This window comes from Ostrinia nubilalis, chromosome 14 (genome assembly GCF_963855985.1).
Source record: "Ostrinia nubilalis chromosome 14, ilOstNubi1.1, whole genome shotgun sequence".
Lineage (NCBI taxonomy): Eukaryota > Metazoa > Arthropoda > Insecta > Lepidoptera > Crambidae > Ostrinia > Ostrinia nubilalis.
In genome coordinates, this window is record NC_087101.1 from 9334951 (window position 1) to 9451734 (window position 116784).

The following is a 116784-nucleotide window of genomic DNA, read 5'->3' on the forward strand; positions in this document are numbered from 1 at the left end:
CAGTAACATTAAATAGTAATACCATTAATTCACATTTTAAATATTAATCTCGTGTTATGTACTTATGTGCATTTAACTTTGATGAAATTATTAAGTTAAACACTTTCATACTATAAGTTACTATGTAAAGTACGGCCAACTCATCATCATCATCATCATCATATCAGCCATAGGACGTCCACTGCTGAACATAGGCCTCCCCCAATGCTTTCCATGTTGATCGATTGGTAGCGGCCTGCGTCCAACTAGCAGCGATATAAAAGGTCGATTCGACTGTCGAACTGACAATCTATTCTGTCTCTTCCCATCTTGTGTATTTTTCGTAATGTCTCGTTCTCCCGCCAAAATATGTCAAAGTCAAACCCTTACTATTCCAAATGACCATGACATTGGGTTTGTTTACATTTGGTATCGCTTCTCGTTGGCCGTACTTTAGTCGCTATTTTTCTTTTCAATATCGGTGATATAGTATGATGCCAATACACCTGTGAGATATCGATATCGTGCCACCCGACCTATGGTATCGATAAGGTATCCATATCGATTACTTACGATATTTAGCTATCCAAAGGATCATTACTTGGCGGTTTGATAAATTGCCTTCGGAGCTCAAATTCGCGACCTGTTTTATTTTCATGAATATTCATGACACCAACTTTATCCCTTTCAATTTACGTTTATACTTCTGGATGAATCGACATCGAAACGCATGAAACATTTCAATATTTCAGCAGGACAGTGCATGAAAATATGTAGATTACTTCATTCATTATGCAGTTACCAGCATTTAAATAATTTATTGCAACATGCTTACAGACCTATAATAAATAAAACAATTAGGCTAGGTTGCACCATCTTACTTTAACTTTGACAAGTATCAAAAATCTGTCAAACTCCATACAAAAAACACCGGTTATCGTTAAAGTTATGGTTAAAATTTGGTGGTGCAACTCAGCCTTATTATACGTAAAGCTATGTAAATAAAACAGAGATCAGTTTAGGTTTTAAGTTACCTTATTTACCGTACTACCTACCCCTGACTCTATTGGATTTGAATCAGACATACCAATTTTTATCCATCTGGAAAAACTTCTTCCTCCATTTTTCTGTTCTTCAGCTGTTCTTTTTAAACTATTCATTTAAATAAATCATAATGTTTAATGACTGAAACACTGGTGGTGCAGGCCAACCACTACGTTAACTAACAATCGGGTAAAATTGCTCATAAGATTGGCCCCCTTAATTGATATTTATTGTCCGTGGTGCATAATCTTTTCTTAGAGGTTGTCCCCGGGACAAACTTGACCTTCATTGGTTGGGTTTTTATGGCGGTCAAGCAAGTCTTGTGTAGCCAGGATCTACTGGCTACACAAGAGTTGCAGTGGTGGGAACGAGAGGGGAATAGTCCCGTAACAATCTGGTGAAGATCGCTGGAATTAACGCGGCTTGTGCAGGTCATTATGGAAATCCTAGGGGATGCCTTTGTCCAGCACTGGATATCATTTGGCTGAAACGAACGGACGAACAAAACACTGCTAAACAATTTTTTCTTGACTGTATCCACAGAAATAACGAGCCCAGGCCCTTGTAATCTACCGTTTCTCATTTAGGCCCCAATAGGTAATATGTCTCCTAACTTTCTTCTTTTGTTTCGTAAATAGGTACGGTACAGCACATCAACATACAATAAATTGGCTAATTCTGCAATGTAATTCGGACGTTGTGTCTTTTGTGAAAGGTGCACAATCAACTGAAGGATTTTATGGAAGGTAAATAGGTTTCATTGTGCTGGATAATATACCTAGTTCTTTTACGTTACGTTAAATGAATGAACATATTTTGGTAAATATCTTCCAGCAAAACTTTCTAAATTCTATTTCAAATTCAACTTTTACTTTATTTTAATAACTTTTGATGCTACCATTATTATTTTTTCCTGTAATAATTTACGATCTTTTCTTTTGATATGCGTTCATAAAATTCACAAAAATTGACTTAGTTTTCTCCGCTTCAAAAACAGGGGTGCGAAACCCTCGGCCGTACAAATATATGATGGCATAAAACTTTCATAGTAACACAGATCAAAACAGAACATTAGTTCGAAGTTCGGAAAACAACAAAAAATTGCTTACTTTCGCGATAAGGCAGTGGGAATAAAGAATTCGATGGGATCTGTATAAAAAGTTGAAAAAACTTTTGAAGATACACTTCGTGTAGGTATGCGATCTAACTGGGTTTTAATATTATAAGCTTCGATATTACTTTTTGTTTGTTTTAAAAGCTGAGATTACAATAACACGTACCTAATTATAAAACAATACATGATCTTATAAAACTGCTTCATTGCTTGATTCAGGCACGCTCTTCTTAAATCTTTTCCGAAAACGCCACAGAGCGCTCACAGTTAAAATGTTCACAAAATTCATTAATTCTCAGTAGTTGGCTTTAAAAAGCTCTTCTACATGTCCTCACTAAACTTTTAAAACTTTAACCCTACCACTGCTTCGCTACAACAAAGTTGTCTAGTGCTAAAAAGCTGCCAGTTGTGAGAGTTTCATTTTTGCGTTAACATATTTTTGTCTATTAAATATTTATCTTTATAATACACAAATGGAGGAGGTCTTTGTCCAGCAGTGGACGTCATTCGGTTGAAACGAACGAACGAACACAAATTTTACCTAACTGCATGACTCAAAGTTAATGTTTTTATTCATTAAATCTATACTTCTATACTAATATTATAAATGCGAAAGTAACTATCTGTCTGTCTGTCTTGCTTTCACGCCTAAACCACTGAACCGTTTGAGTCCCAGAAAAGGACATAGGATAGTTTTTATCCCGGTTTTTGAACAGAGACGCGTGCGATAAAGTTTTTCTGTGACAGACAAAATTACACGCGGGCGAAGCCGCGGGCGGAAAGTTAGTCATTTTTATAGAGAAATAACTAGATAAATGTGCACCTTCTTCAGAATAAATGGTTGTTTAGTCTCATAAAGTAAAACCAAACCTACGCGTGACTGGAAAAATCCCTTCCATTTTCCGGACCATTTACGGCAAGTAGCCTCAGGTATCCCAGAATAAGAATCCCTAACACACAGTGCAATCAGAACCAAATCACGAGAATAAATTCGCATACTAGAGCAACCTACAACGCAAAGAACCTCAGTAATGTACTCAATTTATTACCTTCGCTTACCTTTTTTTGGAGTTCCGTATAAGTTTCGAAAAACAGAATAGTTTCAGTTAAAAGGTAAACATTAATATCATATTCTATTTTCTTTTTCGTCATGTGGTCGACGTATCGAAAGAAAAGCCTATTAAATGGAGATTCTGTTAAGTCTTTCTTTCTATTAGATTAAATTATGTACCTACAAGAAAAATTACATTATTTCGAAAACCATCTCATAAATTAAAATTCTCATCAGCTGAAGGACTATTTCCTAAAGCTAATGTAACAATATTAAAATATTTTTATGCTGTATTATGTAATTGTATGTGAAATTGTGAATGTACCCACTGCAAACTCGTTAGCTTTACATCAAACCCTAGTGGTTTTTAAAGCTATCTAAATGTAATTGTCTCAATGTAACTGTCTTTAAGTTGTTAAATAAATTAAAAAAAAAAAAAATAAGGAGCTATCTCTGTTGCTAAAAAATGGTTTCTGAAATTGTGCTAACTTTGTGTTTAATAACCAGGAGCTTATCCAAAAGGCTAGTATTAGAATCACGCTGACACACACTGACCATCGGCGCTGACAGCCTTAATGTATGTCTCGTGATAAATATGTATGATTGTAATTAAAGGAAACATTTGTGAGACAAATGATCTGTTAGCGCCGACGATCAGCGAGCAGTCAGCGCGATTATAAAACCCGCCTAAAACTTACAATGAAAATGTACGGGTCCTTCGTCTCTGTGAGGCTTGCACTTAACCGTGTTTTCTTTACCCACTATTCTCTGAATTGTATGATTCCGTTATTGCTTTTTGCAACCGCTATCCTTCCCGGTTGTTTTGTTTTCTTTGACAATACCAATCAGTTGGACCAATAAAAAAATCATCTTTCATTTTATCGCGTTTATGTCAAGATGTTTATCCTACTCGCTAAAAAATTAATAATGTTGAAAAATAATACTGCAAAATAACTGTCTTCTATGACTTCAATATCTAAATCTTCTGTGTCTTTCTGTCGTGTGAGTTAATTAACGCCCGTATTCACGATGCTTGCTTAAGTAAAGCAGCAAATCGAATGTACAGCGTTGAATAGAGCTCTGTGATTGGTTTGTGTGTCACCCTGTGCGTCCACGCGCACTGTGAAACCTCACAGTAATGTTTGTGAATACGGGCGTAGACAACCCGCAGACTTTTTGTCGGCCGATAGTTTGATCGGCTTCCAATTTGTATGAAGAATCGGCCGATACCAAATTGCCGATGCACACTACCATGCATGTTCAAGTTCATACCTACCTTAAATTTTTATCTTTTTTTACTAAGTCGATCATCGGCTGCTCAAATAATTTCTAAGCTTCCTGAAAGTCACACAAACATGATTCTAAGAATACATCTACAATTAGCACTGATAAGCATTTTTGTTACAAAATTTTACTGACTAAAATTACATATACCGTCCCCGGTCGTAAGAATCGGAACAAGGATAATGTTATTGTTATTAAACCATGCCTGATCGGGTTCGTCGCCCTGAATAAATCACAGAACAATAACATTCTTGAGCACTAATCCCAATTGCCGGGGAGAGCCAATAACAAAACGGAAACTCCAGGACATGTGCCAAAAAACCCTCCGCGGAACGCTCAGCAAAAACAAACCATTGGAAAATTTACTTTTTCCTTTGAAAGATAAGACAGATTTTCGAGAGCCAGGAAAACATAAGCAATATTCTGCCCGCTGCTGTATAATCTCGACCAACAATTCCCAAACTTTGCAAGAACTTTCGAGTTGACGTAAACGTTTTCAGGTAAATTATCATTTTCTTTACACCGGCTTTACTCTCTTGGTGAATAAGCATTATTTTTATTTTTGAGATTGTTCACACAAAATTAGACTTGCAATGAGTTTTAGTCTGTAAAACTGCTGTGGCTAGCAGTCCTGTAATGCATTAAAATTTAATATTCAGATTTGGGCGGTTTGTATTTTGTATTTTATCAGAGTCAATGAACCAACTAGGTCGACTTCATTCAAATTTCATTTCATATAATCTGGGGGCACGGCAGTGCCCCCGCCAAGTCGAGCGCGAAGCAAACACTGCCGTACCTACCATCCTTTACTGGAACCATTTCGCCGCATTTTCAGGTCCCTATTTGAGAACCTCTGCATAAGACCAGAACGCTGAAATTTTCGTCATCTAGTAAGCTATAATCACATACTTAAAATCCAAAATTTCAAGTCTGTAGGTCATTTAGTTCCGAAGTTAAGCGAAAGCAAAGTTTCGCATTTACGACACTCACTCACTCACTCACTCACTGATGATCATCAAAATAGAACTAGTACTTCCCATAAACTCAGAGAGCTGAAATTTGGTACAGAGTTAGGGTTTAATGGCCACATAAAGGGAAAACTATAAAAACTAGGAAAATCGAAGATCTGGAGTAACACCACATTCATAAATCAATACTACTCCAGCACCGTGGTGTTCGTTTGTATTGCTCACCGCTAGATGGCGCTAGCACTAACAAGCGGTGTCCAGATTTTTTTCCTTTTTAAATTAAGTTGAATGTTGTGTAATTTGCAGTTCGTTGATTTCGTTTATTATATTGTAAGGTTCGCTAAGGTTATGTTATTAAAATAATTCTGATTCGTTGTCCATTTTAAAGGTCGTTGAGTTTATTTGTGTTTAATTTCGTAAAAAAATGTCGATAAAACGACGACGTTAAATAATTTTGCCACTTTCTACAAAAAGAAGTGAAATCCTACCAAAAACATTCTGTAAAAAACTAGCCAAGTCTCGATGGAGCTGCTTGTTTATCTCTAAAAAGTAATGAAATCTAGACAAAGTCGTGCCAAGTCTATGGTTCCTTACTGCGATTTCTTTATTATTATAGTTAATGTTGTGTGACTTGGCCGTTGAAGGGTGATAAAACCAGGTGCTCCATGACACCATTGCACCAATCTGTCGCCAGAACCGCTACCCATTGACGATGGAAAATTGCCACTTGGAAAACGTTGATAACAACCAGTCAATTGTAGGTTTAATAAAGCTGCGTATTTCAATAATACTTATGTATGATTATCTTAATAAAGATTGTTCAACGGCAAAGTCACACGACATTAACTATAATAATAAAGAAATCGCAGTAAGGAACCATAGACTTGGCACGACTTTGTCTAGATTTCATTACTTTTTAGAGATAAACAAGCAGCTCCATCGAGACTTGGCTAGTTTTTTACAGAATGTTTTTGGTGGGATACGAATTTCAAATTCATAAAGCTTTTATTAATGTAGTTCTTGCAACTCACGAAGGCGAGTGAGCTTTACTTGTGTGTCTGTGTACGTGTACATGCACATAAAGATAGTGTAATGTTTATCAAAACTTTTGAAAAACTAACAGTAGCGAGCCACCACACATGTACCTAAAGCTCATTCGCCTTCCTGAATTGCAACAACCTATACTACGTTTGTAGATTGCTTAATAAACACCTTGTTCCAAAATAGACTCGATAGCAGCTACTCATATAACAATACTTTGATGCGAGTCACATCCAACTTACGAAACAGGGGATACAAGTATATTAATATTCATTAGTAATCCCAAGATGAGAATCTCGAAGTCCATCTATAAGTAAGGAAGCTGTATAAAGTTTAGCAGGTCACGCGACAGAAGGTTACGGCGAAGTTTTGATGAGTTGTCAACTAATACATTGAAAAATTATAGTCAGTTTGTCTAGCTAAGACTACAGACAATCTAGCGATAATCACATTTTGTTGCTCACAAATCAACATCTAGCTTAATTATAGTGAAATATTTTCCTTATCTTTTAAAATTAAAAGTATATCAATCACAAATGATATCTAATAGCATATAGGTACTTAATACCTACTATGAAGTTTCCCATTACCAGTTTTGTGTAGGGTTTCCAATGGCGAGTACAAACTAAGGGTTTGTGCAAAAATAATTCGATAAAACCGCATTAATATGAACGTGCCGTAAGTTTGCGCTACTAAGAAACGAATACACACGAACGTGCGAGCTCGCATTTGCAGTTGTATTTTGTTTCTAAAACATTTGACAACCGTTTTCTCAGTTCGAATTGGAAACTGCTAACGCTTCTTGAATATTTTAAAAGGGTCTCAAATAAACGTAAACAATCGTCGAACAGCCACACCCGAAGCACGGTCCATCTGTTTGTGGATTACGTGATCGGAAATCGGGAAGAGATCTAAACCAGTATTGTGCCAATTATGTTATTGAGACTCAAAAGATACAAAACAAATCCTTTTTTATCGAGGGGAAAAATATTTTTTCAAACACGAAAATATTAATAAAATGGCTGTGTTTTAAGGCAGCCTAATCAATCTATCTTGAATCTTTATAAAAACAGCCAGAAGAAAAAAAAATAATAAAAAAAATTGTGTAGTGACAAACCACGATCGAGAAATGGTAAAAAAAATCAAAATACTTTCATGTAACTCAAAATGTATTGCTTAACAGAAGCGGTAACACGAATAGGTACAAATCGGATGTGCTCACTGGATGTGAAATTGAGGACAAAATGAAAGGATAACATACAAATGGGAGTCGCAAAACCCGCCCCGAAAATTTGTTTGAACATGGATCTCTGAAAATGAAAACGTTCATACAGTACCTAAAACAAGTACCGTATTTTTTTTACATTTAGTCATAAAAACGTATGATCCTATAAACTAAAAAAAAGTTTTGTTGACAATGAAAATAGGCGTTACATTTTACCGACACACAAAGGAAAAATATACTCTCTGAATTTGGACAAAAAACTGTTGAAATTTTAAATAATATCCTTTTCGTGCTAGGTGTCATTTATTATTTAGTATGATGGATTCACTAAAATAATGGAGCCCTACACAGTCTCAGGAAGATCATAAATAAAACTCTATTTTTCTCAAAGCAACTCCATCTAACCTTGTTTTCGCGTAAGTGTTGCTATAAAATATCCTACATATAAAAGTGGCCCTGTCATGCTGTCGTAAACAAACTATAAACACTGTAAAATGGCTTGAAGATACTGGAATTCATTTCCATAGAACATTTTACGAATAATGTGATAGGTATATTTGCTATCAAAATACGATTTTCGTTAGCTTTTGCGTGCACACGTTCTTATTATCGTTGTCAAATGCTGGTGCTGATTAGTAAAAGTCAAACACCAAGGATGTAACAATGCTTAAGCATGGGGCTCTACTTTCTTTCCACAACTATCCGTAAAGAGAATAAGCTTGTTTTTGATCACGATTAATATTTTCAAGCCACTGAAATGTAGACACGATTTGGAAATCCATCCTTTTACTAAAATTACTAAGCTACCATTTATCAAAATCAATGTATAATACAATAGCTAGTTAATTAAAGTGTTCATTAACTAAAGATGCGCCAATTCTAATTACTTTATGATTTAGTAATGTGCCAGCTGCCAACAAATGAAAAGCGTGTTTGCCACGAGTAATTCTGTTCACGGGGCATTTGACACGCACGCGTGGCAGAACTGGCAGAACTAGATAGCGTACATTATACCGTAACGGATTACAAAGCATTATGCCAAAACACAGCCTGTTATTAGAAGGTTATTAGCGCAATTTCCAATAAACCACAGCTCGGTGGATGTAAGGCGAGCTGCACACGTGCGCAGTGAATGGTAATTTAATCCGCCACAACGTTGATTTATTATCTTGCGCTTTATTAAATCAATTTTGCCACAATGTGTTATATTTTCTGCAATAGATTGAGAATTTAATGCTCAAGGGGTAAAAGGTTTAAGATAAAATAAAATATTTAACAAAGTTAGACATTATTACGATTTCTCAAGTTAGTAAATTAAATGTACTAAATGTATGTTATCAAGCTAATTTCGCAAACTGTTATCTGCATTTGCTTATAAGAAAGAAAGATTGGGCATTGGAGAAAATTAGCTAGTTATTGGCACGAAAATAAACCATGAAAGACGAGACTTTATATGGAAAATCCATAAATTTTCAGAATATGTAGTGAGACCAATACTTTCCTAATAAATAATGTGCTTTGAATCAGGACTTCGGTATCAGAAATTAACAAGACAAGCCCCAGGCATAAGTCGTACGACATAAAATCAGAATTCAAACGATTTATTTGGTATTCCTGACCACAAAAGCCTAGGAAAAGTTATTCTAAGTCTGTGTCCTGATTTGAAAGTCATATCAAATTAAATGATACCGCAAAGTATTACCAAATGACAAAGGCTCTACTACTTTCGGACTAGGTTAAAAATGATTGTTGTGAACTAGTGCTAGGTAATTAAACTAGTTTTAGTGATTAATAGTCGAGTAACGTCGATAATGGTTAGCCTAATAGCCTTAGTGCATAAATAGTTGGAGCAAAGCCAACCCTCGCAAAAAGGTTCGCCAATCAACAACCAATCCCGTTAGTAAGAAGTAATTAAGTAGTTAGAAAAATAGATAAAGTTTCAGTTTCTTCATTAGGTATTTTTAAGCAAAATAATATCTGTAATTAGTCGTGTATAGGGTTGAATCCCATCTGAGCCTCACACAAATAAACTAGACTTACTCGTATAGTACGCAGAACTGACGGCCGATGGGACATCAAGGTTCTGGAGTGGAGGCTAGTAGGTACCGGAAAGTGCAGCGTAGGACATCCACCCACAAGGTGGACCGACGACATCACAAAGGTAGCAGGTAGGCGCTGGACGCAGGCCGCTACCAACCGGTCATTACAGAAATCATTGAGGGAGGTTTTCATTTTTCAGCAGTGGACGACGTCCTTTGGCTGAAATGATGATGATGATTATGATGACTCCTATACAACTATTAAATCATTTGCCATAGAAGTCTAAAAACGATAATTGCGATTTATGGATAAACTAGCTATTAGTACCTACCTATAGTCCGATTTTTAATTCGACGGAATTCTGACAGCTGTCATTTTTTGACAATTCAGATGTAATAAGCCTTTTTTGCTTTGAATTATTAATAAATAATATGAAATGAAATTTCATCAACTACAACTTACAAGAATGAACTATTGTTTGTTTCGTGAATTCAATGTACACTAATTATTATGTACATTTTAGAGATTAAATAGAAAAAAACGTGTTTTTAACACAGTAAAACAACATATTAACATAAACGAAAATATGTATTGATCATCAATCATCATTATCGTCATCATAATCAACTTGGATTATAAAATTGGCATCTTGTTAAATTGATTATTTTATGAAGCTAAGATTTTATTAACAAAAGGATTTTCATAAAAAAGGTTTGTAACCCATGGATTATTGGCCAGGGAGTCCAGTAATAGAAAAATAATTTCCCAATTTTTTTTGTAACTTCTAAAATATGATAATAAAAATTCAAATAACCATTTTGAAATGATCAGTACATTTTTAAGCCTTAGTTTTTTAAGTGAAACCTTAAATTCAAGAAAGGATTATTTTTTAATTTGTGAAAATGCTCTCCATCCTTAGTGGGAATGTTTCAATGTTGGAAACACTTCTGAAATGTCAAAATTCCGTCGAATTAAAAATCAGAGTTTAGGATTGAAGAATACGGAACCCTAAAAACGATTACTACGATTCTCGTCAATCGCACGTATAAGCCGGGCCTTACTCTGGCCACATGTTATCTCACTGATTGATGAACGAGTGTTTTGTTCAGAGACAAAGATAAACAAGGGATAGGAGTCCCGACTGACCATAATTTTCTCCTGAACTGCTCCAATGTAACAGGATAATGGGGGTAATTCTGTGGAACCATTCACTAAACTAAATACACTGGAATAAGTAAGCCCTCTTTTATTCTTCATGGAACTTGTTATGCGATTGGATTAGACGTGTTAGTAATTATTAGCCAAACTGAAAATTCACCCACACCAACGCGTGCAGATCGCCACCGCCAGCGCGACCTGTCATTGGCCTATGATCGCGCCGTGATCGCGCCAGCGATGGCGATCTGCACGCATTGGTGTGGTTGAAGCTTTAGATACCATAAAAAAGCTGGGGGTTTTGGTTCCATTACAATGTATAATTAGGGTTCTAAATATGTGTAATGAATCATTACTAATGATACTATAGAAAAAAAACTTTGAAAAAAAAAATTTTGTTGCACTAAGTTGCTAGCATAGATATGGCCGATACCGCCATTTGTGGATAAACTGTCCATTGTTATGGCATCATCACAAAGGCAGACACTACTTGAATAATACTATTTACTTATACATACAGGATGTTTTTATCAATCTGGGGATAACTAAATAATTCCGCTGGTTCTACAAAACAGAGTAACAATTTTGTCGTATTACTGGTATTACTAAGCTTTAACCCAGTGCAATCGCTCCGCGCATATTCTCTGTCGTTCATTATTGTCTATTGTTCGTAAACATAGTAAACATCACGTGATATTATGACGTTAAATAGTCCCAATTTATTGACGACACGTAGGTAATCGCCTTGTAGAATCGAATTGAAATTTCGCCGAATCTATACTAATCTATATTATATAAAGCTCGTTACTAATATTATAAAGCTGAAGAGTTTGTTTGTTTGTTTACTTGAACGCGCTAATCTCCGGAACTACTGGTCCGATTTGAAAAATTCTTTCAGTGTTAGATAGCCCATTCATCGAGGAAGGCTATAGGCTCTACAACATCAGGCTACGATCAATAGAAACAGAGCAACAATGAAAAATGTTGCGAAAACGGGTTTTGACGCGTACGAAGTCGCGGGCACAGCTAGTTACTTAGATACGGACTCGTCACTAACGGAAATAATATATCTCTACTCTGCATGAACCAAGGTTGACTGACAGATAATACCTAAGCTTTAAGAACACCTTTTGTACTGACGACAGCCCATCAAGTATATCACTCTAGTAACATTTTACTTGAATTAAATAATACCTACACGAAAATGATAGTGAAAATTCCACTTAACATATTATGAGTAAAAATAATAACGAACCATCAAAAACAGTTTTTAAACTAAAATAGAAAAAAACATTGATTAAAGCCACAAAAACCTATACGTACTCCAACGTGTAAAAACGAACTGCATAAATTACGCTATCAATATCTGGACTAATAAAATTACGAAACGTGAACCCGTATGTTACACAACATACCATCAACACTGATTTACAGTCAAACCAGTACAGGAACCTATTTATTCGTAGATACGGTTCAAAGTACCTACTACAATTGTAAGTACAGTCATCGACTAAAGTGCCGAGACTAAAAAGTAAATGTCACGTGACCTTTCAACGAAAGGTATAATCAAGCCCGGAATATTTCTAATAAAATCTCGACAATGAAAGGGACAAAATATTCAATTAATAACTTTGTTGATTAGCATTTTTGCCTTCTATTTGAATATTTTTATTTAATTCAGACGCTTTTACTGAACTCAATTGACGCTTAATGGTTGGGATTGAAAGAGCAAAAGTATTTGAAATGAAATAGGATCCAATATTGCTTTTAAGAAGAAACTCTTAGATCTATCTAGTCAATTCTGTGACAAGATTCTTATTTAAATCGTTTTTCGAATCTATCAAGTGTTCAAGTTAAGTTTTAATATTTAAAAAATACCTTAGAAAGTGTCTAGGTAGGTATTAAGAGTTATCATTTACGTGGATCTGGTACATTAACATTAGGTACCTATCGACCTTAACAACTGTCTCGTATCTGATGTAAAATACTCTCGTATCTAATGAAAAAAAAAATGTATGAACATACTTAATGTTTTAGGTAAATAGCAGCGCAAGACCGATTGTTGTTAAATCAATGATCCATTATGATTGTCCAGCAGTGGACGTCTTGTTGAGAATGAAAATAAGAAGTTAGACAAATATTAGTTTTATTTGCAACCTCATTTCTAATAGATATTAGAAAAAAATAATCTTATTTAGATTTATTTAAAGAACTGGAACGTTATTTAAAGGACTAACCTTTACCACATGTACGAGCTAAAATTGACTATGTACTAAACACATAGAATGTCATATTGGATCTGACTTTTTCGCGCCAACATTTTACGCACCGCTTTTTACAGCGTCTATACCAATTCCTTCTTATTCATTCTGTCCATTAGGACCGTCTCCTATGCGACTTAATTCAATTCTCCAAGACACTAGCCTCCTGTCCAGTTCTATTGTTACTCGACTCTATTTATATAAGTCGCTTCTAGCACCACTTAGCCTCGCTAAACTAGTTTGTGTACTGTACAGTGATTACATGGAAGATTTTCCGGGCAAATATTTCCTATGTTGGTTTAGGCATCTTTAATACTTTGGGAAAAGACGGTCATTTTCGGTGATTTTGTGTCGTGTTTATTTTTTTTTGAGAATGTGAGCCGCCTTTGTTGTAAAGTGACAATGCGTATCCTAAAATAACGTTTTAGATCGAAATCTGTGTTAAGATACTGTTTACAACGATGTCTTTGCCGATTGTTGACAGACATTATCAACTGCTATTTTGTGTATGTGTTTATTGTTTCTTTATGGCTGGTTTTCACCATCTTTCTTTAACTATAGCAAATGTCAAAAGTCTGGCAAACTCTATACAAAAACACTGATGGTTATAGCTGTGGTTAAAATAAGGTGATGCAAATTTGCACAAATTCTATGATAATAAGGATATTAAAGGTTAGGGAAGGAAACATTGTTTTAATTTAAGGTACATTAATTTGGCTCTGATCTGTGCCTAGTATTTGTTGCTGACTTTGCAGTTTATGGTCATTAGTTTTAATTTCGTATTCAGACGGGTTTCACTGTACTGATGAGACAGCACGCAAAGCTAAACCTTGTGACTCTTATGTAGTTGTGTTAAGCTCTGTTTTAACACAACAATTTTCAGTCGTTGTTGACAGTAAATTAATTTGAAAACTCATACTTCGTTCGTGGGTGTAATTTGTTAATGCGAATTAATGCGTGGGGTATGATTAGATCCCACATTTAATTACTTATATTAGTAACATTACTAACTTTGTTCTTAAAATGGATTAGCATTTACGTCACTATATCAACTCAGCTCTATTTTTGTCGTAAACTACTAGGTTTACGTACAATCCACTACACTTCAGAATCCTTAAACTAACGCCTGTATTCACAAACATTTCTATGAGCTTTCACAGTGCGCGTGGACGCAAAGGGTGACAAACGGACCAATCACAGAGCTCTATCCAACGCTGTGCGTTCAATTTGCTGCTTCATTAAGCAAGCATCGTTTGTGAATATGGGCGTTAGTGTTAACAAAATAGCAACTATAACAACTGCTTAAGACCCCAGTGTTTAGCTTAATGTGCCTTCATCCACACATTACACGAACACACAACATCGTATCTGAAAGGGCTTCGCGTTAGATTTTTACCCCAATGAAATCGTAGTTGCTATATTTTTTTGCTTACCCAGTTTTTGTGCTCCCATTTTCAGGAATAAGTGCGTAAAGAAAGGGAAAATGGAGGCGTGTTTTTGCGGTGCAATGTGTTTTGGTGAGGCTCTGCTGAATGTGCGAATATTGCCAGGTCATGTTTTCCACATTTCAGGGCAGAATACACAGGTGGAAAAATACGACGCATTTTCATTTTTTCACAAACACTCGAATGTTTATAAGCCTGTGCCAAAAAATGATAATGCAGTTTTCTACTAAGCCCTTCACAGACACGTGTCAAGTTTACACACGAGTATGTAAAAACATTTTCCGAAATTTCACACTTTGCAGTTTCACAAAATGTATTTTTATTTATTTATTTATTCACAATAACATTTATGTTTGAAAAGAAGCGAATAACACTTATTTTGATGTATTTGACGTTAGATTCCAAAATACGACGTTCCATTCGTGGCAAATACGGAACATTTAATAAAAATATTTCGACAATAAGTATTTGCAATCGAAATTAATTTTGTTCATCTTTGACAAACATCATAACACGTGGCTGAGTCGAAATCACCAAAATAATAGTCATTTGGAAAATACGAATATGAAAATCGATTCTGAATCGAAAGGGACAGAAAATGACTCGAATAAGAAAGCAAAGGACGCAGTTCTAATGACCATACGTCCTTTAGGTGGCACAGACAATGAGACCCATTTCGGTTAAAATTCCAATTCGATTCGACGTAATTGCAGAAAGGCAATTAGGGAAGTCGTATGCTTTTTATCAGAAGGAAATTATACCAAACGCTAACGTTGAATATAAAAGAAACGAACCAAAACGCTAGAACTTTAATATAAATTTTAACTGTAAGAATAACAATAACCATGTTTATTTTCATTTACTTCGAAGAACGGAAATTGAGAATTCTTTTACTGAGAAAATTCTTAGACTCAGTTAAGTATCTATATAGAAACGAAAATAACAATAAGCCGGTATTTTAGAACACTAGAATCAATACTCGATTCTGACTTAGGTAAACCTAAATTCAAGCCCGTGCTTGGATAAATCTCAATATTTGAATAAATCACAGGCGTAACTAATTTTCTTTCGATTCGATTCGACTATTCAAAAAGCATTGCTTCATTCATACAATGGAACATTTCGTGCTAAGTTTTCATATCAAGTTCTTGTAGGAAATGAACACCCTCAAGCTAAAAATCTCAATTCAACTAGGCATAAACCCGTATTCACAAACATTACTATGAGGTCTCACAGTGCGCGTGGACGCACAGGGTCACACACGAAACAATCACAGAGTTCGATTTGCTGCTTCACTTAAGCAAGCATCGTTTGTGAATACGGGCGGCAGTGTATTTCTGTATTATTGCATTATTTACACGCATCATGAGAATAGAAAATGCAATAGACATTAATGTCGCATGCATTTTCTTGCCACGTGTGTGCTATACGGCCAATAAGGTAAGAGGGATGACAGCATCGAATAGGGAGGGATAGAACTATGAGAACTATCGATATTTTTAAAGGGAAGGTGAAGTGCCAATCAACACTTGACAGTTATCAAATAAGATAAGCCACATCTTCTTATTAGGTACACATGTTATTTATTTTTGCAATAATCACTTAAGTCCCTACTCAATTATTATTATTAAAACTACAACAAAATTAGACATGTTTTCTTATTCTATTTCTTTTATGTTGAGTACCTATCATACATTAATTTATTTCTTTTAGATGGACGGACTCCTTTCTTGCAGGATCTGTTTTTCGTTCTGTTTGTCTTTTATAATTCGTATCATTTTGAATAATCGACAGTTGTTAAAGATAAATGGGGCTTCATTTACATTTTATAATTGAATAGTTTGTTGACTTCTACTTTATCGATGCCAGATTTATTGAAAGCGCTTCACTAATATCTACTTAAGTACAGTCGGAGAAGCAATCAATTAGCAAAGTGTTAACGCTCGATTAAAACTATCTCTAGAATCTGTTTTGAAGCGAAGTGAAGGAATTAAAACCAAATTCATAGAATTAATTGAAGGACAGCTTAAAAACTAATTAAGATGTCTCGAGTGAAAGTCTCTATTTGTTACATTTTCCAAAAAACAAAATTAACTCCAATAAATTGTATCCACTGAGTTAAACGCAGATTTATTTGATGTTAAATATTGATTTGAATAAACGGAAGTAAGTGAACGAATGAACGAACGAAAACATCAATCAGTTGAATGGTCAATCAATCAAATTGGCACAGAAAGATGAGCGTACAGATAGCATCTGGTGATTCTATCGGAAAGCACGACTGAAAATACAGGGTGTTTAGCAGGCTGGTAAACATTTTAGCCATGATTTCAGGCCTCGCTCAGAGCTGAAAACTAGTGGTTTGTAAGGTTTTGTTTGTTATGACAGAGTCTTCAAGATACACAAAACCAATGCGTGAGATGAAAAGAATGTTTTACCTCCTCGATTCTGAAAAATAAAAATATTGCTAGTTATTCACGAATAAATATTTCGAAAATTATTCTTCTTGTTTTTGAAGAGATTTCAAGATTCCGCCAACCCTTCCCTTACACCCTGTATTCAAACGTTAAATTTTTCTGATCGGTTGCACTTGCTCTTACCGGTCGACGCGGGCTGAATTCGAAATTGGAACCAGATAGGTGTCCGTTAGCATTTTTTCCATCGCAAGTGCGTTTTATTTCCCCGGTTAGATGCGATTTAGATTGCATTCTGTTTACCTCTGGGAATGTGAGAATTTTCAGGGCTTTGGCACACTGATATTATTTGAGGTGGAACGTGAGCACAGTGTGACGTCACATTGTGACTGTTGTGTGACATTCCTATTTGAATTATTAACTGTAAGCGTGTATGCGAGTGTTAAAGTGTATAAGAAGGGTGATATAGTGATTAACAAAGTATTAAATTTTAGACCACGCTCACGTCACATTTTAGTTATGCGAGAAACTGATAAAATTATTAAGGAATGCAAATGAAACCCTAAAAAGTAACAATTAAGCCATACAGGAAGTTACCTTGGTGGAGAAAAAGTAGAGAAAATAATAAAGGGCGACTGCGATAAAATTTAGTTTTAGATGCGACTATTAAAGCTAGAAAGTTTAAGTTTAAGTTAGAAAGTTATTTGAATATAAACTAAGTATTTTTGATTAATGAAAACCATGAATACATTCTCATCTCTCAAATCACACAAGCAAAAAGGTAAAATAAAGCAAGATCTTTAGCTAAAACGGTATACAACGCCAGATAGGCTAAAGCCACGGCCATTGAGCATTTGCATAATGGTCGCCAATTGAGAATGTTACTAGGTATGCAAAATCACTTGAAACCTATGTTACAGTTAAGCTTTTACATTTACAAATACATTAGTTTTTATTTCATTCAAAAATACCCAGTAGTTATGATTTTATAGGCATTCAAAGTTCGCTTAAATATTGAGTCCCGCCGACGGTCACGTGACCCCGTGTGACGTACATTCACAGCGTCCGCTCACTAGAAAACGGATATAAACATACTTAAATATTTTTTTTTTGTAAATACAAACTTATTATACATATTAACACTCAGACCCATCACAGAAATTAAAATTGAACCAAATCCAAACTTGATGCGATTGTGTCGTTTTATTGCGAATTACCTTCCAGCTCCATCATTAGACCCCGATTACTATATAGAATTAAAATACTCATCAATACAAAACGAACGAGCCCAAACTCGATGCATTTAAGTCGTTTTATTATAGAGTTCCTATGGCCACCTTCCAGCTCCATCATCAGATCAGCTCCATGTCATCATAATATTGCATGGTCATCCAAATCACATGTGTTTGCGAAATTTCAGCTTAATCGGTTGCCTGGAAGTGGGTCTTAATTCAGTTTGCAAGATTCCACCCATACAAATATGAGCCAGTCGTTGTAATATGACGTCACGCGCATAAAATGGCGGGCCGGCCGCCGCCCGCACTTTTAAAATTCAATATCTTGGAAACTAATTGACGTATCGAAATAATTCTTTCACGTGTATTTTTCATTTTTAACAGAGAATACAGAAAGCTAAAAAACAAAATTAGTGAACATTCTTCATTGCGCTCGCGACAGACGTCATCCCATCCGACGGTTGTCATCTGACTCAACGTGTGTAATAAGGAACGCGCTGGGATCTGGGAATAGATGGATGTATAGGGATTATATGCCTTGCAGGGTATTCTAATTACATTTGTTAATAACGAGGATTGATTTACAGAAATAGAACAATATTTAAAAAGTGAAGTTGATCTCGCCATTCTCGCCATAAATCTTAGTCTTCAATCATCGAATACTAACTTTCACCTGAAAAATAAAATTTGCCTATAATGACAGTTTCCGTATGGGAAAATTGTCAAATTGACAAGTTTATGCTTAAGATAAATTAATATCCAACAGTCAGCCCTAAAATAAATCTCAAACTAGTGTTAGTAAGTAATAAGTAGAGTTTACATTAATTGTTTATTTTTAAACCTAGATTAGTAATGAAGTTCCATTAAAAACGTGAAGATCGATTTCGTTTGAGCCCGCAATTCGAAATTGGAACCATAAACAACTGCGAATCGGAATTGGCAAAATGTCATTTCGAGCAATCAGGGTTCGAATGATAGTTCCGTTCCAAATCCGAATTTAAAAATCGAGGCAAAGGACGGGTTAGCGTTTTAATAAAGCAGGTGGACTTTTGGCGGGAAACTGAAACGTCATGTCTGTGGTCATGTTTAGCAGTTTTGTTTTACCTATTTTCTAAAGTGTTTAGCCATGTTTAGCCGACTGTCAATTTGTAATAATGGTGGATTACTAACAATTAAGTGTTCGTAGACGTGCATAAGCGTAGACTAATGAAAAAAGACAGTGCAACATAAGCTTTACAATTTTCTCAAGAAGTCCGCGTCATTTTTCAGTGATTTAATTAAGTTTAGGGTCACTTTAACTAAGAAAATAAAACTGAAGACCAGGCTTCATGGCAAAGGCATTACCTTTTCCTGAAAAGCAAAGAATCAAACTCGTTCTAAGCAGGTTTAGGTCTGGCGCTCATTCAGGAGTCAATGCCTGAGGTATGGGAGCGCCACTGGAGGGTGATTTTGTGACGTCAAACGTCAGTGAGACTTCAGATGTGCTTCAGATTAGTATGCACTGTCACGTCATATGTCAGTTACCTCTCCCGTGCTCAAACTCAGGCACTGGCTGAGTTATACGCTAGTAGACCTATAGGTAACCTGTCAGTGCTAATGCAACTTTGACGGCAGATGCGGACGATGTTTAATCGCAATTTTTCATGGCTCGCGAATGAAAGGACATATCAGATTGATGGCCCGTCGCGGGCACAACGCGCCATTATGGGCCACTGTAATTGAATCTGGGTCGTTATGGGCACGAAATTAAAGGGTTTATTATTTGTAATATTTGAGAATTTTTAGTTTAAGATTTTTTCCAAGAGAGCTTGATAAAACTTACGATACTTAAATCTCTTCCTCTTCTTATATACCTAGATGATAGGATAATAATATGAACTAATTAATTAAATCTTCATGTTAAATTAATGTAGATCTATTTTTTAACACTAAACTTTTCTCAGCAGTTAATCCTATAACTACAATTTGAGAATAATATTGATGCTCATTTCATTTTCCAATAAGTATTATGTAATCCTCGTGTGTCGTTAGAGAACAATGTTGTGAAAGGATCTGCTAATCGGGTTACAGATTAAAATTTAGTTAGAATTTTAGACAGATTTGCATATTTAATAACAACCTTGCATCAATTTTATCCTGTGAAAAATAAAATTATGTTAGACTGTAAACATAAATATTAACTTGTTAGGAAAACTGGGATCAGAAACTTACCTTTTCGTACTATGCAATAAGATGAAGAATGAATGTATTCTTTAATCCTACGTCACTAAAAATTGTAAGAATATAGGAAATCGGAAGTAAGATAAAATTAAATTTCCTCCGCCACGACAGCAATCTACCTTCCGAGCGTAATGCGTATGAATAAAACATCTTCCTCAAGGCAAGGATTATAATAAAAATCAATTTTGTTCCAGATCTCCGAGCACAATGATCGACGGGAGCGCGCTGGAAAGCGCATCGACCCGCTGCAACACCTGCCGAAGAATCAAATAAATCACAAACTTAAACCATGAATGGAGAACGAGAGAATCTTCAAGAAATTCAAATGGACCTACCCAAAAGCATATGCTCGAACGGGTGCCAAAACGCGAGCAAACTCACCGCATTCCAACTCAGACCACCTGACCCCAACGACTCCTTCCTCCACCGTTCATTCACGAACGAAAGAACGAACGAGACCGACATAAGAATGGCATTAGACTTAAACGACTCATTCAGTGAACTGTACGGCTTCGACAGAGTCAACGGGACTTTTTTAAATTGCACATTTGGGAATGGAACGTGTGCTAGTGACGTGCAAAGTTATAACTTCTGGGCGTTATCGTTGTTGGTGTTCCCGTTATTAACGTTATTCGGCAACGTGTTAGTTATTATGAGTGTGTCTAGGGAGCGCAGCTTGCAGACTGCGACGAACTATTTCATAGTGAGCCTGGCGGTGGCGGACTTGTTAGTGGCTGTTGTAGTGATGCCTTTTGGAGTTTATTATCTGGTGAGTATTAGTACTTATTTTATTCATAACAAACGGGTTGTTTTCGTAACATTTACAATTAAATTCGGAAACAGATAAAGTAAATAAAGATAAAAGATAAACGCGTTGTTGATATAAAATGTTAATATAACCGAACTGTAAACAAGTTTCTGAAATAATTGAATCTGAAAACATAATTTTATACCTACGTGAAACAACAAAATTCTTGGTAAGTATTCACTCAATCAATGATAGTAAGCTTATATAATCATTAAAAGAGTTTACAATAGTCAATTATTACCTAGCAGAGTCCTCCCTTGCAATTTTATAGTGACTTAATTAAGATCTCATAGTACTTAACTATCGAGGGGTTTTTAGGGTACACAGAAGGGCTATTTATTTACATTAGTATTATAATATCATAGTAAGTCATCATTTGCATTCCCGTTACGTTCATTGTATAATTATTCCGAAGCGTAACCCATCGTCAATAGCGCTCGTTGCACTGCACTGTAGTATCAGCGACGCGCAGAGACCGCGCGTTGCAATGCACTGTATGCTGCGGTATCACTGGGTTTCGCGATAGGCTACGGTATACAACCTACGTGCTACCTACAGACGTTAATAAGAAAATTATTAGAGTCCACTAAAAATTAAAAACAAATTAATCTCTTTTTCTAATTCCATATTTTTCTATTTAGGAACATTGATTTGAGTCGTGGAATAAGACAGTATGTATCCGTTCCTACCTATTAGGTCCCGGACTAGATTCTCAGTAGGGATTTTCTCGATTTTCTGCTCGATTCTGTGTTGAGGCGTTCTATGTATATTCGCCCGGCTAGCTAAGTAATCTCTGTTTACATTCGTTCGTTCGTTTCAGTCGAAATACATCCACTGCTGGACAAAGGCCTCCACCAAGGATTTCCACAAAGACCGGTCCTGCGCCGCTCGCATCCAGGCGCCTCCCGCGACTTTCACCAGATCGTCGGTCCACCTAGTGGGAGGCCTGCTCACGCTACGTCTTCCGGCTCGTGGTCGCCACTTAAGAACTTTCCTGCCCCAGCGGCCGTCAGCTCTACGAGCTATGTGCCCTGCCCACTGCCACTTGATTTTAGCGATTCTGCGGGCTATGTCAGTCACTCTGGTTCTCCTACGGATTTCCTCATTTCTGTTGACATTACACCAATGAAAACAACATTGTTGTTATTCGGCAGTCAGATGTAAGATAGCCAGTTCCTCTGGCCTTCGCTTCCACCTTAGGCCTGATTGTCACTTTTCATCACATGAGCTTCCCGTTGTGTTTAAAAAAAGTTTAATTGTAAAATCAAAGTCATTTTTTTATTTGTATAGATTATTTCAATAATATTTAGTACTTATAAATCGTCAAATATTTTGTTCTTAAGGAGCCTCTACATGTCTTATAGTCTTTTTACCCTACCAGAGCGCTTCGAGACCAACATTTGGCAAGTGCTGAGAAGAAGCGCCGCAACAAACTCAGTCACCACTCTGCTGGTTGATATAAATAAATAGAATGGAATGTAACTTCCATACGACCATAAAATGTGTCTGAAAACAACGGCCTGACTCATTAATACTCATATCAGTTTCATCAGTCATTTATATGATTGCATTATATCCTAAATGTTTAATGGGGACCTTTTCCAATGATTGATGTAAGGTATATTCAGGGTGGAATTTTGTAATGCCACCTGGAGGGAAAGTACTCTTAATACTGTAGATAGAAAAATTTACTGAAAGAAAACATTCCTTTATTTTTTAAAAGAAAGAGAACTGCATTCAGATATTTTCGATTATTTTTTTTTTTTCGAAAATTCGCTACCTTACCATAAAATTTTCTGTACATAATTAAAATAATTTTATATTTCATGGTTTTCCTTTCATTTGATTTATCAAGTTTGCTAGGGAGATTTCATCCTTATACTTAACCCTAACGATCCATGTTATAAAAATACAGGGTGTAATTTTTAACAGATTTTAGTTGGTTCGATTCCCGGGTGTGGCATCAAATTTGAAATCTTTGAATGCAGTTCTATTTCTTTTCAAAAGTAAAGGAATGTTTTCTTCGAGAGAATAATTCTATCTACAATATTTAGAGTACTTTCCCTCCAGGTGGCATTACAAAATTCCACCCTGTATATTGTTAGGGAGGTGTAATTATGTTCAATAATCGTGTATTATCTAGACGTTAAATTGACAGCTATCGTTATTGGTACTAAAGTTATAGGGGTGTAAAGTTATTCAGCCAATTACAATCAACTCTGCTAAGCATTAGTAGTATCTATGTTACAGGAAATGTATGAATTCTAGGAATTGTATACTATTCCTAGGAAATGTATACAATTCCGAAGCTATTTAGGAAATGTATAAAATATTGCTTCAGAGATTTTTTAATACGCACATATCCTAGGACATGTATACTTTTCCTAGGAATTTTACAGAATTCCAATATTGTATTAGGAAATGTATAAAACTAAGCGGCACAAGCGCGGTCTTGTGTACGGGTGCCCCCTCAGATCATAGAAGGGAATAGATGTGAAACGGGAGCGGGGCGCGTGTCTCCGCGATATGCCCAGAAACGAACATCGGCCGCTTAGCTAGGTTAGTCGCGATTCAGTCGTACTAAGGAAATGTTCTCCGAGATATTTTGGATAATGCATCGTTACGTGCAATAAAACAAGTGAAACGAAGAACTACAGGAACAATGGAGTCATTTACTACATGTAAGTATTGCAAATCCATTGGTATTTTGCTTATAAATAAAAAAACTAAACATTTTTACGAACGAATTCAGTGCCGTAACAGTTACTGCGATATCGAAATCAGTGGTGATAAAAATTCTAACACACTTGTACATTGACGATTTAGTTAGCAACCACTTTATGTCATGCTCAACTACTGCGCAATGTATTTAATTTCTTCCGATATCCACTGTCGTGTGAAAATACACAGTACGGCCGCATGTGTCGGTCGTAACATAGTGCCGTGCTCGTGTTCTAATGCGGTTTCCTATTATCGATAAATAGAAATAAATTATAAATTTCTATTTTGTAATTTTAAATAAAAAAATGATGTGTTACTTGCGATTATAAGATTTTACAAAAAAAATAATAACAGTAGAAGTAATTAGTAACTGTCAACTATGTAATTACTATAAGAGCTAGTTGAAAGCCTAATATAGGCATTATTTTTGATAAACATATGCGGCACGCAGATCGCCATAATTAAAAAGTAAATGCGTGATAGTAGTTAATAATAACGTATAATAATAAAAAGGTTTTCATACATAAGCATTTTGTGAAACCAGTTTCGAGCCTTGCCCCTAGCGATTTAAAGTATCGATATGTTGTCGACTCCATTTTATCTTTCTTCTCTCACTAGCGTTTTCAAAGTGTGCGTCACGTCACGCGGCTATTGATTGGCCATAAGGCACGCCTTCTGGCCAATCACAGCACTTTTAAGCCGGTTGCACATGTTGTCGTAGACTCTCAGTCGCTTTGTTTTTACACAGTTGAATGTGTGTGTGGGAGCTGTGGTGGGGGAAATGTGGGGACACTGGTTCTCGTTGTAGTTACGCGCGACTTCATATCTATTCTATTTCTATGATCTGAGGGTGCCCCTCAGTAAGTACGCCTAAAATTTCCATTAGCCAAACCACATTGGCCGATAGGTACTTTTAACTCACAACTATAACAATATTGTTTAGCCTGAAAGTTGTTTTCGCACTATTATACTTTGGCTGAAAAAAATATTTTTCTATTGGCATACTTTCTTTCGGAATCACGCATATTACGCTGAAGTATTGGAAAACCCTAATTTTAACATCTCTTTTATTAAACTATTATTGGCATAAAGGTTTTAGTACTCCTGTAGCTGGATAACAAAGACTCGGTTAGGTTAGGTTAGACTTGCGACCTTACACATACACAGCGGCCGCGGCGTGGTAGCGCCATTTAAGTTTCGGAGAAAAAAAAGAAATCTTAATTACATTTCCGATTGCTGTTTAGGAAATGTGTAAATTTCCTAGGAAATGTGCCTAATATAATTTACATCACACATTTCCGGGTGATTTTAGGACTTATACACAAATCCTAGGAATTGTACACAATGACGGATTTCATACATTTCCTGTAACATCTACACTAATATTATAAAGAGGAAAACTTTGTTTGTTTGTTTGTTTGTTTAGTTGTAATGGATAGGCTCAAAAACTACTGGACCGATTTTAAAATTCTTTCACCATTCGAAAGCTACATAACTCACGAGTAACATAGGCCTAATTTTATTTTGGAAAAAAATAGGGTCCCGTAAAATATTTGGGATTTTCATAAGACGTGGAAAAGCGACATCTATCGTCATTGGTTAAAATCTTCTTGCGCCTGACAAACATTTTTGAGGTACGTAAATATTCATGAAGGAAAAGCTGTCAAACGCCATCTATCGACATCATTAGTAAATTAGTAACTAAATGTTACATGTACTATGAATAGCGCTATTCGTAAATAATTTTGAAAATTTAATAAATAAAGATATTTTATGTTTTTAAACCATTCACTGTATGTACCTATTTGAATCATTCACTGTGTTTAAACGAGCAAATCAAAGTGTTAATTAGTGACTTTTACAAACTTCCTTGCAAATTCTTACTATGTGCCGCCATCTACCGAGATGAATATTAGGGTACGGTTCAGTGGCGGACAAATGGGATGGGCGCGTGGGCGATTGTAGTTAAATAGGATAAGAATTACTTCGTTTTTATTTTCTGTATGTAATTTGTTAATTTTTTGGTAGGGTCTTTATTTTAATTACTTAGGTTGGTAGGTACTTACTTATTTGATTTTAATGATAATTACTATAGGTACGTATAATTTTAGTAGAAAGAAAGGTCATTGAATGACTAAGTGACTCACTCACACATCACGAAGTCTCAAAAACTACAAGTCTCAAAAGAGTTCTCATAGGGGTTAATGGTTTATTCCACTTTGATCACCAAGATGATCAAAGTGGACTCCAGTTAAATTATTTTTTTAGTGTTCTTTGATCACCTATAAATAAATTATACCTCTGAATTGTCACATACATGTCCAATTTGTTTATTGCGGTTTTTAGAAAATATCAAAAATGTTACAAAACAAAATATGTAGTACAACAATTGGACATGTGACTATTCAGAGGAGGTGTGATTTGTTTGTAGATGATCAAAGGACACTAAAATAATAATTTAACTAGAGTCCACTTGGCTCACCTAGGACATCGTATCCGTGGGTGATCAAAGGCACAGAATGAATTGAAAGGACACTAAATTGTCGCTGTAAGTCCACTTTGATCACCTGGCTGATCAAAGCCAGGTGATCAAAGTGGAATACACCTCCTTTTAGAACGTAGGTAGTCACTAAAACGAAATTTTGCAAAATTCAAACCTTATGGGAGTTAAAAAGGGGGTTAGAAGTTTGTATTGCAGTCCTCGGTTTTTAAAGTAAGAGACTTGAAAGTTAAAATGTATGCTCACTATGATCTCTAGATATTGTGGAGGTGTACATATACTGTTCGGTACATCGTGGTACTGTGTACACATCGGTTTGCCGACGATATTGTGGTCATGGCAGAATCGTTGGAAGATCTTCTCACAATGCTCGAAGACCTTAATCGATTTTCCCAACAGGTAGGCCTGAGGATGAACATGGACAAAACGAAGCTTATGTCGAATGTCCATGTTGCGCCTTAACCAGTTTCAGTTGGAAGCTCAATTCTCGAGATTGTCGACAAGTAGGTATGTCTACCTCGGACAAACGATCCAGCTAGGTAGGTCCAATTTCGAGAAGGAGGTCAATCGTCGAATCCAACTCGGCTCGGCAGCGTTCGGGAAACTACGCAACATCTTATCGTCCAAAATACCTCAATGCCTGAAGACTAGAGTGTATAACCAATGTGTGTTACCAGTGATAACTTATGGCTCGGAAACGTGGCCTCTCACTATAGGCCTTATACAGAAGCTCCACAGCGTGCTATGGAGAGGGCTATGCTTGGTGTTTCTTTGCGAGATCGAATCAGAAATGAGGAGATCCGTAAACGAACCAAAGTCGCTGACATAGCGACGGATTAGCAAGCTGAAGTGGCAATGGGCAGGGCACATAGTACGCAGAACTGATGGCCGATGGGGCAGAATGGTTCTGGAATGGAGGCCGCGTACCGGAAAACGTAGCGTGGAACTTCCACCTACAAGGTGGACCGACGACATCGTAAAGGTAGCAGGGAAGCGCTGGACGCAGGCCGCTTCCAATCGATCAACATAGAAAGCATTGGGGGAGGCCTATTTTCAGCAGTGGACGTCCTATGGCTGAAATGGTGGTGGTGGTGGTGGTACATATGTATACTGAAAATGTATCATTAGAAATCAACTACTGGGCCTAAGGAGATAAAAGGAGGGTTGGAAGTTTATATTATGAAAGTCCTATGTGTTTAAAGTAAGAGAGTTGAAATTTAAAATGTATGCGCTATAGGTGCTAAGAGCGGATTTTACGAAACTCCACCCCTAATGGAGTAAAACGAGGTCCACGCGTACGAAGTCGCGGGCGGCCGCTAGTTAGCCTATAAAAGCTTTTAAGTAATTAGATTTAGTGACAAGATCCTTATAATATTGGCTACATTGACATTGTTATCCCAAAAATCATTATTGGCCATCCATATAAGGACTAAAATGATGGAATAAAAATTCAGATCTGAATACTGGAGAGTTACTTTTTTTTCAGTATAGTCATTTACTTAATATCTAGAATGGTAGGAATTCCGAGAGCTAGTTTAAATGCTGAAACGAATCTCAAAACTTCACTCAAGTCTGTATCAAATCTTTATACCAATCGTAGATTTTATCCGTAGAGTAGAGTTTCATATTAAAGTGTTTTCATAATACGAGCTTTCCGGTACTTTCATAAGGAAAACATAAAAGCTTATAATTTGCTCATAAATCACTCACACAGGCTCCTTCCAGCTTCTAAACGAGCTGGCCGCAAATAAACACTTTGCAAACAATCCTTTAATAAGTAGGATTTATACAGAACGATTTCTTTGCTACTCAATTTTTTTATTATTTAACTAACTATGCTAATGACTTCTTGGCGGGAAAGTGAACCGTCATTCAACACTTTTTTTTAAACTAGTGTTTCGCCGACTATTAATGTGTAATAAATAACACAGAATAATAATAAGTACTGTAATAATGCAATGGTGGATTATTAACCATTAAGCATTCGTGAAGGATGAGTGTAGGCGAATGAAACAAAAAAATACAACATTTAATAAATCTTGAATTAAGCTTAGGGTCAATAAAACGAAGCGTTAAAAACTGAAGACTTGGCTGTTTATCATAATGCCTTTGCCTTTTCCCACTAAAAAAATAACAAATCAAAAAAATAAATGAACCTTCGAAAAATGAAGCGAATTTAAAAAATCATTCCTATTTCAAAATGCGAATACGGAGACAACAGAAAATCAAATTGTCTCAGCCACCGGCCTCTTGACGATCACTGAGGCGTTTATAATAGCCGCTGCAACGAATATTTCAATAGCTCAGAACACAAGAGACTCGGAGATTGGAAATAATTACATCAATGAGGGCTATCGTTTTAGCGCTCACCAGTTAGCGCCACTGTAGAGTAAGGTCCTGTCACTTGCTAGTAGCGAAGACAGTGGCACCAACTGGTGAGCGCTAAAGTGGTAGGAGGACTATCGCATTTGCACTCATCAAGATGGCGCCACTGTAGAGTAAGGTCCTGTCAATCGCCAGGGGTGCCAACTGTTAAGTATAAAAACGATAGCCCTCATTCTATAGTCTCACTTCAAACTAAGCAGATTTTGTTACAGATAGGACATAATATACGAGAACATACCTAAATAATTAGAGTGTACCTAGATGAAAGTAAATAAATTATGAATAGGTACCAACCAATAGCTTTTCTACTTATAGGCCCCGGCGATATTCAAAACTTAGCCACAGCTGGCGTAAAAATCACCAAGGCTAATGGCGGTCAGTTTATTAAACTCCCTAATGGCACTGGCAATTCAAGTTCTTTATAAAATCCCATCCATCACCTACGCACAAGACCGATATATCAAAATAGCAAAGCAAAATGCTAAAACGCTAAGTGTAAACCCTATTTAACAAGCACCGCCTCTTTTAACCGAAGATTTATTCGTTTAAAAAGACTTTATTAAGCTCACTGGCAATTTTATGCAAAAAAATCCCTAAATCCATCAGCTACGGGCTAGTTACCGATATCAAAATAAAATGGTAAATCGCTAAGTGTAAACCCCATTTAACAAGCGCCGCCTCTTTTTAACCGAAGATTTATTCGTTTCGGCTTCCTCGAGAACACGGACCGACACTTTCGACGAAAAAGGTCGTAAATCTCCGACGGTAATTTTCCAAACAATTTAAACTTCGACCGTCGCAGTATGTTGTATCTATCTATGTTTGGTTTAACAAGTCGTTAAAGTTGGTGAGAGGGGATTATGCGGGAAAACTATTAGAATGACTTAATGGTGATCAATAAATTAATACTGGTAACATTTTGAAAGCTATAGTTTTCGTTTGCTTGTTTCTTTCAGCGAGAAAGACCTTATAAAGGTCATAAAATATTAAAACCGTTCTAAGGTATACAATTAAATACGTTGTCATTACACTGTACTTTAGGTAATGAATGAGGGGGATTTTTCTGGAACCATTTGACATAGCCGTTTTTGCCTCTAAAGGACTGAAACTTTTTAAAAATTAAAATTAATTGAAAGCGTCACATTATCTGATGACATACTTACTTTTTCAAAAGTTGAAGATGAATCATAAATTTTAAATCTGTAATGAGACCTAAGTTAATTCTCTGTAAATACCAAAAGACCTGATATTTTAAACATAAAATATTCTGATAAAAAGGTAACTTATCCCAAATCAAAGCAAGTAACTGTAATACCCGAGAGATACAGCAAGTTTGTCGATAAAAGCTAGTTTTACCATTTTTCTTTCGGTCAGCCGATCGGATTTGCGTGAGATTTTGGGATGATCCCCCGATCGCCTGTTGATTTGGGATTGCTTAGCTATTTGATAGGACCTTTTTTGTTTGACCATGAAACTTTTTTGATATTTATACATTTTTATTTTTTATTCAGAAAAAAGATAGTTTTTCAAGGCTTTTACATTTTAATAGTCCAGTCAAATTAGACATGAACCCTGCAATAATTCGCATACAGCTGAAAATTGGTACGAATGTTTGGAGCACCATTATGAATTATCTGTGAAAAGTCCCCATCGATCCGACGTGTGCTAAAAAAAAATTCAAGGTCAAACTTAAAAAATTCGGGTTTTTGAGATTTTCAGCCAAACGGTAAGTTTTATCACAAAAATATGTATGACAAGGTTTAAGACCATACAATTATCTATCAAAATTGTCTATACACTTTCTCCTAAGAGTCAGCGTTTCTGAGATTCGATGATCCGAAGAGTCAAAAAAGTGTTTTCTTCATAACGGTCTTACACATGAATCTAATGTGATATCGCCTCGTGCCACGACTCAGCATTGTATCATGATGTGTTGTCGACGTCGAATATAAAATGATCAACCTCAATGTCGTCTGTCATCTTTAATTGTCGAAAAATGTTTGCAACTTAGACAAGGGACTGCACCGTGAGTTTCTAAGATACGAAGTTTTCGTGTCTATTATGTTTAAGAGCTCTTATATGCACACGTCACTACTCTACTTGTAACTCTATGGTCACTCTTTTAGCCCGGTCAAGTCAGAAAATCCAGGTTATAATAATTCGCATAGAGCTGAAAATTTGTGTGATTGTTGAGAACACCATCCTTAATGAAATGTCAAAAGTCCCCAGCGATCCGTCATTTGAAAAAAAAATTTACGAAGTTCAAGTTTTTTGCATTTTTCCGCCAAACAGTAAACTTATCATAAGAAATGATAAGAAATAGTAGTAGATCATAAAATTATCTATTAAAATTGTCTTTGCCCCTTTTTCCTAAGAGTCACCGTTTATGTGGTAACGATGCAAAAAGTTGGAGAATTCGCATTCTGTTAACTACTCCAAAAGTCCACAACTTCAACTCTATTAAAATAGTTTTGAATTGAACAGGATAACAAATACATCTTAAAAAAGGCCTACTGGGAAAACCTGGTAAAAAAATAGGGTGTGTAATGTATGATATAACTACATATCATATAATACTTAGAGGATATAACATCAAATTATATAAAATCATTTAATATAATAATTATTTACTATAATAAACGAATAATATAATTTTAAGACGAATAATTTTAAGACAAATAACTAACAACTGATATAAAATGGTTTGATATAATGAATAATTTCTATAAAACTTACAATGTATACTATTTAAAACAAATAACATTCAAATCATATAAAAATAAAATGTCTAACAATCAAATGAGATAAAATTCTTTTCCTATAAAACTTAAATTTATAGAAGTTCAATTCTTATAATAAGCATTGCATGCAGCAAGCAAGCTAGCAAACGAGCAAGCAAGCAAGCGAGCAAGCAAGCAAGCTAGCAAGCAAGCTAGCATGCAGGCAAGCAAGCTAGCAAGCAAGCTAGCATGCAGGCAAGCAAGCAGGCAAGCAGGCATGCAGCATGCAAGCAGGCAAGCAAGCAAGCAAGCAGGCATGCAAATTTGACTAAAAACTTGAGACTTCTGTCACGGCTCCGGCACTGCGGGGCTCTGGCGGTCCCTCGCGTGCTAATCGTCGCAGATGGCTTTCGCTCGACACCGCGTCTTCGGCTTGCTGGCCGGCTTCGCCGGCCAGCCTCAGCCGCGGCGCCTCGCTTCCAGCCACCTGCTCCTCAGCCCGCGGGCCGCCTCGCCCCTCCGTGCCTACGCGCTTCTAAATTACACTCTAGGGGTAGGGCAGACAAGACTACGTGGAGTCGGTTTTACGGCGATTCGTTTTTGTCACTAAAGTCATTTATAAGTCATGCTAAAGAACATACTAAAAGTTATATCTATCAGAAATTATATCAATTAAAGAGTATACCAAATAGTCCTTATAACAAATAATATTTATTTTATGTAATGATTATATGAAATATTATTTATATTAAACAAAATTACATGAAATGAGTCTTAGATTAAGTAAGGTTTATATCAAATGTCTTTATGCGTTTTGATTGGTATCTGAAATGACATTATTAGAAATGATTCATTATATGAAGTAAACATTATATGTTAAAAAATTATATCAAGTGTTATTATAACATACGTTTATTATACAATATGAACGTTATTGAAATGAATTTATATCATATAAACTTATATAAACTGTCACGCACCCAAAAAAATACGCCAAATAACCCTCATAGGTGTTGTGGAAACATGTGCATATAACGAGAACATCAAAACTAACTTTTTGAATCGTTCTACCTCATAATCGGTGACTCTTAGGAAAAATGGATACAGACAATTTTAATAGATAATTTTATGATCTACTATTATTTCTTATCTATTTTTATGATAAATTTACTACTTGGCCAAAAAATGCAAAAAACTTGGGACTTCGAAAACTTTTTTTTTAAATGACGGATCGTCGGGGACTTTTGACATTTCATTTAGGATGGTGTTCTTAACATTCACACAAATTTTCAGCTCTATGTGAATTATTATAACCTGGACTGTCTAACTTGGTCGGGCTAAAAGAGTGACCATAGAGTTACAAGTAGAGTAGTGACGTGTGCATATAAGAGCTCTTAAACATAATAGACACGAAAACTTCGTATCCTAGAAACTCACGGTGCAGTCCTTCGTCAAAGTTGCACCCATTTTTCGATAATTAAAGATGACAGACGACATTGAGGTTGATCATTTTATATTCGACGTCGACAACACATCATGATGCAATGCTGAGTCGAGGCATGAGGCGATATCACATTGGATTCATGTGTAAGACCGTTATGAAGAAAACACTTTTTTGACTCTTCGGATCATCGAATCTCAGAAACGCTGACTCTTAGGAGAAAGTGTATAGACAATTTTGATACATAATTGTATGGTCTTAAACCTTGTCGTACATATTTTTGTGATAAAACTTACCGTTTGGCTGAAAATCTCAAAAACCCGTATTTTTTAAGTTTGACCTTGAATTTTTTTTTTAGCACACGTCGGATCGATGGGGACTTTTCACAGTTAATTCATAACAGTGCTCCGAACATTCGTACCAATTTTTAGCTGTATGCGAATTATTGCAGGGTTCATGTCTAATTTGACTGGACTATAAAGAGAAGATGATTTTGATTGATTGATTCATATTTCGTAAACCCTTTGTAGTATGCTAAAAGTGCTTGTGTTACGAATGGATCCCCACAATAGTGACTTAAAGGTGGCTGATGCCCGTTTTTACTATCACTCCCTAATTTTCAAGTGACCCCTATGGTAACATTTCTCAGCAATTTTGTTTTCATAGGGGTCACTTAAAAATTACGGATTGATGGTGAAAACGGGCGTGAGTTTCTTCCGCCACTTCTTCTCAGCACCAGCCCATATGTTGTCCCGAAGGGTGGTAGGGCAAGCTATACATATTTGGGACATGTATGTATATGTGCCCTGGAAATGGCCTATGTACTGAATAAACTATTTCATATAAGTTAATTTCATTTTGCATCATCTAAGTATAGCTATAAACATGACTTACTATCTCTCATTACATCGATACTTAATCCTAATCCTATTGGCAAATTAGATACTATCTCTAATTAGTAAATTAATTATGCGAATATAATTAGATAATTAATCTGTTAGTGGTTAACTAATAAATAAACCCATCAAAAACAATACTTGTCAAAAAAACCAAGTCTCGCAACTCAGTTGTTCTACGGTAAAAAGTTGTGAGATCCATGTAATACCAAGTCCAGGCCAGGAAATCTTTAACGTTTTACATAAATTATTGACTTGGCCATCGCACTAAATAATTTAATTTACACGTGTTTTCATGCGATGGCCAAGTCAATATATTTATGTAAAACGTTAAAGATTTCCTGGCCTGGACTTGGTATTACATGGATCTCACAACTTTTTACCCTAGAACAACTGAGTTGCGAGACTTGGTTTTTTTGACAAGTATTGTTTTTGATGGGATCTCATTTCTTTTTGTATTTTGTAGACAGCAGTTATGTATCTAGAAAACTGGACCGAAATTGAAAAATTTTACTCGACTTGGCGGTTGCACTACCGTGCCCCCAAATATCATTTCTTTTTGTATTTTGTAGACAGCAGTTATGTATCTAGAAAACTGGACCGAAATTGAAAAATTTTACTCGACTTGGCGGTTGCACTACCGTGCCCCCAAATATTTTAGTTTTTCCTTGATTCATACACCAAACACTACTTATATTCCAAATTTGAAGCTTCTAGGTCTGCTAGAAGTGCCTTAGAGTTTTGATGATCGGTGAGTCAGTGAGTCAGTCAGTGAGTGACAAAATTAAGTAACTTTGACCCGTTATAATTCTTAAACTACTGGTTCAAATTGAATGAAATTTTAAATATACCGTGTCTTTACAATGCCTGCATAGCTAATGAAAATTCAGCCTTCTAGTTTTATCCACAACGAAGTTACAGGCGGTCGAAAATGGCCTGAATTGCTTCGAGAAAAGGATGGTACGGCCGTGCCGCTTTTTTGCTCGACTTGGTGGGGGCACTGCCGTGCCCCCAGATCAGCTAGTATTGACGACAGTTAGGATGAGTTGCACCACCTAACTTTTAACGTAACTTTGATGATAACCGGTGCTTTTTGTGTGGACTTTGACAGATTTTTGACGTTTGTCAAAGTTAAACTAAGATGGTGGAACCCAGCCTTAGATGTCCGGTTCCATGGTTAATGTTACTTATGTAGAGTTAGGAGTTCTTGACTCACGCCCGTATTCACAAACATTACTATGAGGTCTCACAGTGCGCGTGGACGCACAGGGTGACACATGAACCAATCACAGAGCTCTATTCAACGCTGTGCATTCGATTTGCAGCTTCACTTAAGCAAGCATCGTTTGTGAATACGAGAGTCATAGTTCTGAGTCCGATTCGCAGATGGGACATAATATTAGTGCAATCACTTGGTGCTAGCCCGAATTTAGTCAGGACATTTTAGATAGGAATCAAGATTATTTTTCCAAAGCGTAAATAAAATATTATTATGTAGTGTGTATAATAATCATGTCATCATCATCATCATTAGTCTGTTGATTAGGACATGGCGTGTATCAATCTAGACTGCTATTGTATGGTTGGTCCAATTCAGATATAATGTAATCCACGATAGTTGAACGGTGAAGGGGTCGGACTAGCCGACTCGTGATCCGAGGAACGCGGGCTCGAATCCCGGCGCCCGCTCGACTATTGTGGTGAGCGCACTTGTAACACAAGCATATTGAGCTTAGTACGAGGGGCTAACGGGACTGTTAGTAATTTGTCCAATACAAATAACTAATATTATTTTTTAAATAAAAAAAAATTGTCTGAAATGCACCACCAAACAGAGTTTGACAGATTTTTGACGTTTGTTACAGTCACAATAAGATGGTGCAACCCAGCCTTAAAGTGTGTCATCTGATTTTCTGAAGCACGATGGAAGAAGAAGTAATTTCTTCCCTTATCGTATCCTCATGTTAACATTCAAGCACCTAATTCCAACCTTGTTGAAAGTCAAAGTGGACATGCCTTTGTCGTCCATCACTTTTCACAACCTGAAGATTATGTATCAACGCAAAAAGGACATTTTAGTTACAGCCCAAATAAATACACCAGTCCCTTAAAAATTTAAATGTGATTTTTGTACTAAGTCAGTAACAGTAAAAGTCTGGTAACTTAATCAGTAAATCTAATTAATGTCCCTGCTCGATATCACACCTAGTTTTTCCGGAAATACCAAATATTTTTTTCATACAGTAATACTTATTACTTTTTGCAATTATATTTATTAACCAATCTAGGTGTATTTTTAACGGAATATCTACTAAAAATATCTACTCATTATCAAGGTTTAAACCCACTTTAACATACCTAAGGTAAACGGCTACTAGTTCGTGATAGTACGTAAGTTCGTAAGTTTTTTTTCTAGCTCAAATAATAAGCAAATGGAATATAATTTATAAAAATTCTTCATTACTACAAAAACTCTATTATTTAAGCTATCTAAAAAACCAAGTACCAACATTGTGACGCCAAAAATGAGAGCAATACGAAGCTTCAAACTCTCAGAGAGCCAAAAACATCCGTGCGGCTTGCAAAGGTCGCTCTCACCGTAAGGTTAGCGCTCCAACTTCTTAAGCTTATAAAAAGGCGAAGGAACGTCCATTTAAATAAAACTTGTAATAGTGGTTTCATGTGTTCCTTGACAATTGATTTGGCTTAGAAAAAAGTTATATGAAAACGTAACATTCCTTTAAAATTGCGATTAATTGACTCACGAAATAGCGTACATATTATTTTTCGGGTGTCCCCTATTTCGTGACACTACCGATTCAAGGATATTATGGATAACATTTTGATGCCTGGTTTTTAAATAATTATTTATGATAATTTAAATGTAAGTTATGAAACAAATAATGCATTTATTTAAGTTTCTCATGATCTAAATTCGGTGTATGTTTCGTTCACTAGAATTTATATGACACGAGTTTGAAGTTCACATAAATGACCAATTTTAGGATAAATTAGCATAAGTAGTACCAGCATAATTTTGGTTTTATTTCGATTTGTTTTATTTATCTTTGTTTATTTGTATTGTATATGGGATAGATAATAGTTAATTGACACATTTTGACAATAATCCATGAATTTCACTTGGGGAATATGGAATAATCAGTATCACGAAACAAGGAACCGTATTATTGTTACTTTTTTCCAAGTTCGTGATATATAAATGTATGGTGTTAGGTACTTTTATGACACATACCATCAAAGAAATCGACATATTTTTTAGTTTTTAATGCTTACCTACCTAAGAAATTAATTACTTACTTTTTATTATGAGTCATTGGCGTATCTGGGGCTATTTTCAGGGGGGGGGGCTACCCTCACTTGAAACAGCTCCAGGGGTGGGATTATGGGGAGAAGGGGGGTATCCCCCCCCCCCCCTCCTCATAATCCCACCCCTAGCATCTAATGGCTTGTGTTAATATTTTCACATACTTATCGTTACAAATAACAAATCAAAATTTTATGGGTACGAAGGGGGGGAGGGTAAGTTCCCCCCCCCACATTACTAATGGTCATATAATTGCGCGATATTTTCACATATCGCTAGAAATAACAAATCAAAATTTTATGGGTACGAAGGGAGGGTGGGGGGGGGGTGTAAAGTTTACCCCACCCCCTCCCTTCGTACCCATAAAATTTACATACGTACCCTACATTTCTAATGGTTATATAAATATTTTTACATATTGTTAGAATTAACAAATCAGCTAGACTCACATTATTTCTTATGAATATTTCAGGTAAGTAATATTGTCAATTTCACACAATTATTTTATTCTAAATTTATATTATCGTTTTTAAATTTATTAAACCCTTAATCATTATTAAAATATCCTAACTGGATGCATAAAACCTTATCCCGAAATAGGGGACATGAGTTCACGAACTTAGAAACAGAGCAAAATTTTGTCACGAAACAGGATCCAAACAAGAGGTCCGCAGAACAATTAATATAAAAAAAAGTTCAAACTATATAACTATAAATTATGTATTAACTTACTGTCAAAAGACCAAAGTTTAGCATACAAAAGCTTTCATACTGATACCATGCTTGGTTATTTTTAAATAAAATGTTAAAGTCTTAAGAGCCTTAATATACCGAAGTAGGGGGCACTTACCTTATCTTTGGCAATTTGTCTCTTTTTGTTCAGAATGTACACATTATCAAAGAACCTGAACTGGAAAGCTTTCACTCCAATCTTCTTCGTCTGTTTAACATCTTTGGGCCCGTTGACAGCATACAAAAAACGTAGTGGCTGATCTTTTCTGGTCACGTCTTCACTCTTCTTAAGCTAGCATTTCTCATTACCATAGGCCCTGCGTGGGCCCACATACATTACAGCAGACCCGGGGTCATATTATGCAAATAACTATTTATTCTTTAGACCTTTCTTTCATAAAGCTTGTAGCATTTGCCTTTGAAACAGTTTTCAAACCAAATTAGGGAGGTAAAACGGGTTTAAAGGTGACCGTGTAAGATTGTAATTTGATGAATTTTCCCTCTACGAGATTCGTGAACGAAAATGTTTAATATTAAATTTTTCTTCAAGTTGATTCTCTCATATTACTCTAAGTAGGTACCTATCGTAAACCACTATTATTATTTAAACATCATTCAATCAAAACGCTTTCATCATTTTTAGGGTTCCCTATAAATATTTTGGCAACTGCTCGACTTTTTGGACCTTTGCTAACTATTTTATTAGGCTGATATCGCTTGCAACTATTTATTTTTTAATGTTATCACTGTAAAACAGGCTTGGAATCTTTCAAAACAAAGTAGATTTAATACAAACTATTCATTATGCGTAAAACTTTCATAAAAATCCTGAAGACAGAGTGAAATATTCTATCAACTAGCATATTAACATGATGCGAGGGACAAAAAGGGCCACCCCAAGGGAACATCATAAGCTCGCTACTATTTATCAAGCAAGAAGCGTGATTGTAAATTGAAATGTGCCCTATATCCCGCAGAATTGGATGCAAAGCGTTTTCCAATGAAGGCCTATTATTCTTCCATCCCTGTTCGATTTTGCAATGCAGGTCTACTCTGATACGCTGTTTACATAGTTTCACGTCTATCTATCGCTGTCGTTCATGCTGACATGTCGCTTTGCGTGAGAGGGATGGCAACATTCGAAACTTTGGACATTTTTCGGAATAACCTCAGTGTTTTATTGGCCTTTACGCCACAGGATCACGACACCCGACACGCGACGCAATGTAAATGCATGTAGCGCCGGCTGGAGTGATCACGATCGATCTTTCAGGCTTTGATTGAAGCTACCCATTCCGTTTTCGACGTGTTTAACACCGTGTTTGAATTGACGCGATTCTGTGGCGGAATTTCTAATGACCCGAACACAATGGATGCTAGTTTACTGAATGTAGGATGTGAAGTGTCAATAGAGCGAACGTTTACCGAGTTCACTCGTGAATATGAAAAGGCCCAGGTGGTCGAACTAGCAACTCCACAATGGCCAGTAGAATGGTTGAATTTGAATTCAACTAACCAAGTCTATTCTGACTTGGGGCAATGGTTGACCTGCCTTTGATACAACAATAGCTATTATGACAAACGATTACAATAGTAGGAACAATCAAAACAATAGGTGTAATCAACAATCGCTTACTTACCCATGAATTATATTTACACTCCCCTATACATCAGTCAAAGACAGATATACAAAAGAGAGAGAGTCAATAAAACTGACAAGAATTCCATTGGTTCGCTCTCTCTTTCACACTGGAGTCCTCTGAAGTCTGTCGATAAACCATCGATGCGTGAGTAAACCACATTACGTAAGACTCATTAAAGCCGTTCAACCCCCTTTTATTTTGATGATGTTGTTAACCCTATAAAACAAGCAATGTGCAGCACATCAGACTTTACATTTTCATTGCAAATTAGGTCTTATTTCAACTAGTTAAGGAGCTACAGTTTACTTTGACATGCTGTCGTCTGTACTACGTCCTACCCCCCTTCCCACATAATAACTTTCTACCGTGAACGAGTGAATGGGGCGATGTAATTTATCTGTCAGTCTCAGAATACATAGCTCAAAGGAAATCAACATCTCATTTGGGCGAAATTAAATTATGCATTCGCTTGCTAAGGTTGGCGCCCAACGTGTGGCTGGGTACTATACCTACTACATCGGGCAGATATAAATTTTCTCGTCTTTTCTACGGCCATGGTGGTGCCTATAGTAATTTATTCTTAATGGATTTTGATAAGCTAAGAGCCACAAAACAAACTAGCATGAATCATTATCAGGGAACGTCATAATAATGTAGGTAGTTACTGAATCAATATTTTGTTTTCCTCTGCCTAATAATTATGCCGCTAAATATGCTGCCATAAGAAGATGTTGGATTTCTTGACCCATGGTCTCTTATTTTATTAAAATAAAGCAGTATAGTAAGATTTTTTCTAAAATATTAAACAGTTTAAAGATACCGTAATTAATTTATTGTTTTGAAATGGCATGGCGGTTCTTTCATTTAAAGCTTCATTAAATTCGTACATTTGAGTGGTCAATGCCCGTTTTAGATAGAGGTAAAATTGATAAATTGGGCTTATCTATTGAAACCTATTAGCCATTGACTGATGCCTGATATCTTCGTTGTCTACGCTTCCCCACAGTGTGGGTATGATTTATAAGGGTAGGAAATATTACTTACACGCGTTTGGGGTACATTTTGATAAAATACGGTTATTATTTTACAAGGTTTTTTATCAGGAAAAAAGTTATATTTTTGAGGAAAGACACGGTAATAACAGTGAGGAAAACTTGCTCGAAAAAACGAAATACTGATGTAGATACCAACCACGTAACCAATAAGTAGGTGATTATTTTTCATCGTATCTCCGGCAACTTTTAAACAAAACCTAAAGGAGGATTACGGTGAGTAATTAAAATAAACATAAACACTAAGATACACAATTAGCATGTTCAAAAGAAGCTCTTTTTGAATAAATTCTGAAAGGTAGTCAAAAATTTGCTAAGTAGCCGACTGAACGTAATTCATGTTTAATTGTTGTTCAGAATTTGAATTCAAATCAATATTTGAAACTCATATTGCAATCATTTGGTGCGATTAAAATTAGGAAACCCGTCGAGGGTTTCCTATATACACATGTACAATGGGCTTTGCAATTGGGCATTGTTCTGTGAATCAAGCGCCAAACTTATCCTTACCAAATACAAAATGCTTTGATTATCCCAAACAATTCAGTGAATATTGTCTAAGAGGTTCAGCACATGTTTACTCTCCATAAAGCGTTCAAAACGGACGATTGACATCAAAATAACATGAATGCAGTCATGCGTGTACGTAGTAAGTCGAGCACGAACTTTGTTCCTTTGAGACTGTTTGAGTGACGACATCTGAAGAAACGTTTTGAATGCATACAAGCGTATGCATGTAAGCAAGTGCTTACGCCGTAGGTACTTACAAAATATCTAAGTACCGGAAAATTTTGAGATGTTTGCAAAGGTAAACCAAAGGGCTTACCTATCGAAATTATTGAAACAAATCGCTTGAAACTATTTATCAAGTAAATTATGTATTATCCAGAACTCTGGTTATAGTCGATTGAAAAACTAAAGGAGTTTATAGGACCTATCTGAGGAACATAATTTTTGTAAAAAAAATAATGTTTTGGATATTATAGTGGCTAGAAATCCCATTTCAGAAAGTCAATAGCAGTTGTATTCAGTAAATACAAAAATCTAAACACTGTTTACATTTCTGAAATATTTCAGATGTAGGCTTACTCGTATAAACATAGGGTAGTATTTAAACGAGTGACTGTAAATTTATGTTGTAAGTGTCAAAAATAATTAATGTGGGCTAAAGAATTACTAAGTGAGCGACTGAGTGCGAGTGACGAAAAATCAAAAGAACAGCAAGTTACAAAAAAATATTGAGTTCCTTAAAATACAAAATGAGAAGCTTCATAATATTTGAGCGACCTAATATTTCATTGAGTGTCAACGTTAGGTCCTGCATTTTTTTTCAATATTTGGCAAATGCTTTTTTTATACTGAGCGGTATTTTTAACTTTTATGAAGTGTTTCGAATGCAAAAACTACTTTGAAAAATACTATTATGAGCAGCGTATTATGAGCCCACATTTAAATAAAAAATGATCTTATGAAATAAATATTTGACGGAACACTATTCTAGTAGCGAAAAAAATAAATCATTAAAATTTAAGGTTAGGTAATCAAATGAAACAATGTATTACGAAAAATGAAATAAATTTGTATTTTCTTAAATCGAATCAACAAAAAAAAACAAAATAAAATAAGTCGCTTCTGTCAACCCAAAAAAAAGTAATCTTATTAATAAGGTTCATTGATTGGTACCTATGAGGATTGAGGAGCTCTACTTACTCATCGTCACTGTAAGATAAGTGCTGGCTTGGACTTAGCGGGCCGACCTCGTTTTCTTTTTTGTCCAATAGGTATCAGTTTTGCTCTTGGTTTGCTTCCAGTGGCGGTGTTGTTAGTTTGAGCCGAATTGCTAGACTCAAAACGTGTTTGCATACATATTTTGTTAAAAATTCGGGACAGTCGCCCCGCCCCCATTCGAATTCGCGCGATGTAACAATCTGTAGTTTTCATTAATAAAGCGTATCAAAATAAAAAACATGAGACCTCAAATATAATATCAGTAACCAATAATCATTAATAAAGCAGCTCACAAAACTTTGCTTAGAATTAACTTTTTTGTAGTTCGTTCAATAAAACCTCAATTAGAAAAAACTAATGTATCTTCATATTAAAGTTGCCCTCTCTGTATTTCTAGTCGCTCACTTAGTAATTTAGTCGCCCGGATAGTATTTTTATGTCTGAAATGTAATAATCAAAACCCACATTTTGTAAGCTCGTTCTGGATTTTATTATTGATCAATATTCGTCGTTAGTTTGGTAAATTTTTCGCTTACTCAAATTCATACCGCTCAAGGTATTAAAACAGTATGCCATCATCAGTCGCAACGTTATTTTTTAGTCGCTCGTTTTATAATTCCCCATAAACATACAGCGGTTAGGTTACCTATTTGAATTGTTTCTCGTAATAATTCTACGATACACTCATAAAGTAACGATAGAAACCTGACTGACTGTACCCTGAAAATCGTCCGTCATTATTACAAATCGAATGAGTCTTTCAAGCATCGATTGCGTCGATTTACCCGAGGCCCGAATCTTGGGATCGACCATCAATAGAGTGCACATTACGTCAATGGCCGCGTGGATTTAGGCTACAATCGGCCCGAAAATGGACTATAAATCTTTAGATTTGGTTCTTAGTATTAATGTAGACCCTTAGATTAATAAAACCTAGATGGATAGTCTTCATACAAAGCCTTCGTCAAGGGTGAGGCAAAAATGTTATGTCATTACTGTCAAATTTTATTTCATTACTGTTACTTTGTTAAAAATGTTTAAACTAAGGCGATTTTTTCGACAGTAAGAGATTGTTATCCACATTTACCGTAATAAAATGTTATTATTTGTTAATTAAAAATTATTTAATAAGACATTTAATTAAAATAAAAAAGTTTCAAGTTTCAAGTGGACCAGAATGGTGCACTAAAAGTTTCTTCACTTTTCGTAGATAGATAGCCAGCGTATCTATCTAGGCTTTATTACTCTATGTGTAGACCCGAATATGCAGAGATTTTACACTCGACAGCACATCAGATTATTTTAATCCACTTAAGGGTTAAAGTTAGACTGGGACATGTAAAAGCGCTTTACTAGACTTGAGTATTTGCAGAAAATATCATGACTTTTATGACCTTTAAAACCCCTATTACGAATTCGTTAGACGTCACAGTGAAATGGATACACCCATTTACCCAATAGTTAGATGTAAGTACGACTTTTCACACTTATTAACGCCTTTATCGCTGATAGATTCTTATTACTTATCACACTAACATTGGAATCGAACCCGCGACCGCAGCTAATGTTGTAACCCGGTACACCCAAAACCACGCCATAGTTAATTATTTAAAACAATCATTGCTTTTGATTAAACCTACACATACGTACATCTTCTTTCATAATTTTTAATTACGAAACTAATTAAGATAGCTCAAAACCCGTAAAGCAGGCTGATCTTGTATGCCCTTTATCCTTCGGGTTCAGAAATTAAGCACAGTAATTTTGAAATTATAAACATTTCGCTTTGTAAATTACCATTATAAGTACTTCAACGGATCCTTTTTAATATCCTACCTTGACATTCTAAAGTACTAAGTACTCGGACTGATTTAATATAATAGGTTTAATGAAACTCTCTGTAATTTACATCGCAAACGTTGAAGAAGTAAATTGAAATTATTAATGAACTTGAATAAATATCGTTACTTAATTAATTTTCTGGTACCTGTTATTCTGTTAGTAAGAACATTGCTCATAATAAGTATTTAAAAGAGCTAAAAGTTAAGCTGTCTTTAAAATACATTTTAACTAACAAAATCATAGTTTTAGTACGCTAAAAACTTCTTTCATGAGTAGAGCTGTTGATCCCAATATCTAATTAATGTGATTGTTCCTGTTTTTTTTAGAATATCATAATTTAGCAGGGAACCGCTGGACGCAGGCCACCACCAATCGAACAACATGGAAAGCATTGGGGGAAGCCTATGTTCAGCAGTGACATCCTATGGCTGAAATGATGATGATGATGATCATGATTACATGCGTCTGGCATCTTTAACATTTGTGAATATTGACACCATTTGAAATTTTATCTAATGGCTCTCATTTACAATTTCCCAACCAGCATAACACAAAACAAACTAATCCGGTATTTCTAAATCCGGGTTATTAATCCGGTCACCGGATTCCTGCAGACTCAATTCTCTCAATTTACCGAACGATCTAAACTTAGGTATGCTCTGCAAACCAGCATTGAATGCCACATTGCTACATTGAGTTCGATGTAGTATAGACACGAGGCCGGCACTAGTCTGGTTCAAAGAATATTTATAGTTTGGGTGAACTCTACCAGACGCACATGTTTTTGTGAATGTACCTACCTACCTACTGTTTGGTGCGATTAAATGTCAAGTCACTTGATTGCAAATAGTTATCATCATAATCATCGTCGTTTCAGCCAAATGACGTCCACTGCAGGACAAAGGCCTCCACCAGTCCTGCACTGCCCGCATCCAGGTGCTTCCCGCGACCTTTACCAAATTATTGGTCCACCTAGTAGGGGGCCTGCTACGTCTTCCGGGCCGTGGTCGCCACTCGACAACTTTTCTGCTCAATTAAGACAAAATATCGAGCGTAAAGATAAAAACGCCGTCGCAAAACGCCGTATCTGTTATGCCCTCGCTGGTTTTATAACTTAAATTCAGAGCTTGTGAACTTTGACCAAATGAAACCTTCTAATGACGGAGCCCGAGGGCAATGAAAATGATTTTCTGTTACTGGTGGAAAATAGAAACAGACATAATTACTCGCAACTAATATTAATTATGCTGTATCTGCTTGAAGTTGTAAGCTTAGTTTGCAGAAATGTTATTCGTTAAAATTAAACTAGTATAGCATTATGGGCATTGATAATTAAGTGGTAATTTAAATTCTGATGAGTGTTTGCTTCGTCGTCAAAAAGCTGAATTTAGTTAACGTTAAAACACTGCAGTAATTTCTTTTGTTTAACAAATTAATTTATTCCGCGGTGATTAGAGTGACCAGAAGCCTTAATTTGTTAGATGATCTTAATCTAAAACTTCATAAGGAATTACTGAAACTCGCCCTAAGTCTCCTAAAACAATAAGTGGAGTTCACAAACTTGTACGTGTCACTAAACAATGCTGAATAGTCTGTGTTTATGTGTAGCATCAAGTTTGGTATGAAAACTACGTCCCATATGGACTGGACATTTCACACCAAATTATTCGGGTGGCACGACCCCTATGTCCAGCGTAGGAATGTTTTAAAGGCCGGGTTGCTATTTTGTATATTGTAACTCTTAAAAGGAGTAAGATATATTTTTAGAGAAATATTATTACATCAATCCCAAAATTATATTTTTTCCTTGTATGTTATTTTGCGAACAAGAAGTAAGTACGTGTCGGAACTATAACGGCTCCTTATTGTCTACACATAACCTTAAAAATTACGAGTTTTCACAATTTGCAAAATAATATTGTAGCATCATCTAAATGTCAGGAAAACAACAGAATCAGTGTGGCAGCAACACTCCATATGGCAGATTGTCCTTAATAAAAAAATGTAAAAAGGAAACGACAAAACCAATAAAGAAATATTGTATGTTATCATTTTATAGAAGCGACCATTTATAAAGAGTACCTAGATAACCTGTGTTGAAAACTATCAATTCCATTTCCACAGAAATATTTTCCTTGTTCGATCGGGTAAACAGTACTAGTGAACCTCCATTTACTCCCGCTGAAATTAATTTGATGGGTTGTGTTATTTCAACCTGTAGATGTGGCAACACTGGCTGTTATCTCTGGGGACTCGAAACAAATGAATGGCTACGCGAACGGTTAATATTGGCAAACATCTAGCCCGTTTCAATTGACTGTTTTGACATCGGTCAGTGCCCCCGAATTTCTTTTGTTTTAGGGGCAATATTAATTATGACGGATGTTTACTTAGATGATGTTTGTTTTATGTTATTAAATATTTTTTTTATTTAATAACATAAAACAGATTAGGTTTAAGAAACTCAAATAATAGCTGTTTTTATTTATGTTATGAAAATATTTAACGATTATTTTCTCTTCTGTATTGATAAATATTTTGAAACTATTTTACCTTCTGCTCACATCGCTTAAACGGATTGTATCCTAGATCTACGGGACTATTCCCACCAAAGGTCCTATCGCTGCGACTCACCGCCAGTAGGTTACTGCCATACCTACTCGCACATTTGATCTAATAGCTGACTGGGTCATAATTGTTGCAATAGACCTGCAAGATGTAAGGCCACCATATTGCAGAATATTGCCCGTTAAGATGCCCCTTAACATGTCTTTTAGGAATATTATCTAACTCCATGTCTCATCCAACAGTTCAATGCTGTATGGGGTCTGCCAGCGGTGGTCTGCGACTGCTACATCGCGATGGACGTCACGTGCTCCACCTCCAGTATATTTAACCTGGTCGCCATATCTGTGGATAGGTGAGTTTGTTTTTTTAGCTATTTCTCTTAGTCTAAGACCTGGAGTCCACCAAAGCGGAGAAAAGAGGCGATGTGGTTGAATAACCAATCAGATTTCGATATTTTCACGTCAAGTCTCCGCTCAGCTTCGATTTGGAAATCTGATTGGTTATTTGAACAAACACATCTCTCTCCTCTCCGTATTGGTGGAAACCAGGTCTAACTAATGCCTGTTTTCACCATTAATACCTAATTTTTAAGTGACCAGAATGAAAACAAAATTCCTGTTATGTGTTACCATAGGCCGTATAATGTAGGTAGTGGTTCTAAAACGGACTACTATGCCGAGAGGTCTCGGGTTCGATTCCCGGCCGGGCAGAAATTGAAATGATGAATTTTAATTTCTGTGACGGGTCTGGGTGTTATAATAATGTATTTATTTTAAAAAGTATGACTTTGTAGTATATCCGTTAAGCTAGCGCTATCTATAGCGCTGTGTGGAATTGTCAAAAAAATTAAGATACTTATAGGGGTCACTTAAAAATTAGGGATTGATGGTGCAAACGGGCATAAGGTCCTTATTACGTCACTACTTTCAAGTGTATCTCGTCTGGATTCTACTCTCAAGAATGTAAAGCTGTAATTAGTCTAAATTTTGGAATTTAATTAGTTAAAAGGGTTGACTCTAGTTTTGGACATCGTTTCGCAATACGGACTTTAATTCGTGTTTAAACTGAATTCTGGACATTCTTTCAACTACAATTATACGAGTAGAGATCCTAAATTCTACAATAATACCTACTAATTTCATATTAAAACATAAAAGACTCAAGTTTTAGTTATGTCTTGTACAAAAAGTCACTTGCAAACTGACCTTTAGCAAAAATAAAACAGAGGTCAGTGACCAAGGCTGAGTTGCACCACCTTACTTTAACCGTAACTATAACAATAACCGGTGATTTTTGTATGGAGCTTGACGTTTGTTACAGTTAAAGTAAGATGGTGCAACCCAACCTTACTTTAAAACTTAAGAAGCAGAAAAATCGTTGTTCCAGTAATTTTCTTCAGTATCAATAAAAATCCTGAGAAGATAGCACATACAAGCTCACGTTAACAAGATACCAATGAAGTGCCAGACGTTTGTCTTATCTTATTCTTTACTCAAGTTTCTGCGCACTTTAAAAGAACGTAATACACTTTTATATTCACCCTGTATAGTAAAGAGAGTGCTATTGCTTCGTTTGACTTTCAGAACACGTCACGAACGTGAACGCTTCGCCGTTGGATGTATGGATTGAAAATGCGTTGATATCAATCGTGGTGAAAAAAGAAATTGCTTCAGAAAACGAAGCATTTACTTAATTGACTTTAAAAGTAAAGTAATAATAAAGATTTATGACTTTTCAATGTTAAAGTTTCAAGTTAAATGCTTAATTTAACGCAGACTAAAGGTATCTATAAGGTAACGTGTGTCTCATACTGTCCTTTCGTTCGTTTCAGCCGAAAGACGTCCACTGCTGGACAAAGGACAGACTGTCCTTTATTAAAATAATTTTCTTATTTTTATTGTGAATCAATATAAAAGCATATCTAAAAATATAGAGCCCCAATTTTGTTTGTGTTTACTGTTTTTATTTTGATACTGCAACATGTAGCATAAGAGTTCTGATTTAATTATGTCTGTGCCAAGTGATATAATTAATAAATAACATAACTTTTACATCATAATATCCAAGTCCCTCGTCAGGCGTCCTATAAAAGACAAGAGCGTACGCAATTTACCCCTTTACTTATAGTAGCTGAATTTATGCTACTACAATTTGAACTCTAGACCGTTGACATAAGGTTCAAAAAATAAATGAAAAATATTTTTCTCCACTGGTTAAGGGTTAACCGGCCTCCCGGGCAAGTGAACCGGGTCAAATCGGGCAGCAAGGCTGGCCCAGTGGGCCGCAAACTATTCGATACGACTACACGCGCCTCATTGCTTATAATCATACCCGGTTTAAACATCCGTTGTTATCATACAGGGCAGAATAAAATAAAAAGTTTCTAGAATATAAATTCATGCACGCTCAAAATAATTACGAAGTAGGTAACATAGTTTTTATGTAGGTATCTCATCTTTCACCAACAAATCACATAATATCTCTGGTGTTTTGTTATATTTAACCTTAGAGCGGTTTCACACAACGTCCGATCCAAATCCGATCTGTATCCGTCAAAATTCACAGTTTTACACTAAATGTTATCCGAAGTATCCGTGAAAACATAGTCCGGCGGAGTTTTCGTAGAGCTATTTTTATGGTAGTTCCGTTATCCAATTACACTGGTTAGTTTTCTTGTAGGAGTAAATATAAATTGATTGATCTGTAGTAGAAATGAATTAGCAATAAAACTTTGCCTAAAGTTTTTATTACTGTTTCTTACGGAATAGCTCGTTATCGTCTGAAGACTAAAGGCTATAAGGAAAATGCGACAAAACTAACAAATGTCTGTATTTTAGTAGTTAGGTACAGAAGTAAAGTCTTGTGATTGATTAGTAAACAAATTCTTCTTACTTATTCAATGGATGTGCGGTTAAATGGTAACGCTTAATATTTATGAGCTCGCGATTTGTGAGGCATTTGCGTACACACGACGACGGACGTCAATCATAAGTAACTGTATTAATAAAAGTCAATTTTCATCAAAAATGTTTAGTATGATCAGCTGTCGTCTATACAAAACAGGCACAGAAGTATGAAGTAAATAAATTTTCAAGATTGTAAGCCGTATAGTCGAAATGTAATCCCGAAACTATACATTATTATTTCCCTTGTCATCGTGGGACAACATAAATTTATGTTAACTAAAATGGCGTCTTGCCGTCCATAAATTATAACAGAATCTAGTCAAAATCAAGGGCACTTGAAACCGTTTGTGTGTTTATCCGAAATTACTTAAGTTTCATAAATTTTAAGGAGCTCACTAAATTTGTTCTTTGTAAGTAGATGGGCCAGTGAGTTTTTTATTTAGGCATCGAATAATTTCCTTTGATCTCAAGCTAACTTCAGACAGCCTTTTATTAATTCTCTGTCCACAGGGTAGTGGTTTAGACGTTTTAACATGAATATTTAAGTACAAGTTATTTGACTCGGGTAGCTAATCAAGCGAACCCGGAGTATCGTTTGCGCCCCACTGGGCCGTGTTTGGGCCAGATTTGACCCGGTTCCCTTATCCGGGGATGTGTAAGTGATACTTTAATACATATTTAATCAATGAAGAAAAGCAGTGGATGAAAATGAGCGATATTTCTTTGGAAAATTAATTCACTATTAGGCCAGTAGAATTAAACACAAAAATTGATTAAATCGGAAATAATTCCTACAAAAGATTTTTTTGCTTTAATGGCTTCATTGGTTGCCCATTAAGACTCTCCTAAGTTTTCGACTTCGACGGAGTTGTGCTTAAGTGGTGGGGGCCCCCGAAAGGGGCGTTTTTTCGGTTTTCCGGTTATACCGCGTAAAGGACTTACCCTATCGAAAAGTGGTCTTCATGACGGTTAAAAGGCACTTAATCCTGCATTGAATAAGACCAAATTCATATGTTTTGGACAAACCGTTCTCGCGCTAAAGTTCGGAAAAGTAGAAAATATACGTATAATTAATGACCCTCTCCACGTCCAATGGCTTGTTACCCACATGCTTCCAAGCCTTGTAAAGGGTCGCCTTAACCAGTGTAACCCTAACAAGGCTCACGAGTTTGATTCGCTTATCCTTGTTCGTCCCAGCCGTTCCTTAACTGCGGTTGCTGCACCTCTTCCTGGCACTCTCCTGAACGACTCTGTGTTACCTAATGTGGCTGCCCCTCTTCCTTGTACCCTCCTGTACGATTGCATTGCTTAGCCATATGCCTGGTCCAAGGTTCGACGCCACAAAATTAACTTCGTACGAGTGAAAATAGTTTAAATACTATTTCCCGTGCTTGCAACATTTTTCTTTACTGCTTCGCCTCTATTAGTCGTAGAGTGATTGTATATATCCTATAGCCTTCCTCAATGTATGAGCTATTCAACACAAAAATAATGATTTCAATCAAACTAGTAATTCTTAAGATTAGCGCGTTCAAACAAACAAACAAAAAACTCTTTAGCGTTTTAATATGAACTTGTTGTTGTTGATTTTTGGCGTCGAACCTTAGACCAGGCATACGGCTAGGCAACGTAGTCATGCAGGAGGATACAAGGAAGAGGGGCAGCCACAGTAGGTAACACAGAGTCGTTCAGGTGAGTGCCAGGAAGAGGTGCATCAACCGCAGTTAAGGAACGGCTGGGACGAACAAGGATAGGCGCATCAAGCTCGTAAGCCTTGATAGGGTTACACTGGTTGAGGTGGCCCTTTTCAAGGCTTGGAAGCCTGTGGGTAACAAACCATTGGACATGGAGAGGGTCATTAATTATACGTATATTTTCTACTTTGCCGAACTTTAGCGCGAGAACGGTTTGTCCAAAACATATGAATTTGGTCTTATTCAATGCAGGATTAAGTGCCCTTCAACCGTCATGAAGACCACTTTTTGATAGGGTAAGTCCTTTACGCGGTATAACCGGAAAACCGAAAAAATGCCCCTTTCGGGGGCCCCCACCACTTAAGCACAACTCCATCGAAGTCGAAAACTTAGGAGAGTCTTAATGGGCAACCAATGAAGCCATTAAAACAATAAAATCTTTTGTAGGAATTATTTCCGATTTAAAAGCTAATTCTACTGGACTATATGAAATCTTAATGAATACCACCATGCTTTATACTCGTATTAAGTAGGCCTATGTAAATTTAAATCCGTTAATTAAGTAGGTTTGTAAAATCTTGGGGAATTTTTTGAGAGAAAAATAATTTACTTTTGTCACCGCTGAGACAGCTGAAGAAATGATAAATGGACCCTCTAAGGATCAATCTTTCCTAATTTAAAAATCGGTAAAGTGCGAGTTATAATATACTCACTTAAAGGGTGTCGTGTCTTACCATCGTACAACACTGTCGTTATTACAGTAAAGTATTAAACTAAATACACTTTGCCTCACCACTACTTCAAAACAACAAATCGGCTGGTTTTTAGAAGAAGTTATTAACATTAATTGCCTTACATTTCCAGTTACTTATCCTGTTATTTTTTCACAGGTACATAGCTGTAACGCAGCCAATAAAGTACGCCAAGCACAAAAGCAACGGCCGGGTATGGCTCATGATCGGCGTGGCGTGGCTGGTCTCCGGGGCTATTGGCTCCCCCATAGTCCTGGGGCTAAACAACACCCCGGACCGAAGCCCCGACCAGTGCCTGTTCAATAACACCAACTACGTCATATACTCGTCACTGGGGTCCTTTTATATACCGTGCATCATCATGATGTTTCTATATTACAATATTTTTAAGGTGAGTGAAAAAAATACTTGACTATTAACTAGGTGGTCCGTAAAGACATTAATACGCAGGCGAGAATAGTCCGGGGGCTAAACAACACTTGGGTCAGAAGTCGCAGTGCCTGTTCAATAACACCACCTACGTCATTTTTAATTCTACAGATGTGATTTTGTAAAACAACGCCCATCTCAGGGGTGGTAGGTAATACACATGAAAGTAATTACAAGAAAAATATAAATAAAATTTTAACTAAGTATTACCAGGCCTCTGTCACTCGCCTATGCCGGCCGAGATAATTACCTACAGCGCGCGACAACTGCAAGTTGCAAATCAGTCAGGGCTGCCACGCGCCTGTGTACACACGCGTACCTATACACGCTCGGTCGATCATCGTCGCAATCAAGGTTTATTGTTCCAACAGCACTGTTATTCGTCTTTATAATGGAAAATCGTAATATTTAGAAATAATAATTAACTGTAGTAATTTAAATAATTAAAAATAACTGCATTTTTTAAATAAATTTGAAATACTTATGATAAAAAGCTGTAGCAAAAACATTATTTTATTTATTTATTTTAGGAATTACAAACAAATGTGTTACAGAAATTAACTTATCTACTAGACTTATGTATTATTTATGTGGTAACACATCCCACTACGTCATCCACATATTGATATATGAAACCATGTAATATAGAGCGAGGCAATTACAATTTTAGCTAATAAAAACATTAACTTTACTTCACCGTGTCTTGTTTCCGACACTACACCTTTTAAAACGTTTGTCCAATTTCGAATTATCGCAACACTGAAGTTTATTAATAGGTACTTTGGAGATGGTACGAAATACAAACACCACTAGATTAACGTTTACCAATCGTAAATACAATAAATGCTTCTTAAAATTAAGTTTTTATTTATTTTACTTTGCTTATACAACCCTGACGCTTGAGCTGCGAGGTAGATAAATTATGATCACAAAAAAATTGCGCTCTTGTGAGCGTAGTATTAAGGTGCGATTTCGAATGCACCAGGTTCGTTGGAAATTTTGCATTATTATTATTACCGTTAAAATGTCGGCATCTGATCCTGATCAAAAAAGTGCAATTTCTGTTGCTACTATTATGTATTCTGTGGTATTACTTTATTAGTAAAAAAACCTTGTTCAAACGTCTCCTATAACTTTCGAGACGGTTCTTGTTAACAAAAACACATCCTGTATATCACGATCATTTAATTGTCTTCAGACTACATAACAGCAGATATGTATCAATCGATATAATATACAAACGAATGTTACCCTGTCTAGAAACCTATCATATATCGCTAGATATAGCTTCAAAAAGGTCTACAACGCTCAAGTAAGTCAATTAGGCTAATTAATTTGTATGGAAATAAGGTCACAAAGTTACAAAGAGATCTTAAACTAAACTAATACAATATTACATTTACCTGTATCTTATTCTATAAGGCAGAGACAGGTTCAATAGAGTAGAACGAAAATAGATTTTGCATACCACAGAACTGTGTTAATACATACAAGTTGCTTGCATTTTAGGAATACCTCTCTGCGAATCCCTTTTCAGTGCTCGGTAAGTATAATAGAGCTAATTTGGGAAATATCAGGAATCGATCGAATGAGACTCAACCAGGCGTTCAAATCTTACAATCGCTCGCACCTCAATCTGCCACAAATAGCACGACATTGACTTTGAACCTTAATGTACCTACTGAAGTAGAAAGACAAGGGTCTTAATGCGACATTTATGACTGAGTTACATAATGTACTCACGGCTTGACGTTTCAAATGTCGCGTTAAGACCCGTATCTTTCTATTTTAGTTGAAATGGAACGCGAAAGTTTAAAATCTTAATGTACTGCTAGTTTAAACTCGTAGAGCATAATTATTTGCGCTTAAAAAGGCTCAGAGCAGGGATTTTGTGAATATCCGTAACCGTAACCGAAACTTTCGGATATCCGAAACCGTAACCGATTCAAAAGTTTTGGATAGTTTTGGATGTAGGCAGTTTAAATTTTTTTTATAGCACCGACTGTGTGTACAAGCAAATACAAAAAGCTTGTGACTTTGTTTATAAACGAGACTCTTAAAAATTTAAGCATAATAGAATGCTTAAATTTTATCAGCTTTTATTTCCAAACTAGTTCTACCACTTACGTGATATCCAATAATATTGTTATTCCCGTAATTCCTTAATCAGATCACGACTCTCGTCCATCTGTCTGCGCTAATAGACCTGTCAATAAGTAAGGAAAATATTATTCGGTCGTGTTCGGCCGACCCTTTGATAAGAAAGACGTAATAGGCTTAAGTTATCGCGGATTGCCATAAAGGATGGTTGGTTGTAACAAAGATTATTTTCTTAATTTAATAATGTTACAAAATAATTTCTATGTGAGCTAGTAAAGACGAGTAAACATGATTCTACGCTTCACCCTAAAATTAAGCTAGTAAATTAAACACCCTATTTAATCTTTCCGTGATATTCTAGTGTTAACATTTGGACTTTGTGTATTCAGGGGCTCCAGATTCAGTTCCCAGGCTATACGTCTACTAGATTTAGTGCTATAGATAGAGATTATTTAGAAGAAAGCAATACCTAAGTTATTTTAAATAGCTGAGAGTTTAGTACAGCTGGCATTAATTTAAAATTAGATTAAAAAGAGAAACAATTTCCCAAAAGAAATATTAATTCACCGAAAAATTTTGTCAGAAGATGAATCAGATTACTCTCTTGGCACAAAGAGCATAATTTAATTAATCTTCGTACGATCTTATAATAACCTTCTTAACGCAAATTTTCATTATACGACACCAAAGCAATTTGAATCACTTATAACCAGACTCAGCAAAATACATGAAACGAAAACGAAATTTTCACCGAATTATGGATGAAAATTAAATTTTCCCGTTACGCAAGTTGTTTGTATCAGCGAGGAATTGAGTAATCAGATTTCAATAACTGAATATTGGTCAGCTTTCCCGATAACTTCGTTTTGAAGTGTTAAAATAGGTATTGAACAGTAATACAAATTACTGAGAATTTCCCTGGACGATCACACTTTGAGTGGGGATGTTGAATCAATTGTGGACAAATTATGGAATTATGTATTTCCCAAAACTCACCGATTACCCAGCTCCGACCTGAACAGAAGTTTTATTAAAATTAGATAATAGTGAAAATGTACCTGCCTTTCCATGTACTTATCACACTAATATTTCGCATAACCTGTAGCTCGTTGGCAAGGTAAACTTAGCAGCTGTTTTAGCTTTAATTTTACAATTACAGTTTTTATAACCTAGTTACCTGTATATAAAACTGATTCCCATTTCTAGCCCTGTTCAATAACCCAGCAGACGGACTGCTCTTTAGCAATACCCCTTTCTGAAGCAGTCGATTCTTCATAACAAGAGCTCTTAAACCAATAAACGACTTCACTGAAGAAAAACCCGCGACCCAGTTCCATTGTCGACTCAACTTCTCGATTCCAATATCAATCGACATCTGAGCTATGAAAAAGTGCTAGAGGAGTTTATAAGAGAGCTATAAAAGACATAAACTTTACCCACAGAGTTCACATTAAATCAGAGTAAAACAAAAGAACCCATGACCCATAACATTCTTGCTATTGGAATAATATGAGATTATGAGAGCAGGGGGAATGGTCGTTATGAAAACGGCTAGCTTTTAATGTCTTAATGTATTGCAGTGGATTACTATCAACTCGTTAATAGGCGAGTCATCTTGCGACTTGGCCCACTTGGCACACTTGTATTTCCAAAATCTTTTTCTCGAGTTCTAACTTAAACCGAAGTTATAAAGGCACAAGTTGTTCATACACCACGTCACTTTTCAGGCCATAAGGCAAAGAGCGAAAAAGCAGAGGATAGCCAAGAAGACGTCATCAGCTCTCGGGTCTGCGGTCTCCAGCGGGACAGCAGCTGTCGTCATCGAGAACCTGGCCCAGACGCAGAGGTTTGACGGCTCCTACCAAGAAGATAAGCCTACGAACACAGCCTCGGGGAGCAACGAGGATGATGACGATGAGAAGTAAGGTCCAGAGCCATCTAATATCATTTAATAGTTAGTAATTTGCTACTGGCCTAAATGTACTGTCGACAGCATTTCGGACTACTTATACAGTATTGATGCAAAATACCAGCTTATACAATAACTTATGATACCGCAGTGCTTAAGTTGCATGTTAGTTAGGTAACAACAATGTTTAGGTACAGCATTGTTGTGTTCCGTCAGTTAGAGGTAAGATAGCCAGTTCCTCCGTGGTTGAGGATTCCGGGTGAAGCCCGCTTCCACCTTCGGCCTGATCATCACTTACCATCAGGTGAGATACAGGCCAAGAGCTTCCTCGTTGTGGATAAAAAAAGGTAAATTTCGGGTCTCCAAAATGTGATACCTAAAGTTACAGATTATGTAATTTTCTTTGGGTAAGGGCACTACCTTTCTTTATTGCTAGTAGCTAGGATGTCTCTCGATTAGGTACTCTATATTGTTGTTGGCTCTAGAAGTCTAGATTACTATAATACATCATGATTATCCATTTTGTTCAATATACTTTTTTCTACAACATATTTTTACATCGAGAAAGAGGTGGAATTTCAGACTAAAGGAAGCAGCGCTATCATAACAGCTAATATCAAAATACGGCGAACAAAAGAAGTCTTGCGTTTTATTTCCTTGCATAACGTCTCATCCTTATGAAAGTCCGCCAAAAATGTTCCGCAATCTTTTGAAATTCAACGTACTTACAGTTGAAATGTTGCCAAAGCCTTTTAACTTCGTTCTGGTGTGTATTTCAGCTTTAGAACCGAGATGGGGGCGTATGCTGAGGAGTTGGCAACAACCAGGTCGGCAAGGTTCATGCTGGCAGCTGTTGTTGAGGAGACTGGCCTGTAAGTTAACCTCGTAAAAGTTGTTAAGTCAATCATATTGATGGATTTGACCTCAGAAGACGTTTCGATCATCTAGATTCTAGACATATCAATTTTACCAATTTTTGTCAAACATTGCAGATTACATTATTCCAAACTAATGGGCATCAGTTTTTCTGTACTTTTTTAGATACAACAGTTATTATTGTTTGATTATTTATTTGTACATCTAACCGTATTACCGTACTAATTAGATAATTAAGTTAATGACTCATTAGAAATAGTAATTAGATGTCAATTAATACTATTATTTTAACCTCTAAAAGTATTTTTTCTTGATTTGTTATTTTTATTGTTGTTCTTTATTTTGTGTCAAATAAACATTTTCAATTAGGCTTTTAAAAAGCACACTTGTTGTGTGGTGCGTATGCAAATATAAAAGGTATATTCTTAATTCTGTCTCCAGAATAATGGCCAACCTCGCCTCACCAATCCCAATGATGGACCCGAACACCAACAACGATTCGGGCTACGCCCCGTCCAACATAGACGGCGATGCGAAGGAGCACACGCCCCCTGCTTCTCCCACGCAGAAGGAGCAGAAAAAAGAAGAGAAAGAAGAAGAAAAGGAAGAAAAGGGAGAAGGAGAAAAGACTGACGCGCCGAAGAAACCGGAGTTGAAGTAAGTTGATAGAGTGTCACCCATCTATAGGTCCCCATTTAAATCTGTGAAGAGATTTCATGCACCTTACCTTGATACTGTTTATGAATGCAGGAGTGTAAGAAGTAAGCAGAAGTTTGCTTGGAGTAAAAGTAGCATCAATCCAAGTCAACTTTATTTAGTGTAAGGAGCATTAATATCACACAATTTCCCACTTCTTCAAGTCTTTTGATTCAAATTCTTCTGAAAGAAAAGTGACATTTGCACTTAGGATGCCTATACAAATTATTTTAGCTTGTTTGTTGCCGCTATAATCTGGTGTACTGATGATAGTATATTGACCATAAACAAGTTCACAAGCAAGATCTTATATGATAAGAATGGGATGTCTGGAAGCAGATAGGCTGTTTTATCAAACAGTCTCACGCCCGTATTCACAAACATTTCTATGAGGTCTCACAGTGCGCGTGCTGGACGCATAGTGACACATGAGCCAATCATTTTTTGTAAATACGGGCGTGAGACTGTTTGATAAAACAGCCTATCTGCTTCCAGACATCCTATTCTTATCACGTTACATCTCCAAAAGTATACAACATAAAATGGAGCTATTCGATTTCATTCGGCCATATTTCGTTCCATCTATAACAAGTGATGTATTGAACGAGTTCCACGGCGTATGGGTAGATTTATGCGGTAGTATACCATTAGGCGAGCCATTTCACACGCCTGCTGACGTGGCTGTCACGGTTGCCTGCGGAATAAGTATTTTTACTATTGCGTTTTATTTTCGTATCAGGATTGACTGAGATGACGTGAACCACATGGCATTAAGTCCCTGATGCATCAACATGGTTGAAACATTTTAGGGGATAGTTAGTGATGGGCAGTCGTATTATTTTAAAGCAAGCAAGTTTTAATAATATTGAATCACAGATTTCCTGCCACGGTGTTTTATTGTTTGAGAGATTTTCACTGCCTACGTGCACCACACGATCCTAATAGTGTAGGACATTTTTATGAATTGTAACCACTTATACGTTTATCTGTCTGCATGTATGTATAAGAACATCGGCATAATAATGTAATGCCTTTCATAACTGTATGAAATTCATTTCATTTTCCTTACACGTGGGCAGTTCATATATCGATTTGGTCTTAGAAATATAGGAGTTCTTTAGTTACTTTCCTGCTTTTATTACATGACTTTTAGATACGTTCTGGTAAAGAAACTTATAAAATAATATTAAACCATTAAAAATTAATAACTTACCAAACGTTACTTAAAATTCTAGACCAAGAAATTAAATCTTGGCCATGTTTAATTTCTATTCTGGATGCAAACGGGAGTACTTAGAATTTTCAACTATTCCGCAGCTCTGCACTTATGGAAATGCATCCGTTTGCTCCGCCGCGAGAAATGTTCGCCGAGTGTAAGAAAGTTCCGATAAAAACCACTTGAGCATGATATATTTTATTAGGAACTTGCCATTTCGTGACATTTTCTGCACATAATTTCAGCAAATATTGTTTTGCTGACTGCTGGCGATTGCCGGTTCAATCTCATAGTTTTACGCATATAATATTCCGTACTTTTGAACCACCTAAACATAATTTTAACACTAACAATGTAAGCATCGTTGAATGGTTCCGGGACATGTCAGGAGTCTAGTGTAGTCTTCAGTTTGACTGTTTTTCTAAAATAAATTAGATGTGCCCGGACTTTTAAAATTATTTGGTTGCCGTACACAGTCCAGTTTTCTAGAAAATAATTAAACGGTCGTTGTTTATGCAGGCAACCAGCATATAAACAGATTACCTTCTGTAAAGGCTGCTGAATACTTAATACCTCAAAAGCATTCAGTGTTTTTAACCTGTTTACAACAGAACAATAAATTACCTGGCAACTCCACGGAGTCATCGTTATGTTAATTTATTTAAAACCGAATATAAATGCAAATGAAGTGCGAAATTACGCTTTAACTCTACTCATTTACGAGAGAGACTACGTGAAGTTGCTTTGAGAAGTATATAAGAAATACTTAGCGCTTAAATTAATCAGATTTACTCCCCTAATAAGATAGCATCTTATTTAAAGCTTCTTTATTGTCCATCAAACATCCAGTTTATTACTAGAAACAATTGGAATCAAGGACACCATGATTAAGAATCGTGATCTAAAATGACATTCAATACTTTAATAGATAAAATTCAGTATCGTAACGAGGGTATAAAATGCTAAATGCTCAAAATTCCTACCTAGATTAATAACCTGACAATCTTGGCTGTGGTACAGGCCAAAAGGCCATAAAACTGCCATGTTTTTAATTATATTCCAAATTTTGGTCAAAACTGACTAGCTATAGGTACAAAGAATTTTGGTAACCCACACCAAGGTACAAAGTATTGTATTAATTAGGGTCTACCTAATTCATTTAAAGTGTTAGAATTGATCCTTTACATGAAATAGGTAAGTTTCTCGTGTGACCGATTTGACCTACTTGAGTGGTCTCTTGAACGCGATTCATCAAACTCGGAACTCAAGCAAATATTTGAAAGCGTTCTGAAACTCGCAGGTTTTAGTTGAGCTCACACTAGTTTGGGTCCCGTACGTTTAGGAACGTTCTGCGTTTGACGTACTTACTTACTTAAGTTGGAATTAATTTGATTGGAACTAGGTATGTACTACGAACTACTCGTATGTATGTAACCGTAATGTAAGTAGTTTGACAGATTCCTCTCTTAAAAATTACCCATTAGACTTCCTAGATCAAAGGAACAATATTGCTGTAATAGATTGAATTAGTCAAAATATCAAATTGTTCTTATTTACTTAACTTTTATTTTTATAAGTTATACTGATACTCCATCAATCATTTTACAAACAAACAAACAGCTCGTAGAACAGAAGAGTTCTTGAGTGGCGACCGCGAAACGAAAAACGTAGAGTAGGCAGGCCTCCTACTCGGTGGCCCGATGGTCCGGTGAAGATCGCTGAAAACACCTGGATGAGGGCAACTCAGGACTCTCTACGGTAATCCGTGGGGGATGCTTTTGTCCAGTAGTGGACGGATTATTTTTTTATTCACAACGAGGAAGCTCTTAGCCTGTATCTCACCTGATGGTAAGTGACGATCAGACCGAAGGTGGAAGCGAGCTTCACCTGGAATCCTCAACCACGGATCAACAACGACGAATTTGACTGAATCGACGAAATAAACAGCAAAACTTCTACTTCTAGTAGTATCAGCATCTTTTTCAGGTATTGGTTATTTTTTTACGATATGGGTATATCGTAAAAAAATAACCAATACCTGAAAAAGATGCTGATACTTGTTACTTGACTACTTTCAAAGGTCACCTTCAAGAAATTTTCTGTAGACGTATCATTTTTAACCTCGCTGTACAATATTGCTTCCAAATTGCTAACAATAAATTCTTCACCTGTTCCGTAGTATAAAATGAAGATAAAATTCATATTGTAAAGGTGAAAAATTTATCCACTTACGACGTCTGCACAATAACATAGCAAGCGATATATTTCAGGCACATAACGAAATAATAAACAGTGGCCCCATTCGGCATTTAATGTATATGTTTATTCTGATACTTCAACTCAGAATAAAGGTACACATGAAAATGGTTATGAAAGAGATTAGGTATTCACCACAGACACTCGGGATAATATTTTTTTAAAGATTGTAATAATCATAATATAATAATTTTTATAGTTTGTATTGCACATATACCTACAACACACCAGCCAATATGTTGTCCCGAAGTAGTGGTAGAGCAAGCTATATTTGGAAGTGAAGTGCCCTGAAAATTGTTATGTATGGAGGGTAAACCTTAAACTTATTATAAATACTCCTGTATGATCTGTGGTTCGCCAGTTCACAAATAGACGTAATAGCAAACAGACCGTTGTTTCATTTTATCCTATGTCCTATATATGATACTAATAATGAATGAATCTACTTATACAATTTCGTTCCATTCTTCTATTCTGCGCCGCTATGCCTGCGTCTAAACATACTTTACGCACTAATAACGTACATTTTTACATAATTTTTTGGCAACGAGAACAGTTCTTTAATGTGATATTTTTAAGATCTGTTTCTACAATCCATTTCACAGGAGATCTCGAGACTGTAGCCTTTGTCCCCGTTGTGTCACACCATTTACATATTATTGCCACATAGGTATTTGAGATAGTATACCTATGTATAATGATCCTACTGTATGAAGCACAGTTGTTGTGATATTACTTTCAGGGTTTTAAATTAAAACAAACGGACGTGCCATCTTGAAATTAATGTTGTCAAGTAAAGCACCGGTCCTGGAGCGTCCACGAGATTTATGATCGCTGTCGTCTTACTATCACGTACTTTTTGTTAATATAAACTTTAAGGCATTAATTGTAAGTTATCTGTAATTTTTCTACGAATTATTCTTACGCGTGTTTGGTTTTTTGAAGTAATTTATTTTAAGTTTCTTAATTAAAGTTATGGATGTAGACAATATCATTAAAATCCTATAAATAGATTAATAATTAGGTACTAAGATGAAAATGAGACAAACGCAGCGTAAGACAAGGTGGACAGATGAACATATTTTACAAAAGGTAGGCCGCTACCAACAGGCTGATTTGAAATTATTAGGCGAGGCCTATTTTCAGCAGTGGCAGTGGCGTAGCGTGGCTTTTCGCCGCCCGGGGCCGTCCGGAAATCCGCCGCCCTTTATTTTAATTATAAATATTTTAAAGTTTAAATATTATATTGAATGGACTTCAGGTACACTATGCACCTTATTTGTTGAAAGTCAAAATAAACTACCACGCACTGCTTCAGAAGGAAAATACATTAAAGAGAAGCAATTACTTGAAACCCACAGGAAGTTTGATTCTCTTAAATAGCTCAGCTTTATTATGTAACACTAGGTGTATAACAATAAACAATAATAACAAGTATTAAAGTATCTAATAATTGTCAATTGAGAGTAAATATTATCTTAAATTATACACAGTGTGAGTCACGTTAAAGTGTACATATGAAAATAGATTAAACTAGACCTATTTTTATCGACAAAAAAGAGGTCAAATTTTTTTTGAGATTTAAAAAAAATATATTAGATTTTTTTTTTCCAATTACTTATTTTAAGAAAACGTAATAACTTTTAAAGTAAGCGGTACATCCTGATAAAATAAAAACAGTAATAATGCTAAATAATAGGCGATACTAAAAAAAATACATAAAATACACAAAAAATGCCAACAAATAATAAAAAATAATACTTTTTGAAAAAAATCTGCTTTTAAATTCGTGTTTTTTTGGTTATTTGATAAATTTCTCCAAAAAATGCCCCTATAACAGGTGGTTTTTATTACTTTGTATTATTTTCTATCGTATTATCTTTGTAAAACCAAAAATCGCATGTCTCTATCCCTATCACAACATTTGCTATGATCGTTGGATCAATCATCCAGTCATCTTCAAGTTTGGAGTCAATAATATATTTTAATAATCCCACAGAACCGGACTTCGTAAGCTCTTTTTTACAGTCTGGATTTGTTGCAGCTACGAACGCTCGTAGACGTGCGCGCTCATGTTGGAACTCATCTGTATTTATGTCTCGAGGAGCTTGATCTAGATTAAGTTTTTCTGAGCCCAGCATTACTGCCGGCATTAAAAAGAAATACTTTTGCGCTAGATTTTGCAGCTGTTGGAATCGATCACGAATTTCAGCAGTTACCTACTCTGTCTATTGAATTGAACATTGTTCGCCTGAGTTCATTCTCGTACGATAACCCAACGTCTAAAGATCCATCGCCAAAAGATGCTTTCTCTTGATTTGTCTTGGGGGTTCTACTGAAATTCCAAGCTCTTCACATAAACTTTTAGCATATTGTAGAGCTCGTCGCGCGCCGACCAAGCGATTATCGTCCTCTCTTGCGCACACTTGTGCGTTTCGTTTCGCTTTATCGGTACGTAACATATTACGACGCGATTTGGAATAACTTTTTTTTCTTGTTCATGCAATGTTTTTTTTTCTTATCCGCCGCCCCCTTTCATATGCCGCCCGGGGCCATGGCCCCCCCTGCCCCCCCCCCCCCCCCCCCCCCCCAAGCTACGCCACTGAGCAGTGGACGTCATGTAGAGTTGAAATACTTAGATATTGAATCCCAGATTTCGGCATCCGATCCATTACAACTGCAAACTAAAGCACTCAAAACTTGGAATTTTGAATCGGACACCAAAGCTTAAAGCATTTACTCAGGAATCTAGTACCAAAGTAATAATAATGAAAGGCTATGTCACAGAGCAATATTGGATTAATAACACGAGTAATTGGATTCTGTTTAGTGTCCCTTTCTTAATGAGCATCCGAATCGGTCAAGAAACTTTTTTCGGGAATATTCTTATGTATTTGAGCCCTCGGTTGAGTTCGTATAGCTTGTTACGTCAGATGACGGAGCTGTTCCAAGCAGTTTTTTTAAAGAACTGTATGATTTGAAAGTCTATCCACTTTACAAAATTTCGTGGACACAGTTTGGTTGGTTTTGTGGACTTTTGGGCCTCAGAATACCAGCCATTTAGAAAAGTACTAAAAGTCATAAAATAATGTGATTTAGTTTCGGTATTAGGTATGCTTTTAAACGCGTTAAATAAGTTTTATTGAAGCTAGCACCTACCCTCGGAATTCGATCCTGATTTCTCCGTCGCCTTTTTTGCACCTTTGCTGGAAGCCAACCTTTAGCAAAAGAACTAGAAAAGTTATCACTATCATACCAGTTGTAGGCATTAAAAGGAATGTATATTTTATCAACAGGAAGAAACTCAGCCGCCTAAGCAGCAGCTCCATCATATCAACTCCCCGGAGGAGGTTCAGGAGTGCAGCATCAGCCGCCAGATTCACAATCTTTAGGGCCAACAGGGTCGGGAAGCTCCGAGCCAAGTCCTTCGCTAAGAAAGAAAAGAAAGCCACCCAGACTCTTGCTATTGTTTTAGGTGAGTATTATAATCTTGATAACGTAATTCGTAAGACGATGTGTGGGCAGGCCCCCCACTAGGTGGACCGACGATCTGGTGAAGGTCGCGGGCGGTGCAGACTGGTCGTTGTGCAAATCTTTGAGTAAGGCCTTTTTCTAGCAGTGGACGTCATTTGGCTGGCTGAAATGAACGACAATTAATTATTATACAGGGTGTCCCGTAATGTAACGTCAAGCCGGAACTGGGTGTTGAGGCAAGTTGTGCTGGTTATCAGAAAAATATAAAAAAAATCTATGTGGCATATTTTAAAAATAATAGCCATTTAAAAAAAATCAAGAAATTCTACTCCAGGTGACGGTCCTTTTGCTCGTGTTGCCACAAATCTTCACTTTTTCCAAATTTTTTTTTTGTTATGTAACCCTGAATAATGCTTCTCTAAATTGTTATCAAAATTACAAAACCAGCTGCTCCAGCTTGGACGAAAAAAATACATTCTTCTCAAAAAAAAATTCAAAATAAAAATTTTGCCTAGTTTAAACTGACTGTACTGAAAAAAAAATGTACTACGCGAGTGTGGCAAGTGACGTCATAATTTGGCGCATTTAGTAAGGATTCCAAAATGGTATAACACTTGGTAAATTTTTGCTGTAATTGTCGACAATTTTTGGATTTTTGGAAATAGTCCCGTTTTTAACTTTATTTACCTTGGTTAAAAATTATTATTCTAATGTGCCCAAAATTCAAGTTTCTGTGACTGACTACCGTACAGTCAGTCACAGAAACTTTTGTCACCATGACAGTAATTAGTAGTTGACATACTGTGACAAAAGTCACCCGTGCGCGCGCGCCTTTACTACCTGCTCTGCCTGCACTTGTACTTGGTAACAGGGATAATAAGAATATGAAGCTTCGGTTATGGATACGGTTACGGATATTAGAATAATATTATACCGGTTTCGGTTACGGTCACGGATATGAAATCATTTCAGATTATCCGAAAGTCTATAATTTCGGTTACGGAATTATTAGAATTTCAAAAATGTAGGTATAATACAAATAGCAAGATGCTGCGTGAGCGTGACCCACATAGCTACTTTATGTATCAACTAAGACGACACCTATGTATGATAAAGGTAAAACAGGCTGGCATATTAGATGGTGCCAGCGAATGCCAGACAAGTTGGTAACAAATATTAAGATTTAAGGTACAATTCCAAGACCGCAAACTGCAACCGCAAACTGCAAAACTATGAAATCGGCAGCGCGGCATTGCAACTGCGGCGTGTATACTGCAAATTTCATAGAGTTTTGCAGTTTGGCCTTTATCCGAAACTATCCGTAACTTTTGAATCAGTTTCGGTTACGGTTATGGACATTTTTTTATTTCGGATATCCGATAGTTTCGGTTACGGTTGGATATCCATAACATCCCTGCTTGGTAAGATGGCCCTCTCCGTCCCGCTCATACCTTTTAAAATGGCTTCTCCACCTCACTTAAGCCAGAAACTTAAATTTTGGGCACATTAGAATAATATTTTTAACCAAGGTAGATAAAGTTAAAAACGGGATTATTTCCAATAAACAAAAATTGTCGACAATTACAGCAAGATTTTACAAAGTGTTATACCATTTTGGAATCCTTACTAAATGCGCCAAATTATGACGTCACTTGCCACACTCGCGTAGTACATTTTTTTTTCAGTACAGTCAGTTTAAACTAGGCAAAATTTTTATTTTGAAATTTTTTTTGAGAAGAATGTATTTTTTTCGTCCAAGCTGGAGCAGCTGGTTTTGTAATTTTGATAACAATTTAGAGAAGCATTATTCAGGGTTACATAACAAAAAAAAAATTTGGAAAAAGTGAAGATTTGTGGCAACACGAGCAAAAGGACCGTCACCTGGAGTAGAATTTTTTGATTTTTTTTAAATGGCTATTATTTTTAAAATATGCCACATAGATTTTTTTTTTATATTTTTCTGATAACCAGCACAACTTGCCTCAACACCCAGTTCCGGCTTGACGTTACATTACGGGACACCCTGTATACTTGTAGAACAGTAGATATGTACAAATTATTTTTAAAGAGACCTTCACCAATAATTCAAAACTTATTTAATCTCTTCATTATAGCCCCAAACAGTTTTCAATTTAATTAACTGTTTAGAATGAAGTTTAAGTTCCATTTGAAAAGGGTCACTTCAGTCCGTCATCAGTTGATTACAAAGGTTCCTCTGCTATAGAAAGTTATGGAGTATCTAGGTGTTTTACCAGCTCTTAAAATATCTATTGCTATTGCTAACTAAACTGTCCAATTACTATATCGATAGTGGAAATATCAATTACTGTAAGGGACAAAACACGACTTTTCAGGAGAGCCAAAAAACGATTTTTTTTTTCTTTATACCTCAATATCTTTTTATGTGATGTTACGATTTAAATAGTTTCTATGGCAAAGTTTCTTAGAATTTTCTGTTCTTTCATAATATAAACGTCAAATTTTCGAAAAATGGGTAGTTTAAAAGATAGCATGTCCCTTACATTAAAGAAACGAGCTTGACTGTACCTTACAATGTTGAAATTTCAAAGTATGGAATGTCATGTATGTTGTAAGGTACATTTAAGAATAAACACGACAGTAATATTATTGTAACTTGACAATTTTAACATTGAAACCTGATGTAAGTAGAGGTTGCATTCGAGTATTCATTAACAAAACGAAGAGAAGAGATAGAAACAAGACAACTTAGTGTTCACAAATGCAGTTGGAGGCATCAAATACACATCACCAACAAAACATTTAGTCACTGATGATGCCTACGTCTGCATTTGTGAACAAGTTGTCTTGTTTCTATCTTTTTCTGTTCATTTTTACGCAGTTAGGTTTTTTTTTTTCAATCATCGTTCGTTCGTTTTAGCCGAATGACGTCCACTGCTGGACAAAGGTCTTCCCCCAAGGATTTCCACAACAACCGGTCCTGCGCCGCCCGCATCCAGGCACCTCCTACAACCTTCACCAGATCGTCGGTCGACCTAGTGGAGGTTCCAGCTCGTGGTCGCCACTCAAGAATTTTTCTGCCCCAGCGGCCATCAGCTTTGCAAGCTACGAGCTCCACTCACTGCCACTTGATTTTAGCGATTCTGCGGACTATGTCAGTCACTTTGGTTCTCCTGCGGATCACGTCATTTCTGGTTCAATCACTACGAGCATAGCACGCTCCATCGCCTTTGACCTTGAGTCTTCTTATGAGGCCCACAGTAAGCGACCACGTCTCAGATCCATAAGTTATCAAAGACTTTTGTCTTGAGACAGAGCGATATTTCAGACGTGAGAATATCACGAAGCTTCCTGAACGTTGCCAGCCGAGTTGGATTCGACGATTGACCTCTTCCTCGAAGTTAGACCTACCTAAGGCTGGTTTTAGTGTCACGCAGACCGTCAGTGCGGATCGCTCCGCACAGCCAATCTGTATGAACTGATAGGGAGCGAGCGATTCCTGCGGACCGCATTACTCTAAAACGCTTCCTCGAAGTTTACAGATCGGCTGTGTGAAGCGGATCCGCACTGGACGGTCCGCGTGACACTATAACCAGCCTAACTGGACTGTTTGTACTAGGTATATATAAGTGTCAACAACTGCCGAGTGTAGAGTATCCAACCTTTAGAGGAGTGGGTGCTACACGGACATTTGACATGATTTTGTCTTGTCCATGTTTCATTTTAAGACCCCCTTGTTGAGAGGCTCGACTCAGGCCATTGTGCATTGTGCCTAGATCTTCCACGGTCTCAGCCATGGCTATGATATCGTTTGCGAATCGAAGGTGGGTTATTTACTCACCGTTGATATTTATGCCGAATCCGTTCCAGTCCAGAAACAGTTTCGGAGTTTTCAGTTCCCCCTGTCTGCTGCTGCAACTGGTTTCGAGTCTTGATCCTGGAGACGGAACGACATTGTGGCGTTTTCGTACAAGCCTTTCAACATTTCGATGTATCGATATAGGTAGTCAATTTGACACCGTTGGAGAAACTGTAGTAGGTACTGCCCAGGTCTCGATCGAAGCTTTCTCATAGTCCACAAACGCCAGGCAAAGTGACTGACTATACTCCTCGGTCTTCTGTATAATCTGCCGTGGCGTATGTATGTGGTGTACTAAAGCGATTGAGAGATTGAGAGGCTGGAAGTCATCGAGCTTACGAGCGAGACGATTCGTAATGACTCTCGAAAACAGCTTGTAGACATGGCTCGGAAGTGAGATGGGTCTATAATTCTTCAACAAGGTTTTGTCGCCTTTTTTGAAGAAGAGTGTCACCACAGTTCTGTGCTATACCGTAGGCGTTTTTCCTTCGAGGATGACGGAATTGAACAGCTTCTGAAGAGCCTTCAGCCCCTCGGTTAAAAACCCAACTGCGTAAAAATGAACAGAAAAAAGATAGAAACAAGACAACTTAGTGTTCATAAGTGTAGTAGGAGTGGGAGGCATTAAATGCATATCACCACCAAAAAAAGTAATTGATATCCTATATGCATATTAACGTAAGGGCCTAATTATAATAAATCAAAAAGTTTTAAATGAAGTAAGGTTCAATGAGTTCAAAAGTTAAAACCAACAGTTTAGGGTAAGGGCTGAATTGTATTATTAAAAGGAATTTACGTCCTTTAAATCATTTGTTTCCCCAAAAGTCGTATTCAGAAGATTAAAAATGTTTAAGGTAAGGGACATTTTTTTAAAGATATCAACATTTCAAGTATACCAATCGATAGAGCCGAAAATTCTGAATGCGTTGGTATATATAACTCATTTTGGCCAAAATGTCCCTTACATTAATTGATACTTCCACTATCGATATTTTCTATGCAGAGCATCGGCAGGTATTTGACCGCAATCACAGTGAGATGCAGTGTAGGATGGTACATACCTGCCCTGTAAGTGCCTATTCACTCTCGCCTTGCCTGAATAGTGTTCTGCCCTGTACCTAAGCGCCTATTCACTCTCGCCTTGAATAGGCGCTTTTATAGTCTTTAGGAAAGACAGCAGCAGGCAGCGAATTCCTATCCCTAGCTAGCATTATAAAAGTTTGTCACAAGACATGTTTTCTTTTTCCAGGTGTCTTCTTATTCTGCTGGGCACCATTCTTCACCTGCTCCGTCCTCGACGCCCTGTGCACCAAGTTCGACCTGTCCTACTCTCCAGGGGTCACCGCCTTCATCCTCACCACGTGGCTCGGCTACATCAACTCCTTCCTCAACCCAGTCATCTACACCATCTTCAACCCGGAGTTCCGAAAGGCGTTCAGGAAGATACTCCATTGCGGCACCTAGCCTTTGGACTTTTATTTTGTATATAATTAAAGCATCCCACGTCCTCCAATGTTGACAGCATTTGGCCCAGAGCCTAGACAAAGTGTCATAGGAGACAGTTTTCGAAATCGTTTCACGCAGAAATACTCAACTTTCGAAGCGATTTCGAAATTACAATTTACTATCAAGTTTGTAGTTATTTCCTTGTCTTGTCTAGGGGGGCGGTTCCTTAATTCGTGACTGTTTAAGAACCATTTTGGTGCCATTTTCTCGGTTTTTATCTTTTTAGTTTTCCACTCTGTGTTGTTTTTTAATGTTTCACAAAAATAGTTTTTTTTTTCTTTAAACTCCAGTTTTAAGCTTTTTAAAAGCTTCCAGTGATGTTACTTGATCCTAGCGATATCAAGTATAAATTATTTAATTTTTAATTTGCTATCAATTTTACGAGCAAAATAATGTCCAAATCGATTCTCTCATACATAACTGACAACACATTTTTTGTATTAAATTCCGTAAATTTTTAAAATAATCTGTAAGTAGGTACAGTTCTAAAACATTATATTATTAAATTAGATAAGGGGTAGTATTTAAACGAGTGACTGTAAATTTATGTTGTAAGTGTCAAAAATAATTAATGTTGGCTAAAGAATTACTAAGTGAGCGACTGAGTGCGAGTGACGAAAAATCAAAAAAATAGCAACTTACAAAAAAAAATTGAGTTCCTTAAAATACAAAATGAGAAGCTTCATAATATTTGAGCGACCTAATATTTGATTGAGTGTCAACGTTAGGTCTTGCATTTTTTCAATATTTGGCAAATGCTTTTTTCATACTGAGCGGTATTTTTAACTTTAATGAAGTGTTTCGAATGCAAAAACTACTTTGAAAAATACTATTATGAGCAGCGTATTATGAGCCCACATTTAAATAAAAAATGATCTTATGAAATAAATATTTGACGGAACAGTAACTAGTAGCGAAAAAAATAAATCATTAAAATTTAAGGGTAGGTAATCAAATGAAACAATGTATTACGAAAAATGAAATAAAGTATTTTCTTAAATCGAATCAACAAAAAAAAAACAAAATAAAATAAGTCGCTTCTGTCGACCCAAAAAAAAGTAATCTTATTAATAAGGTTCATTGGTACCTATGAGGATTGAGGAGCTCTACTTACTCATCGTCACTGTATGATAAGTGCTGGCTTGGACTTAGCGGGCCGGCCTCGTTTTCTTTTTTGTCCAATAGGTATCAGTTTTGCTTCCAGTGGCGGTGTTGTTAGTTTGAGCCGAATTGCTAGACCCAAAACGTGTTTGCATACATATTTTGTTAAAAATTCAGTCGCCCCGCCCCCATTCGAATTCGCGCGCTGTAACAATCTGTAGTTTTCATTAATAAAGCGTATCAAAATAAAAAACATGAGACCTCAAATATAATATCAGTAACCAATAATCATTAATAAAGCAGCTCACAAAACTTTGCTTAGAATTAACTTTTTTGTAGTTCGTTCAGTAAAACCTCAATTAGAAAAATGTAATGTATCTTCATATTAAAGTTGCCCTCTCTGTATTTCTAGTCGCTCACTTATTAATTTAGTCGCCCGGATAGTATTTTTATGTCTGAAATGTAATAATCAAAACCCACATTCTGTAAGCTCGTTCTGGATTTTATTATTGATCAAAATTCGTCGTTAGTTTGGTAAATTTTTCGCTTACTCAAATTCATACCGCTCAAGGTATTAAAACAGTATGCCATCATCAGTCGCAAAGTTTTTTTTTAGTCGCTCGTTTTATAATTCCCCTTAGATAAGCACTGCCTGTGATTATTTTTATACTAAACTGTCAACTTTATCCCTTTTTCTACCACAATTTCATTAAATAAAACCATTTTATATTTTAATGTTAATTTAAGGATCCCTATGGTTGTGATTTCTATTTATTAATTAAAATCTTCAATATACAGCAATAAATTTGTAATAAGTAGATCCTATGAGCTTTAGCTGTTTAATATTAAATAATGTAAAACATATAATTAAATGTTCACGTAGTATCATTAAAAATTATAATATCGTAACTGGTAGAAAATTAACTGTAGATACATAACTAAATAATCAGTGAAATACGTACCCACTTACTTATATTCGTACTGCAGTAAAGTTAGTTGTAGGTACTTCTTAGTGTAAATAATAGTATTTTACTCGTATATTTACTTTTATAGAATCGCAGTTCCTTTTGGAACAAATATTTAACACGCATAGTAAGCCAGTAAACTCATACATAAGATTATTTACGTTATATTTTCTATTGCTATCATTAACTCAAAACAATTTTTTCACACATTTTATATGAGTAAAATATTCTACGAACATCGATTGATGACGAATTTTTATTGTAATTAATAATATGATAAAGAAATTAAACTTAATTGTTTTTCACGATTTTGGCAATGGCAAACTAAATACTCTTGATAGAAAACGGTTTCAAACTAGTCTTGTTTTTCTGAGTCACTCTCAAGTTATACGAGTAGATAATTTCCAATTAACATTTTCATGATATACGTATCTAAATAATTTCGTCCCACTATTTTGAAAGAGAGAAAGAAAAAATATTAATTTGGTACCAAAATTAACTGGTGAATTGGAACAAACATACTCAAATTACTCAAGAATGTAGTTAACATAATTTAATTTTATTAATTTATAAACTAAAAGCTTATTACACTAAAATTTTTCCCCAGCGGGTTCAAAGTCGAACCCGCAACTGTATCTGGCTGTAATCCGACACGCTAACCACTATGCCACAGCAATTTTATAGACTTTATTAATTATTCAATAGTATCTATCTAGTCGTTTTCAGTGCTATTAAGTTTTTGACTTCCTTTATTTATAGTTTTAAATAAGTTAGTAATCTAATTACATTGTATAATTTTGTTTACGTATTTAATAGTTTCTCAACCCTTGTCCTAAGATTCGATGCCAAAGATCATTATTATGAATAATACATAGGTACAATTATTTATTATAATTATTTGTAAGTAACTTAACTACAATTATTATTGATCTTGTAAATAAATTGTAAAAATTATATTAAAAGTAAAAAAATGTTGTACAATTTGATGTTGAAATAAATGGATGATAAAAATATTCACTATTTCATTGAAAAAATTTTATAAAAAAAATAAAACCGACTCCAAAAAACCTACACTAAAACGTAGAAAAATAATTACTAATTACCTACTTATTTATTAGGACGAATTATTAATATTTATGTAGGTATACCATGATTGATACTTCTGGAGTCGGTGCCAAGGTTATGAAACATGTAAAGTTTGCCTGCACCGACTCCAAAAGTATCAATCATGGTATACCTACATAAATATTAATAATTCGTCCTAATAAATAAGTAGGTAATTAGTAATTATTTTTCTACGTTTTAGTGTAGGTTTTTTGGAGTCGGTTTTATTTTTTTTATAAAATTTTACTTATTTCTTGCTTTTTAGTTAACTAATTATTACCTTGATGTTACCACTGAAGGTAGGCAGTACACTGAGACCAAAAAAAATTGGTTCATAATCGGCGGAGATATTACGTATAAAAAAGTTCATCCCCAATTTTCCACCCTTGGGGGTGAAATATTTTCTTCAAATTCGCATGAAACCACCCTTTTGATAATACCTATTCAACAAAAAAATAATCGTTCAAATTGGTTTATAATCGGCGGAGATATTGCGTACAAAAAAGTTCATCCCCAATTTTCCACCCTTGGGGGTTGTTTTTTTTATTATTAAATTTAAATGGGACCACCCTTGAGGTATTACCTATACGCCGAAAAAAGATTTGTTCAAATCGGTTCATAATTGGCGGAGTTATCGCGTAACAAACATAGAAAAAAAAAAAAAAAAAAAACATACGGGTCGAATTGAGAACCTCCTCCTTTTTTGAAGTCGGTTGAAAAAAAAACCCTTGAATCAGTCGCACCTATAATAATAAAGTGCCCAACTCGAAAAATCAGTTTTTAATTATTATTAAACAAAAACTGGAAAGTGATTTTTTGATGTGCATATAGGTAGGTAGGTACCTACTTAACAAGATGATCTTAGGTACGTGGTCAAAACATTCGTTTAATAAAACCCAAACAGCATTTTACGATTATTAAAATAAATAAATACGAATTCGAAAAACGGTTAACCCATGATTTATTTGCAATGCCCTATACTTTTTTAAACAGTCGGGTAAAATCAGAAACTTTATAAAATATACGACTAGCGCCATCTATCAAAACGTTATCAAATCAAATTCCTATTAGAGTAATTTTAAAACCACTAAAAGTCATTTTATCGCCTTTTTAGTATTTTTGATGTATAATTTATATAATAAAGACATTTTAATTTCTAAGATAATCAGAAAGAGGCTGTTGATATATATAAAGTATCTAATATGACTAACAGTAAAAAAGCATGCATGGCCACAAGAATAATAGATTGCAATTACCGCGACAGATGGCGCTACGTGAACGGTAAACAAGAAATATGTCACGCCCCAATATAGCTAATACATAAACGATTTCGTGACGTGGTGAGATAGACGCTTCTTCATATTCACGGTATTTATATTTTCAATTCATCACAATAGCATAAAAGTAATTTTATTTGCGAATTTTCCTTTGCAATCATAATGCAACAAGAAATGACATTTGTTTGTTTCAAGCCATCAAATGTGAGAGTCATGTTACCTTCCTCGCTCTTACAACGTATACATAGATATTAGATAGAAAGAGACAAACGATGTAATTCTTGCGTTTCAAGTACAGCAGTCTCTTTGGTATCAGCTGACAACCAAAGCAAAAACAGTCGGTGTGCGACCATCTTGTCAAAACTGGAGTTCGGCGACAACAAATAAATATTGTAAAATGTCGTAAATCGCTCGTAATGACTTAAATCCAAGTTCGTATCTAATAAAGTATTGTGTTTATTTTATGTTGGTGCTGTTTTTGACGCGGTTACTATACATTTTGCCACATATTTTCGGGTTTGTGTTGCGTCAAATGACGTCATGTATGTGATTATTATACACGTATCGCGGCTGACGAGTTCGTAAGTATTTTCTTTTATTTCTGTGTGGTTTTTAATAATTTAGAGTTAATTATGAGTAATTTTCCATTGTTGGTCAATGCGAGTTTCATTCATGAATCGTGTAGAATTGGGGCGCAGGGGCCCATCGGTTTTCCATACGTGACGAATTGAAGTTTAGAATGCCCTTGAAAATTATGCAGCAAAATCGCGTCGCTAAAACCGATGGACTGGGTCCATTGAGGCAGTACAGCAAATTTTGTTCCATTCATGATATTTGCCCCGAAGGTCGTGGCCTGCCTGCAAGCAAAGATTCCGCTTGGCAACAAATGAGCGTTCATCGCGCACTTTACTAAAAATGGAACGCTCTCGACGCGTAGAAAGTATTGTGTTGTATGAAACATTGAAAGTATAAACATGTAATATTTATGTAGTAGGTAGCTATCTGAAAATGGCGGACCTATCGGGCTCGCGTCGATTTAACTAGTTACCTACCAAGTTTTTTGCTAACTGCACGTCTAACATTCAACTTGGGCAAATCGTAGCACGCTACGTTGCGACTTGCGATCTGACACAGTTATCCAAAGATTTAATTACCGACAAACTTGTTAAAACCTATCCATTTTCGTGTCTGTGTTGTAAATACGTAATGTGTACCTATTTAGCTTTAATTACCTACATTATTAAGCAAGTTATCTAAACAAGCGAGCGAGACGCACGTTATTTTATTCTCGTTCTGTCATGTTGTAGGTAGATGACAACAATGCATTTTGATTGTGTCTGCTTTATCGCGAATGTCTACACGAAAATCAGTCTTTTTCTATTACCTTATGAGTTTTCCAATGTTTTTATAACCAAATCGTCCAAAATGGTGTTGTGGCAGTGTACCTAATCGTACCTATTTAACTGCATTTTTTCCTTGTGCTTCGCTAATCTAATCATGCAACTTGTGTTACCCATTGGCAGCAGGAATATCTAAAAATTTTCAATATTAGCTTTGTTTTTGTGATGAAATGTATTAAAATTCTAACACTACGCCATCTGCTGACTGTGTGACGGATTATACTGTAAATTAAAGTATTGGTTTTCCCTGGAAAATACGTAGACGCGTACCTACCTTACGGGAAGATTGGGGGCTTCCCCGCTTTAAAAAACGAGTAGGCATAGATAGCATTCTCGGTTTATGATTCATCCATAGATAAAACTATCAGTACCTACTAGTCTATTTGTTTGTAATAGGTTCGTGCAGTGATTACTTATCATCTTCATTTGAGCCGTTATTCCTCCTTCCTTGCAAGCTACTTGCATTAATAGACGAAAAATCCCATACGCAGTCCTAAATATAATATTAACACATGCAAAACATGACGCAATATCTAAATAAAATGCCCCATTAAATGTTTCGGAAAAACGTTTTTCCCTCCCAGATTTATTTTCGTAATTTTACTCTAGTTGAAAAATGTTCAATCCAAAACCATTGATAGACCATTGGAAAGAAATCTAACTAAGGCCTTGTCAAATCATCCAAATAAATACCAAAATGGACTTTCAAAAACTTTTCTCAAAGACTTTCAATCAAATCAAATTAGATTGAAAGTCTTTGATTGAACTATTAGATTGTTCAATATTGTGTAAGATGCCTACACTACACCCTCGCATTTTACGTGTTTGTTGGGAACTTAAGGCTTGGTATTTCTGCTAAAGTAGGTATTTCGCGCTGTCAAAATCTGCGCGCGCAATACTTCGCCGAAGACAGCGCGCCAAAGAGCTCTCGCGGCTACACAGTATAGAAATACCAGTTGGTTAGGTTAGGTTGACTTCCTTCCGTTCAAGCGTCACACTCACAGCACTTTCTAATACAAATCATATCCAAGTGATACAAATTAAAACAACTTTCAGAATTTTTGGGAATATATTTTAGAATCGAATAAATATAAAATATAACTGCCAAAGTAAACACGGTTCAAAGAGGCGTGGCGTCACCCGACCTTCCGGAATTTTCAAGATTACGTCACCCGACCTATCGTTAGGTCCTCGGGAGCTTGAGCGATTGGAAAAACATTTTATGATCAGTTACTCTTAGTAGCGATTATTTAGAGCTTGGATAATAAATTATAGTTGTTGCAATTCACGAAACTTTGCATGTGGTTAATTACATTAATCAGTACACGCATCAATTTTGTTCAGTCTTTTTGTTTATTAATAAATAAAAATATCATACTAAAATTGCATACATATTTTTTTGTATTGGTCTGGGTGTTTTCTTTCCATAATTTATGTATAACGTATGTACGGGGCTCTGTATTGAAAATCACTATGAGCATCACACGCGGTTACCTGCCGCAGGCACCCGCTCTGAGCACTCATGGGAGTTTATGCAGAGGTCGCTAGAGTTTGACTTTGAGCTTTGTTTATAGTCATTACGAAGCAGATTTTGATGGGAAACTGCACTGTCTTGAATTCGAAAGGGTAATTTGACGGTGTTAGGGGAATTCTAGGAATAAATGCAGAGCCTCCTCATTGAAATTGAGACATTTCAATTTGAGATTTCACTTGACATTGATTGCAATCTGACATGGAGTTTTCAAACACTTGTAAAAATAAAAAGTAATTAAATCAAAAGCAGTAAGACTCCCAAAATAACTTTCTACCCCTTTTACACGTTTGTCATAAATTATAATATTAAGGAATTGTTAAGCAAAATTTCAAGTAGATTGAACCAAATAATCACTGTCCCATACAAACTTTGCCCCCTTACTTCACCCCCTTCATTTCTTGACCCCATTTCGGAAAATCGGATGCCTACGTCATACAAAGAACACACCTTCCAACTTTCAGGTCTCTACGATATCCGTCAGTCATTTAGGACTAAGCATTTTTATTAGTTGTCCAATACTCTATCGTTCCAGGTATGTCATTGACAGGAGGGCGCTACTATCTTAATGGGTTATTTATTAGTCCCAACTTTATACCACTTGACATTTCAGAATCGTTTGACTTTAGATACCTAAGCGATTTGATATTCAGAGTCCCTTAATGAAATCAAGTTCTAAAATAACTTGAGGTGTTGTACCCGATCAAGCTTTTCATTGCAGGACAGTTAAATAGTTTTATTATTAGTTTCTTCTTTAAGTCTTGATTTGTCAGAGTAGGTAAAGGCTCCATGAGAGCAAAATTTAGCATTATAAAAGTTTTTAATTTTTTTTCTTGAAATATTTGACGACTTGTAATCTCTCGTTAATATAGGTCCACACAAATAAAGAATGTTTGACTTCGACTTTAATAATTATGCTCTTACATAATTAGAATAATATAAGAATAAGAATTTTTCGGTTTTTATATAAGGTGTTATTTTTTTAACTGATCATATTTTACCAACACATCCTATTACCCCCTATTGGGTTAGTAGTAGTTTCGCACGATTTTCCTTCGCACGAATATGCGAAACGTCCCCTTTCAATAATAATTTTTTTTTAGTAGGCGTTTCGCCCGGATGTATTAGAAGTATTAAAATCGCGTGCGAATCGACTCTTTTTTGAACTAGTAGTATGCGATTACTAGTTCTCAAAGGGGTCGATTCGCACCCGTTCGATTGTGAAAACCAAACTAATATATTTACTGTAAGTAAATGCTAAATAGTAAATATTAGTTTGGATTGTGAATATCCTATCCTACTATAATATTATAAAGGCGAAAGTTTGGATGTCTGGATGTCATGATGTCTGGATGTTTGTTACTCTTTCACGCAAAAATTACTGTACGGATTTTGTTGAAACTTTATAGTATTATTGTTTATAACCCAGATTAACATATAGGCTAACTTATGACGATATGTGACAAATAAATTTCAATAAATAAATAAGACGTGTCTAAAAAGCGAACTCTACCTATCGTCATTGGTTAAAATCTACAGCGCTGGACAAACTACTGTATGACGTTCGTAAATATTCATTCGGGGGAAGCCGTGAAACGCCATCTATCAACATGATATCTAACGGGGGTAAAACGAGGTCCACGCGAACGAAGTCGCGGGCGGCCGCTAGTTTATAATAGGTAGCTTTCCCTCCGCAACCTTATTGGTATTCCATGTATGTGTCTTTTAACTGATTTCTGTTAAACATTTCATGTAAAATTTGTCCAGTTATAACTCCATTTACATCTGCATCTGTAAACAAGGGTTCATGTTCTCCAGCCCAGATGCCGAGTAAACAGAATCGTCTTTTAGTGACGTGCAGCTGCCCCTATATTTGACCCTCTGACCTAATTTTTTATTATTTACTAGCGGCCGCCCGCGACTTCGTACGCGTGGATCCCGTTTTACCCCCTTCATCTATCTTACGCGGTTTAGATTTTTTCATACAAATGTTTTTTTCCCGCTAACTCCCGTTCCCGTGGGAATTTTGCAATATCCTGTTGTAACTAAGCTTTAAGTTTATTAAGGTACCTGCATGCCAAATTTCAAGCTTCTATCTTACGCGGTTTAGATTTTTTCATACTGTATAAGTATAGATTTGTATCAGTGTGCTCTTCTAATAAGTGTAAGACGATTGTATGTAGGTACTATTAATATGTAATTTTAACTCATTGGTTTTGTCTCATATTTAAGGAATTTACTATGTATCATGAGTAGAGTCTTCGTTTAAAAGGATGCGAACGATTTAAATTTCAATAGGTAGACAAAATTGATAATTCTTAATTATCAAATATTTTCTCCAGTAACACTGATATTATTATACTGTGACTCATCAAAGTCATCATTGTCAAAAATATTGACAAATCGCGAACTGTCACGTCCAAAAAACTGACACGCGTCCGTCCTCCGTAAGCGCCACCGCGCGACTGATTGAGATTGTCCAAGCCGTCATGGACGATTTTTTCCACATTTTTTAACATAGTAACTAAATAAGACGCAATATAAAAATTCCATCCGTTAAAAGCCCTCAAGTTATTTCTGAACTTTAGTTTAGTAAAAGATTTAGAATCTCAAATCGCTTATTTTAAAAATAAAACCATAATTAGAAAACGAATAGAGGTAACTTTGGGAATTTATTCTATCGAGTCAACTTCATCAAATCGTGTTTCCATCCGTTAATAGCCCTAGAAAATATCCTCAACTATGCCCAATAAAAATCTTAGCCTTTAATTTTACTGTTTAGTACCTCAAAAATGAAAAATGAAAACCTCATTTTCGCCATTTTCTCTGCTACCCGGCCTTAATATGAAATATTCACTGCATAATGTCGTGTTCAGTGAATGTCACTCTTTGTTTGTGAACACTGACATCCCACACGTAGTTCATCCCTGTATCGCTAAGTTTATGACTCAAATATTGGGAGGAAGATGGATGCTTGTTACTTAGTCACTCACGTAAAAACAATTAAGGGAAATGCTTAGATTAATAAAACCTAGATAGATAGTCAGTGCACGAAAGGTGAGGCAGATTTTAGTAAGCCAGAATGGCTTACTCGTAAACGTCACATGAACTGTCAAAGTGAAAAATTGGTAAACACGTCCGACGACTTTTAATTAATTAAGACGGTTTGTGCTGTGAAAGAGTGTCTAAATACATCAGAAAAACTAAAGAAAGTGACCAGTGTTACATTTCATAAGTAAGTACTACGATTCGACGCGTATTTTGCTTGAATTTGGCTTTCAAAAATTAAATACGGGAATGATACCAGTAACAAGAAAATTTATTTCCCAATTGTTCGCCCTACAAATACACTTCCTTTTTTATGAAATCGAGACTTTTCAGTCGATTTATCTTATTGTAATTAGGTAGGTACTTTGAATTCAATAAATAAGTAAGTACATGATGCGTTTTGTTTTTGTTAGTTATAAAATAATTAAAAACGTATTAAAAATTTCCCTACTTTCGGGAAAATCGCCTTCACTGTCTACACTCCCCAACAAAATTGACACTAGGGTCATTCCATCGTTTCGGGTGTTACGTTCGTACACACATATTCAACAATTTCATGTATTTTGAAATAGTATTTTAATAATGTTAGTGCTTTAATCTGTCCGTTTTTGGTTGTTTAATCTAAATAATAAAGTTTGTACAGCTTAGAATGTAGGATAACGAAAATATGAATCGAAAAGTGTGCGTTTCGGGCGTTACGAGATTTTGCCTCTATGTTCTGACTGTTGCTGCATTTACTCGAAATTTAGCGAATTTTCTTAAGGAATCATACCTAAAACTTACAGGACCTATAAAGTATGACATTTACAAACCATGTAACATACAATCACTGTTAAATAAAACGTTTTACTATTTTTTTATAAATTTTTTCTTTGTTTCGGGTGTTACAATGGTTCTGTTTCGGGTGTTACGAGTACGAAAATTCAACGCGATTTATCGATAAAATCGGTGTTTTATTAGTCTCTAGGTACTACAAAATAAGGAGTACAACAAATAAACACAAATAGAGCGAATTCTGGTTTGAAATTACGAAGCAGCTTTTTTTTAAAAATATACAAAGTTCAAGTTTAATTTTTCTTCAGAATATAGCTTTTTCTATTGTTTTTGGCTTGAAATCGCATTACTTTAATTTCTAATTACGATATTTATTGGAAATGTCTAAAATCGACACTTTTTAGCAATACCTTAATTTTAGTGTTAAGTCGACATTTCAAAAAAGTCTTAAATTGAGAAATATGACTCCTTTTCCGATGCCAGCGCTAGGGGAGGTCAAAGGACCCTCACAGTAATACTTTTTCACTTCTCCAAGCAATATACACACATTATCGACATATAAATAAAAATGTAATACCCGAAACGTTTCGGGTGTTACAGTTTTTAATCAAGAAAGAAACATACTAAATTAGTATCATGCTCAGATATTAGTTAGTATTTGAAATCATTACTACCATGTCCTTACTTTTACCAAATATTGTTACCCTAATCCATGTGTAAGGTACAATAATAAAACAAATACCTGTTTTTCTGTTTCGGGTGTTACATCGCCGAAGTAACAAGAAAACACACTTAAAATTTGATGATTATCCATTTTTTTGGGACTATGACGCTATCTACCAATACTATGATAAATACCCTCGAATCATATAGTGGCAAAACGTTTCACAGATTGATAGTTTTTTTTAAATCGTATTACCAATAATTAGAGAGAAAATGATCATTCAGACAGTTGACTTAAGTATAGACTTTGAAGACTAATAACTTAAAAATAACTTGTTTCTTTCAGATTTTTTTTGTTGCACATTATAATTTGGAATGTTTACTTTCAAAATTCATTAGATTTAATGCGAAAAGAACATATTTAGTTTTTCACCCTCGGTAACATTTATCATGGAATGACCCACTAATGACATAAGATTTTTGCCTCACTCTTGACGAAGCGTTTGTATGAAGACTATCCATCTAGGTTTTATTAATCTAAGGGGAAATGTAAAATTACTGTAATAGCAGAACATTAGTTATAGCATACACCAGAACAACAAATAAATTAGTAAAGGCTAACATTTTACGAATGTTGTCTGCAAATTAAATCTCAGGCGTCTTCAAAAAGCATTATTGAATTAAGTAAATGGATGTCCTAATTTGAAAAAAAAAGCAGTCTAATAAGAATTTTCCCGCTTTTTATCCCGTTTTCGCAAATACACGTGACAATGTTGGCAGTTAATTAATCGACAAAAACGTGAAAACTCTACGCACAAATCCAAATACGGTTCCAATAGTATTTTGCTGAGCCACAATTCTAAAGGAGAGTGGAACAATTTGAAATCACCCAAATATCAAAGTTGCTAATCCTTCATGCATCTGAATACTGGAAAACCCGAAGGACCTTGTTTCCATAACATTATAGAACATTGACTAGACTCTGTCTGAAAGCATTAGGTGAGAGAAACGTCAAGTAATTCGAGAAGGCTCTGATCACAATACCCTAACCCTTTTATCTCCTAATTAACTAATGGACACAAACAAAGGTAACATACACCTTTTCGTCTCAAATCTTAACAATACCGCCATTCATACTTTCCCGACGAGTTTGTCGCCAGTGTATTAATACTTCTTATCTTGGAAGGGTAATAAAATCCAAATTGAAACATAAAAAATATCACCAAGTGCGAGGCTGTTAGAGCAGATGCACACACATGTGGATGAAAGCATTTTATTTATTGAATACTTGGTAGAGGAAATACAAGAAGAAATTAAGATAAAAGATGATAATTTAAAAGACGATGATGGGAAATAAAACCAACTCGAGAATCAACTTCTTGAAATACGTCACAGAACAGCCTAACTTAACAAATAATTGTATAAAATAAAAACCGCAAAGGTTGAAATATCGATAAAACTGACCAAAATAAATTTATTTCTGGCATGTACTAGTGACTGTTTTTAAAAACAAACAACAATTAAATGTTAGGAATTAATTATATTGAGAAAGAAAATTCTCTGAGTGACACTTCGATAGTTAAAAAGTGATTTGGGTAATCGATGGAATGGGTTGTGCAACCAGAGAGCATTTTTTGTCCCATTTCAATTTCAACACCATTGGCGACTTTTCCGTTTATTCGCTCACAATATGGCGGATTAAGTAATTGGCGGCAAGCTATAAATAGCCGGATGCCTCACTTCTGCAACAATACTGCTGATTTGTTTACGCTTTCCATCACGTTTTGAAGATAAAGAAAACTATCGACACCATTCCGATCATGCGATAAAAACGATTAGCAAAACACATTAGAATTTTATTTCTGTTTCTTGGAATTTAAATTTTATAGTTCCAAACGCAGAAGACATCGAAAGCATTTAAGCAGATTATACTGCAACAAAAGATAACAATAAAAGCCTTTACGGTTGAATTAAAAAGTTAATGTTCATTCAAAATGTAAATATTGCTAAAGGCTCAAAATTTGGATGCTTCTATTGCAACATGTACCTTGTTACATTACAGATAGGTAGTTATCTAACAATATTTCAACCTTCGCAATGCGGAAAATCTTGGTCCAATTTTTTGCTACACCATCGCCTCGGAGCAGCCAGCCGACCAATGGCGTCAATTGATGCACGACCTATTCGATCTTTTAACAGCTATTGATAGTGTAATTGCCATCCTAGATGAATCGCTCCCAGATGCAACAATGTCAGTCATTGAAGCCAATATTTCAAATTACGCAAACAATTGAAAATCGGACTCTCCAGCTGCATTATAAAGTCTATAAGATACGTCTTATTTACATGTTGTTTTTACGTGATTGTGTGATTCGAAGTCATTTGTGAGCTGTTTTGATACTTATAAAAAGTCAATATTGACTTTGTTAAAGTTGGCAGTATAACAAACTCGGACCTTTAAATTATTTGATTGAATTAAATCATCGATAAACACGTGACACGAACGACCTATGATAAAAGGAAAATTAAATTAACCTAGTGCGACAAGTCGGGGATGTATCTAAAGATGAATATTTGTTCTTACGTCAGTTGTTTACTCCGTGAGGTGCATCTTTGTGCAATCTGTGTTCAAACTTGTAAAATGTGCTTTAAATTTATATTTATTGCTCTATTTTTTTTCTAAATTAATAACATCAACTGTGTCACAGTATCTCATAATCTTGCAGCTGTCTTTGAATTCATAATAATAGTCTCACAACAAATAGGTAACATCGATAAGTTGTTTGTGCTTACTGAATGTAATTTTAATTTGTAAATAATAAAGGTTTTGTTAATTCATCCTGAAATGCCACTTGTATTTTGTGCCTATCATCTTTTTTGTTTTGAGTGACACCGTCTTAGATTTTAATATCAAAGTCACTTGCTAAGTCCAGTACTTACTCATTTAATTACTACATTACTCATAATTTGCGTCATTTACTTATGTGTTATAGTCAAACGTCGTTTTATCCTTTTCTCGTAATGATTGATTTAGGAATCTTATGCCCCTATGACCAACGTCTCTTAGCAAGTTCATGGCGAAAAAGATTTTAAATTCAGCTTCTGACTAGTGTTTCTAGCCAAAGCTGAACCTAGGCCTAATTTTAGTCATACGAAAATCGAAAGTAAAATAGTATTTTTCGAACTTTGTCTACTAATCCGAAATAGAATCAATTTGTCAGCACCTGCCACTTTCTAAGTTGGTTTTTCCTAGACTAATGGGACTATTCCCACTTCTCGTTTCCACCGCTGCAACTCCTGTGTAGCCAGGTTCTACTCTACACAGGCTTGACCGCCAATAAAAACCCAACTATCACGGTCAAGTTGTTCCCAGGGGAAAATTAAACTGTCATTGGACCCGCAAGGAAATTAATCTGAAAAACATAGGAGGAGCTCGAAGTTAAGGTTCGACTTATCCAGTGCGAAGCGGATGACAGGTGGCAAAACAAAATGTTTAGTAAAGTTGGACTAGCCAAATCTAGAGTACCGGAGTTTCAATGTTCAACTATAGCATACGCAAAAGTGGGTGTAGATATGACGCGCGGTGACGCTATACGCCATGTTTTTACAAGTCGGGCCAAGTCAAATCGTACGTAATTTGCTCTCATCAAAATCTCGTTCATGCCAACTGCCAGTAATTTACAACCACAACAAAAATATTTTAAACGGGATCCATTTACTTTGCGATGTTTAAATAAAAAGGCTAATTAAGAAACTAAGAGCATCCCTTTTCATTATTATCAATGTGGGTGATGACTAATATACCAATTACCAAAATATTATCACTTTGTTTGAAATCAATAATATCAAGTACCTACTCTGATTAATAATAATTGTTACAAATTATGCTGAGGAGCGTTCTACAGCTCCTATAGTATTTCACTAGTCTCTTTTCGTGTACCTCTATTTTGAATAATAAATCGAGACTATAATTTAGTTCAGATGTGAAGTGAAACAAGAGATTTTTAGCTTTGCTATAACATTCTCCTATCCTAATTTACTGCACTTTTCACAATTCATCATCGGTATGTAAGTCCGTTTCGCTACCTATATTAGATGTGGAGTCGATAACTAGCGTTACATCCTCTATGTTCTCCAATAACCGTAGTTGACACCGTTTAAAGTGTGTGACGAAAATTCAGTGTTCAACGTAACACGATTATGAATTTTAATTTTGCACTGGAGGACTCTTTATCGCTGTTAGCAATAGTAACGCTATCGGCCCATTCTATTTTTAGTCCCGCAAACAAAATGGTTAAATTAGTACATAATTAACGAACTTTTGTTGTATTGTGTAACCCTTTTATGTATTGTAAAATTTAAAGATGTTCAGTTAGTGTTTATTAACACAATTTATTCGCTTCCATTGCCAAGCGTGTGCACGGCAGATTTAAATTGCTGGCAAATTGTTTCTTTAACTGTTACATTCGGGTTATTACATTATGTCATTTGATGACTAATGTTGTCAAAACCACTTTTTTCAAAACCAAAAAACCTTTATTTTGTGGTTTTAGTAGCCTATTTAAGTTTGCCGTAGACAACCAAGGATTTAAGTGCTACTGATGCTAAAGCACTTTTGACTTTATTATCATGTCTACATGAACCTTTATTATTAGAGACCTATCCCACCGTCTTATCACTTACCAAACCATTATTATATTAAACATCATCAGTGCAGCGGCGCATCTAAAACAATGCACCGGATGCTCCAATAAATCTTCCTTCTTCGTGTAGATGCATGTTACCCGACTGCTAAAGGAAGGGGTTAGGCTTTTTGAATGTCATGGTTATAATTGCCTAGACAATTTCAAAACCAAAGAAATAATTTTAAAAGTTCGTGAACCTGGTCATTTTGAGATAACAATAAAATTAAATTAAATAGCAAATAAGTATTTGTCATAAATAAATATCAAATAATCTTCCCGTGTCCTTAGTTCGCTGTTTAAGGAACAGTTTTTGATTATAATTAATTTCAAACATTTCTTTACACTAAATAAATATAATTTATAATCAACATGTTATTTGTAGCAATTAGAGCAATTAGAGTTAATTTTGTAGATGAACAGATCACTTTACTGCCAACAATCTAAAGTAAACAACGTTGCGGTAAGAATGCATTAACGTCCATTAAATTAATATTGTTTTTAACGCAGCTTCCATTAAGCTCTTGAGCCTCTAAACCAGTGTTAATGAGGATAATATTAATTTGCTGATTGTATCGCTAATCGGAATTTAGTAATATTCAAAATATTTTATGAGTTACAATAAACGTTTCAAGTTATCAAATGAGAACCGTCTTAAGTATTTAATGTTGGTATTGGTACAAAAATTAATTACTTAACCTGTTAGCGTAATTATGTTTGCTATGATTGAGTTAATTAAGTCCCTGTCTCATGTGTTTCATTAATTATTCTGCCTTCTGTCTGTCACTTTTTGTAAAATCAGTGATCTATCAGTGAAAGTCGGGTCAATAATCAGTTTAACCGTTTTTGAGATTAGCTGGAACAGACAGACAAATCTTTTAAAATATTGTTTGTCATAGGTAAGTGGGTAGGTACAGTCTCTTATTTTCTCATATACATTTTTAACTAAATATACGCAGATACAATTTAATTTAAATTTTGTCCACAAATCAATAATAATTATCGATATTTTTAACACATTTTCCGTATAATGTTGATAACAATTGGTTAAAATATTCATAGTTATATCTTTGGTGACTAACATTTTGTCATCAAGTACCTGAGTAATTAAAACTGAATAAAAGATTATTCAGGACATTCCTTTTTCATCGGAACCCAGGTCGATTTCCTCTTAGAAATGAGTTTATCTTACCAAGAATATTAACTTTCAATGTTTGAATTCGTCGTTCCCAGTCCATCAGATTAAAATATACTGTGAATCCTACCTACGTCCAGGTGAAATTCGCGTTATGCACAATTTTGAAGAGTCTGTAGATATGCGGACTCTTCAAGAATCCTAGAGACTGATTTACACATTATTTTATATTGCTTCCAGTTGGATATTCTGTTAAAACTTCTGATAGTTATAGACCAAGAGACCGAGATAAAATATATTGTGCCAAAGAGGCATATTAAGTTAGAGGACGTGAAAAGGGCCTACTCTACATATTTATAACGAACTTGAATGCTTTTGATAATTTAACGTCAAAGCCTTATCTTTGCCATCTAAAATATTATGGAAGAGTCGCTTTTTCACAGTTAGCATACTTAGTCATAAAAATTTAAGCTAAATCATCCCAATCCGGGACACTCGTGTGCCGGACTTCCTCACTGCGCCTTCAAGTGTAGACCGGCCTTATACGATTGACTAATTAATTTCAACTGGTTTATATTTTTAAAAACTACTTTCGGTAAGCTTTATAAGGTTAAGGTCACGGTGCTGGAGCTTAAAATAAATTCAAGGGTCGATTTAGCTAATTTACTTCTTTGAGCTTCTGTTCTGTACTTTTAATACTTTAAAAATCATTAGCAATTTGATTGCCTTTATGAATTGCTACCACCGATGAGTCCACCGGTTTATTGAAATTATCTTTTTCATACGTTTTTTTACATATTTTATTAACAACTATGGCCGTGCTATGCATGCGAGCTTCGCACGCGAGGAGTCGTGTTTTTAATAATATGATATTTTTTAATAGTCTTCTTAAATCGAAATAAATTATAAAGATAGGTTTTCTGTATAAAAGAAAAACGTTTTTATTAAAACCTTTAAATTCTATTTCCTTATCTTTTTATTTATGTACCTAAAAGTTTTGTCTCAGTTTTGGTAATTTGTAACGCATCTAACGAAAAGACCTGTAGTTATAAATACCTTGGTTCATATTAATGATAATATTAAGTTAATGAACTTCGAGACAGTAGGCACAATATAAATTTTACTAGCTTTTGCCCGCGGCTTCACCCGCGTGAAATTTAGTTTGTCACAGATCGTCATAAATTACAGCCTATATGCTATTCTGGGTTATAAACAATAATACTGTAAAGTTTCATCAAAATCCGTTCAGTAGTTTTTTCGTGAAAAAGTAACAAACATCCAGACATCCAAACTTTCGCATTTATAATATTAGTAGGATTGTTCGAGGCTCACTGGTGAGCCACGTGGCGTCCAACGTGTCGTAAAAACCTAAATTTCGCGCGAACAAAGTCACAGGCGAACCCACTGGTTTGCTAATAGTCGGTAATCGGTCCTACAACGCGCTGCGCGATTACTAACCAGTTTCCTGCACGATAACGTGCGGAAGGAAACGAACGAAAGCCAAAACTATATTGTTAACCGTAATACATTAAATACGAGTCTCAAAAATATTCCTTTATCGTGTGCGATTTATGTTAGCCATTATGTGTGATTAAGCCATAAACGGTCAGACCTCCCCAACTCGTCTGGCCATTGTCGGGAGTGTAGGCCAATTATGTAGGTACCTACTTCATTTGCCTCTGGTAAATTAGATGTACGTCCTCCTGCAGTGGAGACGAAATGACCTGATGATAATGAAGCCGCAACTCCTAAATCGCGAGAGAGAAAGAAAGATTTACGTACCTAAGCTAGAGTCACCTAAAAAAAGAGATGGATCTCAGCTTACAGTTAAGCTATAAGCTTACTCATGCTGGTGTATGTAGAACCTGAAAGGGGCATTCATGATTAACAAGCGTAGATAAGTAAGCAACTTACATAAGAAGTGCATTAATTGGACAATGTCATTAGAACTCCTTATACTGAAACTATTTCATAAACTAAACATACATGTTACTACATTGTTCTGTGAATATGAAGTAGTGAACCACTCGATTCGTCTGCGTGGGTGTTGCCACCGGTCCATAAACGCGTGGTATTGTTTGCTTATAAAAATAGCCACCTAGGAAAATATCAAGAAAGGTTTGCCTCAGCCTCAAAAGAAAGGGTAAACAGAATTTTCCACTAACAAGATTATAAACAAGATATTATCAGCAAAATACAGGTTACATCATGCCCTTCAGACACCCAGGCGACACATGAAGTCACTGAGTTTTCCTTCGTGTCGAACCACATTATGTTCCATTCCACCCTTGCCTTGTTCAGACTATCAAATTTTATCCGACATATAACATGATTCATGTTTGGCACATCGTTTAAAGTTGTTTCAAATTCATGATGTGATTGAAGTAATTGAATGTCTGGTTTTATTAACTAAATTGTTAAAAATTAAATGTAAAAGGAAGACCAATTTAAAGTAATTACCCCCCAATATAATTGTCTTCTTAACACAAATGATCAAGAAAATATGATTAGAACATGATCTGAAACTGATGCTATGCACGTACGCAATGTATGTGATAGCTATTATCTATTCTGTGGTGATAGCAAGAAATGAGAAAACTTCCATGCATTTGATTAAACAAAAATTAAAAAAGCACTTACATTTAGTTATTCAAAGATCTAAGGAGTAAGCGGATGACACCATTCGCTTCGACCGTAACAAATGCATAAAAATAAAATGTATATCACTAATTAGAGAATCTTAATTTAATTTCATCTCTTCATCTTTCATTCATCAAAATTTTAAATCACATTTTCTTCATCTTGTATTTTTTGTGATTAAATCGACATTCCTTTTCCTACGTCCGATATCTGCATCTCATTTATCAAAATTGGTTCAGAAAACGTGACAGACAAGAAAACCGTAACTTTCGCATTCATAAAATTTAGTATACATAGATCTATCTACAAAACCCGATGCCTGTTGTCAGGTAGTTTATCGACTGTTTTAATGTTAACAGCCTGACCTTGTTCCGCGCTCTAGACTTTGTTATTGCTTTCTACGTTTGATGTAACTTGTGCATTATTAAATTTTCTCTTCCAGTTCTAGCTAATTTTAATGTCAACATCGAGACCTTTCACATTTAGAATATCTATCAGCTTATTCTGCTCTTCTTCCGAGATTCTTTTATCTTTAGTTCTGGTGACCATGCGAATCATCATAATCATCAGATCAATTAGTAACCACATGAACAGTGTTTTTTTTTAAATAAATTCTGTATTTCAGTTTACTCGTCATAAAGCCAGAATTGGTTATAGATAACTTTCTTCATAATTACGGAATACGGCGACCGTAATGTGATAATGGGTCAGCTAACTGACAAACATGATTCACTAATTTGCTCAGTATTGCAGAAGGCAAAATACTATTTTCCCGACGGAAAACGGAGGTCCTCAATCGACTCGTTTAATTTCCTTATGTAGATGACTACAACAAAAAGAAAAAACATGAGAAGTCACATAAAAAGTCATGAGACTTTTTATTATAAATTCTAATTTATTCATCTCCGCCTCCGAATTCCATAGATTATGATCACTTGTTCACGCTGTAATAATAATGATCAATCATTACACGGATTATTAGCTATCTCTTGTCCGCAATAACATTCCATCTGTTGCCGTCTCATTTCCACAATGCAAACAATCGGCCAATAGTGTGGAGGATCCACCGTGAAGCTGCTAATCACTTTCGTTGATGTTTTTGCGAAATCGAGTGGTCTAGTCGCTCTAGTGACGTTTTGTGAGTCGGCCTTGTCGATGGCAAGTGCGGCAAAGATGATTTTGTTGTGGCCTTGTACTATGACAGCTAACTCGTGTTCAATTGCCGCGGTACGTGCCTCGGAAATAACCTTGATTAGCGAAATATAAATGGTACTAAATACAAATGGATGGAGAGAAAAGTCCTAAACAAACAGAGCTTGTTCTAAGGTGACTAGATATGGACCCAACTAAGATAAGTGTGAAAAATATAGGTTCAATAAAAGTTTATAAGCATGATTGTGCTCATTACACTAACATTTCCCCACGGTAGAATTCGAACCCATGCCTTTGTCGGGAGCTTCCTATGTAGCTCTGCTTGCAGTTGTTAAAGACTATTTTACCAATACCATTGTGTTACTAGCGAATCGGAAAACTATTTGAAATATTAATGTGGGAAGTGGCTCACATGATCGTATCAATTGCCTTCAAATTGTCGTGCACTAAACTAATGGGGTTTTATTGGTGGGAAGGAAACGGCGCAACAAAATAGTCGATGAATTTCCAAGCAGCTACCATAAGACCCATAGTACGAAACGATGCTCAGACTTGATGCTTGGATTCTTCTAAGCTTTGATTGGTGCAAGTATTGATCACGGAATACAACAAAATCTATGTTTGTCTTTAAACCTTAGTTATGAATCCTTTAGGCGCATTAGGGCTAATTCTCGTTATGGCAACCGTATAGCTAATGAACTACTTTTCATTATGGCCACTTCTCATTTTGGCTTCTTCTGATTTGGGCTACTTCTCACTTGGGCTACTTCTTATAAGGCGCCTTATGGCTCACATTGTAACATATCGCAAAACTGGATTCATATTCAGAATATACACATCCTTGAGTCTGTGCTCAACTTTGAATCACGTTTCAAGGTTTGTTTCGTAATACGGGCCTAAGTGCTAGTGGGGCGCAGTGCATACTCAAGTGATGCCTAACCGCAGCGCAGTTACATTACGGCAGTTGGATAACTGTAAACGTTATTATTATACTTTGTCACATACGCGGCCGCAACAAAACGCACCAGCAATAATGGCTCCAATCTCAGATCATAGAAAGAGAATAGATATGAAGTCGCGCGTAACTACAACGAGAACCAGTGTCCCCACATTTCCCCCACCACAGCTCCCACACACACATTCAACTGTGTAAAAACAAAGCGACTGAGAGTCTACGACAACATGTGCAACCGGCTTAAAAGTGCTGTGATTGGCCAGAAGGCGTGCCTTATGGCCAATCAATGGCCGCGTGACGTGACGCACACTTTGAAAAAAGCAATTAGAGAGAAGAAAGATAAAAAGAAGTCGATAAGATATCGATACTTTAAATCCTGGGGGCAAGGCTCGAAATTGGTTTAAAAAATGCTTGTATGAAAACCTTTTTATTATTATACGTTATTATTATGTTCTTTAACGATTTTTGCATAAAGGAGTCAGTTCCATTTTAGATGGACGAAAAACTCGGAATCAATTATTGGGACTAAATGAAGTTACCTTATATTAATTTACCCCAACCAAAGCTCAATATTGTTATCGATGGAGTACTTACAATATTGGTAATATATTATTATTTACTTTAATAATAATAACAGGATCACTGTAATTATTATTAACTACTATCGCGCATTAACTTTTTAATTATGGCGAAATTCGTACCGCCTATGTTTATCAAAAATAATGCCTATATTAGGCTTTCAACTAGCTCTTATAGTAATTACATAGTTGACAGTTACTAATCCCTTCTACTGTTGTTATTGTTTTTGTAAAAACTTAAAAATCGCAAGCAACTCATGATTTTTTCATTCAAAATTAGAAAATAGAAAATAAATAATTTACTTTTATTTATCGATAATAGGAAACCGTATTAGAACACGAGCCCTGCACTATGTTACGACCGGCACATGCGGCCGTACTGTGTATTTTCACGCGTCAGTGGATATCGGAAGAAATAAAATACATTGCGCAGTAGTTACGCATGACATAAAGTGGTTGCTAACTAAATCGTCAATGTACAACGTGTTTGAATTTTTATCACCACTAATTTCGATATCGCAGTAAATGTCACGGCACTGAATTCGTTCGTAAAAATGTTTAGTTTTTTTTATTTATAAGCAAAATACCAATGGATTTGCAATACTTACATGTGGTAAATGACTTCATTGTTCCTGTAGTTCTTCGTTTCACTTATGTTATTGCACGTTACGACGCATTATCCAACAATATCGGAGAACATTTCCTCAGTACGACTGAATCGCGACTAACCTGGCGTCGCGGGCGATGTTCGTTTCTGGGCATATCGCGGAGACACGCGCCACGCCCCCGTTTCACATCTATTCCCTTCTATGATCTGAGGCTCCAACAGGCCTGGCTCACTCCGCGCGGTACATCCGATAATTACCTACAGCGAAGCGCCCCGCCGGCGGGCAGCGTGACCACTTTTAGTAGATTTCTACTTTTTTGGTAGATTTGAGGCAAACAGAACGATGATTTAGTAGTGCTAAATCGTTTAGTAGATTTTGGTAGATAATTGGTATTTTTAGAACATTGCTATAAATGGTAGTCCAAAATTAAATTGTAACCGAGCCGAGAATCCAGGCCAGAAAAAAATAACTTTAGGGTCCGCTTATGGTCACTATATGAAGGCGAACTAACTTGACAGTTCAATTCAATGCACACAAATGTTGCCACATATTGGCTAGTGTTGTTAATATCGACATAAAAAAATTCAAACGTTCAAACCAAGGGTTTATTTTTAAGAAGTACTTTTATTTATCAATGAAATTAAACTTAAAACTTGTATTATTAAATAGTACTAATTTTAAAAGTGTTATAATTATCTATACTAATATTATAAAGAGCGCTGGAAATTGCACAAATTTTAAACCTGAAGCATCCATGCTACAAGTAATGAAAAATGACAAAAAATTATATAAAAATGTTAAAAAAGACTATAATGATGATGATAAAGAAATAAAAATACTATATTTTGTTCAAATTATATGTTTTATTTTATGTGGTATAATTTAAGTAGAATTTTAAATAGGTCTTGGTAGATTTTGGTAGATTTGAGCATCGTTTTTGGTAGATTATCTGATGAAAAAGTGGTCACACTGGGCGGGTATTATATCAGTCGAGTGTCACGCGCGCGCTCGTCAAGACGCTGGCGTGCGTTGTAGTATGATTATAATTATATGATCATAGTATTATTTAAAAATGGACATAAAGAGAAAGAAATATTGTGCGGCGTTCGGGTGTTTAAATTCGAAAAGTAATCTACCGGATTTATCTTTTTTTTTCGCTTCCCAAAGATGCTGAAAGGTATGTTGGCCATGTAGGTAATCAATAATTCTTAGGATAGTATAGGAACCTAACCTACCATGACTACTGCTCAGAATGCGTTCGTTCGTTTCAGCCAAATGACGTCCACTGCTGGACAAAGGCCTCTCCCAAGGTTTACCATAATGAATGCATACTTACCTACATACGTACGAGTAGGTCATTACAAATAAGTAGATTAATTATTTTTTCACTAGACAGCAACCCTAACAGCGTAAGAAGAGTTCAGAGGCACGCGATAGAAAGAGACAAAACTTGTAAGTGAATAAAATTGTAGGTACGTAGTGCTGTGCGAGCTGAATTCCACTGTATCGCGTCGTAGCAAGACTCGCATTTATTTAAATCGTCTTGCGGAGTAATCCTTCTGTACCTGTACTATTACTTATTCTGTGGCTCCAATCAATATCGTATGAAACACGATACGGACTAAACACCTATCGCTATGATTACAAATCAACACGCTCATTATGCTCTATGTTACGTTATGTAAAGTCCGATATTGAACAGACGTGTGACATGCAACAATTTGATATAACACATTTGTGAGACGATGAAAATATGATAGTTGGTTTTGACAACACAATAGCAAATGTATCTGTGGGGTATTCAGGATTGCTCCAAAAGCCTATTGTCAATGCTCAATAAGATCTTGTAACTCCATACCTAAACGAATCTGGAGGAAAGCTTATGCCTTGAGGATTGTACTAATGATATTTTTGTTTAAAATCAGTTTTTACTTTATTGATTATATCAAGCTTAGCACACACTGAAGAAATCTGATAAATTGTATTTTTTATAGGTTTCAACAAACGCTACTGTCGTATTTAACATGCAATACAACAGCGTACCGTTTAAAGTTATCAAAGCCAACTTGCATCCATGATGAACCTGTAAACTCAAAAAACGCATTAGATCTAACTTAAAAGTATCTTTTGAAGTAAACAATAAAGTACAAAAAATCAAAAGTGAAGTAACTCAAAAATATAATTTTAACAAGGCACTTTGTTTTATTTAAGATGTTCCAGATTTAAAAATACCAGCTTTTACTGTATATTTCTTTTTCGGACAGTACCTATTACTCTTGACATACCTACTTACGTTGCAAATTCAAATTCTACATTAGCATTCACGTTGCTGTAACTCATAGAAAAATAAACTCGGACTCCCAATGCAGTTTATTTTTCACAATATTAACGTAAGTTATTGTAAATTATACGCGATCACTACGTAATAAGCATAGTTTTAAATCATAGATGTGCGATTACAATTCGAAACTACGTCAGCGGACCCCACGAGTGCGTTCTTGCATCGTACACTTTCAATTCCGAAATCTTCCATGGACTGGACATTGCTAGCTAAATATGCATCCTCTTTGAAGTCAACTCACGTTCGGATATCAAAACAAGTATTTTTATGTCAACATCAAAATAGTATCCATCTTTAATTCTTAACAAGACTGAGTCAACATCGTGGCCACTATATTTTGTACCCTATTGCCTTACTTTAAGATCTCAAAATAATGTATGGAATGGGAACTTCGGCAAAACAAATTCGAGGCTTAAAAAAGTGTTACCATTTTTGGGGAATGTCCTTTACTGTCTCACAGCACGTCGCGTAATAATGTTCGCTCAGTAACCGAACTTTTTACTTGCTCCAATAATTCCACTTTCCGAGTAAAGAGATGACCTATTTTAAACCTATTTGCAATTTAACGATTGATCGCATATCCCGTCAAATTAGGTTATCAAATGATTTCACCGAACTACCTGAGCCGGATCAATCTGAATTTCAAATGAAAAAGACCTACATATTTTATTTTCAGCAGCACCCATGTTTCTCGGAATTTTTCCTTGTAAACATTTCGAAATAACTCTTCAAGGATATTTGTGATACTTTTTATTTTCATTGTTCATTTATGATGAAATTCTTAATTGTTAAAAGATTCTCATTCGTTGATAAATTTTAAAAATTTAGTTAAAACAAGTGGACTCAAAAAATATAACCTAACCTAACCCAACCTGTCTTAAAGAAATTGAACCGCTGAACTAAACGAGGCGTTAACTTGTTCCGAATACTTCCGAAGATTTGAAAGCGAGCGCGCGCGCACTGCTATCCTGCTCAGTTTTCACTTTCACGGGCCGATGGCCGCCCAGCCTCGGCTTACTTCGGCACACTGTGTCAAGGTCACCCGCCTGGAATCCGATGGGAAGTGGATCATGACCTCTGGAGGTACGCCATGGGTTTTGGATGACCTCAGTGACGTCACAGACGAAGCTATGCTTCTTGACACTGACCGCACTCAATAGAATACGATGAAGAAGACGAATGATGTGTAGCCCTCCAGGGTGTTAGAGACTTGCAGGTCTTGCCGCCACAAGAAATCTAAACGTACATGCTCATTGTGTTCTGCAAATAATATTAATATGATAATAATGATTAATGATTCATTCAGGCTGTGCAGATTTTGAAGCTCTACAGCTTACTTTTTAATGTAGAACACAAGCTACCACGCCAAGTGGTCATAAAATTCAATTGTTTACAATAGTAATTAACTTTAATAATGAGAAAATATAAATGCAAGAACTTTCCATGATTAGATTATTCTTTAACTTCTCAATATTCAGTTTATCTTTATTTACAATGTAATGATAAATAAAGTTATGTTATTGTATTTGTCATACACTTTTATCTTTTAAACTTTAACAATAACAATGAAGAAATAACTGAGTGGGTATAGTTGTAACATGGTTTACTTTTAAGTAAAAAAAAGTCGTCTCTATACAAAAGCAGTAGATTACTGATTATACGATAAGGGCCGAGAGATCAGCGACCTGCGTTATCGCTCTTATCACGCGAAGTATTGTTGCACTTGGCAAAGAAAGTGCTGCTATCTGATAAGGGACTAGATGATGAACTGTCTTTTGAAATGTCACCTCTATTACAAAATGTGTCTGTACTTTTTTGCAATAAATAATCAATATCACGAGGATATCAGTGACCAACATCATTAAATGTAAGTGCACAGTCACAACAAGTTACGATTCGTACTTTTGATAAGACAAGGGTATAATTTTAAAAATTGCAAAAAGTGAGTTACGCCAATGTGTTCCACGGTGTGTAGGTGCGAAAATTTTGTGAAGAGAACATGAAAGTGGTCATTTATATGCTGTACTGCCCAAGGGTATTTGTTTATTATGTATAAATAGTACTTAATCACAAAATAGATAATACCTAGCTAGATAGGGTACCCTTCCTCAACATTGTAATCTTCGCTATACTTAATGTAATTGATTAAGTACAATGTTGGTAATTGATTTCATAACAAAATGCAACATTATTACGAAGGGCATCACTTAAACTGAATCATCTGAATCGTGCAACAGTGTGCATACTTGATCGCTGTCATTTTGTTATTTACACTTCCGATCGCGACACAATTGAGTGATATGTGCGTCTCTTTTGTTCCGCAGATAGACAACCATGCACGAGCAGGACGGAGATACGGAGCCGGCGCACCACGCGCGTCGGCCCATGAACGCATTCCTTATATTCTGCAAACGTCACCGAAGCGTCGTCCGCGACAAATATCCTAATCTTGAAAATCGGTACGTCACCATGATAATTTTGTTAGCCTTGTTTTACGCGGTTTTAGCTACGCCTATGTTTTATGACGGGTCGTAATAGAAGCATGAATGCATGAAATTGACCCATTATTAAGAGTAATGCCAAAAAAATTTAGGTGAAAATTGATTTGAACATAAATAGACCTCACTGGAGGTAGTATCATCTTTATTAATTTTGTATTTCAATAATTCCAGGTCTATAACCAAAATTCTTGGAGAGTGGTGGGCTAACTTGGATAAAGAAGAGAAAGCTTGCTACACAGGTCTTGCGAAACAGGTATAGTTTGCATTTTATCAAAACTTACAATCTCTATTAAGATCTTTTATATTTTATGTAAACCTACTGATTTCTTCCTTACAGTACAAAGACGCATTCTTCAGTGCCAATCCTGACTTCAAATGGTACAAATTACCTGCGCCCCCGCTCCGCACACTCTCCTCTCGGCCGAGAGAACCGAACGAGAAACAAATAGAATCCCCCATCAGCGAATATCATGAAGCTGAATTAGAAAAAACAAATAATAACTCAACTAAAGTAGACTTCAACAAAAAGACCAATGAGCACGTATACGAAAACGAAACTAAACCGTTGTCAATGTTTACTCCAGGCAAGTTGGCAGATGAAGCCCAAATGGGAGGCCTCAGCAGTCTCCTGGCCACTAAGACTGAAACCAAAACTCCGAACCCTTACTATTCACCTCACTGTCTTAAATATAATGCGATCTCAACCCCAAACGAATTCAGATCTCACAACATATTAGAAAGGGCTAAAGCAAAAGGAGCTGCCAACGAGGAAAGCATACGTGAACTTCAAAATGAACTCACAGAAACCACAAAGGTATTCGTAGAAGAAGGCTTTAGTGAGGAAAAGGGAGGATTGTATCAGTACAGTGTCGCCAACGACCAATTTACTAACCAAGATGTGATAAACCAAATAGTTGATAAAAGGTATTCTAAAGACGAAGATTACGGTTATCAGAGAAATTGGTCAGATGACGAAAGGAACTCAAGATCTGGGCGGTCGTGCAAAGGAAAGCGTTACCAGGAATTCATGGCTGTGGGGGGATTGATCGTGAATAAGAGGCAAAAGCGAGACATCAACGACAAATTGCCAGACGAGGGCTACAGCGCGTCCTGTAGCTGGGAATCTGGCAATCACCGTGGCGAGGAGCACAATTCGCTTAGCGAGATGTCAATCGAGAGCGAAACAAAAAACGACACCGTAGAAGCACCTGAATCAGACAATAATGCAAACAAGACTTTCAAGGCTGCCGACTTTGATTTGGACGCTAAAATAAGAGCGTTACCCTCACTCAGTCTGGAGAAGTTTCAACAGAAAAAGCGCGAGAACAAACGCAAGAAGAAAACTCTCAGTCTCAAGCCTAAAGCGCTGGAATCCTCGCATATAGTCAATTCGGTTCCTAGGTCTATTCTAGACGATAGGCGTGAAATGGCCGAGAGCTGGCGCGACTCCGTCATCGGCAGTCAAAAACGCAAGCCGAGGAAAGTGAGCATAACCAGGTTCGAATTAAAGGGTTTGTATTCGACCATGGAGAACAGTGAATCGCATAAAATAAGCCCCGAAATCAAGATTGCGACTGAGGCGCCTTGCACGGTCGTCCAGAGCATGGAAATCTGCAAACAACCCCAGCATAGCAACGTCACGCAGGACCTATTAGCTCTTGCGACGCTGGCTGAAGTCGCCGCCAACACCTCGAAGATCGAAGGTTCATCCATCACAGACACCATGACCGCCAAAGCAAGCGATGAAAACGCTTCCATGGTATGAAATACCAACAATATAACAATTCCAAAAATATTATTTACTATATAATCAGATAATATTTATATATTATAGATCTACTTTTACATGTACGCATAAAAATAATAATTGTACACCTAAATGTAGTTTTTATAAAATAGGAATAGAGTTTATTTATATCGAGATAGAGAGATATATATATTATTATATACCTATTTTAGTTGATTGGTAGGTATTTGTGATAGTTAAATGCATAACATCACAAGAATAACAAGGCATAATGTATTAAGAATATCAAGTTAATAATATTAATGATATTAAGTTCGTATATGAAAAAGTTTGTTTAAATGAAATATCAGTGTTAATAATAAATGTTATTATAACAGAGTTATGCATCACATGAAAAATGCCAAACTTAAACAGTAATTTCGTTTATAATCGTTAACCTCATTTTTGTATAAAGTTAGATTTATTTAAATCGCCTTAATATTAGATTTTAAATCAAAAGTTAGACACCAACATGCATAGACTGCAATTGCATTTTTATGGTGATTTTGTTTTTTTATTCATAACGTCATTGAATATTTTGCAAATTTATCATTTGTATAATATATTTTTATAACGTATCTATTAAAGTGACAATGTTCACGTTTTATACATTTTTACTAAACATGGCAACATTGTTGTTGGAACGATCGACTTAATGGCGGTGCCTTTTAAAAGTGATTTATTGGGGTGGTACAGGGAGTGTTGCCATGCGTGCGCAAAATTGAAACATTTTATATAATGTCGATTTAATAAATATTATAAAGATACAGGCAAAAGTAACCTAATATAAATTTATTTTAGTCGCTAGTTAATTGAATACGCCTATCGCGGCTAAAATTATCGTGAGTGAAACTCGCTGTTTTTCTTTTGTGATATAATTTTTGAACCTTGATTTTAAACGAAAATAAATTTATTTCGCTTTGTTTTAACTATTAATTCACGCAATATCTTTTTATATAGGGTTAATCGATGTGTTGTTATAATTGATATGAAAAAAACTAAAAAAAACACGAATCTGAACGTTCACTGTTGTAGATGATAGCAAAATGATCATGTCTCCCTTAGGTACCTGAACCTTATCGAAAATGTTCATGAATTTTAACGCGACGTTAAAACATTGCAATTGTTACATTAATAGCTAAGCTTTATTTAAGTTACACACCATTGTCAACTTCAGTTTAATTTATTTATTGTTTTATTTGGAACAGTGTTTCTCAAATTGTTGTTCTTATTTTGTGCATATAGATGGATTTTAAGGATTACTGTGATTTTGTTTCCATCTACGTTGATGGTATGAAGCTTTTGTAGGTCTAGTCTAGAAGGTAGAGTTTTAAAAGAAGATTGCAAGTACTAAATTTTTAAAGTGCACTTATATGTATTTTTTAAAGTTACAAAAGATGACAAAAGCCATAATGTGACATGCTCATCCAAAGACCAAATGTATTTAGAATAGGGAAGCTAGGCTGTAGATATTGTATATTTAATATTCAAGTTATATGTAATATTTATGATGATATTATATATTATATTTTTGAAAACTGGCTAATATTGTGGCATTCCAATGTCAAAATTGTAAAATCCCTTTTATGATATAGATTTGTTGCATTTTTTTTGTTTTTAACATTTTCTCCCAGAGCTTTTAAATCAAATTGTTATTTTTGTGTAAAGTTTTAATTATTGTTACGTTTTCGTAAAGTGAAGAGCTTTAGTAAGTTCCTAAAATTATATCGATGAGCTAACACTATTCAATGAAATTTCATAGAGTGCTGGTGTTCATGAAAAATTCTTTTGCCTTGTCGATATATTGTAGCCTTACCTGTTCTGTAGATTGATATATTAGTGATAAGGCGAATCGTAACGGGGGCCAGTATAAAGGGTTATTTACTAAAGAGAATTTTTCGTTTATTATAGATTCTATTGGATTAAAAAAAATTATATTGTGAAGAGCTTATACCTAATATGTATATTTACAAAATAATAAATTCTACGAAAGTTAAACCCTAATATGATCCGTTTATTTGAATTATGGTGCTGGAAGATCTGTATTTTAATTGTTTTAAGAAACAACCCAATATTGCATAAGTTATCTTGCATGGCAATGGAGGGTAGTCAAGTAGGATAATGAAGAGATATAATTTAAGATGGATCAATTTGTGCTGTTAACCGTGTGAATCTTTTATAAAAATAAAGATTTCGTTTGACAATACAATTTGATTAAAAGTATATTTTTTGTAACGGTTTAACCCTTTAACAGGCAAAGTAAGTTCAAATTTTAATTGTTTTGGACCTTAAGCCAACCAGGTTAAAATAATTATGGTGGGATGAGACCTGCCTTATAAAGGGTTAAAAACTCATTGTGTTGTTTGAGAAACACTGGTCTAGGCTACGTTATTAGACATGTTAAGTCGGCACCCAAAGTGTTTACCTTTTTGGTTCCAAAGTAACTATTGTTGAACGTTTGTTAAATATGAGCGCGGTACATTCTATATCCTTTTATTGTAGAAATAAAGTTTATTCATTAAAATATTTTGTTTCCTTTAGAAAAACCTTTAGACACACATAAACACATAATAAGTTATAAAGTTACTGCGGTAACTAGGTTATTTTATTTTATTTTGTTAGGAAAATATACAGTGAAACAATAACAGACTAATAACCACTGCTTAAGAAACTAAACACCATTAAACATGTTTTCGCAATAATGTTTCGTAATAAAGCAAAATACGGGCTTTAGTTTAATATAATTTTTAAAATCATTATGAGATAAACAAACAGTCATATTATTATTGTTTAAATACATTTATAGGTTTTAAAAATACTAATTCGTGCAAAATGTTTGATTACATTACATTAACTTATAATGTTCATATTTTGTACCAGATGACATGCATAGCTGCTCGGTAGTGTATGGTCCGTCTGAAAAAGAAAAATTCAACGTGAGGTTGATGATGAAATTGCACGAAACTGAATTAAACAAATAGGTAGGCATTTCATAATTTGTGAAAACAAAAAACTCACGTGAGCTTAGAAGCGGACTATAAAATTTAAAAAATTCTAGACGTTATTTATTGGCCCATGTAAAGTGTAAGAAAAAAATTTGTTGGTCTATTACTCGCCAAAAAAGTTCGATGACATCACATGTTACATAACCATCATCGACTACCGCCAAGTCACTGAGTTTGTCTCTATTTCTCCTTGGTCAATATTGGTCTAACTGTCGAATTTATATGCTCAAGAACACCAGTGAAATATCCAGTTACAGTTACGTGAAAAATACTTTTTAAACACTCGACATTGGCAAAACCAGTGTGCTTCAACACGCACCATTAAAGCCATTCTACAGAATATAATAAAGACCAGTGTTTATAATATGAAAAGGAAATGCTTATGCTTACCTATTGGGAACCACTCTGTTGTTGCGATGCCAGCGTCTTTTCTTGCAGAGGCCACGGCTTCTCTCATAGCGAAAGGAACGGATACAGCCATGCAGGTAGCTGGCTCACCAGTCACTGGAGACACCAAAAAGGTAATATTCTCAAAATTGTAGTCATATTTAGCCAAGGCGCAGACCACCAACTTTTGGTTGGCCGATAGTTGGGCCCGATTTTAACTTGTATGAAGAATCGGCCGATATCAAATCGGTGTACCTAATGTGCGCACTTTCATACATGTCCATACTGATTAACAGCCCGACTCAACTATCGTCAACTAAAAGTCGATGGTCTGCGCCTAGGCTTACTAATGATTGTTGATTTTCATCCTACTACAGCGTAAATTTATTTTTGTTAAAATTCTGATATTAAATCTTTATTTACAGAACTCCGCAAATACGAGAATCTAGAAAAATCTGATTACGTGGCAACTACAGGATTGCGAAAGACATCATCATCCATCAATCATCATTGTTTGGTAAGTTTTGTTTCTATAAATATGCTAGGTATGTTACAAATGTTCCTGCCTTAGGCAGTTCGTTTCAAGTTATTTATAATTTTCAAATTAGTTTGAGATGCGACTCTTAACGCTAAAAATTAGCTTATATTTATGCTAACCTTTAGCTCCTAAAACAATAGCCGCGCTGTAAGATTTCTCCCGGAAATATACCCTGAAGTCCTGCGGGATGTCCCTGGCTTGAGGGACGTGGTAGTTCCAAGAACGATCTGATTTCAATTCGCCGTTTTCTTTATCGTAAACCAGTTTTTCAGATGTCCAATAACCTAGGCCGAAAATGAATGCACCTTCCACCTAAAACAATATTTGTGTAATGCCATAAGGCCTTATAAACTGATCATCCGGGAACGGAAGGGTTAACCTGTAGAAAATAATTAAAACAGTAGATAAATAAAATTAGGCGTTATCTCTTAAAGTTACACATTTTTTTTAGTGTTGCGTCACAGTCCGCAAGGCCACAATCTACTTTTTAAAAAATATCCTATTTATTTCCACACATTTACACTATCTTTACAAGAAAAACCTAATACGATAGCATAACTTATTCTAGTACTAGCGGCCGCCCGCGACTTCGTACGCGTGGATCCCGTTTTACCCCCTTCATCTATCTTACGCGGTTTAGATTTTTTCATACAAATGTTTTTTCCCGCTAACTCCCGTTCCCGTTGGAATTTCGCAATATCCTGTTGTAACTAAGCTTTAAGTTTACTAAGGTACCTGCATGCCAAATTTCAAGCGTCTATCTTACGTGGCTTAGATTTTTTCATACAAATGTTTTTTCTCGGTAATTCCCGTTCCCGTAGGAATTTTGCAATATCCTGTTATAATTAAGCTTTAAGTTTACTTAGGTACCTGCTTGCCAAATTTCAAGCGTCTAACTTAAGCGGTTTAGATTTTTTATACAAAAGGATTTTCCCGCTAATGCCCGTTCCCGTGGGAATTCCTAAGTATCCTATAACCTGCACAGGAGTATGAAAAATAATTGTACCTAGTTTTGTTAAAATCCGTCGAGTAGTTTTTGTTTCTATAAGGAACATACAGACAGACAGACAGACAGACAGACAGACAGACAAAAATTTTACTGATTGCATTTTTGGCATCAGTATCGATCACTAATCACCCCCTGATAGTTATTTTGAAAATATATTTCATGTACAGAATTGACCTCTCTACAGATTTATTATAAGTATAGATAGGTAGGTACATAATAATAACTTACTCTTTAGTAGTCAGTTAATACACGTTAGTAGGAACATGCATTAAAAACTGCACTCTTAAAACCATAAATCATTAACAAATTAAAGCAACTTACTTGTCCAACATCAATTTCGGGGCTGACACTCCTGCCGACATCTTCATACAAATCGACCCTAACTATCTCAGACTCCCCAGTCAGTATGTCCACTTCCACCTCAGACAATGTTACCCCATATACGAAGAATATCGGAGATAAAATATCATTGACGAATGTTCGGGCTCGTAAATCCACTCTAAGGAAATGTGCCTGTTTTATCAATTTCTCCCAAGAGGGATTAAGCAATAAAATTCTAATTGGTGCCAAACGAAGCAGTAACTCCTTACAGCATTTCTCGACTCCCATTCCCACGCTCTGCGATGTTATACTGCTGCTAGTAAAAATACTGTTGGGCGCTGTAAGAGTATTGTGCCCTTTCACTTTTATTTTATCAACCGAAATGTTGAAGAAGTGAGCACAAATCTGGATAGCTTTCGTGTTTATGCCTTGGCCCAACTCTATACCACCATGGTTGATTACCACGGAACCGTCTCCATGGCATATTACCATGTTCACCTCGTAGCCGGCTGGACTAAGAGGCGTGTATCTCATAAAAGCCCACCGCAAGCCTCGCTTCTTCCATCTATTTTCAGCATTGAACTTATCAACAGCGGCTCTTCTTTCCGTGTATTCTGCCCTTTCTTTCAATTCTTCTCCCATGGTTTTGACATCGCCAAATAATAGTGTGTTTAAGTTAGTCATGCGTACGTCATAGGGGTCAAGGGATAGCTCATAGGAAATTTGCTCCATGATGTGTTCTGCGCTAACAATGTTTTCTAATGAAGCTGGAAGGCAGAACCATTTAGGTTTCAGTTAAATAATTTAAACTTTTATTTAAAGCAGTTTCCATACAACATAAATACTTACCTGGTGCTCTGCAGTATGAATTTTTAGCTGTGTCAGTTCTAGCGTTATAACATTTGTAGTCCCACCATAGGCTTTTGTAACAATTGTTGTATACGTCTACTCCAATTGCTGATATTATTTCACTGGTAACATGACCATTATCTTCAAAGAGGTTGTAAGTCATGTATTGCACACGACCGCTCTTACTAACCTTCACCTAATAATTTAAACAAAAATCAAAAACAGTCACAAATGATAACACCAATTACTTATCAAGAAAATATTTTTGGTAACATTTTGGAAAACCGTTCTCGCCAAAATTTACAAACATCTCATTATGTAAGGTCAATGCTTAAAGTAATAATACGTGCCTCAACATCAGTGGAACAAGGTAGCCTTTTTCCCAAAGCTCTCGTGACAGAGCTCATGGACTGAACCAAACGGACTGGCTTGTTCAGCATAAACGCTGCAATGCTACAAGCGACTGCCCCCAAAGTGCTGCGAGTTATTTTCAATCCAAAACCACCTCCAAGACGGTTAGTAAAGACATCCACCCTAAAATATCACCACCTTTAGTTACTATCATCAATATTTATATTGAAATGGTTACGTAAACCGAAGTTCACAATAGCTTACCTATTATGATCAATGTTCAAAGCTTTAGCTGTCGTATACTGTACAGCATCCATCCATTGGCTCGACGAATAAACAGCTAGACCGTCTTCCGAAGGTCGGCTTATACTCACAATCGTTTCCATTGGGAAATGGTATTGTCCGTAAATCGTGTAGTTAGATTTAAACTCTTTGTGATTAAGAAGACCTCTACCTATGTTAGGGAGCGGCAAGAACAGGTTGTATCTTGATTTATCTTCTTTAGCTTCCTTGATATCGATCAAAGGCTTTCTAACATTGGTGTATGTAACTTTTACTTTCTTAGCTGCTCTTTCTGCTAATGCCGTTGTTTCAGCAACAATAATACCTAAAGGCTGGTTGTAGTATTTAATTTCTTTACTACAAAATACTTCTTCTCCTTTTACGAATACGATTTCACCTAATAACTGAAATGAATTCTCGCCGGGAATGTCTTTGGCTGAGTAAAACGCTTCCACTCCAGGAATTGCCTAAAATTTAAAATTAATTTTTTGAAACCATTAATCCTAGCATAAAATTGTACCATTATCTGCTATTATTAAGATCAACAGATAGTAGGAATAAAATAATTTCTAATGATATATTTACCAGAGCTTCACTTGGATCTATAGACTCTATCTCCCCTTGTCCCACTGTACTTAATACAAGTGCAGAATATAATTCGTAAGGGAGTGATGGCAAATCATCCGTATACTTTGCTTCTCCCGCACATTGAATCTAAAATAAATTTAAAAATATCCATCTCAAAGTAAAAAAAATCGACGAAGAGACCATAACATTGTAAGTAATCTTGGGTTCAGTTATACCATAGCTTCCACCTTCATTATTGGCTCATTAAGAGGGTATAATTTCGGATCAGTGCTGAACTCTTGTCGTCCCTGCGACACGGGCCGTGACTCGTGAAGTTTTTTCGCTCCAGAACGGTATTTTGCTTTTATTTTATCTTCAGGACATAATGTCAATAATCCCTGAAAGAATGGGAGTATATTATCAAGAAGGGCTTAATTTACTTTGAACTATGGAAAGGTCTTAAATCAACATAAAGGTATTGCTAACTACTTCAGCTGTACCCTTGAGTATTACACTCTACCTTGTAAAATAGAGCTATTGCTAATTGTTTTCTGTACTCAGGAGAAGGTTCTGGCAAATTTTCAACTGCAACAACTTCTTGGTCCAACTTTTTAATAGCTCCTTGCAACGTATCGTTCTCAAAAAGTTTTTTTCCCACTAAATATTCCTCTGTTTCAAATGCTCGTGTAAATGTTGAAGATATACCACCAAACACAATCCTGGCGTCTTCCACTGTGTTGTCAGATTTTACTTTATACTGGAAACCAGCATTGACTATCGCATGCGCGTTTTGAGATCGAGGCATTATCTACAAATGTTATTTATATAGAATAGAATAGAATAGAATATTGTTTATTTGGCACAATAGGTACACAATATAGGCAGAATACAAAATAAAACATACAATATAGAACTAAAAATAAACCTTATCCCAATTAAAATAAAGAGTGCCCTGTGCCAAAAAGGTCCCTGGCTCAGCATTAGTCGTGACATTAAAGGTGCCACGACACTGATTTTCAGCAAGGACCTTTGGGGCACTGGGGTCGCCGTAAAAAAATAAAAACAAACACACAGATTACCTATCACAGAAATACAGACAATAAAAATCATGAAACAATTAATTATAAAAAAAATAAATTAAAAAAGTTCCAAAAGTGCAAAATGTACAATTAAAGATGACCCACGCTGAACCATTCCATCAAACTCAATATCATTTCATAATTCTCCTTACTTCCTATCTTCGAAAGTTTGTAGTTTCTGCCAATCTTTATGGAGTACCTACCTATTGAAGAAGTTTCAAGTAACTTTAGGAATCAGCAATACCTGGTTATAATTTCTTAAAGTAACTATTCTTTATAGACATGGAATTAGGTAACAGTTTACAGCACACAACCAACTGAAGGGTACAGGGGCAAAACAAGAAATGTCACAAAAACAAAAAGTTATGTAATGAACATTTAAATTTTTAAAAGTTTAAAACATTCTTATGTGTCACTTAAAATTATAAACTACTAATAGGAATACATGACTATACTTGTTTTTACGCTTTTTGTATAATTTCAAATAAAAATACGCGGGAAATCGAAAATATTGCCAACAAAAATATAGATACTTTTGAATTTTAGGGACATTCCTTGTTTTGCCCCTGTACCCTTCAACTTACCTTAAACGTTGCTAGTTTGTACTCGTCGTCGTTTAATGGAGGCAACATTATGTTATACAGTATCTTTCCAGTCATGTCTGTTGCCAAGAAATCTAATATGTTCATGGATTCTCTAGATCCTTGTGAATCCACTTAAAACAGAACCGTTAGGTTAATTTAAAATGCATACAATTTAGAGATCGATTCTTCTAAATAGTCAGTAATCTCGCTCATTAAGAAAAAAACGTTCAGTCATTACGTACCAATAGTCACATATGCATCAACAGTTTCTAATAAGAGAAAAACATCAGATGCAAAACTCCGATGCTTATGTTTCGTCATTAAATTTCCAGCGATAGTTCCCAACTGGAAACAAAAATTCACCTCAAAATGTTAGTTCCTCTTGAAATAAAATGTATCTAAGGTCTTCGTCATACTTACGTTTCTTACGGGTATATGAGCAACCAATTGTAAATGATCGTGTAGCTTTTTTAGATAACTGAAATATTCTTCATCAGATACTATTTCGAAAATTTCCATGGTCTCGGTCAGTGTTGTGTTAGCGCCAATATTTAAGTTTTGATCAATTTGATAACCTTTTAACTCGGATATTCCAGTTATGTCAATTAAGCAACTGGGATATTCATCAATAGGAAACGCACCTAAAATAAAGGCTTGGTTATTAATGTTGCTAATAAATCTTTTACTTTGTCTGTCAGAGACTAAAATGTTCCCATTTTTAGTGTATGGTTTATGTATATAGGACTTTGCAGGCTTGGATTAATCTCAGTTGTTACAAGTGCTATCTAAACTGTGTACCTACTCTCCTCGACTAACGTAATTATATTTACCTTTAGCTGTATTTCCTGCCACTAACATATAAGAATCCTCGCCTTCGCTGCTCAGAATATCAAATATTTGGGAGATCTCAGTTACTTTATACCATTTTTTATTATCTTTAAGTTCTATTTTAATCACATCGTCGTCCATTACGCCACTCTTGCCAGAAATAACACACCAGTCTTCTTCTCCACAAGTTTTAGTACATGGCTTATTGCTTTTCTTGCAAATATACAAATCTTCTATATCAGCAATTTTATTGTCATCCGCATCGACTGCGAACTTCTTCAAGCCATCTAAAATTGGCCTGTATCCAGTACACCTGCAGATATTGCTGCCGAAAGACTTTTCTATCTCCAATTTCGTCAAATCTTTCTTGTTTTGAGCGAGACTGTAGACGTTAAGTTGGTATTAATGAATGATAACGTTAATAAATGATATAAACTCGTAGCACTTTTGATTTGGTAAATGATGGTAACTACCTGTACATAGCCATAACCCAGCCAGGTGTGCAATATCCACACTGGGTCCCATTATTTTCTGCAATAGTTTTCTGGATCGGATGGTACCCATCACCCCTGTTTCCCACTTTTTCAATCGTCGTGATTTCCCAGTCTTGACATGATGTAATTGACACTAAACACTGCCGAAACAAAAATAAGTAGATGATGGTTTTTAATTCAAAAAATTGTGTTAAGCAAGAATGTGTGCCATGTAGGAACTAAATTGTCAACTCAGCAATGAAATCGGTTGTCTAAGGCTAGGCGCAGACCATCGATTTTTCGTTGGCCGATAGTTTAGTCTGGCAGTTGATAGGCATGTATAAGTACAATTTTGTACTTGCCACGGACTCGACTCAAGAACTCGTCAACTGTACAGACTAAGGTCAGGACTATTCCCACCTCCTATTCCCACCGCTGCAACTCCTGTGTAGTCAGGATCTACAGCTTGACTGCCAATAAAAACCCAACCAGTGAAGGTCAAGCTTGTCCCGGGGGAAAGTTAAACTGTCATTGGACCCGCACCGAAATTAATCAGATGAATTAATCATTGCAAAGCGGATAGCTGGCTGCTGGCTACCGACTAAGATCGTGATCAAGAAGGCACATCCTTAAATATCATAACCTACCGAGTTGACAGCTTTAGGAGTCTCCCCAGGACTAGTGGCTGCAGAGACAATGCAGGCACCACAGCCACCCTCTCGACAATTGTACTTTGTGCCACGTAGTTCTAGGTAGCTCCGGATGTAGTCCAGGAGCATTACATCGGAGCTCACTTCACCACCCACTACAAATTATATTTAAGAGCTAAAGTTAATATGAACATCGGAACGTTGAGAAGTTAATTCTTGATAATTATTAAACTTAATCACTATCTTTAAAGTTGAAAAATTAAGATACACAAAACTGCCTAATTCAAAACTCCATTACAAGACAATAGGCAATTTTTCATGAGAGAAGTTTATGAAAAATATTTTACATACCAAACTTTATGGGCTGTACTTAATTAAGTAAGTACATAACACTCGCTCTTGACTAGAAAAGGAAAAGGGCTAGGCATAATACTGATAATAAATATCATACATGTACCACCCTAGACTGCATCTCACGTAACACCATGCAACGTCACCAACAACATAGGATTGATTTTCAGCCTAGTATTATACCTAGCCTAGCTTAGTAATTAGTGTCTTCTTGTCTATAGTTTGTTTTTTACCTGAATGTTCTTCCCCGTTCACTTTGAATTTTATTCTATCCATGTCTGTATTAGTTTAAAGTTTAAAACCAACTGCACAACTGCGTGTGCGCCTCCCAACCATAAATATGTAAGAAACAACCTTAAATGTATGTAAATTAAACATAAAATTACTCAGATAACGGAATCTACCTACACACTGTATTTGACGTCATTAAATTTAATATAAAACTTTTTGCATTTCATTTAAAATTTCCCTACATACAGCACGGGTACCTATAAAACGTGTTTCGTATTTACCATTTTTAAGTGATCCGTTGGTGGATAGTCAATATTTGTAACTTTCTTTCTTTCTTTCTTTTTTGTTAAAAATATTATTATTAACTAATGTGTATTAATTAATAGTCCCGATTTGTAAATTATTAATAGTCCCGTTAACCCTTCGCGATAAGCTATATATATAAGCTTGTGTTACGAGTGGGCTCACCATAATAGTCGAGGGGCGTAGTGATTCGAACCCGCATTATCATATCGTTATCATCGTAACTTTAAGCATATAAACTAGTTTCTGCCCGCGGCCTTATCCGCGTAAATTGCGTTTGCTTCTTTCCATGCCAGAACTGCAAAGTTCTGCAAAACCTCAGAAAAAACAAGAGTTTCTGGTGACTAGACCTTTTCTTGAATCTTCTCCTTTGTGCTAGCCATTTCCCATTATTTGGGGTCGGCTCTCCTCGATCTGCGACCCCAGAATAGTCTGACCTGGGTTGTCGAAATATTTGTTAGGGCAAGCTCTAAGTCCTTGTCCACCGTGGATCTAAACCTGAACCATTTTGTATAACTCCTGAATTGTGATTCGACAGGTAGAGAGTTTCTGTGGTTGACCATAGAGAGACTGACTGTTAGATAGCCCTTAAAATGTCTCTATCAACCACAGAAACTCGCTACCACCTTCGGCTCCACTTTTCCATTAGGTTAGATACAGATCAATAGCTTACTCATAGTTAATGTTTTGTTTTGCCTGTTCAAGTGGGTATAGTGCAATGAACTGCTTAAATACACTGTAATCGAAACAATTAAGCTTCAATAATGGTTAAATAAACAAAACGACTTTATTTCGTATAGTGAATCATACAGAACGTGCAGTTTGTTTAATTACCTTTAAACACGCGTTAATTATGTAGATATAATTAGCATTTTATCGTAAAATAGGAATATTAACTAAATGTTATCAGGTATTTATTGTCTTGCAACACGACCTGTTCTCAGTCTTTAATTTATTTGAGCTTAATAAAAGATATAATAAAAAGTAACGGATACTTAGATAAGGAAATTTAACTTGTACCTAGTTGTAGGTAACTCAAAATTCATGAATAGAACATGTAGGTAACGCGAAATTCATGAATATTATGTACTTAGAACCTTTTTTTATGAATACGTTGTTCAAAAATGATATTTATGATTCTAAATTTTTACTGATTTGGTGTTTCATTTATTACTGAAATAATATTGAAGGTGGGCCCAAATATTTAAATATTCAAACCGGCGACTTGACCCGTGGACCAAGCTAAAAGAGGGCCAAGTCTCTGAAAGACTCCAAAATATTATCATTTTTTTATACTAAAAGTTTTAGAGGTTTAAAAAGGATTACTTTTTAAACCTTTAAAACTTTTAGTATAGCTGTGAAATATTTATGATTTACCTACACGTACATTATGTTAATACTGCAAATGAAAAAATACAAAGTTAAATATGAACATCGATTTTATTCGGGTTAAAATAGTGTTGATATTTAGATGCTTTTTGTTTTTTTCATTTTCGCTAAATTTACATAAATTAATTAATTTTTATCTCACAGACATGTGTAAAATTTTATTTATTGTAACTGACAATAATTGTCACCTAAAAACTACTACCCTAAAAAACTACTACCCTACTAATAAAATTTTAGAGCCCATATTAAACATAATATATACATACGTTATAGGGACTGCGTATCGTCCGCCGTGGTTATGCATAGATACGTTTCTGGATGCGCTGACGGAATCAGTGAACTCATTTTCAGCATATGACCACATTGTCATACTAGGTGACTTCAATGTTGATTTGCTTAAGGCAGAAGAGACGAAGTCTAAAAAGTTGCAGGAGTTTTTACATTGTTTGAGTCTCAATCAATATGTGACAGAACCGACACACTTTACCGATCATTCCGAAACGCTTCTGGACTTGGTATGCAGTAGCACAAAAGTGAGTAATCTGATAGTTGATTGGATACCCGACCTCAGTGGCCATGCTTTTGTTTCGTTTGAGCTAAACATTAAAAAGGCAAGACCGCCACCTCATTGGATAAGTTATAGACCTCTGAAACATATCGATTTGGAGCTTTTTGATGCCGACGTTAATGGTGTAGACTGGGAGGGTGCGCTTTGTCACAATGTGAATGATACACTTATGGCTTTCAATGCGTTAGTTATGGATCTTTTTGATAGACATGCACCGGTGAAGACATCATTCGTTAAACGACAGAGCTATCCATGGATAACTGACACCATTAAGGAGATGATGAAACTTAGGGATGAGGCGCACGCTAGAAGTCGACGTACAGGGCTCGAGTGTCACGTTGAGTATTACAGGGATCTGAGAAGAACGGTTAGTGTGGCAATCCACAACGAGAAAAAAGCATTTTTCGGGCACTCTATTAATAGAAATGTTAAAAATCCTCGTGTCCTTTGGAAGAATCTAAAGCAAAATGTTATTGATTTCAAAACGAAACATACAGATTTACCTTTACATTTGTTAAATCCTGACCTCATTAATAATCACTTCCTCAATATTCCCGGCGGGAACGCTATCAACATGTCACAATTGACTTACTTTAGCCTACATCGTTTCAATGGTTCAACTTTTGACTTGCAAACCGTGGACGAGGCAACCGTCCTTAAGATAATTAAAAACATTACTACGAATGCGCAGGGTGTAGATGGCATCTCTTTGAATATGATCATGCTGACTCTTCCCCGCACCCTGGGTGTAATCACGACCATAGTTAACATGTCTATTGGGACTGGCGTTTTTCCCGAAAGGTGGAAGGAATCTATCATCAAACCTATACCTAAGGTCAACCATCCTACGGAACTAAAAGATCTGCGTCCTATAAGTATTCTACCTCTGCTGTCTAAGGTTGCTGAAAAAGTGGTATGTATGCAAATGACGGAATACCTCAGTAAAAATAACATATTGCCACATAAACAGTCAGGTTTCAGGCCGGGCAGGGGTGCGGCGACTGCACTCCTTGATGTGATTGATGACATACTTGCAGGGCAGGATGTGGGTGAGGGATCAATCCTGGTATTACTTGATTATTCCCGCGCGTTTGACACATTGAATATTTCGTTGCTTTTGGCTAAACTGATGTATTATGGTTTTGGTAAAGATACAGTGAGTTGGTTTTCTAGTTATCTGTCAAATCGCTCGCAAAAGGTGGAGGTTGTTTTGTCTGATGGCACTAAGAGATGCTCTGCGACGCGCCCGGTTCTGCAGGGGATTCCGCAGGGGTCTATACTTGGTCCTATTCTTTTTATCCTCTATACTGCTGATTTGCCTAACTGTATTCAAAATTGCAGGCACCATCTCTATGCTGACGATCTACAAATTTATAAATCTTTCAAGCCCGGCGAAACAGAGATAGCTAAAGATGAGATAAACCAGGATCTTAGAGAGATTGCGGTATGGTCGAAGACGAACGGTCTTGTTTTGAATCCATCAAAGACAAAGTTTATGATCTTAGGAACAAAAACACAAACTAAGCAAATCACCCTTAGCAAGCCGGAAATCGAAATCAGTGATAACCGAATTGAACAGGTCAACGAAGCTCGGAATCTGGGTGTCCTATTTGATAGTCATTTAAAGTTCGAAAGCCACATAGTCAACATTGTCAAACAGTGCTACTATCGATTGAAAGTGCTTTATCAGATAAGGCAATACCTGAATGTTGAACTTAGGATTAATCTGTGCGAGTCATTAATATTATCCAAGCTGAACTATGCAGATACAGCGATCAGCGGATGCCTTCTAGGTCGAACCAAGAATCTCATCCAACGAGTCCAAAACTCCTGCGCAAGGTTTTGTTTCCCGATTCCCCGTAGGGCTCACGTAACTCCGTATCTAAACAAGAGTGATCTAATGAATATGGAGTCGCGGCGTGCAGTGCATTTCGCGGGTTTGCTATTTGGTATCATCAGGAGCCGGAATCCATCATATCTCTTTGACAAGCTAACTTTCACCCAGCGAAACTCACGAGTTGCCGATCGTCTCACGTACCCCACACACAAAACCGCTGCATTTCGGGGTAGTTTCCGATACTCTGCAACAAAGTGCTGGAACAATATTCCCCCACCTATTAGAAATTCTGCAACAGTTTTTACTTTCCGTGTAAAATACAAGAAATATTTATTAAACTTGCAAAAGCTGAAGTAAGAATACTGGTACTTAACATTCTGCCCCCTACTGTATGTTATACGCGGGCGAAGTTGCGGGAAGGCCAGTGTAATTGAGTCACACATAATCTATAA

At 35.9% G+C, this 116784-nt stretch overlaps 3 protein-coding genes across 5 annotated transcripts; 2 read left to right on the plus strand and 1 right to left on the minus strand.

The window, feature by feature from the left end:
- The first annotated feature begins 13622 nt into the window (after positions 1–13622).
- Positions 13623–70906, plus strand: LOC135078120 (dopamine D2-like receptor). The gene is made up of 9 exons (XM_063972698.1): positions 13623–13668; positions 20671–21245; positions 47080–47189; positions 52328–52580; positions 56446–56639; positions 57407–57499; positions 57945–58160; positions 64968–65146; positions 70233–70906. Exons 2-9 carry the CDS (start codon positions 20766–20768, stop codon positions 70445–70447), a joined length of 1740 nt encoding a protein of 579 aa, XP_063828768.1. The 5' UTR covers positions 13623–13668; positions 20671–20765; the 3' UTR covers positions 70448–70906.
- Positions 70907–74942: 4036 nt separating this feature from the next.
- On the plus strand, positions 74943–103254 carry LOC135078115 (uncharacterized). 3 transcript variants are annotated; one of them, XM_063972691.1, is made up of 4 exons: positions 74943–75027; positions 98768–98902; positions 99116–99197; positions 99282–103254. In XM_063972691.1, exons 2-4 carry the CDS (start codon positions 98778–98780, stop codon positions 100707–100709), a joined length of 1635 nt encoding a protein of 544 aa, XP_063828761.1. In that variant the 5' UTR covers positions 74943–75027; positions 98768–98777; the 3' UTR covers positions 100710–103254. The 3 variants fall into 3 exon arrangements, with proteins under 3 accessions (XP_063828761.1, XP_063828760.1, XP_063828762.1); XM_063972690.1 differs by lacking the exon at positions 74943–75027 and adding an exon at positions 75259–75517; XM_063972692.1 differs by lacking the exon at positions 74943–75027 and adding an exon at positions 98460–98478.
- Positions 103255–103486: 232 nt separating this feature from the next.
- Positions 103487–112328, minus strand: LOC135078111 (uncharacterized). The gene is made up of 17 exons (XM_063972686.1): positions 112238–112328; positions 111651–111808; positions 111004–111164; positions 110533–110912; positions 110123–110343; positions 109945–110047; positions 109703–109833; positions 108560–108847; positions 108276–108437; positions 108058–108186; positions 107455–107939; positions 107190–107373; positions 106840–107035; positions 105991–106757; positions 104780–104972; positions 104126–104239; positions 103487–103646 (listed from the first exon to the last, which is right to left on the minus strand). Exons 1-17 carry the CDS (start codon positions 112278–112280, stop codon positions 103576–103578), a joined length of 3786 nt encoding a protein of 1261 aa, XP_063828756.1. The 5' UTR covers positions 112281–112328; the 3' UTR covers positions 103487–103575.
- Positions 112329–116784: the final 4456 nt, after the last annotated feature.

Bases quoted from the DNA above. Each gene is read 5' to 3' on its own strand.
- LOC135078120 (XM_063972698.1), top strand. From the start codon at position 20,766: ATGAATGGAGAACGAGAGAATCTTCAAGAAATTCAAATGGACCTACCC. The intron at 21,246-47,079 runs GTGAGTATTAGT...CTCATCCAACAG, and splicing joins CTTTTGGAGTTTATTATCTG to TTCAATGCTGTATGGGGTCT. The intron at 47,190-52,327 runs GTGAGTTTGTTT...ATTTTTTCACAG, and splicing joins GTCGCCATATCTGTGGATAG to GTACATAGCTGTAACGCAGC.
- LOC135078115 (XM_063972691.1), top strand. From the start codon at position 98,778: ATGCACGAGCAGGACGGAGATACGGAGCCGGCGCACCACGCGCGTCGG. The intron at 98,903-99,115 runs GTACGTCACCAT...CAATAATTCCAG, and splicing joins TATCCTAATCTTGAAAATCG to GTCTATAACCAAAATTCTTG. The intron at 99,198-99,281 runs GTATAGTTTGCA...TCTTCCTTACAG, and splicing joins ACACAGGTCTTGCGAAACAG to TACAAAGACGCATTCTTCAG.
- LOC135078111 (XM_063972686.1), bottom strand. From the start codon at position 112,280: ATGGATAGAATAAAATTCAAAGTGAACGGGGAAGAACATTCAG. The intron at 111,165-111,650 runs GTAGGTTATGAT...TTGTTTCGGCAG, and splicing joins CTCCTAAAGCTGTCAACTCG to TGTTTAGTGTCAATTACATC. The intron at 107,036-107,189 runs GCACGTATTATT...TTAAATTATTAG, and splicing joins CTTGTTCCACTGATGTTGAG to GTGAAGGTTAGTAAGAGCGG.